Source organism: Sciurus vulgaris (genome assembly GCF_902686455.1).
Source record: "Sciurus vulgaris genome assembly, chromosome: 5".
NCBI classification, from domain to species: Eukaryota; Metazoa; Chordata; class Mammalia; order Rodentia; family Sciuridae; genus Sciurus; species Sciurus vulgaris.
In genome coordinates, this window is record NC_136465.1 from 181,097,016 (window position 1) to 181,218,911 (window position 121,896).

At 58.8% G+C, this 121,896-nt stretch overlaps 8 protein-coding genes and 1 long non-coding RNA gene across 28 annotated transcripts in view; 2 read left to right on the forward strand and 7 right to left on the reverse strand.

Annotated features, from left to right (window-relative positions):
• PANX2 (pannexin 2) overlaps positions 1–2,086 on the forward strand; it is a 24,513-nt gene extending 22,427 nt beyond the window's left edge. For all 3 annotated transcript variants that reach the window (XM_079142664.1, XM_079142666.1, XM_079142665.1), the window contains 4 exons: positions 1–115; positions 326–498; positions 578–689; positions 834–2,086. The exon at positions 1–115 is cut by the window's left edge and continues 25 nt beyond it. In XM_079142664.1, the coding sequence (XP_078998790.1) occupies positions 1–115; positions 326–498; positions 578–689; positions 834–1,011 (578 nt within the window). In that variant the 3' untranslated portion in view covers positions 1,012–2,086. The remainder of the gene's footprint in view (positions 116–325; positions 499–577; positions 690–833) is intronic.
• Positions 2,087–6,470: 4,384 nt separating this feature from the next.
• Positions 6,471–18,734, forward strand: SELENOO (selenoprotein O). The gene is made up of 9 exons (XM_079142661.1): positions 6,471–7,061; positions 10,156–10,359; positions 11,890–12,076; positions 13,698–13,828; positions 14,287–14,567; positions 17,295–17,445; positions 17,929–18,114; positions 18,223–18,379; positions 18,453–18,734. Exons 1-9 carry the CDS (start codon positions 6,508–6,510, stop codon positions 18,597–18,599), a joined length of 1,998 nt encoding a protein of 665 aa, XP_078998787.1. The 5' UTR covers positions 6,471–6,507; the 3' UTR covers positions 18,600–18,734.
• Positions 18,735–18,818: 84 nt separating this feature from the next.
• Positions 18,819–35,895, reverse strand: TUBGCP6 (tubulin gamma complex component 6). Its single transcript, XM_079142621.1, is given in 26 exon segments — positions 18,819–19,044; positions 19,128–19,327; positions 19,398–19,611; positions 19,682–19,814; positions 19,893–20,087; positions 20,336–20,477; positions 20,556–20,724; positions 20,810–21,037; positions 21,040–21,115; positions 21,117–21,172; positions 21,337–22,354; positions 22,442–22,513; positions 22,830–22,968; positions 24,057–24,172; positions 24,282–24,370; positions 24,454–24,535; positions 25,359–25,508; positions 25,911–26,050; positions 26,150–26,241; positions 26,442–26,551; positions 26,658–26,736; positions 27,644–27,765; positions 28,842–29,015; positions 30,806–31,016; positions 33,571–33,734; positions 34,945–35,895. Coding segments are annotated over 26 exon segments (5,001 nt in total). The 5' UTR covers positions 35,683–35,895; the 3' UTR covers positions 18,819–18,952.
• Positions 35,896–35,918: 23 nt separating this feature from the next.
• On the reverse strand, positions 35,919–42,897 carry HDAC10 (histone deacetylase 10). Of its 13 annotated transcripts, none has more exons than XM_079142635.1 (19): positions 41,128–41,464; positions 40,923–41,057; positions 40,635–40,731; positions 40,370–40,467; positions 40,186–40,290; positions 39,982–40,050; positions 39,585–39,711; positions 39,340–39,495; positions 39,076–39,135; positions 38,909–38,998; positions 38,663–38,769; positions 38,527–38,594; positions 38,202–38,454; positions 38,018–38,102; positions 37,413–37,504; positions 37,221–37,277; positions 36,852–36,930; positions 36,503–36,685; positions 35,919–36,415 (listed from the first exon to the last, which is right to left on the reverse strand). In XM_079142635.1, exons 1-19 carry the CDS (start codon positions 41,184–41,186, stop codon positions 36,209–36,211), a joined length of 2,127 nt encoding a protein of 708 aa, XP_078998761.1. In that variant the 5' UTR covers positions 41,187–41,464; the 3' UTR covers positions 35,919–36,208. The 13 variants fall into 13 exon arrangements, 10 of the variants coding, with proteins under 10 accessions (XP_078998761.1, XP_078998766.1, XP_078998767.1 ...); XM_079142639.1 differs by having other exon boundaries at positions 35,922–36,415; positions 39,340–39,405; positions 41,128–41,459; XM_079142640.1 differs by lacking the exon at positions 39,585–39,711 and having other exon boundaries at positions 35,920–36,415; positions 39,340–39,514; positions 41,128–41,460.
• A 179-nt stretch (positions 42,898–43,076) lies between these two features.
• Positions 43,077–51,205, reverse strand: MAPK12 (mitogen-activated protein kinase 12). 3 transcript variants are annotated; one of them, XM_079142677.1, is made up of 12 exons: positions 50,981–51,205; positions 50,770–50,899; positions 48,375–48,433; positions 46,763–46,874; positions 46,625–46,654; positions 46,250–46,297; positions 45,780–45,894; positions 45,484–45,555; positions 45,301–45,380; positions 45,151–45,229; positions 44,899–45,072; positions 43,077–43,706 (listed from the first exon to the last, which is right to left on the reverse strand). In XM_079142677.1, exons 1-12 carry the CDS (start codon positions 51,103–51,105, stop codon positions 43,627–43,629), a joined length of 1,104 nt encoding a protein of 367 aa, XP_078998803.1. In that variant the 5' UTR covers positions 51,106–51,205; the 3' UTR covers positions 43,077–43,626. The 3 variants fall into 3 exon arrangements, with proteins under 3 accessions (XP_078998803.1, XP_078998802.1, XP_078998804.1); XM_079142676.1 differs by having other exon boundaries at positions 46,250–46,330; XM_079142678.1 differs by lacking the exon at positions 46,250–46,297.
• Positions 51,206–53,134: 1,929 nt separating this feature from the next.
• MAPK11 (mitogen-activated protein kinase 11) lies at positions 53,135–61,445 on the reverse strand. The gene is given in 18 exon segments (XM_079142686.1): positions 53,135–54,437; positions 54,743–54,916; positions 55,003–55,081; positions 55,458–55,504; positions 55,507–55,536; positions 55,809–55,880; positions 56,209–56,323; positions 56,396–56,412; positions 56,415–56,442; positions 56,514–56,546; positions 56,656–56,709; positions 56,711–56,748; positions 56,751–56,767; positions 56,859–56,897; positions 56,899–56,915; positions 57,105–57,215; positions 57,217–57,235; positions 61,260–61,445. Coding segments are annotated over 18 exon segments (1,086 nt in total). The 5' UTR covers positions 61,376–61,445; the 3' UTR covers positions 53,135–54,357.
• Positions 61,446–65,597: 4,152 nt separating this feature from the next.
• On the reverse strand, positions 65,598–93,657 carry PLXNB2 (plexin B2). Its single transcript, XM_079142684.1, is given in 53 exon segments — positions 65,598–66,360; positions 66,362–66,433; positions 66,522–66,596; positions 66,958–66,973; positions 66,975–67,054; positions 67,157–67,213; positions 68,791–68,938; positions 69,009–69,321; positions 69,324–69,603; positions 69,606–69,623; positions 69,705–69,805; positions 69,928–69,949; positions 69,952–69,965; positions 69,968–69,995; positions 69,997–70,055; positions 70,058–70,085; positions 70,613–70,728; positions 70,731–70,757; positions 70,860–70,904; positions 70,907–70,914; positions 71,213–71,259; positions 71,262–71,302; positions 71,305–71,349; positions 71,352–71,388; positions 71,390–71,395; positions 71,481–71,537; positions 71,539–71,654; positions 71,657–71,710; positions 71,799–71,899; positions 71,991–72,130; positions 72,241–72,417; positions 72,515–72,742; positions 72,850–72,926; positions 72,929–72,978; positions 73,362–73,381; positions 73,383–73,527; positions 73,691–73,833; positions 74,018–74,126; positions 74,262–74,410; positions 74,498–74,658; positions 74,732–74,813; positions 75,127–75,219; positions 75,691–75,792; positions 75,872–75,980; positions 76,057–76,171; positions 76,911–77,064; positions 77,273–77,399; positions 77,520–77,620; positions 78,162–78,290; positions 78,371–78,553; positions 78,814–79,899; positions 82,491–82,541; positions 93,535–93,657. Coding segments are annotated over 53 exon segments (5,850 nt in total). The 5' UTR covers positions 93,610–93,657; the 3' UTR covers positions 65,598–66,327.
• A 3,333-nt stretch (positions 93,658–96,990) lies between these two features.
• On the reverse strand, positions 96,991–108,462 carry DENND6B (DENN domain containing 6B). Of its 3 annotated transcripts, none has more exons than XM_079142668.1 (20): positions 108,217–108,462; positions 102,637–102,675; positions 102,519–102,561; positions 101,893–102,005; positions 101,308–101,388; positions 100,688–100,793; positions 100,488–100,567; positions 100,347–100,409; positions 100,057–100,112; positions 99,320–99,442; positions 99,146–99,241; positions 98,953–99,047; positions 98,753–98,818; positions 98,431–98,495; positions 98,240–98,329; positions 98,115–98,168; positions 97,676–97,785; positions 97,488–97,577; positions 97,326–97,400; positions 96,991–97,248 (listed from the first exon to the last, which is right to left on the reverse strand). In XM_079142668.1, the coding sequence occupies exons 1-19, from the start codon at positions 108,391–108,393 to the stop codon at positions 97,343–97,345; spliced, it is 1,605 nt and encodes a 534-aa protein (XP_078998794.1). In that variant the 5' UTR covers positions 108,394–108,462; the 3' UTR covers positions 96,991–97,248; positions 97,326–97,342. The 3 variants fall into 3 exon arrangements, with proteins under 3 accessions (XP_078998794.1, XP_078998793.1, XP_078998795.1); XM_079142667.1 differs by having other exon boundaries at positions 97,488–97,590; positions 108,217–108,461; XM_079142669.1 differs by lacking the exon at positions 108,217–108,462 and adding an exon at positions 102,895–103,588 and having other exon boundaries at positions 97,488–97,590.
• A 272-nt stretch (positions 108,463–108,734) lies between these two features.
• LOC306660977 lies at positions 108,735–111,230 on the reverse strand. 2 transcript variants are annotated; one of them, XR_013763806.1, is made up of 4 exons: positions 110,909–111,230; positions 109,536–109,642; positions 109,080–109,166; positions 108,735–108,866 (listed from the first exon to the last, which is right to left on the reverse strand). It is a non-coding gene; the product is annotated as an uncharacterized lncRNA (long non-coding RNA). The 2 variants fall into 2 exon arrangements; XR_013763805.1 differs by lacking the exon at positions 109,536–109,642.
• Between the last annotated feature and the right edge of the window lie 10,666 nt (positions 111,231–121,896).

Genomic DNA, 121,896 nt, shown 5'->3' on the forward strand with positions numbered 1-121,896 from the left:
TCCACCTGGGTGACCGGCCCATCCCAGTCACCTTCAAGAGGGCCATCGCTGCACTCTCCTTCTGGCAGAAAGTCAAGCTGGCCTGGGGCCTGTGCTTCCTATCAGACCCAATCAGGTAGGGCAGCCCACCTGGCCCCCATGCATGTGCCCAGCAGCTGCCCCGTGGCCTCTTCCAGCTGAGCCGCCTCCCACACCACCACCACCCGCCGCCCTCCTCCCACCATAAACCCCAAATAAAGGGTGCGGTGGTCCCTGCCCTGGGTCAGCAGCACCAGCCCCCGCTGGCCCATCTCTGCGGGGCTGGCAGCATGCCCTCTGCCCCCAGCAAGGACGATGTGGAGCGCTGCAAGCAGAAGGACCTGCTGGAGCAGATGATGGCCGAGATGATCGGGGAGTTCCCTGACCTGCACCGCACCATCGTCGCGGAGCGCGACGTCTACCTGACCCACGCGCTGCGGCAGGCCGCCCGGCGCTTCGAGCTGCCACGCGCCTCTGAAGGTGGCGGGAGGGCAGGGCGGGGGCTCCCCGGGACACCGTGTTCCGCACCGCCGCTGCTGACCTCCGCCCTCCCCCACAGCTGAGCCTAGGAAATGCGTCCCCTCTGTGGTGGTGGGCGTTGTGGGCATGGGCCACGTGCCGGGCATCGAGAAGAACTGGAGCACCGAACTCAACATCCAGGAGATCATGACGTGAGTGCCCGGGCCCCGCCCCTCTAGCCCCCAGCGGAGGCCGGACCCTGGGTCCGCCAATGCGCAGTGGTGCCCACACGTGGGGCTGGGGCTGGGGGGCGTGTGCCCCAGCCTGGCCCAGCCCTCCCTCCCTCCCTCCCCCAGCGTCCCCCCGCCGTCCATCTCAGGCAGAGTGTCCCGGCTGGCCTTGAAGGCCGCCTTCTTCGGCCTGCTGGGCTACGGCCTTTACTGGATGGGCCGCCGCACCGTGAGCCTGGTCCTGTCGCTGCCCGCTACGCAGTACTGCCTCCAGAGGGCGTCGGAGGCCCGGCCAAGCCAGTAGGAGGGCACACAGAGGGAGCCACCGCGCTGCGGCCAGGGGCTCCCGAGGAGCCGGCACCACCTGGGAATCTTCTCGGGTGCAGGTGCATTAAAGCCACCCCCCATGGGGGTCCAGGCCAAGCCTCGCTGCCCTCCCCAGCCCCAACCCACCAAATAAAAGATGATTGAATTGTCTGAGCTCGGGCCTCCCAACAGCCCCCTCCGCACTGCAGGGCCTGGCCACGGCTTCAGCACTGAGGCCAGCTCCGAGGGCGGGGAGAGGAGGGGCGGGCGCACGCCAGCCGTCCCGCCCGGGCTGGGCCTGGTGAGCTGCTGACCACCTACCTCACTGTGCCTTGCGCTCCGGCTAGCGGGAGCGTCTGGTCCCAAGTGCGTCTCGCGGTATGTTTAGGGCCGGCCAGTTTGGCGACAACCGCAGGCCCCACACAGCTCTTTACTGGCATCTCTGTGGGAGCTTTGCTGACCTGGATGTGCCCACAGCACCCCTGGCTGCATCTCTGCCTACAGAGATTCTGTGTTTGGGCTTTTTTAAATGTCTAAGAATTTTCTACTCAGGAAATTTTAACTTCCAAGAAAAAAACAAACTGGAGTAAATGTCAGGAAGTACAAGCCTTAAATCCAGTTGTGACAAAGAGGAAGTCTTTCTTTGTGTCTCTGTTCTGAGTGGGCATGTGTACATGGGGTCAGCTGAGGCGCCTGACCAGTCCTCCAGGGGCTGTACCAGCAGGCTTGCACAGGCCTCAGGGCTGAGCCTGCTGTCCTGGCCCACTCTCCTTGTGGCCAGGAGGAGCTTGAACCTGTTGTCTGTGCGTCCAGTGGGGGTACCAAGGCCACCTTGACCCTTTGTGACAGCAAGTGTCCTGGCGAGCCACCTTTAAGCCTGTGCCATGCAGTGCTCCTGGTCAGCTGTGGCCAGCATCTGTATGACCAGAGTCACTTTTAACTGTCCTGTGTTGACTGTCAGTCCGAATCAGATGAAACCACCCATGCTGAGCTGGACAGGGTCTAGCTGTGTCCTTCCTGTCTCATTTGTGGATTTGTTCCCTTAGAAACTGAAATAAATTCTAATTTTGGAAGCTCCTGCTTTGTGAAGTGTGTGGAAGTGGGACTCAGGTGATGCAAGGGAGGTCCTGGCCTCCCTGTGCCCACCCCCTGGAGCTGCAGGATGCTGAGGGCACTGCCTGGGGCCTAGGGAATGTGCCACCCACCTTAACAAAGAGACTTAGTGTAGGCCCTGCCCAGGGAGGTGGACTGGGCCCCAGCCAAGAGAACCTGAGGCCACACCTGAGGGGGAGGAGGCAGGGCCAGCCCTGTGGTCTAAACAAAAGACCCAGTGGGGACCAATAGCCTGGACCTACTCAAAAAGAGACCCACAGTGAATTGGTGGGTGCAGAGGGCTTGACTGGTGGGTACTGGGTAGGCTTTTCCCTGATCCCTGGGAAGCCTAACTGAATGCCCTGTGCTGGGTCTTGCTGTCCTCTCTGGCCTTTGTCAGTTCCATGGTACCAGCAGGTGGGCCTCACTAGTCTGGAGGTGGGCTGGGGGCTTCAGGGCTGCCAAGCCTGTGCCTGACAGACGAGGTCTTCTCTCCACGGGCCCAGGTGGTGGTGCTGAAACCCCAAGGTCTGGCTGGGTCTGGCCTGTGTGCACCTACCCAGCCCAGGCAGCCTCTGACCCAACACCCACACTCAGGGCCTAGCAAGACTTCTTCCTGCCTCCAGGACCTGCCTGGCTCCTGCCCAGGAATGCTGGGGGCAGGTCAGGACATCTGTACAACAGACTGCTTGAGGCTCATGCAGGAGGGTCTGGTGTGCCAAGGTACCCCCAGACCACTGCCAGGCCAGGACAAGGCAGACCCCCACGGGCAGTAGGGCTCATGTTGGATGTCAGAGACAGGTGTCAATGCACGTTGAGGACTTCAGGACTAAAACCCTAGCCAGCTGCTGCAGATCAAAGAGGCAGCTGTGGCCTCCAATGGGAAAAGTAGCTGCCTGGCTGCGGGGACAGGGTAAAGACACTGCTGCTGGGCCAGCTCAGCCCATCCTTCTGGGAGAAGCTTCTCTCTGATCTGGTTGGATGACCCTAAGGCCTGCCGTGGCAGGTACACCATGTGCGCCTTCCAGGTGAGCAGCCATCCACATGCTGCACTACAGCCTGGGGTGGGAACCTGCCAGGTACTTCGAGCCTAAGCCTCTCAATAGTGAGATGCTAATGCAGGTGGATGGGAAGGGGCAGGGAAGGTGAGTTCTGCCTTGCCACCTCCCCTGAAGGCGCAGGTATTCACCCGGAGAGGCTGGGCAGAATCACAGGCCTACTCTTAAGGGTGTGAACAACTCCATCTTGGCCTCTTGAGTCCTGGGCAGTAGAGACTTCGGTACAACCTCAGAGCACAGTGAATATGCTGGGTAGCAGCTGGGCCTTGGCATACTGTAGATCTTCGCCCTTTGGAAGTTCAGATTTCTATTACAACATGTGTTTATGCTACATTAATAAACAGAAAACAATGGAGTATGTGTTTTTCAAATGAACACCTGTAAATCCTAGCAACTTAGGCCGAGGCAGAATTGCAAGTTCCAGGCCAGCATCAACAACTTTGTGAGACCCCATCTCAAAATACAAAATAAAAAGGGCTGGGGATGCGCTCAGTGATGAACTACCCTGGGTTTCATCTCCAGTACCTAAATAAATAAATACTTAGGGGAACGTGGCTGTCAGAGAGGGGCAGGCTGCATGGGTCCTCCAAGCTCCCGCCTACCCTGCCCCATGTCCCTGCCAGGTTTCCCGCCACATGCATGAGGGTGGTGTCTAGACTGGGATGAAGCATCGAGACTGGGGCAGGAAGAGGTGCCTGGACCCCGAGAGGCCCTGGCAGGAGTACAAACAGGGCTTCAGAGACCTGGAGGGTAGGAGGATTGTGCTGGTCACAGGCAAGAGCCGGGGCCTTGTCTTAGGCACTGCAAGTTGGATCCAAGGCAGGGCAGGGATGGGAGGGGAAGGGTGGAGTGGGCCCTCTAGATTAGGTCAAGCAGAAACAGGGACATGTGGTTGGGAGCTGCTAACCTGAACCTGGGTGCCCGCTCCTTCAGACCATCACTGGCTTGGGCTGAAGCATGTCTCAGTCCTGACCTCCAGCTGGGTCTGCAGTCCAAGTTGGCTGTGGGCCTGTAGGACATGGACAGCCTTATACCTGGGCTCAGCCCACTATGACAGCTTCCATGCTGGCAAGGAGGACCAGCTCTCCAGGTTAACCTTGGCCAGTACTCAGGGAACATGGTGAGTACCTAGGACAGCTGGGACTCTCCAGGCCACCTCCTCTGTTCCCAGGGAACTCTTCTGTTTTGCTGAGAAGCTCATACAGGCGGGAGTGAGAGTTCTGGTCCCCAGCCCAGAGGCCCCAGCTTTCCCAGTACCTCTGCCCTGCCTCCACTCTGGGAAGGGCCATTCCTCCCTGAGGACTGGCACTGGGGGTCTCATATAGTGAGGCAGCCCTGGGCATCTTGGGTCTGGGAGCCATGGGGACACAGGGAGAGGGGCTGCTGAGCCCACTGCCCACACCATTCAGAGGATGTGGTTCCAGGGCTCAGGCCAGACTGACAGCCAGGAAGGCAGCACTTTCAGGATACCAGATCCATACCATGATGGCTGCCCACTCTGCCAGGATAAAACTGACAACTTTGCCAGCTGCAGCCAAGATCAGCCAGGCAGAGTCTGCTGGTAAAGCAAAGGAGGTCAGGCAGGCCTCAACAGGCCATGGCCAGGGCCTACCCAGGCTGCCTCCAGCCTGTGATGGACAGTGGGCAGTGATGGAGTGGGTCCTGCACACTCACACAGTTCTGTCTGTGAGGTCTCGGAGCCACACTGGGCCTGGGAAGGTGGAGCATTAAGTTCCAGCCCCTCTCTGCCTTGTCTTCTGCGCTGGCATGGTGGGAGGGGTGGCCAGCTTCTACCCTGCCCAGCCCTTTGGACCCTGCACTGCCTGCAGGCACTCAGGAGGGCTTCTTGAAGAAGGCCATGCCATTCAATGGTGTGGCCAGAGGCAAAGCCACCAAGGCTGGGAGGGCCACTGCTCTTCTGTGCTGACTTGTTGGAACCCTTAGCACCTACAAGTTGTCCCCTCAGGCCAGTAGGTCACACTGCCTAATATTCATGGACCCTCAGTAGTCCAGTCCCACCAGTGTGAATCAGACAGGGAGTCAGACTGGGGCTTGAGCAGGATGGTTCAGGAGTGTCCAGGGCCTGGGAAAAGGGAGGGGTGACATCAAGCTATGGCCCTGTCTCCTAGGGAAGTGATGAAGAAGGACACTGGAAACAGGGCAGTGGCCCCACTGGCAGGCCTGGTGGGAAGATCCCAGATAGGAACCCCCAGGGTCCTCAAAGGGCAAGGCTACTGTCCAGCACTGGAGAGGACTCCCATTCAGCACAAAGCACCTGCTTTGTCCCCTCATCCACATCACGCTACACCCCATGAAGAAGGTAGCAGTGTAACCGTGGTTGCGCAACCCCCCAGGAACAAGCTGGGGTCACGTGGGGTCACAGAAGCCCATGCTGTGGCCCCAAGAGAAGCTCCAGTTCCTGAGGTATAGAATGGGGTGGGGGACAGAACTGGAACCAAGAGTGGCTGAAGCCAGGAGGGAGCAGGTACCTTGTCCAGCGTCCCTGAGCCCAGGTCGGGTAGATTAGAAAGAGGGGCACCACAAGCGGGCCTGAACCTCCTGTCACCCTGTAGCACCTACCCAAACTCCTCGCCTGGGCAGCTGTGACCTGCAGAGTGAGTGGCGGTTTCTCTGGGGCCCCCATCACCAGGATGCCTACCCTCCCAGACTGCAAGCGACCGGGACACAGGAGAGCGGGAGAGAAGGTGAGGCGAGGTGCCGGTGAGGGAGCACTGCGGGAAGGGCCCGGCGCACGGTATGCGAACCAGGCTCCCAGCGGGCCCTGCACCAGCAAGGCCTCTGGCCCCCGCCTCTGACCACGCTCTGCTTTGGCCTCGCTCTCGCTGGCCCAGAATTGTTCCTGTTTGCAGTTAGAGGTGGCCGGCTCCCACCTGGGTCCCAAGGACACTGCCAGGTGTGGCCTCAATGTCCAGCCATTCCTGCCGCTGGGGCCCTGAAAACCGGTCTCTGTCCCTTCCCGCTGGCGCCAAGTGAGCCCCGCAGCCGGCGTGAGCCCGGGGCTGACCTTGGCTTCGCCCCGACTTGGGACGCCCCTGTGGTCCTAGGGACGTCACTCAGCATGTCATCCACTTGGAGCAGTCTGGTCTGTCTTGTGTCACCCGGTCGCAACTTCTAGGACCTACTGGTCGGGTTGTCAGCGCAACCAGCACGCAGCCCCCGCACGCTCGGGTCCACGGCGCCTTGCAGCCCGGGTGGAGAAGAGACGGACGAGCCAGCCAATCGGCGCCAAGCGGACACGGCCCCAGCGAATGGGCGTCGTGCGGAGAAGGGCTTCCGGCCGGGGCAGCGGGACTTCCGGGGGGCGGTGCGGCGCGGCGCGACGGATGGCCTCGCTCCGTTCAGCGCGTCGAGCCTCGCTCGCGGTCGCCCGCGCCCGGCCGCTGCCGCTGGGCCGCCCGTCGCCCGCTCCCTGCTCTGCCTGGGCCGCCGCCATGGAGCCCGCGCCGCGCTGGCTGGCGGGGCTGCGCTTCGACAACCGTGCTCTGCGCGCGCTGCCGGTGGAGACGCCGCCGCCGGGCCCCGAGGGCGCGCCGTCCGCGCCGCGGCAGGTGCCCGGGGCCTGCTTCAGCCGCGCGCGTCCCGCCCCGCTGCAGCAGCCGCGCGTCGTGGCGCTGTCGGGGCCGGCGCTGGCGCTGCTGGGGCTGGGCGCCGCCGCGCTCGAGGCCGAGGCCGAGGCCGAGGCCGCGCTCTTCTTCAGCGGCAACGCGCTGCTGCCGGGCGCCGAGCCGGCCGCGCACTGCTACTGCGGGCACCAGTTCGGCCAGTTCGCGGGGCAGCTGGGCGACGGCGCCGCCATGTACCTGGGCGAGGTGTGCACAGCGGCGGGCGAGCGCTGGGAGCTGCAGCTCAAGGGCGCCGGCCCCACGCCCTTCTCCAGGTGCGCTGGGGCTCGGGGAGGCGGGTGACCCGGGGCCGCGCCCGCGCCCTCCAGCAGGGGCAGGCGGGGCGCCCAGTAGCGCTTCCTCCCGGTTGGTGCCGGCCTTGATCCTGGCAGAGCGTGACCTGGCGAAGCGGGCGGGCACGAAGCCGCCCCGGGAAGTGCCCTGTGGCCCGCAAGAGGACAGGAAGCCCTGCCTGGGCTCCCGCCGAGTGGCGACCCGGGAGGGCGGTGGGGATCCCACTGCCTCTTCTGTCCGGTGGAGCATCTCTCCGTTAAGAGCACAGCACCGCCGGCCATCCACGCTGTCCTCATGACATGCAAAGGACTTTGCAGTTAGTTCCACGAATTACTCTCATGACGCCCATATTCACTGGGGCTCCCCAGGCCAGTTCTCCTAGGTGGGGTAATGGACTGACCTCCAGACACCCTTCCTCCAAATGCCACCTGGGCAGTGCCCCTCCCCGAAACAGCTCAGCCTGTGTTCCTTCACAGAAGCCTGGGTGACCCACCCTGCCCTCTGGGGGACAGAAGCTCTTCGGACCCACCTTCCCTTCGTGCATTTTCCAGGTCACCCCCGGTGGGGCACAGGTGTTCCAAAGCCAACCTGGGTGCAGAACCCGGAAAGTCAGCCCCAGAGAAACTTGTACCACGGCAGGCCTGCCTCCTGGACACCGAAGCACCTCAGTCTGCGGTGCTGCTTTTCATTGCTGTTCTTTTTTTTTTTTTTTTTTTTTTTGTACTACTATTTTATTTAGAGACAGGGTTTCACTGAGTTGCTGAGGCTGGCTTTGAACTTGCAATCCTCCTGCCTCAGCCTCCCCAGCTGGTTCCCAGGATTACAGATGTGCACCACCACACCAGGCTGCAGTTCACATACTTGCCCATACTGCGCTTGTTCAGTGACTTAAAAATAGACAACCTGCATTTTATGGTCAAATATTCTAAATCTGAGGCTTTCATCCCTTTTCTCTCCATCCACTGACATGCCCACCATCTCCCTGGTCAGATCCTCAGAATGACTGGTTCTTCTTCATCTCCCAGTCTCCAGACCTTTCAGCTCTGTCTCAGTACATTTACTGAGCTGTGCAAGGTCCCCACCACCTGCCCCCAGCAACCTGTTTATAGGCACCTGCCTGGATGGTGTTCAGAGACCTCTTTTTGTGAGGTCTGAACACCTTATAGTTGATGTTTCCATCCTAATGATGATTTATCTTTACCAGTTGTAAAGACCAGCTTGTGAAATAAATTAATTTGCTATTGGAAGATGCTTTTTTTTTTTTTTTTTTTCTTTTTTTGCTCTGCTGGGGATGAAATGGCCCTCCTCCCCCAGCCTTAGAAAATACTTTTTATGTTTAAAGACTTAGGGGTTTTGTTCAGTGTTTCAAGACCTGAGGTATTGTAGAATACTGTGGCCAAGTTGCCCAGGCTGGCCCCAGATTTGCCATTGTCCTGCCTCAGCCTCCTGAGTAGCTGGGATTATAGGCGTGCACTACCACACCTGGCTAGAATATTTTCCTTTAAGAGGAAAGGGGTCTTGGACCCTTGCTCAGGCCCAGCCTCCTCTCATGTAAGTGGCCTCAACAGTTCTAGATGAGGCTGAAGCCCAAGGTGGTTGTGAGCCTCCAGGTGTGGTTTGGAGGGGCAGGTAGCTGGTTCTTACCCCTGCCTGCTGTGGCTATTGGGGTTCCAGGACAGGCCTCTCGACTGGCTCAGCAAGGTCCACACCTGGGCCTCAGTCCCAAAGCAAAGCAGTGTTCCTTATTGCCCAGGCACGGTTCTTAAAGCAAAAACCAGAGCCACAGTATGAATTCCAACGTAAGTCCCATGGCAGTCCAAGCCACATTGCTGGTTTTCAGGATGGTTTTATCAGATCCCAGGTTGGCTGGACTGTGCTGGCTTCTGTGAAACCTTGGGGACTCTTGCTCGGCTGAGGAGCCATTCCCAAAGCTAGGAGGGGTGGGGTGCCGTGGAAGACACGGGGCCTGGTACAGTTCTCAGCGTCTAGGAGGTGGCAAGCAAGGGGCAGGAGGGACTGAAACCACCTGAGGCGGACACTGTCAGCCCTTAGCCTGGGTCACTGCCTGGCCCTGCTAGATCTGGAGTGAGCCCTACTGTGACTCACAGGTGAGGGTGGGCAGGTCCAGGTTTGCCCAGCACCTTAAGGCCATTGGCTCAGAGAACCAGTCAGTCTAGGGCTGAGCCCAGCATCCAGACTCGTGCCTGGGGGCAGTGGTCCACCCTGTGGTGCCCTTTCCCCCAGTGTCCAGCTGAGGTGGAAGCTGTGCTCCTCGCCTTCCCTTGTGGGCTTGCCCTTTGACACCTGCCTTCCGCTGTGTTCCAGCCGCCACCACTGCAGCCCTCACCCGGGCATACTGTGGGTCCCTTTGGGTTCTGGGCAGGGCACTTGAGGTCAGCATGACCAGGATGTGGCCCGTCCAGGCAGCATGTGCTTTGCTGCCACTGGCTTCTTTCTGTGTGCTCTGCTTTTGAAAGAGTGACAGGCTCAGTGCAAAAGCCCAAGCCACACAAGCCCAACCAGAACAGGCAGTGCTGCTGCTTCAGCCGGTTCTCTGGGGCTGGGCGTCTGGTGGGCAGCACCTCCCTGGGCCTGTCACCCAGAAGCAGGTGTGGCCGCCCTGTGTGCACATGTGTTCTTCTGCTGCCCACTGTGTGCTCAGGGCCTGGCCTCCCTGCCGGTGGTGCTGGGGGCCGAGCTGTTGGTGCGCCCGTCTCTGGGCAGTGCACCTGGCCCTGATGAGCAGGAGCCTCCACTGACCTCGTGGCTGGTTCAGGTTTTCCCGTACTGCAGTGAGTGCTGATGTGTGTCTGCGTCACAGTGAGCGTTGCCGTGGGTGGATCGGTACACTTCTGAGTGAAGCCTGTAGGCTTGAGGGTGTGCGTGGGGCTGGCGGGTCCTCTGTCCTCTCCTGGGCTTGGGTGTACGGCTCCCACACCGGGCACCCGGGGCGGACTCTGTTTACAGTGCTGTCAGAGCTTCACAAGAACCGATGGGCTCAAAGGGTTGTTCGGCTGCCTCTTTCCTCAAGTGGACACCTGCCTGACGGGCATGGGCCTCTGTGTTTGATTTCAGACAGGCCGACGGCCGCAAGGTCCTGCGGTCAAGCATCCGGGAGTTCCTCTGCAGCGAGGCCATGTTCCATCTGGGGGTCCCCACCACACGGGCTGGGGCCTGTGTCACCTCTGAGTCCACGGTGGTGCGTGACGTGTTCTATGATGGTAATCCAAAACACGAAAAGTGCACGGTTGTGTTGCGTGTAGCTCCCTCCTTCATCAGGTAATGCCGGGTCCTTCTGGCCTGTCTACACACCTGCTTCTAGAGTCAGATTGTGCTTGTGCAGCTGGAAGGCCAAGCAGGACAAAGGAGCCCCTCAGCCCAGCCTTGAGCGGGTGCTTCATGCTGTAGGAGGGACTCAGTGCAGGAGGCTGGTTGTCCCATTCTGGTGGACAGTGGGGCTGGCTGGGCAGGGTGACCCCTGCAGGACCCTGCCTGGGAGGAGGAGCTGCCCAAACAGCAGGTTCCTAGGAGTTTCAGACAAAAAACTACCTAAAATTGACCAAGGAGATGGTCTCAGTGTCATAAAGAAACAGGCTGCTGAGAGCGGGTGTGTTGTAGTCCTTGTGGTCATCCCTAACTGTCCAGATGCAGTTCAGCTGCCCAGTGACTGGAGTCCTTTCTGATGCTTTCCTACCTCAGGCCACCCATTCCTCAATAAGCCACCGCACCCATGTGCTCACTGCTATCAGACGCTCCCAGGGGACAGCCGGGGACAATATGTAAACATCTAGGTTTATTGAAAACAGTAAGGAAGTAGAGTTCACTACAGTCTCTCAAGTTCCAATCCAACTCTGGAGGGGTTTTTGTTTATTTCTTTGTTTTTTGGTACTGGGGATTGATTGAGCCCATGGGCACTTAACCGCTGAGCGACGTCCCTGTTTATATTTTAGAGACAGGGTCTCACTGAGTTGCTTAGGGCCTCGCTAAGTTGCTGAGGCTGGCTTTGAGCTTGCAGTCCTCCTGCCGCAGCCTCCCAGGCCGCTGGGATCACAGGCTGTGCCACTGCGCCCAGCTAGTTTCCCCATGTTGATAAAGCTCCCTTCTGACGGTGAGAAACCTCATTATCCTTAACGTATTTAATTAGAAGGTAAGTTCCTCCGTGTCACCAAGCTTGTCTTTGCTGTCACCTTGCTGCCTGACTTCCAGTATTACAGAGCTGATCCCTGAACCAAGAGCCAGGGTGACCTTGTCCCTGACGGCCACCAGCTGCTCATGCCTGAGACAGACTGTGAGGGTCTCTGGCCTTTTCTGCCCAGGGGGGAATAGGAGGAACCAGGGCCCAGGTCTGCCTCATGGTGGCTCTGTTGACACTTGCTGGAAGCCGTCCTGTGTCTCTTGCAATAGCCACGTCCTCACAGCCTCTGCCAGAAACAGCCTCAGTTATGGCAACCAAAACTGCCTCCCGACTCGCCTGCTGCAGCTCCTGCTGAGAGCCGCTCTGACCTGGAACTGAGCTGCCCCTGCCCCTCCCTGCCAGGATGTTGGGGGTGGGCAGAGACCCTCCTGAGTCGGGGCGAGGCAGGAAACAGTGGCCATTTCTGGGCCGTAGGCCTGCATGGGCCCCAGGCGGCCGGAACGGGGGCTCTCTGCTTGGAGGTGGGCAGATCTCCAGAGCTGGTGGCCTGCTGCCTGGCCAGGTGCTTTCTTTCCCTCTGGCCACAGGTCTAGGGGCCTCCGCTGCTTCCTTTTTCTTCTTCTCACAAGGTGCTAGGGTCTCTGCCTTGTCAAACACCTGGGTCTCCCCTTCAGGTTTGGATCCTTTGAGATTTTTAAGCCCACTGATGAGCACACGGGGCGTGCCGGTCCCAGTGTGGGGCGAAATGACATCAGAGTCCAGATGCTCGACTACGTGATCGGCTCTTTCTACCCTGAAATCCAGGCTGCCCACGCCCATGACAGTGACCACGTGCCGAGGAACGCCGCCTTCTTCCGGGAGGTAGGTGGAGGCCACGCACAGGGCCTCCCGTCAGGAACCTAGGACCCGTTTCAGTCAGACTTCTTGCAGCTGTGACCAGAGACCTGACGAGAACAATCTTAGAGGAGGAAAAGTTTACTTGGGGCTCAAGTTTCAGAGGTCCCGGTCCACAGACAGCTGGCTTATTCCTCAGGCCCGAGGTGAGGAAGAACATCATGGCGGAGGAAGCAGAGAGAGCTCTGCTCACAAGGGACAAAACATAAACCCCAAAGGCACCCTCCAGTGACCCCTCCTCCAGCCACTCCCCACCTCTCCAGTCACCACCCAGTTAGTCCCTGTCGGGTCAACGCACTGTCGGGTCAGGGCTCTCGTGACCCAGTCGTCTCACTTGAGTGACCATCGTCTCACCGAGCCTTGGAGGACACCTCACACCCAAACTGTGCCGGCCCCGCCTGCTGCTGAGCACCATTGTTCCAGCCGTGGGCAGAGCTCGTCCCCAGTGCCGTCACCTGCGGACTTGTGGCTTGGCGGCTGGCAAGCACACCAGTCAGGCTCTGAGCACGGCGGGGCCGGGGGCACCTGCGGGAGCCAGCGGTGCCCTGGCCTGGGGAGAGCCCCGTAAGGGGCAGCTGGCTGGGGTGCTGGATGCCGCCTCCTTGGGTTGGCACCACTGGGGGAGCAGCCAAGCTGGGGAGATTTGGGGGAGACTCAAACTGCCCAAGCTGGGGTCCAGGCCCCTGCTCCTACCACAGATAGCACACTCATCTACTCCATCGGGAATTACAGGACATTGCAAGTGGGCCACACCTGCAGCCTGTGGGCAGAGTTGAAAGAGGAAGCTCCAGGCCAGGTGGGGGTGCCGGGACGGTGGTGCACATGCCACCAGGGCACGGCTGCAGCCCAGACCCCTCTGCCCAGTGGATTGGGCTGGAGCACCATGGGTTAATAGCGGTACTAAGCAGTTGTCTGTGGGCCTGTTGTGCAACAGGCCACTCCTCTGACCAGCTCAACCACATGGTACAGATGTGGGTGGGTGGTCTGGTCACTTGCTCCACCCCTCTGAGCCTTGGTCTGCCATTGAAGCTGTAAGGGCAGCGCTGCTCAATTCTCAGGAGTATGTGTGTGCATTTGTCCCGTGTGAAGCAAGACGTGCAGGATCCTGCTTGGCAAGGGGTGTGGTAGCAGGGAGGGCCCTTGGGTGCAGCCCTGCAGTCCACAGCTCCTCTCCAGGCAGCACTAGAGCGGGGGCTGGGTGAGTGGCAGGGTTGGCAGGCACGCCCCATCTTGTGGCACCCAGTGTGGAGGGACAGCAGCTTGCGGGGCACTGCAGTGTGGACCCAGGCACACGATGCCAGGCTTCATGGTCCTTCCTGGTGCCCATGGGGCCTTTATGATGGGCCCAAGTCTGGGTTGCCTGACTTTTCTTGTTTGGTTAAAAGCCAAAATGGTGGGTGTGTAAGAGAAAGGTAGAGTCAGTGGCAGCCAGGGCCACACACCAGCTCACCCAGAGGCCGAGCGCTGCGGGGACCGGAAGGGCACTGGGCAGAAACTCAGATCTCACTGGAGAGCAAGGATCACTCACACGGTGCTGGCTGTGTGGGGCAGGCCCAGGAAGGGGCTGCCAGCATCTGCCCTTCCCCAGGTGACACGACGCACAGCCCGGATGGTGGCCGAGTGGCAGTGCGTTGGCTTCTGCCATGGTGTGCTCAACACCGACAACATGAGCATCCTGGGGCTTACCATTGACTATGGGCCCTTCGGCTTCCTGGACAGGTGAGTGGCCCCTTGGACTGCAGATGGTGGGCCCCAGGCAGCCTGCTGCCCGCATCGGAGCTAAACCTTGAGGCACAGACCCCAGCCACGATCACTGGGGCGAGGGGAGGGGAGGGGACACCTGACCCGGGGCGGTGGACTGCTTGCACAAGTCTTTCTTTGGTGTTTAATTCTCAGCTACACCTGACTGGCCATTCCTGGAAGCAGAAATCTCCTGGAGGGTCTTGAGCAAAAGCAGCATGAGCTCCCTAGCATTTTAGAAAGGTTCCTTGTGCTGTGGGGTTGGGAGCAGGTGGTGGGCAGGAAGTAAGGGTCTTCTGGTCCCTGGCAGGCTGAGGAGCCCGGCTTCAAGAGTCAGGGCCACTCCAGGGATAGGGCAGAACAGGAGAGCAGTGGCCACATGGGACCCGCCCTCTGGGTGTGTCCTTCACAGCCCCGCAGCCTCACCTGTGTGGCAGGTACGACCCTGACCACGTGTGCAACGCTTCAGACCACGCCGGGCGCTACGCCTACAGCAAGCAGCCCGAGGTGTGCAAGTGGAACCTGCAGAAGCTGGCCGAGGCACTGGAGCCCGAGCTGCCCCAGGCGCTGGGCAAGGCCATCCTGGAGGAGGAGTTCGACTCCGAGTTCCAAAGGCACTACCTGCAGAAGATGCGCAGGAAGCTGGGCCTCGTGAGTGTGGCACAGGAGGAGGATGGTGCACTGGTGGCCAGGCTCCTGGAGACCATGCGCCAGACTGGTGAGCGGCACTCACTGCAGCCAGCCCACAGCATTACGGTGGGCAGAGTGCAATTTGCCCTTTTCCCCCTTTTTTGGTGGGGGGCAGGTCCTGGGGACTGAACTCAGGGGTACTCCATCACTGAGCCACCTCCCCAGCCCTATCTTGTATTCTATTTAGAGACAGGGTCTCACTGAGTTGCTTAGCACCTTGCTTTTGCTGACGCTGGCTTTGAACTTGAGATCCTCCTGCCTCAGCCTCTTGAGCTGCTGGGCTTGCAGGTGTGCACCCCAGGCCTGGCCTTCTTTACCATTCCTGGAGGTGCACAGCATGGCTCTGAGCACGCCTGCGTGTCCTGCGGCCATCACCACCATCCTGAACCCAGATTTGGCCTCCCTGGAACTCCAACCCCTAGCTCCCTCCCAGCCCGGGCACCCACCATTGTGCTTTCCAAGTGTGACCGTTGTCCAGATCTTACACCTTTTGAGGCCCTACACAGGGTGACGCTGCAGGCGAGGTCACCTCCACTTCTGACTCATGTGCACAGTGCTGCTATGTAGGTGCGGGTGCAGGTCCCAGTCTGGGTCCCTGCTTCCCCTCTTGCAGGTGGTCAGCAGGGTTGCCAGACCATGTCCAGTGCACCACTGCTTCTGGCACAACGTTGAACAGCAGTGGCTAACGTGGGCGCGGGACCCTGGCTCTGGCCTGGGGGCACCCTTCCTTCTCATCACGGGACCCGCTGGGGGCTTTTTTGCATGCAGCTCTTGCCAGTCAGGTTTTCTGTTCCTGATTCGCCCTTCTCGCCGTGAGAAGCTACAGGACTTGTGGGGTGCTTTCTCCTGCACCCGTCAAGGGCGACCCTGAGGTCACGCCCCCCTCAGATTCCCTGGTATTGGGGGTGAAGCCTGATTGGCCGTGAGGAAGAGTGAACTGGTGTGCTGGTCTTCTGTCGAGGACGTCTGCCCTGCATTCCTGAGGGTGGCTGGCCTGTAGTTGTCTTGCAGTGCCTGGCGTGGACATCCAGGCAGAGCTGGCCTCTGAGCTAGAGCCTTGCTTACTGTCCCCTTTTTTCCTTTTTTCCCAGAGAAGTTTGGGAGGTGTTGTGGTTCGGTCTTTTTGGTTTGATTTGGGTTTTTTGTTCTTTGGCACTGGGCATTGAACCCAGTGGTGTGCGATCACTGAGCTCTGTTCCTGGCCCTTTCCCCCTTGAGACAAGGTCCTGCAAAGCTGGCCTTAAACTTGCGAGCAGCTGGGGTCACAGGCGTGGCCACTGTGCCTGGCAGGACTGCCTCTCGGGAAATTCTGCCTCTCCTCCTGCAGGCCCCATTCTGCGCTGGGCACTGCACACGTGGGGTCAGCGGTGTCCTCCACCAGGTCCTCCTCACGCTCCCACTCCCAACCTGGGCCCGTTTTTGTCTGGCTAAGTTTGATTTTGTTGATCTTTTACAAGAACCAGCTCCTACTTCCCTCTGATCCTTGTAACCAGATTTCGTTCTCTTCTGCTAACGTTGGTCTTATTTTGCTCTTTTTTGGTTTTGTTTTGCTTTTAGTAGAGTGACTTTAGGTTTTTTTTAAATGAACACATTTACGACTGTTTATTTCCCTCTGAGCACAGCTCTTGCTGCATGTTGTTTTATCTTCAAGTATTTCATAATTTTGCTTGTGATTTCTTTTTTGACCCACTGGTTGTGAAGAGTATGGTATTTAAGCTGAATGTGGTGGTGCACACCTGTAATCTCGGCCTGGGAGGCTGAGATAGAAAGATGGCAAGTTTAAGGTCAGCCTGGGACCTTAGCAAGACCATCTCAGAATTAGACATAATCTTAGAGACTCCTGGATGTGGCTCAGTGGTAGAGCACCCCTGGGTTCAATCCCTGGTACCACCAAAAATAATCCCCACTGTTAAGTGAAACGAACAGCACGCAGAGCCGTGGGGCGATCTCTGGCTTCGTTCCACCGTGGCCTCGGTGACGCCCTTGCAGAAGTCCCTGGAGTGCACCTGCTCTTGCCGAGTAGAGCTGCCTGGTCTAGCTGGCATGTGCTGGCCTGGCCCGCCGGGATGCTGCGCCCATCACCGAGTGCTGCAGCATTAGAGACACCGACGCCTGTCCTGTTACAGAGCCATTGTTCCTCCTCCGGTCCGTTAGCTGTCTGCTTTGTAGTTTGTACGTCTGCCTGATGTGGTGGCTGTTCTTGTCTCTGGTCTGCTTCATCTGACATCCAAGCAGGCTCAGCTCTGGGCTATGTTTGCATGGAAGTCTCTTCACTTTCCATCTGAGTCTAAAGCCAGCCCCTGAGACAGCCTGTGGTCACCCGCTCGGTCTGTCCTGCCAGCCCCCCTTGGTGGTGGAGGCGATCCAGGGGGAGGCAGTCGGGCTGTCGGCTGCTCTCTGCATGTCTTGCATCTCTCCACTTGTGCTTGTGCCCCACCACTTGCTGTTCTGGCCCACTTCTTGTTTCCTTATTTCTTCGCTGTTTTCTTAGGGAATGCCATGGTCCTTCTGCCCAGGCGTTGGCAAGCAAGGCTGAGGGCGGCAGTGGCTCCCGTGACAGGCGGGCTGGCCATGAAGGCCAGGTGCCAGCTTTAGGCCCCGCTACCAGTTCTGTGAGCAACCTAGAGTCAGCAGATGGGTGGCAGCTGAAGGGTCAGGAGTCAGGGCCCAGCAGGCACTGGAGAAAGGACACAGGTTGGTATGGGGGAGCATGAGCTGGCATCTGCCCGCCTCCACCTGAGCGGCCCACATGCAGGTGCCGACTTCACGAACACCTTCTCCTTGCTGAGCTCCTTCCCGCTCGAGCCACAGTCACCAGGCCTGGCAGAGTTCCTGACCTCTCTGACCTCGCAGTGTGCCTCCCTGGAGGAGCTGCGGCTCGCCTTCCGGCCCCAGATGGATCCCCGGTAGGTACTCAGGCCTTGCTGCCATGGGGTTTGCTCTCAAAAGGGGAGGAACACCCAGAACAAGGATCTGGGGACCCGGGGTCCGGGGGCTGCAACCATCCTACTCCTGGGAACAGGGGCAACCTGGGCCTGTTGGTCAGAGAGCACAGGGAGCCTGACGTGGGCACCCAGGACGGCTCTGGCTTACCTGGCCAGAGCCCATGGCACTCAGTCCCAGGCAGATGGTGCCTCCTGCCACCTCCCAACAGGATGAGCATGCTGCGTGCAGAGTGCTGCCCAAACTCAGGATGAGACCCGGGCAGTGCTGACCATGGCTTTTGAGTAAGAACCACAGGCTGGTCACACAGAAACGCCTTTACTGATTAGCCAGGAGGACACACGTTGTTAGGAGGTGGGCCGAGGCCTCCAGCAGCGACTGCAGCGGTGCCCATGCAGGGCAGAGCGTGGTGCCCTGGCTGGCAGGCTCACGCTGCCTCCCTACAGGCAGCTCTCCATGATGCTCATGCTGGCGCAGTCCAACCCCCAGCTCTTCGCGCTCATCGGCACCCAGGCAAGCCTCGCGAGGGAGCTGGACCGTGTGGAGCAGCAGTCGCAGCTGGAGCAGCTGAGCCCCGAGGAGCTGCAGAGCAGGAACAGGGGCTGCTGGGCTGACTGGCTGCAGGAGTACCGGTGAGCCCCGTGTGCCACAGCCACCGCCTCAGGTGGCTACAGGTGACCCTGCATGAGGGCCTGTGGCTGCTGCTGCTGCTGATAAGAGCAACCGGGCTGTGATTCCAGAGTCCGGCTGGAAAAGGACATGGCGGGGGCTGGTGACAGGGCTGCCTGGCAGGCAGAGCGAGTGCGTGTGATGCAGGCCAACAACCCCAAGTACGTCCTGAGGAACTACATCGCCCAGAGTGCCATTGAGGCTGCTGAGAACGGGGACTTCTCAGAGGCAAGCTTGCTCCATCCCCGCCATCCCTGGGAGGCTGGGCTGGCCAGCATCCCTTACCCAGCTCTCCCTCCAGGTGCGGCGGGTGCTGAAGCTGCTGGAGTCTCCTTTCCACGGTGATGGGGAGGCGGCTGGGGGCCCCGAGGCTGCGGGGGCCGCCCGCGGATGGCACTCCTACAGCAGCAAGCCCCCACTCTGGGCAGCAGAGCTGTGTGTGACATGATCCTCGTAGAGGCCTCGGCACCTCCCGAGGCTCCCAGAGCTGCTGGGCTGCCGAGACGTGCCAGGCTGCCCTGAGCGTCTCTCCATGAAGGCAGAGCCCTCCAGTCAGACCCTGACCTGTCTCTGTCAGAGGCCAGCTCAGTAGCACCACCCCAGCCCAGTTCTCAGCACGTGGGGACAAGGGCTCCACCTCTTGGTTGCAGGGGATGCAGAGGGGGGCCAGGCCTTGGTGGCAGTGGCAGTCCCCCCTGTCCACCTTACTCTCCAGGGGAACTAAATAAAGAACAGCTTCCTTAGGCCAATGGTGGCTCTGCCCTCCTTCCTTGACCCCAGTCCCTGCCCAGGAGAGGGACCTCAGGTGTCCTGGTAGTAATTGTTGAAGTTGATGCGCAGCAGGAAGTCCTCCAGGTGGGGCTGATAGCCGCGGTTCACCAGCTTGGTCACCACTGTGGAGGCAGCAGGCTGTTCAGGCTTCTGCCCTGCCCAGGGCCTGGCTGCCCCCACCCTGCCTGGCTAGGGGAGGGCTCACCTTTGAAGAGGAAGTGAGAGTAGTACTTGAAGGTATTGTAGGACTGCTGCATGAGAGCAAAGTTGGGGTGCTCGGCCCCCCGGGGGCCACTGGCTGGGCCCCAGGCCTGGGAGATGAGCTGGCTGCGGAACTTGAGCACCAGGCTGAAGATGCTGTGGATGATGTTCATGACGGGCGCCGCCTTCTCTGTGAGCAGGCCCCTAGGGGAGGGCAGAGCTGCTAGTGGGCTGCTGGCCCCACAGTGGCCCACCGAGGTGCCCTGGGCCTCACCTGAAGACAGCCTTGTGCAGGTACTCTGCATGGACGCGCTGGATCTCCTCAAGGTCGCCCACTGTAGCCAGCCGGGCCCTGAACTCACACCAGCTGACATGCAGGATCTGGTTGGCAATGTAGCCCTGGGTGACCTTCACGAAGTGCTGCATCTCGTGCTTGAACAGCTGCAGCTGGCGGAACTGCACCGAGCCAGCCGTGTGGCTTACCAGGGCTGCAGAGGACAGAGGGTGAGCACAGTCTGGAGCCCCATGCCGGGGTAGGCGGCTGCAGACAGCCCTCACCTGTGCGCTTGAGGTGGAAACAGACGTCCTTGAGTGTCCACATCATGAGCTTCAGCTGCAGCAGGAAGGAGAAGATGCCGCTGTACTTGCTCAGGCAGCTTTCGGTGATGACGATGTTGAGGGGCCAGTCGACCTGCTGGGAAAGCCCTGCTCAGTGGCTGACCTATGGGACAGGGCTCCCTGTGACACCCGCCCGTGGTGCACTGCTGACCTTGTACCTGAGCTCCAAGCAGCTCAGCACATCCGGGGCATTGGGAGCAAACACCTCAGGCAGGTACTTCAGGGCAAAGGAGAGGTTGGTGGCATGGGGCGTGTCCCCGTGGAGGCTGTACTGCAGGGCCTTGCTCAGGATGCAGTTGAGGACCAGTGGGTTGAGCAGCTCCCCAGGTGTCTGCCCAGCCCCAAGCTGAGGTGGGAAAGGGACAAGTCCCCAAGAGTGCCAGATAGGAGCTGGGCTGCTCAGGAGGGGCTGCAGGGCCTGCCTGATCCCCAGTGCCCCAGGCTGTGCCATGCAGCCAGGCAACCCAGCTGTCAGGGGCAGTGTTGTTTGAATGGCCAGCCAGGGTGGGTGCTAGGCCAGCACCAACCTCCCTCCACTGTGGGGCTCCCCCGTGGCACAACTCCCCCCAACTCCACCTCCACATCCAGGGTCACCTTCTCAAAGAGCAGGTCACTCAGGGACTGGGCAAACTCCCCATCCTCCATCAGCAGGAAGTGCCGGAGGGCCTCAAAGTGTGCCTCCAGGTGCAGCTCGGCGAAGAAGTAGTCCACGGCAGCTTTGTTCACCAGGGAGACACTGGGGAGCGGGCGGAGTCAGAGTGGGAGGCAGGCTGGGCAGGGGTGGGCGCACGGGTCTGTGCAGCCGGGCACTCACTGGGCAGCCAGCGGGGCGGTCAGGGAGCGCTGCATGAGCACGGGCAATGTCAGCAGCTCGCTGAGCTGCACTGCAGTCTCATCCACAGCCGACTGCACCCGGGGATCCACCGGGAAGGCAAAGGCCCGGGGAAGCACGTGGTGCACCAGGTGGGCAGCAGGGGGCTCTGCTGCGGGAACAAGACAGGGGTCACCACAGCGTGCAGGGGCACTGACCCAGGCTCCTGCCTTGCCGCCGTGGGGCCAGAGACTCACACATGGACTCGTAGCAGTCGGGGTAGGGCTCCAGGCAGTACATCCTGGCCAGGCCTGCCACGTAGGCCTGCTCCCTGCTCCGGCGCTGTGCCTCCTCCTCAGCCGCCGCCTCCCTAGAGCCTGGGGTGCTTGGGGCAGCTGTGCCTTCCTGAGAAGCCAAACTCAAAGGGCTGTCACCCCACCCAGCACACTGCCCCCCAGGCCCCGTTCGCTTGTGCTGGAGGAGGAAAAGGGCTTGTAGGCCGGGGCGTGCCACGCATGCAGCCACGCTCCCTGTGTGCTCCCCTCCCCGGGCTGCGTCCACCCTGACCTGAGAGTCTGGAGGCCAGCTTGGAGAGAGGTCCTCATCGTCACCACTCTTCCCTGGTGGACAAAACGGGCGGAAGGGAACATCAGGACCAAGCACCTGCTGAGGGAGTCCCTGCATCCTGGTTAACAGCCCAGGCACCCTGAGGGGGGCTTCACACACCCCACCCTCCCAGGTTTGTGGGCCCCACGGCCCCCACCCTAACCACCCACTGCTCCACTCTGACCTGGCTCCCTGGAGACACTGTCTCCCAAAGTGCTGGACACAGGAGAGGGCAAGGTCTGCAGGCTGCCCACACTGGGAGAGCAGATGGAAGGCCCTGTGTCTGCAGGTAGCTGTGGCCCACATTCCAAGGCAGGGTCCTGCACTTCCAGGCTGGCGCCCGACTGGGACACATGGCCAGGGCAGCTCTGGTGGGGCCTGGGCAGGCTGGGCTCAGTCTCTGACAAGAGCGCGTCCAGCATCACGGGTGACTGGGAGGTGTGCCCGTGGGTGTTCCACCGTGGCCGGGAGGGAGCCACGTCTGCCACGTTCTCCCCGACCCTGATGCTGGCGTCTGACACGTGCCCGTGGGTGTTCCACCGTGGCCGGGAGGGAGCCACGTCTGCCACGTTCTCCCCGACCCTGATGCTGGCATCTGACACGTGCCCAAGGAGCTGCCCTGTGGGCTGGCTGCTTCCCTCATCAGGAGTGACAGGCCTGAGTTGGGGAGGCAAAGCCACCTGTGTGTCGGGGCCATGAGCAGCGAGCTTCACTTGGGTGCCCCGCCATGGCGGTTGCTCCTCATGGCCCGAGCTGTCCTTGGCAGCCTGGAGGGGCCCTGATGGAGGCGAGGGGCTTGCAGCCGGCCTCAGGGTGGTGCTGAAGTCGTACGCCTGCACCTGGGCAGGTTGCGTGCCAGCTGCCACGTGGACCTCCCCAGGGGCAGTGGGGGGCAGGTCTGAGCTGATGGTCCGCAGCGCCTCCTCCAGGAGAAGGGCCCTGCTGGTCTGCACGGGCTGCTCAGCCCTGGGACCTGTGGGCAGGAAGTCTGTGATGCTGAGGCCAGCGGAGAATGGCTCAGCCCCCTCCGCCAGCCTGGTCCCCGAGTCACCCGATCCCACCGCTGGAGACTCGACGGCCTGCAGTGTAGGCACACACGGCCTGCCTGGGCCATCCCAGGCAGCCAAGCGCAGCTCTGGGGGTCCTGAATCACAGGTGCGACCTCTGTCTGGGTACGTGGGGCCCGGAGATGTGACCTGCAACAGTGCATGGACCCAGCCTGGTCTCGTGGTCCTCCCGCCATCTAACGTGACCCACGGTCAGTGCTCCCACTGGGCCCTCACCTGGGAGCAGGCACTCGAGTCACGCAGCAGCTCCTGGGGCTGGCAAGCCTCAGCCATGTTTTTCAGCATCTCCTGAAATTCAAGCCAGCGGGACAGAGGCAGCAGTCTGTGCAGTTACCAGTCGAGTTGGTGCCCAGCCCAGCACAGCCTCCACGGGGCATCCCTTACCCACCCCACGGAAGCCACAGTCCCTCTGCCCACACACACTGGAGATGGCACTTGTGCTGGATTCAGCAGGGGCCTGGTCACCTGCACCTGTGCAACGCCCTGGCACCCAGGGACAGCACACGTCTGCGGCAGCCTGAGGAGCGGTGCAGCCATGCCACTCCAGGAGCTCAGACACGTGTGGCACCCAGCAAAGAGCTGTCACCCAACGTCACTGCAATACCTGGACACGCTTTTGATCTTCCAGGAAAAAACGAAGCCGTGCGCTTTCCAGTCGGTGCCTCTGGATTCTCCACAGCGCCCTCTGCTCCCGACGAGCTGCCTCTGCAGACAACTTGCTGTAGTGGTCGACCAGTGCCTGCCTGGAGCCATGTGCAGAGAGCATGGCCACCACAGTCACTACCCTGCCCGTGAGCATGACCCAGACAGGCAGGAATGTCCCCGTGGCCATGTTCCCCAGGACCCTGCCCTATGTCTTCCCCAAAGAACCTGTGGGGCTCACTGAGGAGGCCAGTCTGGCAAGGGGCCCTAGCTGGCAGCCAGCCAGCCAGGGATGAGCAAACACCTTTAAACAAACTCCAGGAGACCCTCATGGCCCGATGCAAGGGGCTGAGCAGGGAGCCGAGGCCCAGCCTGAGGGGAAGTGCAGCCACTTAGCTGCACTAAGCACTTTCCTCTGCAATTTCAAACCCCACAGCACTGAAGACGGACACAGAGTAAACCCAACACAAACCCAGTGACTGAGCCTCCCAAAGCAGGCAGCTGGACCCAAACCTGGACTGGCCAGGGAAGGGGCCTCTACCTGGTATCCCGTGTAGGTAAACAGAATGATACCCACATGGAGATCCACCAAGCACACACCTATCGCACATGAGGCACACCCTCACCTGCTCTGTGACAGCATCAAAAGTGGGCACAGCACGTGTCCTGTGACACCGCAGGGAAGTGGCCACCCCCTAGACAAGGCTTCCCCTGGAAGACAGCTCCCAGCTTAAGGGACAGACTAACACACCTGGAGAAGACAGACTCTCAGGAGCTACACCCATGGCCTGCTCTCTGCTGGCCCAGTAACAGGTCTGAAATAAACAGGAGCTATTTAAAATCAAGACAGGCTCGGGTGCCACTCAGCGGTAAGGCACTTGCTGAGCATGTGAGGCCCTGGGTTCGTTCCCAGAACCATGGGGAAAAAATTAAAAGGTAAAAGTAAATAATCTTAAGGTAAACAAATAAACACAGAGCCTAGACACCAAGCACAGCATGCAGGCCTTGCTGGGCCTGGTCCATGCCGACCAGCACAGGCACTCTGGGTGGCCGAGGGCGCCCCAGCGCTGGGACAGGGTGTGGCTCGGCGTGCTCGCCTTTCCCCCTTGTTGCGGGCCTGTGCTCCTGCAGAGTGAATGACTCCACTGACAGCAAGCAGCTCTGGGCCTGGTGCCCACAGCTGCCCCACCTGGCCTTCCTCTCCAGCTCTTCCTCCAGGGCCGTCAGTCGCTTCTCCCGGTCCCGGACTTCACGGGCATAGCTGAAGTCATCTGCCAGGTCCTCCTGCCGGGCCGCCAGGCGTCGCTACCCACAAAGAGCACTGTTTGCTAAAGGGGACTGAGGAGCCAGGACCCAGAGGAGGGCCAGGCCCACCCGCCTTCTGGCCCAGGACCTGCAGGCTGGGCCCACCCACCTCCTGGTCCTTCACAAACTGCTCCTTTAGACGCTGAAACTGCTCTCGCTTCCGGGCGTCCAAGGCCATCTGCTCCGACATCTGCCGGTCTGCGTTGGAAGGCAAGAGGCGGTCATGACGAGCCTGGACAGGGCCCTGGCCTACGGAAAGGAGGCGCTGGAGCCACACTTACCACTCAGCTCACTGAGGACCCTGGACGCTGCTTCCCGGGCATGGACGATTAGTTCTTGTTTTGCGATTTCCATACGTAATTCCTGGAACAGACAATAAACAAAGTGCCTTCATTTCTGGTGCCTTACCTGGGATGGCCTGGGAAAGGGCTGGCCACTGGAAGCACCCTGCTCTGACTGTTGTCAACAGCCCCACTGCACCTGCACAGATCTGGGGTCAGCAGGCACGATACTCCACCCAAGGCCGTGAGAAGGCTCCCAGCCAGGCCAAGAATCTCTGGTTTAGGACAATGACAAGGTATTCTGGGTTTCTGAGTGAGCTGAAACTCAGACACCTGGGGCCAACACCCAGGCTGTATGCCCCCTCAGAGGGGACCAAGGGGCTCAGAGGGGCTTCCCTGCTCAGCCTCCTGCACCGTCCCTGCCTGGGTCTCCCTGCTGCCTACCAGCTCCCTGCTCCAGGTCAGGAGGGTTTCTGGGAAACGGCACTGACCGCCATCAGCCCCTCCCAGGGCACACTGGGAACAGGGCCCTGCCAGACACACCAGTCCCCTAAGCTTGAGGGGCTGCAGATGCATCCAAGTGCAGACACATTCCCTGCTGCCTAGGGCTCACCCAGAACATCTATCCATAGCTGCAAGGCCCCCAGGAAGCCCCAGTGGTACTACCCACGTCAGCAGTGCCTGGCAGAGCCTGGGCTACCCAGACCCAGGGAAAGAGAGGTAGGACACCTGCCCTGGGCACCTGACTCCAGGACACGTGTCCCCCCCTTTCCCTGGATACCCAGTCAGACACCACCAGGAGAGAGGACACCAGAAGGGGGCTGCCCATTGTGCATGTCCTGCACCTGGTCCCATCAGCCACCCTGGACAAGGGGCAAAGAAAGCCTAAGGCCCACGTGAAGCACCTTCTCCTCCTTGCTGATGGAGCTGTGGCGGGCAACTCTCTCCATCCGCCCAACGTAGACAGCACAGTCCTTCTCAATCTCCTTCAACTCCTCCAGGGAGAAAATCACCGAGATGCGAGGAACAGGGACATCAGACCAACAGAGGTAGTGCTGCCAGAGGAAGGGCTGCGGTGAGCACTGCCCAGGTGGGGCAGGAGCACCAGAACCCAGCTCTGCTTCTGGGTTTCCAGTGATGCACGTGGATGGCCAAATGCTCTGGTCTCAGAAGCAGTTCACTCCTGCGTCGAGAGGCGGCAGCAGCACTGACGGCAACCAAGGGCCACTTCCCACAGATGTGAGGATACAGCTCTCAGTCCCTCTGCATGGGGACTGTCCAGAGGAGCCACATGCAGGGTCAAGCCTGCCCTGCAGCAGAAGTGACAGCAGACTCCCACAGATGCCCCCCACGGGAGCTGAGAACCTGACATCTGCCCCAGTGTGGAGAGATGTCACTGGACACGACATCCCTGGACAGACCTGGATCCCACAGCCTCTTCCTCCCAACCCACTCACCCGGGGACAGCAGAGTTTTAGCAGGTTGATGGTCTTCCCACAGACGTACACGTCATGGGCAATGTGCTTCAAGAACACAGGGACGCAGTCCTCCACTTCTTTGGAGATGAGCACATAGCCGTGAGTCCAGTAAAATTTGTCTAAATGTGGGACAGAATGCAGAGTGGCCTACCATCAGTGCTGGCCCTGTCCCAGGCCCACAGGTGTGGAGGCCAGCCCAGCAACCTATGGCTACCTACCTCTGAAGCCGAGGTACTCGTGGTTCACCTGGATCATGAACTCCCCACACACGTCTCTGAAGACCCCACTGTACACCCAGTCATGAATGAACCTGCCATGGTCATTGGGGAGCCAGGGGTGAGCACGGTAGAGCAGGGGGTGGGCATGGGGTGAGTATTCCCCCCCAGTACATCCACCACCTGAGTCCACTCACCATCCTGCCCCACGTGTGGCCAACACCAACCTGACTGGAGCACAGCCATGCCCCACCTGCCCAGAAGCCCAGGCCCTCCTCCTACACAGGTCACCCACCGTGTATAGGGCTCGCAGCTGGTCTTCAGCAGGGACAGCAGCACAGGGTAGTGCTCGTTGCTGCAGTTGTCCAGAGCTTCCTGATAGAGGTAGGACAGCAGCTTCACCCCCTGCACGTGAGGAGAGGCAGGCTCAGCAGCAGCACCAGGAGCCACTCGCCAGCCCCCACCCCCGGAGCCCACCAGGCCACCACACTCAGCAAGGATGCAAACTCACGGTGGGGAACACAGCCCTGGGCTCTCCTCCGCTGGACCCCGGGAGCACAGTGCCGACACCACAGAGCTCAGCCAGGTACCTAGACCCAGAGGCTGATCAGACCAGGTGACAGTCTCAGGGTCCCCAAGGTGAGTACCAGATCAGGTGATGGGGGCTTGGGTCCCCAAGGAAGTACCAGACCAGGTGAGCAATACTCCTGTCCCTCTCACACTCCCCTAAATGACTGGCCCGCCCAGGCTCTAAAAACCACTGACCCTGACAACCTATATCTAAGCTTCCTGACAGACCCGCACAGGGCCCTGTGCCTGTGTGCCACTGACACCCACGCCTGGCATGCAGCCACCTCCTCACTCTATCCTAAGTCCACGATTCCCTCACCACACACTTGTGGCTGCCAAGATCTCCTCCTGCCTTCTCCCCGCCTGGCCCAGGTCATCACCCACTAGGGCCCAGATGACTGCCCATGCCCCACAGGCCAGGCCCTTCGCCCGTTCCACCCCTCCACTGTCTCCCCTCACTCCCCTCACATGTGACAGCCCCTCCAGAAGCCAGCCTCCACCCCCCAAACCGCCCTGCATGTCAGCACAGTCTCCAGCCTCAGGTCCCGGGGCCGCCATGCCCACTGCTTGTCACTGCCTGGAATGTGTCCTTCTCCGTGCAGCCTCTGTCCCTCTTCTTGGGACTGCACTAGCCATAGACACCTGCCTGGCTTTTTACTAACAGAATTGTCAGTCCCAGAGGTCATGTCCATGGCCCCCTGTGTACCATTTAGGTGGGAAACCCCAGACCCAGGCAGGGCCTAGTATGGTGGGTGGACAGCAGACACACCACATGGTACCTAGAACCCAGTGACACCTACCACCAGCGGGCAAGGGACACAGTTACCTCCTGAGACTGCTCTTCTGGGCCTTGCTGCACAGCTACCTCTTCCCCCACAGCAAGCCCTATGCCACTACCCAAATTCCCAGCCATGTGCAGAGCCTCACCTGAGCTGCCGGCCCAGCTTCTTGAATAGAAAGCCAATGGTGAGGAGGCTGAGGGTGGGTGGAGTGGCGAGGACACAGGCCCGGTAGTACTGCAGGTACCGCCTCAAGCCGCTGGTGAAGGCCTGCAGGGGAGGCTGGGAGGAGGGCCTGCACGCAGACTGGGCCACCACCTGGCTTGGAGAGCACACGGCTCTCCTCCAGGCCCCAGCCCTGTGTCCATCTTCCAGGCAGTGCCATCTGTGAGCTAACCCCAGCTAAAAGTAGGGATAATGCACAGGAAGACCACCCACCACATGCCTGCCCTCAGCCAGGCACTAGAGCAGTGTGGCCTTGAGTCACCCAAGACAGGACAACCTAGACCCACACCCTGAGAGCCGCCGTCTTGTCCATGCATGCCAGATGATCAGGAGCCATAGCATCTCCCAGCTCCCCTCCTGCCCCTCGGAGGCCTGGGCTCTGATCCATACCCCATACCCTGCGGCCCCTCAGGCCCCACACTCACTAGCCTTCTGCCTGGAATGCTCCCCCGTGCAGCCCCTGTGCAGGGCCTCCCAGCCTCAAGTCTGAAAGCTGACCTCAGTGTGCCACCTGTCCCTTGTCAGAGTCAGAGCTTGAAGGGCCACATGGCCGAGGCCAGGCCCTGCCCTACCCTCCCTGATGCCTGCCCCTCATTTTTCCTAGTGCCCAGCTCTTGTGTGCCCCTGTCCTCAGCAGCTCAGACCACACCTGTGGTCCTGTGAGATTCTACCAGTACATGGGCTAGAAGCAGGTCCTTCAGCAAAACAGCAATTCCCAGAGGCAGACTTGGCTCAGGACCCAAGCACCTCAAATGTCAACTTCTCAAAACAGGAGCTGCGTCTGCTGGTGCCGTACAATGAGGAACAGGTGATTCATGCCTCACTTACTTGCTGCTGGTGTTCCCCTGAGGCCCCAAAATATTGGCAACATTTACCCTCCTCTAGCCCTTGGCCCAAACTCATCTGCCCCAGGGTTCCAGTGGAAGAATGGATGGATGAGTGACACCTCACCCACAGTCACCCACTCCTGGGAAAGTTTGGACTCAGTGATCCTGGAGTAGGAACTGAGATTCTCTCTTTCAGAATGCAGCTTGAGGCATGCCTGGCATGCATGAGGCCATGGGTTCTATCTCCAACATGAACACAAGACCCAGAGCACAGTGGTTCTCCTCAAGCTATACCTGAAACACAAGGCCTCTGCTGCAGGAGGAGCCCAGCACGGGCTGCAGGGAGAAGTGGCTCAGGCGTGTGTAGCAGGTCCCATACTCGGCCACCTCCGACAGGATGCTACTGATGCTCTCAGGAGAAGCCCCTGACACATGGACACCCCGCTCCACCACGAAGGCCTGAGAGAGCTATAGGATGAGAGGTGGAGTCAAAGCCAGGCATCCAGATCCCCAGTGTGGGCACCCAGGCACAGGACCCCAGAGCCCCCCGGACCAACACACACAAGCAGGAAGTTCCAAAAGTGAAAGGCAAATGGCCCAAACACACCCACTCCTGTGTATTTATTACACACCAGAACAGCATATAGTCCTTCACTGACCACATTTAAAAATACATGTCCAACTGTGGAAAAGGGCACAGAAAAGCAACACCTCCACACGATACCAGAAGTGCACACAGCCACGCACAGCTGTCTGGGAGGCCAAGACAGGAAGATCTCTCATTTATTATGTCTAGGCTGGCCTGGGCAACCTAGTGAGACCCCATCTCTACAGACCCAGCTCTGATACTTCAGCTCCTGGGATCAGTGCAAAGAAAGTAGTGAGATGTGTCACAGCACTTTCCTACAGTGCAAGAGCTGCAGACACCTGTGGTGAGCACAGGTCAGGCCAGCAGCCACGCTGTACACAATGTTCTAGAGAACAGGTAAACCTAGAGCCAGCAGGACCACAGAGGTAACAAAGATGGAAGCAGAGATAAAACAGAACAGTAACAGAGAATCAACTAAACTAAAAGCTGGTTCTTTGAAAAGATCAACACGCTGATGAATCTTCACCTAGAATGAGGGAAGAAAAAAGGTGTTTTGGGGGAAACTGGGTGTGGTGGCCACACCTGTAATCCCAGAAACTTGGGAGGCTGAAACAGGAGGAGCCTAAGTTCAAGGCCAGCCTCAGCAACTTAACAAGCCCTTGTCTCAAAATAAAAATTAAGAAAAAAATAAAAAATAAAAAAAGGACTAAGAATGTAACTCAGTGGTAAAGTATCCCTTGGTTCAACCCGGTATAAAAGAAAACGACAGCCTGGGCAACTTAGCAAGACCCTGTCTCAGAAATGACAAAGGGCTGGGCATGCAGGTCAGTGGAAGAACCTTGCCTGGTGTGTGTGAGGCACTGGATTCGATTCTCAACCCCATGTGAATAAATAAGTAAATAAAATAAAGGTCCATTGACAACTAAAAACAATTTTAAAAATAAATAAATAAATTAAGTAAAACAAAGTTAACTGCTTGTAGATGACATATTATTATGTACAGAAACCTCAAGAATCCACAAAAACAACCAAGGAAATAAAAACTTATAGACTGCAAACTATAAAACATTACTAAAACAAATTAAAGGCCTAAATGGAAAGATATTCCAGGTGTGGCAGAAAGAGAAAAACCTATCCAAAAATGCACACCCAATCTTAAGGAACCCCAAGAAGCCAAAACGGTCTTGAAAAATAACAAACTGGGAGGCTGAGGATGCAGCTCCATGGCAGAGCACTTGCGAGGTCCTGTGTTCCATCCCCGAACCACACACACAAAAAGCACATTTCCCCAGTTCAAACTTGCTGCCAAAGCTGCAGTCCTTCACACAGTGGGTATGGTGTTGAGGACGGGCGTGCAGACCAACGGACAGAACACGAAGTTCGGAACAATGCTCGCACCAATGGAGTTCAGAAAGGCAACCGACGTCCAAGAAGGGTGCCAAGAGCATTCAATAGGGATGAGACAGGCTTTTTGACAGGAAGCTGCTGGACAACTAGACAGCCAAGGCAAAGAATGAAGCTGAGCGGTCAAGCAGGGAGTGGAAACAAGGAAGCACTTCATTTGGCTGACAGCCACCAAGCTGACCTTCCCTGTTACCACTGCACTGGCCTCCCCCCACCGATGAAGGGCCCCAAGGGTGCTGGCCCACAACTGCCAGGGCCTGCTCACCTGGCAGAGGGAGAACGTGGCAGACACCACCCCAAGCAGGACGTTCAGCGAGTCCTTCACCAGCTCGTGCTCCTTCACCAGCATGGGCCTCGGAGCCTGCAGGAGGCCCCCACTGAGTGCCTGCAGCTCACCTTGGCGGAGCCTGCAGAACCTGTCAAAGGCGTCCCTTCCTGCCTCGGTAAGGTAGGGCTCCTCTCTGTGGCCAGGGGGGCTGCAAGGGAGACAGAGGATGGTGAACAGAGGGGCAGCAGGCACCTTAGTGCCCTCCCACCCAGGAGCAGGTACAAAGAGGACAGCATGACCAACAACTACCCACCTGCCCTCAGTGCCGGCTACAATCGACTCCATCAGCACATGCCCTGAGCTCCAGGGAGTGTCTCCCCAGCCCAGCCCTGGGACAACAGCCAGAGCCACCCAAGAACACCTGTGGTCCTCAGATGGCAACTTACCACAGTGGGCTCTGTGCTGGGGCTTGAACCCAGGGCCCTCTACCACTGGGCCACACCCCCCAGTCCTTTCTGTTTTTCATTTTGAGACAGGCTCTCACTAAATTGCTGAGGCTGACCTCAAATTTGTGATCCTGCCTCAGCCCAGCTCTCGCTGGGATCACAGGCATGTGTGGCTGAGCCTGGCTCTAGTGGTTGTAAGGCAAGGGCAGAGTGTGGTCCTGGGTGCTGGTGGAAAAGATGCTCCCTCTGCCTGGGCAGCAGCTCCTTCCACCACCTGCTCTGAGCTCACAACAGGAATTTAAAACCAAATAAGAGGGGCTGGAGATGTCACTTAGTAGTAAAGCACTTGCAGAGCTTTACGCCAGCATCATGAAAAAATAAACAAATAAGCCCAAACAAAAAGATTTGCCAAACTTGAATCACAGCCTGACTCAAGGTCCCAACAGAAGCCATAACAGTGGCTGAACCCTGGGATGACAATAGTGCTTTCACCTCCCTAGGGTCCCTGCAGAAGCCATCCAGGCTACGCCAGCACACTGTATTGGTGTACTTCCAGCAGCGAACGTGAACGAGTCTGTGCTGCCTCAGCACTCCTGGGTGCAAGCTGGACGACCTCACACCAGAAGCAGGCAGCCCCCCACAGCCTCCAGTTCTGCCCCCCTTCCAGCTCTTCTGCGGCCCACCCAGATCTCTGCCTCACACAGGTGTCCCTGGTGACCACCTCCCCGTGGGACAGCTAGATATGGCCTGCTTGGGCCACCCTGCTGACCCTCACACCTGGAAAGACCGTGCAGACCTGCTGCAGTGACCACCGCTCACCTCATGTGACTTCCTGGAACTCTGTGCTTGATCTGGATGCCCCGTTTAAAACTGCCTGTGGGAAATCTGTTTGGATAACACGCTGGCCCCAATAAAGGCACGGGCCTACGCCCCCACCAGGTCCTGGACCTCCATGCATGGCCTCCAGGTAGGCTGTGCACCCAGGGGCCTGTGTGTGATGAAAGCTGTTTCCTCTCAAGTCTCCTAAGCACTGAGGGGGCCTCTCCCATCCTAAGATCCTACAATAAACACCTCAGAAATTGGGGTGGTGCTGTGTGTCTTCATCCTAGCTACTTGGGAGGTTGAGCGGGGAGAATCACAGGAGCCCAAGAGTTCGTACCAGCCAGGATATTACAGCAAACCCTGTTTTAAACTCTATCACCAACAAAAAAACACCCCAGGAACATTAGTTCTCCTTGCTGGAAATACCACCAGGGTGCTTCTCAGCACTAGAGCTGAGGAACACAGGTAGGACCAAGAGCATCCAGAACAGGATGACACACTTAGCAGAAGCGATCATGCCTCCTAAACAGCAACCAGGAAGACTACCAAAATGCCAGCACTCACAGAAGGCAGTAACCCCAGAACCGACTTTAAACAGGCCAGGGCTGTCAGAGAGCAGGACCATTAGACTTGCTTTGCACATGAAGGAGACAGAACTAGAGAGAAAAGATGGACAGTGCCAACACCACTGTGCTGGGAGGCAAGGAGGAGTGCAACAGGAAGGGTGACCACCTCAGGAAAGTCCTCCCTCCCAGGCACGGCCTGGACACGCAGGCACTGGGTGACCGCCCCCGTGACATCCCTCTCCAGGGGAGCCTGCGGGCCCAGATTCCGCACCAGACAGTGCATGGCTCCTTCAGCTCTTCCACCCAGCACTCCCCACACTGGTCTCCCAGGCTCACCCGCAGACAGGGTGAGCAGAGGAATCTACCACCACGCATTCGGGGAAAACACATCCTCCACGTCATCCAGTGTTGTCACACGGTACCAGCAGGACCCTCGAGAGGTCCTCACTTCAGAGGCTCTGGGCCCCAAGAAGCCCAGGGAACGAGTGACTGCTCTGCCCAAGGAACAAGCTGCCAGCGCCTGTCAGAACATCCAGCAGCAGAGAGTGCCCCTCCCGAGGCTTCCACACGTGGACAAGTGCCTTGTCGGCACCCTCTGCCCAGGGAGCATCTCCTCCCAGCATTGACCACACAGCTGCCAGCTGGCCTCAGACACCTGACCAGCAGCCCTGGTGGTAACGAGGTACTGACTATCTGACCGGAAAGTGTGGTCTGCAAGGTCACTGGCATAGTGGGCACCTTTCCCTCTGCACCTCTCTCACCTCACAGGACTCAGACAACACGTACGTTAGCACGACAGAAACTTCCAGCTTCCTAATCCCTAATCTGGGGTCACTGAGTAAGCAATGACCACAGCACACCCCCTGAGGCCAATCTGATGTGGGGTGCAGTGGGTCATGCATTTAAAGACAAAGAAAGCCTCACTCACCATCCAACTTGCTCCCAGCACCTCCGCTTGCTGGCCTCATAGGTGAGTGCAGCTTCCCACAGGTCCACATCTGGGGTCATGCTCGGTTCAGACTGAGAATCAGGAGTCAAATTGGATGCTGACTGGAATCCTTCATCTTCCCACTGATCCACACTTTGAGGGACCTGGAGACCACAGGAAAATGTCAACCATCGCCTAACCCTTTGTGTCTGCATCTCCAAGTATGACAGAATCCCAGGAACTTTACCTACATCTATTTACTCCCTAAAAAGACTAACCTTGCAAAAGATTTTTTGTATTTTTATTTAGCATATTTGTATTACACAACCCCACCAACAACAAACCACTTAAAGAATTAAACAAAATAATAATCCATTAAAGCTACCAATATTGCTGGGCACAGTGGAGCATGCCTGTAATCCCAGTGGTTTGGGAAACTGAGGCAGGAGGATCATAAATTTAAAGCCAGCCTCAAGCAATTTAGCAACGCCCTCAGCTATTTAGTGAGACTTTCTCAAAAAAAAAAAAAAAAACATGCTGGGGATGTAGCTCAATGGTTAAGTGCCCCTGGGTTCAATCCTTAATACCAAAAAAAGTTAAAAGCTACCAATTTCCATTTTCACACAGCATATAGTCTCAATATAACTTTCTGCCCTGGAGATTCCATTTTGGAAAAACCAGCAAAGAAAATCACAGTAGACAAAGTTACATACACCAAGTGTTTGCTATAGCATTATTTGTTTGGCAATAACCTAAACAATGTGTGTTAAGAGATGACTGAAGAGTTAACAGTGTGTCCTTAATAAAATGCAAAAGAAAAATCACAATTTACTCAGTAACTGTGAAAAAAGCCCCCATATTATAACACAGTAAGTATACTAAATAGCATGGATATAATGAACAAGTATCTTTGCCACATATAGCTGAGTACTTAAAATATGTGTGCAACTGAACAAAATTCTCTTACTTCATTTTGATTAATTTGAATTTAAATGGTAGCTCTCAAGGGCAGAAGAAACAACAACATATCCTGTTAGGTAAGGGAACAGAACGTTGCCCAGGAGGGTGAGCAGCAGCAAGCCCCTCTCCAGCAGTCCTGCCTCATGACAGTTCAGCCACCCCATAACCTAGACTTGAGCTATTCCACCTTCACCACTTTTTTTCTTTTTTGGTACAGGGGATTGAACCCGAGGGCACGTCACCACTGAGCCACATCCCCAACCTTTTTTATTTTTTTATTTTGAGACAGGGTCTGGCTAAATTGCTGAGACTGGTCCCCAACTTGCGATCCTCCTGCCTCAGCCTCCCCAGCTGCAGGTGGCAACCAGCACAAAGACATTTTCCTCGTAGAAGTTGAGAGAAAACAAACACTACCTTAATGGCTAGTCCAGAGAGGTCTGCACTATCTGGAACAGGGGGCAGGTCTAGTCGGACATCCATGTCATAAGTGCGGCTGTGCACAAGGGCACCGAAGAGCGAGACCCGGGTATCTCTCTCAAACCTGTCACCACAAGGGTCACCGAATAAGAGACCTACGGTGGGCAGGCCAGTGCCTGGAGCAGCCTCCATCACTTGCAGTGTTTCCTGGATCATGCTGTGACAGGAACACTCCTCGCTGGAGATCAGAGACTGGACGTCCATCTCAAACACACTCAGGTCATAGCAATCATAGCCGCTGTACGGGACGTTTCTGCCGGCATGCTTGTTGTTAAAGAAGTAGTCCCGTTTCCTCCGCAGTATTCGAGGCGGGCCACTCCCTGCCAGCTGCACCAAGAGGTCCAACACAGACCCCACCTCCACGAGTGGACAGCAAGGGGCTGCCTCCAGCTCCTCCACCAGCTCCTCCAATCGGTCCGCCTCGGGGCCCAGGCCGCCCACTCTCAAGTCGAAGGACAACATGAGGACCTTGTTTCTCACGGGGAGCTTCGAGAGGTCGGGCTGCAGCTGGTGAGTCTCCTCTTGAAAGAGGTGCGTGAACAGAGCGTTGTAGGCTACTCTCTTAAGGGTCTGCTTCGCCCTCCTCCGGTTCACGCTGCGCTGGCCCGGGCGAGCCGGGGCAGCTGGCAGGAGGGCCTCGCACAGGTCATCGAACAGCTGGGTGATGCTGGCCATGTCCGCCCCGCCCAGCTCCGGCCCAGCGAAGGGAAACGTCGCCACCCGCACACGTTCACCCCGCGTTCTGCACGGGGCGGCCGGGGGCGGCCTGCTCACCGCAGCCCTGGGCGAGCGCGCCCTGCCCTCCCGGCCGGCGGCCGCCGGTCCTAACCCCCGACCCGCAGCCGAGGCCACGCGGGCGCGCACGCGCTCCCGGGAGCCCGCGCGGCGCTGCCCCGCAGCGCCTCGTCTCGCCTCCCGCTCGCGCTCCCGCCGTGCGGCGTCACCGCCACGCGCCGGCCGAGCGCGCGACCGGGCGCGCCGGCACTGCGTCACGGCGTCCAGTAGGCCCCGCCCCGAGCGGCCCGCGCACTTCCGGCCAGTGGCCCGGATCCCGCGGGTGGGTTCCACAAAGGAGCTGAGCCGAACTTCCTTTAACCGTTTACTAACAAGAGTGAGGGCGCGGCGGGGCCGCGGTCGCACGGAGGCCTCAGGCCGGCGTGCGCGGGGACCGCCCAGCCACGGCCTCCGGGGCCGGCGCGCGTCAGCTCTGCGCAGCCGGTTCAGAGCCACCGCTGCCGAGGGCTTCACCGGCCACCTGCAGCATCTTCCACTGGGGCTCCAGCTGCGCTCTCAGATACAGCAGGGCCTGGATATCCTCTGGAGAGGCCATCAGGAAAGGGCCCAGGTTGGGAGGTGCCTCTCCATGCAGCACGCGGGCCAGGGTCCTTGCAAGCTGGGGTGTGGATTCCTGGACCCGGGCCAGATAGAGGGGCTGTGAGCCACCGGTTTCTCTCCATCCACCTTCTGCCACAGCGTTTCCACCAACTCCGCTTACCTCCCCAATGAGGGCCAGGACCCGGCCCCCCGATGGCCCACGAAGCACTGCAGCCAGGAGAGCAGCATGGGGGTTCTGCAGGCCATGGGCAGGCCCCAATGCCACCAACACCAAGTCAGGCTGAAAGCCATAGGCCAAGGGCAGCACCAGACCCAAGATGCAGCTCAGGAACCCTCCAGTCGTCTGTGGGGACAATAGCAGAACCCCAACCACCAATCTAGGGACCAATCCTGTTGGCTTCTGCCACCCCACCTCACAAACTCAAGAGTCTGGAGCCAGGAAGGGCCAGGAGCCTGTTTGCTCTCCTGACTGCTGGTGAGCACCTGCCCACCACCACAGAACCACTCACCCTTGGCAATGGCATGGAGATGTGGAACATGGATGAGGCAGCCACCTCCTTGCCCCTTATGTTCAGCCACAGAATTCTCCTTCCAGGGAGAGAGCACCATGGACATGTGCACATATGTATAAGACCCTGCTCACCTCCTAGGCCCAGAGAAAGGCAACTCTGGGAAGGGTGGAGCAGGGGTGCTGTAACTACCAACTCTCCTAGCCTAGCATTGCCCCACCGGCTCCCTTTCCAAACTTTAGCTGTGGAAGGCCCCATTCTATACTACATGGTACCCGTTCCACCAGTCACCCCCTGGGGGCCTAGTTGCACGCCTGCCACTTGACCATCCATGTGTACAACTGGAGACATGTGCCATCTGCATCATACCCATCATCAGCAAGGTCTGGGGGCTGATTCAGCTGTCCCAGGGCAACACAGAACAATCTGAGGAAGAGTCCAGCAAGCACATGCTGTACCTATTGCCCAGTCCACTCCCAGAGCCCTCCCCAAATGGCCATGGAGCAGGCAGTACTCATGGCCCCTGCCCTTGGGGTGTCAGCACAACCAAATGAGGCTCACCTCTGGGCTCTATGGCACAGGCCTCGCCGAACTGCCACATCCAAGGTGGCCTCTACGGCAGGGGCCAGGGTGGCTATAATGCCACTGCTCACCTGTGGGAAGAATAAATAGACAAATAGACAACAGTGCAGCCCCAGCCAATTCCCAAACCAGGTCCCTGCCTACATGACTCATCAACCCTCCCTCAGATCAAATCTGCCCATTTCCATAAAGTGCTTGAAACCACTTTCAAGCCTTGCAGTTGCAATGCCTATACTTTTAGATACTTGAGAAACTGAGGCAGGAGGATCAGCACAAGTTCAACTTTAGTGTGGACAACTTAGCAAAATCCTGTCTCAAAAATAAAAAGGGCAGAGGTGTAGCTCAGTGGTCCAGAGCTTGCCTACCATGTATAAGGCCCTGGGTTCAATTCCAAGCACAAAAAAAAAAAAAAAGAAAAAATCATCTACTTCCTCTCTCTGCCAAAGAATATTTCCCCATTCCTGGGCTATTCTGATAACAATCCTCCCTGCAAAGGATGATGTGTCCACACTGCCTCCTCTAGACAAGCCACACCTCAGACCCTACCCCCAGATCCAGGTACCCCAGCTTCTCAGCAACCCTACCTGCCCATCCAGGATCCCATCTAGAAGGTACAGGAGCTTTCCAAGTGCATCAAGGGCCTCATCTTGAGCCAAGGACTTGTGTGGTCTGTGATAGGCCAGAGGGACACACGGACAACAAGTGACAGTACATCAGTCATATGCACATGCATGGCCACAGCCCCCTCCCTGGTCCCATCCTGCACACCTGGCCCAGGCTTCTGTCTCCTCCCTTGGTGCTGAACCCTCCTGACAGAGCTCATCAGGGGGCAGGGGCAGGGCAGTATCTGGTGCAGTCAAGGCAACAGCCGTGCGGACATGGGGCATGGGGCAGAGATTCTGGCGGTCCAGGAAAGAGCTCAGTGTAGTTGCTGCTGCCTCACACGTGGGACCTCCAGGCAGCAGGACTACAGGTTTCCCCTCTAGGGAGTTGGTGCTGGGACTCAGCACACTGGCCACATCTAGAAGAGGTTCAGAGTCATGGCCACTGCACAGGAGTGTGAGGTGAACCCACCAGCCCAGGCCACACTGACCTTGCTGTTGGAGGCTCATCCAGTAGGGGGCCTGGGCCATCCGGACACTGTGGATGGACTCCAGAGCACTGCGGGGAGAAGCAGAGCCATGGGCCTGGCTCACACCTAGCCTCTCCCACCCTCCAGCCCATCATACCTCTGACATGGCACCATGGGCCCAGACAGCGGGGGTACAGGGTCACCCAGCAGTGCCTGTACCATCATGCACACTGACTGTGCCAGGGACTCCAGGTGGTAGCCACCCTGGGAGGGTGGAGACAGGATGGGAGAAGGGTGTCACTGGGATGGGTAGGTGTCTCAGACAGGATGCCCCACCAGACTGTGTCTTGACCTGGCTCCCCTACTCCTGGGTATTAGGCACCCTCCCAGCTGCCCCAGTTACCTCCAGCACAGCACAAACCCGGCCATTGGCCAGCACTTGCAGCAGCCGGGTGAGATGGGCAAAGCACTCTGGTGTGGCCTGCATCTGCCCCTGGAACCAGAGCCACGTGTGATGGGGGCCTGGGTCCAGGATCCCAGAGGCCCTCCCCAGCCAGATCAGGCCCTCACCTCAGGGTCCCCAATGGCTGAGTCAAATCCTGCTGAGATCAGTACCAGCTCAGGGTCAAACTGCAGGCAGAGTCAGGCGAGGAGAAGCAAGAAAGAGGCTGGAGCCTGGGTGAGTCCCCATGGGCTGCCTCCTCAGAGACCCTCCCTATCCACCAGGGATCTGCTCATAGGCAAGAGAAGTGCTTTACAACCCTCTTCCTCCATGGTGGAACTATAAGCAGGCATGGGGTCACCTGCCCTAGAGAGCACCCACCAAACAGTCACCTCGAAGGCCAGCGGGAGCAACGTGTGCAGGAAGGCAGCCAGGTAGTCCGCATTTCCCATCCCAACCTGCCTCGTGCAGGGAAGGGGTGTCAGTGGGCCAGTACTACCAGTGGGGACTTCAGGGTGCCACCCCTGGGATCCCAGGCTGTAGAGAGACTGGCAGGATGGCCCAGAGCTGTGGGGCAGGGGAAAGTACAGACTGGGGAGGTGGGCTGGAAGCAAGTTCCGGAGTCAAGGGTGGGTACCTGGTTCCAGGGCAGGTTGACAGTGAAGCCTCGCCCCGGCCCCTGCCCTACTGCATCCACGTTGGACTCTCGCAGAAAGGGCCAGAAGCGCCCGTGCTCATGGCGGTGCCAGGAAAAGTAGAGGACACTGCAGACAGTGGGCAGGGCCAGAGGTCAGGGCCCTCGGCAGCTCCACAGCTTCTCAAAGAACAGACCGCTGCACATGTGGCCAAGTTTCCCCCTGCCTTGGATTTTCCCAAGTCAGCCTGTACACTCCCCCAAAAGTGGGGTCACAGGACTCAGGGGGTAGCTCAGCTGTAGAGTGCTACCATGTGCAAGGTCCTGGGTTCCATCCCCAGTATTTTGAAAAAAATATGTGGGTCTGTAGAAAAGTGCTATGTCCCCACCTACAGCTTACCTGGGGTCATCTTCAAAGATATACTGAATGCCCTGGCCATGGTGAACATCCCAGTCAACAATGAGGATCCTGGGTTCAGACAACGCTGGGGTCACTGCAGGGCAGGGCCTCTCACCTCCAGGCCAGCAGCCCAGCCAGGGACGGAAAGGGAAGGGGTAGGGACTTTCTGCCACCTGCTCCACCCCTATGCAGCCTGGCACACACCTGTGCAGCCCATGTTTCCGCTTGGCATGTTCCGCTGCTATTGCCACATTGTTGAACACACAAAACCCATTGGCAGCTGCCCTCTGGCTGTGGTGTCCAGGAGGCCTGGAGGGTGAGAGTGGGGTCATTCTGTCCTCTCATGGAGCCAACCAAAGGGGACAGCAGGTGAGGGGGCAGCTCTCACCTCACTAAGGCCAGCCCATTGTGTGCGGCTCCAGTCAGCACAGCGTCCACCAGCTGCAGTGCGGCCCCAACAGCCAGCCGGGCACAGTGAAAGGTACTCTGTGGGGGCAGGGATACAGATCAGCCCTTGCCTGCACAGAGCATGCTGCTGGCAGAATGGGTCAGTAAGCCCAGGGTGCCGGCAGTGAGCAGAACAAGGGATTTTTGGCAGGTTGGCAGTCATGGCCCACACAGGCTGTGGATGTGGGTCTAGGTGGGGGACGCACCGGGTGGAAGTAGATGGCATCGTACTGTCCAGACAGTACCTGGAGCTCCTCCTTGCTCAGGGCCTGGGTTCTCTGCACCAGGGCCACATACTCCAGGCTGCAGATGGCCAGTCAGGGAGGCAGTCACTACAAGGGGTGGGGGCTGGAGGGGGTGCCCTCCCAACACTCCCTCAAGCCTTTGAGCAGCATCTCCGCCAGATGGCAAAGCTGAGGCACGTGGTGAAAAGGCTCGCTTTGGGCAGCCCTGAGGGTTGGGGCAAGCCCAGCTCCCTAGGTGGGCTCTCTGACCTGTGCACTAGTCCCAGCTCCTCCTCCGAGGCCTCGCGGGCTACCAAGCGCAGGCACCTCTGCTCCAGGCCGCACTGCCGAAGGCGGTCCAGGGCTGCCGCTAAGCGCTCCGGACACTCGATCTGGCACTCCGGGCTGGAGCACACTGGGAGCTCAGTGTCCAGGGTCCCCTCCCCGCCCCCCACCTCAGCCACGTCACACTTACTCGTCCCAGAGTAGCCGGGTGGCCATCATATCCTCGTGGTACACGAGTGCGGTCCCCATGGCTAGACCGTGGTCACTTCGGACCACTCTGGCGTGGCACGCCCTCCGCTGGCTGGGGACCGCCCTGTCGGTCCCCAACTTGCAGACCGGGAACAGCCCAAAGGCCCACCCGCCCGGGACCAAGTTCGGCGGCGGGCACCGAATCTGAGCCAGGCAGGCACCGGGAGCCCAGGCAGCGAGGCCGGGTCGGCAGCGTGACCCGGGGCCCGACTTCCGGCTTGCGAGCCGCGGGCCCGCCCCCGCGAGCCCCGCCCCGAGGCGAGGACCGGGACGGGGCGGGCTAGACGTCTCGGCCCCGCCCCGTGGCTCCCGCGCCAGCTCTCGGGCTCCGCTCTGGCGCCACCTCCTCCGACTGCCCTGGAACCTGCGGAGGGTCCCCGCCCCCGAAGCCCTTCTGGAGATGGGAGGGGTGTAGGGTGAAAGGAGAGAGAACAGGCGTCTCCAGACCCTCCCGTGGACTGTCACTGAAGTCCCTCCCATCTGTCCCAAATGTCCCGGAACCCTCCCTGAGCGCGCAGGACACAGGGTCAGACGTTTCAGTGGCCCACCGCGTCCAGTGTCCAGTGCGGCTCCCAGCGCCCGGCCAGGGGTCAGGGAAGAGACGGTGTGGCCAAGGGTCCACAGGCTCAAAGGCCGCACGCAGGAGAGCCCGCCGGGCAGCAGGGGCTTCGGGGGCCGCGCTAGGGCAGTGGTCAGGTTGCGAGTCAGCCAGTCCTGGGCTGCATCCACGCGCAGCGCCACTACTAGCTGCAAGAAGGAACTGTCAGAATCTGACCTAGGCTCCAGGAAGACCACCAGCGGACAGTAGGAGGGTCTGGGCTGAAGCGGAGACATTACCGGGCAGTGTCACGTCAGGCAGGGCAGGAGGCTAGAAGCTGGGAAGCGGGACGGACAGCCCACTCGGCGAGGAAGGGAGGAGCCGCGGGCGCAGCCCCAGAGCTGCTGAAACTCAATCACGTGCCAAATTGGGGAAACCTGAGGAAGGGGTCTTGGGGTGGCTTGAGGTGGGCAGTGACAGAGCCACCCTGCCAGAACTCATCCAGGCCCCGGTCCACCTAGCTGCCACCTCCAGCCTCCCACAGGACCAGTGCCACAGCCAGGGGTGTGCACCAGCTGTCTACCTTGGGTCATGTGAAACGTGGGGACAGATGCCTCCTGCGAGTCTCCACACTGCAATTGCCAAGTCTGGCCCAGGTTTGCACCAAAGGCATGAGAAGGCCCCAGCACAGAGCAGGCAGGCAGCCATGGTGGCCACTTATCTGACCATATCTGCCAGTCAACTGTGCACCTGTCAACCTGAACTCCCAGCAGCAGGCCAGGGACACCTGAGCCCTGGATGGCCCGCCCTCCACACACACACACAGGTTTGGGTACATCTACAGGAGGGAAGGTGCAGAGACTAAGGGCCATCAGAAGCCGAAGTATATTGATATTGAGGCCTGTCCCAGGAGACCAGGAATGGCCCACAGGGGGTAGCCTGTGCTTGCTTATGGATGCCCCCAGGGCATGGCCAAGGGAGGAGCAAGAGCTTGTCAAAGGAAACAGGCCACCTCAGAGATCAGAGGTACCTCAACTGGCATGGCATCTCCTTCCTCCCCAGGAGGGTGAAGGTGATTTAGCCCTGTCTGAGGCCCTGGCGAGTCCTAATACCCCTCCCATCCTGCTCCTGGGTCAGCCCCACCCCCAAACGACTCAGACTTTAAGCCTGAATTAGAGAAAGGTCACCCCACAAGAATGGAGGCCTAGGAAGTAGACACCAGCTTTGTAACTTGGCAGGGAGGCAAGGTGCTTGGATCCCCCACAGGCTTGGAAGGGCCACCTTTCTGTACATAGGACAGGCATTCAGAGGTCTGAGGAGGGGCTCTGGCATCAGACCACACAGCCAGAGTGGAAGGTCTAAAAAAGGGTTTATTTCCTTCCAGCCAGCATGGCACACCAAATGGCTGATTTACACTCTAGGTTGGGTTTGCAGGAGAATCCATGATGACCACTCCCAGGAGAGATGATGTCCCTGAGTCAATGTCCACTGCCCTCCCTCTCCTTTTCTTGAGAGCTGACCGTGGCACAGTTCAGAGCAGGCAGGGCTCAGAGGCCAGCATTTGACCCTAAGCCACAAACGGCTCTGAGCTTTTTGCTGCACCCTGTTGGAAGGGACCAATGCCCCGCCAGGTGTCCAAGGCCAGCAGGATAGGTAGGGGTCCTGTGCAGAAAGCTGAGATGCTCAAGGTCAGCTGGGAGCACCTAAGAGCATGGGAACAGGCTTGGGGAAGGAAGGAGTCCACTCATGGAGGGGTCTACTCAGCCTCTCCAAGCAGCTGCCCTAGGAGGCAAGCCCCAAGCACGGCCACAGTGACAATCAGGATCCCTCCCAGGGGAGGGAGCTAAGCCATGAAGATCCCAGCCAGAGTTCTTAGGGTGTCCCTGTGCCTCCCAGAGGTCTTCACAGGGCCGTCTCCTTGGGAACCCTGGCCCCTGGCTGCCTGGGAGGCTTGAAGCTGAGAACTTCTTTATAAGTGACACCTGCAGAGAGACAAGAAACAGAGGGACAGGCAGACTTTTGTTCACCTGAGGGCAGAAGCCAGCACCACATGGGGCTTTCTTCTTATCCTAACTGGGCCAGTCCCCCTCCAGAGAGTTTGCATGAAAACTGCTAAAAAGCCAATTTTCCCAGGGAAACAGGAGGTGATGGGGGTTCATGTTCCTTTCTAGGGGCTGGGTCATGGGTCCCTCTTGGCCTACTGTAAAAGCAAAAGCTCCTAGCCACAGCGTGTGGGCGGAAACCACAGAGAGGATCCTATGGCCTATGGTTTTCATGTTATCTTGCTTGGCACCAGAAATGTTTCATGAGCACATGAGAGCAGAAGGGCGGCGCTCCTGCTGGAGGCAGAGGACCACTGCATCCCTGAGGACCACTGGAGAACCCCAGCCTGTCCAGCCCCTCCACCCCAGGCTGCAGGACCAAAGCCCCAGGCCTGAGACAGACAGGATGAAGCTTGGCACTAGCGGCACACCCTGGTGCTGACATCAGACATCTCTGTCCCCCAGGCTGTATCTGCAGAACAGCCTTCCAGGGGGAGGCAGGGGACTGGGGAGGCTTCCCTGAGCTCAGCCTGAGGTCAACCCTCAAAGATGAAGGGAGAGCTGAAGCTGCTGAGCACAGCCATGGGGAGATCTGAACTCCACTGTGGCTACAGGGCGTCAGGGAAGGGTCTGGTCTGGGGGCTGTATGAGGGTTGACTTTCCCTATAAGCAGGACATGAAAAGTGTCCAGGTGGAAGGGATCCTGAAACAAGGCAAGAAGAGGCAAGAACACATTCAAGAGGTGTGAGAGAGGCTGGGGACAAGCAGGTGGATATGGAGGGGCTCCAGTGTGGCTGGATCTCTGGCCTAGACATTGGGGAGGCTGGGCCAGCAGGCTTGGGTGCTGGGAGAGACCAGTGGGCACTGCTGACCTGAGCTCAGACCTGCTCTGCACAGCTCCTGGGATACATCCTGTGACAACCTTTGTGTGGAGCCCCTACCAGGGACACTCTTCCCCATCACCTTCCGCTCTAGCCAGAGGTCACGTTGGCCAAGTTCTACAGCCCCACGCGGCCCTCCAACCTCCTGAGCTCCTCCTCAACTGACCTGCCACTCAGGAACATGGGGTTACTGGCACAGGGCACACAGGGTCCCGACACAAGTCCCAACACAGGGCGGGGGGCCCACTCACGCTTCCACTCATCCAGGGTGCGGTCCACATCATCGAAGGAATCGTCATACTTCTGGGCCTTGGGCTCATCCTCTGTGTCATGCAAGGATTCAAAGTATGGGTGGGCCAGTGCCTCAGCTGCCGTCACCCGCTGCTCTGCATCCAGCACCAGCATCTTCTCCAGAAGGTTCACAGCTGGGGGGACATGGCATCAGGCCAGCCAGGGTTGCTTCATGCCCCAGCACCTGGGAACTCCACCCCACTCAGACCTACCCAGAGGGCTTGCGTGGGTCAGGAAAGAGGCAAAATCCTTCTTCTCCAGTTCAGGGAGACCCTTCATGTAGTTCTTAGCCTATATGGAAAGAAAGGTGAGGGGCCAGCTCCCAGGCCCTGGTCCAGCTGGCCTGCCCACTTCCCACTGACCTCAGCACTCTGCAGCTTCTGCACAAACTCAGCAGGAGGTGTCCCCGTCACCTTCATGATCTCCTTCAGCTGGTCCAGGTCTGCATGGAGGTCAGGAGCACAGCGCAGGCCAAAGGGCCCCATACTACCATCCACCTCCCCAAGCCCAGGCAGCAGCCCCACGATGCCCACCAGGAAGGATACGGTCATTGCCCTTGAACAGTATCTTCCCTGTGATCATCTCCGCCATGATGCAGCCCACCGACCAGATGTCCACTGAGACAGAAGCTCCATCAGTGCCCCAAGGGCAGGGGGATGTGCGGACACACCAGGGGTTTGGGGAGGTGGGACACAGGGGAAGGAGGGGAGAACACAGGCACGGAACGGGGAGGGCATGCGCACTTGGGCCACTCAGGTTCACGCGGCCATGGGCTCCCCATAAAGAACCAGGGAGGAGGTGGATGCAGCATGGGGTCTTCCGTCTCTGGGGGGCCTCTCACCTGTCTGTGTGTAGTGCATCCAATTCAAGATGACCTCAGGTGCCCGGTACCACCGGGTCACCACATATCCGGTCATCTCGCTGTCCGCCTGCCTGGCCAGGCCAAAATCCAGGATCTGAAAAGAACTGGAGTGGGGCTGGGGGACCCTGAGAAGTGAACAGACCGCTGCTCCCGGAGATCCTAGGAAGAAGGGCTGGAAGCCTCTGACCTGGGCTCTGCCTCTCGCCTTGGACCCCAGGGTTCCTCCCTGTGCCTAATGCCCCCAGCCCAGCTTGGGAGCCGGTGTCACCCTGCCTGCCTTGGGGGGCTCTCACAGCCCTAAGTCAGCATGAAACATGCTCCAGGCCCACCCCGCAAGTGCCTACTCGGGCCCACCCACTCTTTGGCCCCTGCTTGGGCCTGAGGGCATGTAGGTGGCTGGACAGATGGAGAAGGAACCCTGTACCCTCCATGTACCCTGCCCAGCAAACCTTCAGTTCACAGTCCTCGTTCACAGCCAGGTTGCCAGGCTTCAGGTCCTGGGCAGAGAAAAGGTGGCCACTGTGTCCTGCCTGCCAGAGCATGGTGCAAGCCTGGAGCAAGCCAGGGGCCTGGGCAGCACCTCAGCTGGGACCAGCAGGCCAGGCCTGGACCCTGCCCTGGAAGCCTTCAAGGAAGGGTAGAGGGACTGGGCCCCAGGGCAGACCTCTGACGGGCTGTGCCTAAGGCATTGTGTGCACCCCCACATCAGGTCACACTGCACCCACCTTACAGGCAAGAATGGAGGCTGGGACTGAACCCCTCTTGTGCTGCCCACACAACCAGGGAGGGGCAAATAGTGGCCTCCCTCCCCCACCAGGACTCACCCTGTGGATGATGCCAGCAGCATGGATGTACTGTGAGAAAGACGGGGATCAGCTCGCAGGCCCCTGGGCCACAAAGCCCTAACCACTCACCCAGGCAGCCACTCCCACCTCCCTGCAGCCACTCCCTGCAGGCCTCACCCGCAGCCCCTTCAGCATCTGATACACCAGGAACTGGACTCGGTCCTCACTCAGTGTCTCATGCTTCATGAGCTTGCCCAGGTCAGTGCCCATGAACGGCATCACCAGATAGCTGCAGAAGCGGGGCCCCAGTGCCGTCAGTAGGGCAGGGCCAGCCTCGGCATCTGGGCTAACCCCCTGGGCCCAGGCTCCGACCCTAGAAGACCCTGACTCAGCAGGTCTTCCTCAAGTGTTACCCTGCAGCACCCAGTCCTGCCCAGTCTCAGGGTCCTGTTGTCCTGCCCAGTCCAGTTGATGCCCCTGCCATGCCAGACCCCACCCATCATTGCTCAGTGACCCCCACTGGTCACTAAGGAATGGCCTCACCTTCTCCAGCACATTCCCCTCCTCCCTCTCGCCTCCCCTGCCTGGAATGTCAGGTGCTCCTTGGGGTTTTTGGTTTTCTTGTTTTTTTGTGGTGCCAGGGATTAAACCCATGGCTTCACCCTTGCTAGGCAAGGGTTCTGCCGCTGAGCAGAAGTTCTGCTTTTTTTGTTTGTTCATTTGTTTGTTTGGTACCAGGGACTGAACACAGGGGCACTTAACCACTGAGCTACGTCCCCAGCCCATTTTATTTTTTGAGACAGGGACTCACTAAGTTGCTTAGGGAATCTTGCTAAGTTGTTGAGGCTGGCTTTGAACTTGTGATCCTCCTGCTTCAGCCTCCTGAGTTGCTGAGATTACATGCCACCATGCCTGGCTGTTTTGTTTTTTGAGACAGGGTCTTGCTGTGATGCCAAGGTTGGCCTTGAACTTGTGATCCTCCTGCCTTGGCCTCTCAATAAGCTGAGGTCACAGGCACATACCACCGCGCCCAGCTGTGTCAGGGCTTTGGACTTCAACCGAAGAGTGCCGCATGCCAAGCAAGGGCTGGGGCTGCACCTTGAAGGCCACGAGACATGAAGTTTCACAGGCAGGGAGGGGCGGGAGCCTGGGGCAGAGGTGGGGACCATAGACACCTGGGCCAGAGGGATGAGCGGGCAGGTGAGAAAAGGTGATATTAGCACCTTCCAGAGAACACTGGGCCAGGGTGGGCCTTGACCTCTGACGCTCAGGCAACAAGTAGCCTGCTGCCCTCTCCAGCTCTTCCTAGGCCTACTGTGGCCTCTGCCAACAGCAATGTGAGTCTGGGTTGGCCAGCTGCAGGGCAAGATCAGCAGGGCAGAGACAGGGTGGGTCCTTTTGCCACCTCTGCACCATCTGCCAACAAAGGCCCGCAGTTCTGGTTTCGAGGCACACACCAGGTGCCAGAGTCTGGAGCACAGAACCTGCCTGTTCAAACACTGGGTCCAGGGTTCACACCTCCAACACTGAGGGCCCAGGTGCCAGGCTGGAGGGAAGAAGCAGCCCCAGCTCTGCCCAGGCACGCTAGTGTCTATGGGTCTCAGGAATCCATGAAGGGGTGGGGTAGCCTGTGATGTGAGCAGGGGATGGGCTATGAGCCCCTGGACACTCATCATGCTACTGGGAGAAGGACCCCAAGACATGATCCCAGAACATGAAGCCAGCACCCAGGGGTCACCTGTGCCCCCCCCCCCCCCCCGACCCTTGGCCAGCCCAGTCCAGTACTCACAAGTCTGTGAAGTCATCCAGGGTCTCATCAGGAGTGAACACATCCAGCAGCCCGATCACCTGCAGGGCAGAGGCCAGGCGGGGTCAAGGACATGTAGAGGATGCAGGGGCTCAGGACACACCCCAGGTAGCCCCGCACTCAGGCAGGAAGCCCCCTGCAGCTGTCCTTGTCTCCTTGCACTGTGCACTGGCAGTGTGGCCAAGCCCTGGTACACTTGCCCACAGACACAGGCTATTTTTGGACAGTGACAGCCGGGATTCTCTGGGAGAGGCAGCCCTGAGTCTGGCCTACGTCCTAGGGCTGTAGCTTCTTGACCCTCCCTCCCCTGTTCCTCTCCCCAGCCAAGCAGACCCGGGACCAGGGTGGGGACAGCCCCCTGGGAAGAGCCAGCATCTGGAAGATCCTTCCTCGGTTCATGCCTCTGCTAGTGAGGACAGCTGCCCACCTGACCCCCACAGAGACCTAGTTGAAGGAAATGGACAGCAGGTGGGCAATGTGACAATGTCAGCTCTAGCATCTGGGTGACAGGGTCTTCGGGGCCCAGGAAGTCCTCCTGGAGGAGGACTGCATATATCAGTAGCCTGAGGGGCAAGTGGCTGGGCCAGCAGAGGCCAGGCACATCATGGCCAAGGCAGGAGGGAGAACACCTCTAGGATTTGAGGAACACAGAGGGAGGCCAGCTGACTGAGGCCCAGGCCAGGGGAAAGGAGAGGAGAGGCCAGAGGGAGCCCAGCACACCAGGACCTCGCACACCAGAGGAAGGGCTGACTTTGATCTGAAGAGCCATGTTAGAAGGGTTGAAACCCAGGTACAACACTGAACATGAGCTGATTGCAGTGTAGGAACAGAGTGAAGTACAGAAACAGTGGACCTAAGATGGAGGGGCAGTTGGGTGACCACTGCAGCCAAAGTCGGAGCTGTGGGTGGGAACATGCATGGGGAAGCCAAGGACCAGGGTGCAGAAGATATGACCTGAAAACTGGGGGGCAGGAGCACCCGGAAAGCTCTAAAAAGAGATGGACCAGGAACAGTGTCCATCTGATGTGGACTGTGGTCCAGAGCAGGGGGCAAGGGTGAGAGAAGGCCTGAAGTGGCCAGGGGGAAACAGGGGACAGTACTAGGGCCTGTGGCAAACACTGTCCCCGCTGAGTGGAGCACCCAGCCTCTCTGAGCCTGTTTCCTTATGGGAAGGTGATCACAATAGGTTGAACCTCCCAGATTGTGTTCAGGACTTTCTGGATGCAGCAACGCCCAGCTGTGGAGCACTACAGAGTGACACCAGCACAGACTGGGTCAGAGGCAGGAGGTGACTGAGGAGGAGATCAACAGCCCTTGGCTAAACAAGAACCATGGACAGGCAGGTGGGTGTGGGTGTGGGAAGCTGGATGAAACCAAGGATGGAGGTGGCAGAATTCATGGGACACGGCTGAGGTGACTGGGAGGTGGAAGGGCCAGGGCAGGGATCATGTCCACAAGTGGACTGTACACCGAAAGGAAGCCAGCCAAGCCCAGAGCTGGAGAGAACACAGGGAGCCAGAGAAAATAACCCACCAGAGGGGTTAAGTGGCATTGGCCAGGAATCAAGGGGTCAGTTTGCTGGTGGACACAGGGACCTCATGTTCCCAGGGGGCTGGTGGTGCTGATGACCCAGGAGGGGGCAGAACATCTGTCAGGAGCCAGGGTGTGGGTGTCCAGACTGGGGTGGAAGAGACAGAACTCACAGGCTATACTCACATCCCTGTATCAAGAAAGAACAATGACCACATGAGAGGCCCAGGGGCAGCCATGTGTGGTGTCCCAGGGCAGGACTGGAAGTAAGATGCCTTTCTCCAGTGGGGACCCGAATTCCCCATAAACCCATAATGGGCTCCAACGCAGAGACCCCAGGGCTTGGAGGCGGCAGCCACAGAGCCTGACCTCAGCACTCTGCCCTGCCCTGCATTCCCACCCCACCCCGCGCCCCGCACCCCGCACCTGGACTGGAGGACTCGGAAGGTGGACAGAGAAAGGGGAAGAGCTCGAAGGGCTGGAGAAGAGAGCTGGTGCCGCCTCACGGAAAACCCTCCTCCCACCACCTGGGCTGGAGGTAGGGTTTGGGGTGAAACCCGGAGGACCCCTCAGGCTTGTGCAAGTCACCCTCCCTGGCCAGGGCCTGGGCCGAGGAGCCAGATGCTGCCGGAGACCAAGTTGAGGAGCTGAGAAGGAGGGGCTGGGCTTGGGGCAAGTAGTAACCGCCCAGAAAGTGGCCGGACTCTGTCCCCGCTGAGGCTCCGGCGCCTGCCTGGGTAGGGGGTCTGGTCTTCCCTGAGTAGTGGGCCGGGCAGGGCTTGCGGGGGCGTGGGGGTGGGCGGCGACCCCCGCGCGGAGCCGCAGTCGAGGCTGGCACGCGACTCACGTTCTCGTGGTGCATGTGCTTAAGGAGGCGCAGCTCTCGGTAGGCGCGCTTGGCGAAGAGCTCTGACTGGAAGGGCCGGTACAGCTTCTTGATGGCCACCTTGGTGCCGGTGCGGCTGTCCACGGCCGAGCTGCGGGGCGGATGGCTTAGCGGGCGGGCCGGGCCAGCCAGACGCCGCGCCCCGCCGCCGCCCCGCCCGGCGCGCGCTCACCACACGGCGCCGTAGGCCCCCGAGCCCACGGGCTGCAGGTCCTGGTACACGGCGCGCACCTCCCAGGCCGTCTTGGTCACCTCCTGGCGGTAAAAGCCCCTGCGGGCGGGCGGCGGCGAACTCATCGCGGGCCGGGCGCCGCCCTGCCGCAGCCCCGCGGGCCCCGGGCCCTGCGGACGCCCCCGCGTACGTCCCGGGCCACCGCGCGGCCCGGCCGGCTCCGCGCTGCGCGCCGCTGGGGCTGCCCCGCGCGCGCCCTTCTCTTGGGGTCGTCGCCCTGGGCTCTTCCCAGCCGCCGGCCCTGGCCCGAACCCACGCCCGGACCCCAGCCCCGCCGGCAGCGCGCAGCCCCTCCCCCGCCGCGGACCAACCGGCCCCGGGGCCCCCGCGCACAGTGTACGCCCCCGTCCCGCCCCTCCGGCCCCTCCGGAAACCCGCGCGGCCGCCGGGGGAGTGGCCGGAGGCCTGGGGGAAGGTGGAGGAGAGGGCCGCCCCATAGCTCGGCGGACCTGACACCCTGGCTGGCCTCCGCCCCCCGCTGGACTTCCCAGCTCTGGAGTCTTAGCAGGGGCCTCTCTGGGCTCCAGTCCTTATTGCCCTCTTCCCAGGGCACAAGGCCCATCCTAAGCAGCCGGAGCCCACCTGGGTCCTAACCCCAACCCCACATCACTGTTCACCTGTCCTTACTCCACTCCACCCCACCCCTACGCAGTCCCCCAACCGAGGCCCTTGGACCCTGAAGCCCCAGTGTCTGCTCCCCACTCTGCCCCCAAGGATGCCCCAGCCTGAAGAATCCACCCATCCCCACTCTAGTCCTGCCGTCTTCCCTCCACATGGAGAAGGCTTGGTCCTGTCTACAGCACTTCTCAGGTTGCATCAACTGCATCTCTAGCCGCCCACCCCCAGCTTCCCAAGGCAGAAGCCAGAAGGGCTGGTCCTATAGGTCCCCATTGGGTCCTTTTGCACCCCCAGCTTCTCCTCTCCCACCACCTGCCGTGTCGGTTGCCTACTCCGGGCATTTTCTGGGTCTATGCCCTGTCTGGCCCACCCCTGCCTAGCTTGTCTACAAAGGCAGGCTGAGCCTCACTTCACTCATAAAGGTGTGCCTGCATCCAGGGTGAAGGGACCTGCTTGGGCCTTCTGCCCCACCCCTCCTTGTAGGCATCCTTCCTGGGGTCTGGCCCAGTCCTGGACCAACTGCTCCTGGAGGACAAAGCCCCTCCCCCTCCCACAGCTCAGCGACCCAGGTCTGAGGAGGGAATGTGGGGTCCACTCCAGGAGCCCATTGGACTGGTGGGTAACAGGATCCCAGGGCCCCCTCCCTGCCCTCTGTGCCCCGCCTGCCTGCCATGAATCAGCAGCTCAGCAGCTCGGCCAGGCCAGAGCAGCTTTACACCTGGGCTGTGGCCGGCCGGTGATCTGGCACATTGTGGCTGGTGACAGAGCGAGCAGGGGCAGCTTGGACCCACTCAGACCACAGCTGCCTATATCCTGTGCCCTCCCCGCCTGCGGCTGCCTCAGAAGAAATACCCACCCACTCCAGGCAGCCCGAGTGGCCTTCCTTACCCTGGGGGGACCCTAGGGTCCAGGGGCAGAACAGGCTGTGGAGCTGGGGCCCCATAGCCAGTTCTGCTCCCATCCTCCAGCCCCAAGCACCGTATTTGGCACAGCTTGGCCTCTGAGGTTCTCTCCAGGACAGCCTCCACACTCACCAGGCCTCCAAGACTTAGAATGCCCACACTTGTGAGCTGCAGTAATGAGAGCTATGGTGTGAGTCCCTGGGTTAGAGTGGCTTTTTGTCCTAACCAGGAAGGAAAAGAAAGCCATTTCCTCTACCCTATTCAGCACCTGGGGAAGGGCAGGTCTTTGTTCCCAGAGACATCCAAATGACCTGACCACTGAGGGAGAGTCTGAGTCTGAGCCAGGAGCACAAACCTGCCTAAGGGATTCCCCCACAGAACCATGGGGCAGCGTATACATGCCATCACTTCCTGTTCCCCTTGGAGTTCCCTGGCCTCATCTTCCCCTGGCCTCCTGGGTCTCAAACCCTCCAGGAAGCAGCGAGGGTGCCAGATGTCTGAGCATGAAGATCTAGGTACCCCCTCCAGGCAAAGGGATAGTGGGGAACACAAAGGCTGGGACCTGGACACAAACTGAGCAAGAGAGAACCCCTTTATTGTGCACCTCTGGTGCAGGCACTTAACATCCGGAACTTCCTGGGTCCCTGGAAGCAAGAGGTCACTGCCTCTCCAGGGAGAAGCCATACCCCCAGCAAGTCTCCAAGCAGGATCCTGTCCCAGAGGTTACTTGGTCAGCTCCTTTCTGGGAGAAGGGAAGATGAGGACTGACCCACAGACCTGAGCACCCTGATCTCCTGCTGTAGGGCCACAACAGTGGGCAGAGGTAGAAGCAGGCAAAGGCTTGTTAGCTTTGGGCCAGGGTCCAGGGACAGAAGTGTCCAAGTCAGCATCTATGTACTGTCTGCCTTAGCATTCTCAAGGCTAGACCCCCTTCCTCCATCAGCCTTCCAGTTGGCACTGTACCTGCATGACTCTGGAGCCTGCTGAAGCCTCCTTGCCCAGGAGAAAGCCCCAGCTTTTGCGCACAAGGATGCCCCTGGGCCCCCAGAGTCCCCAATCTGGTGCATAGTAAGGTCTTGGCACCCCATGGGGGAATCTGGAACTGGGGCAGGACAGCAAGCCTCGTGACCATCCCAACTCAGACCTCCTGCCAGACGTGGCTGCTGGGCCTTGGGCACCCACAGATACACACACAAGCACACACTCACACATGCCTGGACATGTGAACACAAGAGTGCATACTCCTGCACACATGCCACAGGCAAACACAGGGCTGTGAGCAGCTGCTGACTGGATATCTGGTGGTGGTCTCCACCCTGCCATCCCTAAGGGAGACCCTGCCTAACCTGGTGGGGCACTGGCCCCGTCTCAGCTCACAGACCTGTGGGTGTCAGCAATTCCTAGGATAGTCTCCCACTTACAGGCTGGGCAGCTAACCCCTGAGACCCTCCCTTTGACTTTTGGGGACCCTGGCCCATTCGCCCTCACCAGCCCCAGTCCGTCCTCTGGGGCTGATCTGGAGAAACATACGCTTGTCAAGGGGATCCCCAGTGGCACCCAGACCCCACAGAGTGAGGTCCTGAGGGGGAGCCTGACGGCTGGTAGAGGATGGGAGGACTAAGGTGGTCTGAGGGACTCTTCTGCCCAGACTGACACATGACAGACACTCGTGCCCATGCTCCTGCATTCACGTATGTGCAGACTCCCCTTAAGGCAAAGGGTCCCAGGGGCAGCTCAGGGCTGAGGAGAGGGCCAGGCTCAGGGCTACCGGCTGGAGTGTGACTGCTGGGCAGCACCTCACTGCTCAATCTCTAGGCTGCCAGCCGGCTGCGGTGGGTCTGCGGGCTTGAAGCTGAGGACTTCCTGGTAAGTGAGCTCTAGGGGAGGTGAAGAAAAGGGTGCGCTTGTACGGCCCCCAGCCCTGCTTGCCAGCACCCACTGCCTGGTCTTTGCATGCCACCCTCTGAAGGCAGCTCCACTCAGGTGGAGAACCAGAACCTGCCCTATGCCGCCCCCCACCTCTGCTGGACACACTCGTCTCCACCTGCCCCACTCTGGAGTGGAGGACAGACCACTCGGGAGGAACTGGAGAGTTTCCTGCAGGAAACAGGCAAAACCCTGCTCTGGGGAGCACAGCCCTCAGGCCCCTGAGCCCCACTACCCCTCCGGTGCCCCTGCCCACCCTTCCACTCCTCCACCGTGCGCTCCTTGGCCTCCACGCTTTCATCATAGGGCTCAGCCTCTGGCTCATCATCTGGGTCGTGATACTGGCTGAAGTATGCATGGGCCAGTGCCTCAGCTGCACTGACCCTCTGGTCACTGTCCAGCACCAGCATCCTTCCAAGAAGGTCTACAGCTGCAGAAGGGGCAGTGGGGATTGGGGTGAGCTCCACGTCCAGGGTCAGGTGTGGAGCCCAGCCTAGCCCCAGGGCCAGTCCTCACCCAGGGGGTTGGCTCCATGGAAAATGCTGCTGAGGTCCTTCTGGGGCATGGGGGGCAAAGACTGGATGTATGTCCGGGCCTGGGGGCACATGAGAAGATCCTGGAGGCTGTTCATCCCCAGTTTCTATGACCGGGAGACCACAGGCTTCTTCCCCATGGAATCCGATGGCTCCAGCACCTCACTGTTTCTGACACCTGCAGAAGCTAGGTCCCAAGAGCTCCTGCACCCCATCCCCTCCACTGCCCATGGCAGAACAGTTCATTGTGTGCTGTCATTTGTCCTCACTGAGCCTTCTGCCAGGAAATCCTCCCCATTCACCTGCTGCCCCTGAAGGGGGCTGGGTGCCTAACCTGGGCACTATCCACCCTGCCCATACTCTCCACACCACCCCTTCCCAGAGTGACTGAGTCTTGGTCAGCGGAGGGAGCTGGTGGCTGAGTGGGTGCTGACTTACATGCTCCGAGGATATCTTTGCCAGAACCTCAGGGCTGGGTGTGCCACCACCTCCATGATGCGCTTCAGCTGGTCAATGTCTACCTGGCTCAGGAAGCACTGGTCAACTGGCTATGGACCTTTACCAGCCCCTGCCCCCTGAGTTTGGATCCCTGCCTGGAGCCTGTTCTGCAGCTGAGGGCAACGGCCCAAGTTGGCACAGAGCAGAGAAAAGTGGGACTGCCAAAAGGGCCGAAGCCGCCCCACCCTGCTCCCCAGGCCCAAGTTTGCATGGCACAGAGCAGAGAAAGTGAGACTGCCAGAAGGAGCCGAAGCCACCCCACCCTGCTCCCCAGCCTGGGGCTAAGGATACAGTCATTTCCTGGGAAGAGGGCCTTTCCCTGGAGCAACTCAGCCATGATGCAACCCACAGACCAGATGTCCACTGTTGGGGAAGAAGAAGAGCCTGTCAGCATGCCTTACCCAAAGTCCCCCCCTCTGGAGGTGGGAGGAGTCAGCCCAGTGATCCTCAGTCACACTTAGGCCCAAAGACTAGCAGAGTCCTTCCTCCTCTATATCCTGCCCTGAGAAGGGGGAGAGGTTGGCCCCAACCCACCACCCACCATGGTCCAGGCTCCTCTGAAAGCTGGCCCCAGACCCTGTCTGTCCCTCTTTGGCCCCATTTCCACCACTTTGCCACCCTGCCCAGCTTTGGTGTGAGCTCTGCCAGCCCTCTCTGGTCAGATGCTGTCATGGGTAAGGGTGGAGAGCACCTGTCTGGTTGTAATGCATCCAGTTGAGCATGATCTCGGGGCACGGGTACCAGCGTGTGGCCACGTATCCTGTCATCTCCTCATCCGCCTGGCGTGCCAGCCCAAAGTCCAGAATCTGGAGCGACCACAGACATTCTCGAGGCCCCTCCAAGTGACCCCCACTGCCCACCCACCCATGGCCCCTCACCCTGAGCTCGCAGTCTCATTCACCGCCACGTTGCTGGGCTTCAGGTCCTGCGGGGTGGGCGGGGCGCAGCGGAGGCAGGAGCCGAGCGGAACTATACCCACAACCACACCGCACCTACCCGGTGGATGATCCCGGCCGAGGAGTGTATGTACTGGCAGGAGAGGAAAGGCCGTGGTGAGCCCGGGCTCCCTCCCTGTCTCGCACCTGGACCACGGTCGGTGGGTGGGTCCGGTCGGGGTAAGAAGAGCCCAGAGCCCCACCTTTAGCCCACGCAGCAGCTGGTAAACCAGGAACTGGACGTGCTCGTCGCTCAGCTGCCTGGCACTTAACGATATTGTTCAGGTCGGCGCCATTAGGGTGGTCACCAAGTACCTGCAGTGAGGTCAGGGGTCAGGACAGCGCCCACCCGCCCACTCCTGGATGCTCTCCCTGAGCCACCACCGCACCAGTTCCAGCCACTCACACTTCGCTGAAGTCCTCGATGGATGTGGCGGGGTGAAGACGTCAGAAGCCCGATGACCTAGGCGGGGAGCGGAGGCAGGCCCACGGTTCAGAGGTTGGGCCGCGCCCCGCTGGTAAAGACTCGCAGGGCCTCCCAAGGGTTCCGCACTGCTGTCCCCCGGCCCGGCCCTTGCGGACCCCCAGGGATACTGCCCATGGCCCGTCCGGGCGCGCCCTCCCACCAACTGCTCCTGGACAGCCGGCTCACGTTCTCGTGCTTCAGGTGTTTGAGCAGCCGCAGCTCGCGGTATGTCCTCCGTGCGTGGATCAAAGACTGGAAGGGGCGCGACAGCTTCTTCACCGCCACCTTCTGGCGTATGCCGTGTGTCGTAGGCGGAACTGCAAGGCGGGCACGTGAGGGGCTGAGACCCCCTGGCTTTCTGCGCTGGGCAGCGGTACTCCGCGTGTCGGTCCCAGTCTTGGAGGCACGTTCCCGCGCCTGCTCCCCGGCTCACCCTCGGTTCTCACCCACGCCCCATCGCGCATGCGCCAGGAAGGAGGCTTCAGGTCACTGCCAAGCAGCGTTCTCCGGCGGGCCCTGTTTTCTCTTGTCCTGCGACTCTCGCCCCCAACCCGGGCCCCACTCACAGCCAGGCCTGGGCATGGAAAATCCGCGAGGAAAGCAGCCACTCGTGCTCCCGCCCCTCCATGGCCCCTCACCCCGTGAAACCGGGAGGTTCACTAAGGAATTTACAGCCAACAACAAAGACCCTGGAATCCCCATGCCTTCGCTTATTCCAGTGCAAAGGGAAGTGACCACAGGTCTTTATGGCATCCTGATTTGTAAATGAGAAACTGGACTGTAGGAAATGTCCAGCTGAGGGGGCCTAGGGGCCCAAAGAAACGTTCCCTTGTTCAGCCCCTCCCCAGAGGTCTGACTGTCCACCTCCGCCCCAGCCGCTCAGTCACTACCCCAGAGGTCTGACCGTCCACCTCCGCCCCCGCCGCTCAGTCACTACCCCAGAGGTCTGACCGGCCACCTCCGCCCCAGCCGCTCAGTCACTACCCCAGAGGTCTGACTCTGCACCTCCGCCCCAGCCGCTCAGTCACTACCCCAGAGGTCTGACTCTGCACCTCCGCCCCAGCCGCTCAGTCACTACCCCAGAGGTCTGACTCTGCACCTCCACCCCAGCCCGCTCAGTCACTACCCCAGAGGTCTGACCGTCCACCTCCGCCCCAGCCGCTTCAGTCACTACCCCCAGAGGTCTGACCGTCCACCTCCGCCCCAGCCGCTCAGTCACTACCCCAGAGGTCTGACCGTCCACCTCCGCCCCAGCCGCTCAGTCACTACCCCAGAGGTCTGACCGTCCACCTCCGCCCCAGCCGCTCAGTCACTACCCCAGAGGTCTGACCGGCCACCTCCGCCCCAGCCGCTCAGTCACTACCCCAGAGGTCTGACTCTCCACCTCCCCCCAGCCCGCTCAGTCACTACCCCAGAGGTGCTGACTCTCCACCTCCACCCCAGCCCCCCGCTCAGTCACTACCCAGAGGTTCTGACTCTCCACCTCCACCCCAGCCCGCTCAGTCACTACCCCAGAGGTCTGACTCTCCACCTCCACCCCAGCCCCCCGCTCAGTCACTACCCCAGAGGTCTGACTCTCCACCTCCACCCCAGCCCCCCGCTCAGTCACTACCCCAGAGGTCTGACTCTCCACCTCCCCCCCAGCCGCTCAGTCACTACCCCAGAGGTCTGACTCTCCACCTCCCCCCCAGCCGCTCAGTCACTACCCCAGAGGTCTGACTCTCCACCTCCGCCCCAGCCGCTCAGTCACTACCCCAGAGGTCTGACTCTCCACCTCCCCCCCCAGCCGCTCAGTCACCTACCCCAGAGGTCTGACTCTGCCACCTCCGCCCCAGCCTCTCAGTCACTACCCCAGAGGTCTGACTCTCCACCTCTGCCCCAGCCGCTCAGTCACTACCCCAGAGGTCTGACTCTCCACCTCCGCCCCAGCCCCCCCGGTCAGTCACTACCCCAGAGGTCTGACTCTCCACCCTCCGCCCCAGCCCCCGCTCAGTCCACTCCCCAGAGGTCTGACTCTCCACCTGCACCCCAGCACCCCGCTCAGTCACTACCCCAGAGGTCTGACTCTCCACCTCCACCCACAGCCCCCCCGCTCGTCACTACCCCAGAGGTCTGACTTCCCACTCCCACCCCAGCCCCCCCGCTCAGTCACTACCCCAGAGGTCTGACTCTCCACCTGCACCCCCAGCCCACCCCGCTCCAGTCACTACCCCAGAGGTCTGACTCTCCACCCTCACCCCAGCCGCTCAGTTCACTACCCCAGAGGTCGACTGTCCACCTCCACCCCAGCCCGCTCAGCTCACTACCCCAGAGGTCTGACTCTCCACCTCCACCCCAGCCCGCTCAGTCACTACCCCAGAGGTCTGACTCTCCACCTCCGCCCCAGCCCCCCCGCTCAGTCACTACCCCGAGGTCTGACTCTCCACCTCCACCCCAGCCGCTCAGTCACTACCCCAGAGGTCTAATTCTCCACCTCCGCCCCAGCCGCTCAGTCACTACCCCAGAGGTCTGACTCTCCACCTCCACCCGCTCAGTCACTACCCCAGAGGTCTGACTGTCCACCTCCGCCCCAGCCGCTCAGTCACTACCCCAGAGGTCTGACTCTCCACCTCCGCCCCAGCCGCTCAGTCACTACCCCAGAGGTCTGACTGTCCACCTCCGCCCCAGCCGCTCAGTCACTACCCCAGAGGTCTGACTCTCCACCTCCGCCCCAGCCGCTCAGTCACTACCCCAGCCCCTCAGTCACCTACCCTCTGCTGGAGAGGCAGCAGCGGCGGCGTCACTTCCCGATCACAAATGGACAGGGTCCCCCACCCTCTGCTGGCCCCTTATGGTAAGGGTTCAGCTATGAACAAGCTGCAGGAGCCCTGCCCTCAGCAATGCCTTTGCATAGCCTGTCCCCCTGGCTGATGCTTGATCCTTCTTTTCCTGCCTCTATTCCTCTCAGGACTGCCCCCCATCCCCACACTGCGGGTAGGGCATGCTGGGGTCTGGGATGCTCATGGGCTTGCAGGGCGGTGGAAGGAAAGCCAGCCAGGCCCCTATCAGGGGCCAGGTCCAAGTCACTCCTGGAATCCGGGTAAGGGCAGTGGCCTCATGTGGGGCCTCAGATCCTTTTCTCTGATGGCATCTGTACAATCAAGTGGCAGGGAATTGGTACCTGGTCCTCAGCCTCAGCAGTGGAACACAGGGCCAGGGGAGGCTGCCTGGCTTGGAAAGTCTGACATCTCCCAGGGGCTCCAAGATGTTGAATCCTAAGGTGAGTCCAGGGAAGCTGAGCCTCCTAGAACTACTCTCAACATCATCCCCTACTCTCTTTCTGTCCCTTAGGTCTTAGAGACAAAGATAGCACCCTGCCCTGGGATGGACATGACCTACAGGAGGCTTCTGATGGCAGGCAAGCAATAGCAGAAGATGTGAGCCTGCCTCAGGGCCACCTGAGCCTGCTGCAAGCTCCTGAGAACTGGCCAGGAGGGGATGTGAGACAATCCCACTTTCTACCCCGCAAGAGCCTGACAGCCCCTGCTTTCCTGCCCCCAACGTGATCTGCAGTGGACAGCAGCTACCTGACACTGGTCTCACAATGACCCAGGAGCACCTCTCGACTCCATTTCCTTGAATCAGCCTCCTTGGTTCAACCTTGCAGCAGCAACTAGGGACTCTGTAAGCACCTTCAGCAGGTGCCTAGGGTTACCAGACTACTGCACCCATCAAGACTATCCTCTGGACCTCAGATAGCTGCCGGGGCTGTAGTCTGAGTTTCCTTGGTGGGGTCAAGATTGGGAGGGGTGTAGACACCCCCTGAGGATTGCAAGAGGAATGGTAGGCGCTCTGTTCAGGCCTAAGCCGGGTAAGAAGCTGAGACACCCACAACAGTGGGGGAGGGGCAGGACACGCATGGAGCCTGAAGCCATCCTAAGGGAGAGGTCTTGACCTCCCCGATTGGCCTCATCCCATTTTCAAATAATAGCGCCTATCCAGGGCGCGGGAAATCTGCTAGACTCCTGGGGGCTGCCTGGCCTTTGCCCAAGAGAACCGGATGGCTGCTTGGACATTTAGGGCCACGAAAGACCCGCCCTCCCGTCAGCTGTGACGCCCCAGGATTCCGCCCCAACGGGGGACACTGGAGATCGGCGAGGCCGGAGCGCGACCCCCGCCCTTCCGAGAGCGGCGTCTGGTGGAAAGTTTCTCCGCGCCCCTCCCCCCATTCATTCCTCCCCGGCGCGCGGGCCGGGGGCGAGGCAGGGCGAGGCCCCTCCCCAGGCCGGGAACGCGCGCCGCGCGGGGAGGGGGCGCGCACTGGGTCCCGCCCCGGCCCCACCTGCCGTGCCCCGCCCCTACCAGACGGAGCCGTAGGCGCCGGAGCCCACCGGGCGCAGACCCTGCAGCCGCTGCGGCACCTCCCACACGGTCTTGTTCAGCTCCTGCCGGTAGAAACCGGCGCGCGGGCCCGACATGTCCCGGAGCGGAGGCCGGCGCGGTGCGCAACCCAGCGCCAGCCCCGCGCCCAGCCCGCGCCCAGCCCGCGCAGCGGCCGAGCCGAGCCCAGCCCGCGCCCAGCCCGCGCCCAGCCCCGCGCCCAGCCCGCGCCCAGCCCGCGCAGCGCCGAGCCGAGCCCAGCCGAGCGGGGGGCGGCGGCGGGGCGGGGCCACGGGCGGGGCGGAGCCCGGGCGGATTTCCCGGGCCGGGCTGCCGGGCCGGGGGTTCCCGGAGACCCCCGCGCGCTTCCTGCCCCACCGGGACAGCCGCGGAGCGGAAACCTGCCCTCTCCAGAGCCGCCTGTCCCCCCGCGTCCACCTCCCAGGCCACGTACTTCCCACGTTCGCACCGCAGCCTGGCTGCCGCCCCTCCCGCAGCCCGCGCAACCGCCAGCCCGGCCTCTTCCTCAGAAACGAGGGGAGCGGTCACAGGCGAGGCCGGGGCGAGTCGTGGGGGAACATTTTCACTAAGAAGAAAACAGCGGCCGGTAAAACAAACAAGAAACGTGCGTCAAAAATAAGCCGCACCAGCCCTTGGCCAGGGCCCCTCTGCGGGGCGCGGCGACGCCCTGGGTCCTGGGGCAGGTGGAGCACGCCGGGGCCTTAGCGGTTGTGGGACTCCTGCCTTGGTCTGACCTGGGTCTCCTCGGGCAGCCTCCTCGTCGGCTCGCTTCTAACCCTGACCGACCGCCTCCTAGAAGAGGTGAGTCCCAGGGCCAGGCCAGTCAGGACCAGGACAGCGGCGGGCACCAGGGGTCCTCTGGGGTGTTGTGCCCACAAGGAGCGGTCCGCAAGTGGGTCCTCTTTGGTGCCCTGTACCTTGCCCCCTGCTGAAAGGGCCCCCTAACTGTCAGCTCTCCCGCGAAGCCGGCACAGACCCTCCCGGGCCCTGAGAGACCCGCCCTAGGGCAGAGTGGCCAAGCCTGCGCACCGTGGAGGGCTGCTTTTAGTGACCAGGGCTGTTGCTCCCGCGTTCGGGCAAGGCCTTGTGCGAGTGTGTGGCTCAGGGCTGCTTTTATTACGACTTGAAAGTGTCCGGGGATGGGAGGAGCGTTGCCCCTTAGAGAAGGGTCTCGACCCTGCGCGGGGGAGCCGCGGGCGGTCAGCGGGAGGAGGGGAGCTGTGTGGCTGGGCCGCCCCTCGCCAGAAAGCGGGAAATCATACTCCGAGTTGCCCGAACGTATTTTTTGAAAACAAATTTTAATAAAAATTAAAGTATGAGTTTTAATGTGAAGTCTGATTTTTAAATAAAAATTAGGACTGGGGTGTAGCTCAGTCGTAGAGCATTTGCCCAGCACGCGAGAGGCGCAGGATTCGATCCCCATCACCGCAAAAAATAAAATAAAAATAATTTTACCAAATAGATAATTGGCGCCGGTCGTGGTGGCTCACGCCTGTAATCCAGCGGTTTGAGAGGCTGAAGCAGGAGGATCGCAAATTCAGTGCCAGCCTCAGCAGTTTGGTGAGGCCCTATACAACTTGAAACCCTGTCTCAAATTTTTTTAAAAAAGGGGTTGGGGACGTAGCTCAATGGGTAAGCGCCTCTGGGTTCAATAGCCGGTACCAAACAAAGGAACAAACGAACGAACAAACAAGCAAGCAAATAGCAACCATAGAAAAAACAACGCAGCTCCCGAGCCAACAAGTACATCTGCCTCAAATCCTGACTGCGGGGCGCGCGCACAAGCGGAAGGTAGCGGGTCTGAGCCTCCGCCCCGCTGGTGTGACCTTGGCTAACCCCCCAGTCGACTCGGGCCTCCGTTTCCCGTTCAAGAGCCGGTGTCAGTTCTGGAGCCGCGCGGGAGAGCCTGAGGGTGGACCTGAGGACCTCCGCCTGGCCTCCGTGGGGCTCTCGGAGCGCCTCTGCCTGAGGGCCGATGGAAGTTTTGTGTGCGAAGTAATGGAGCTTCGGCTGCAGACAGAGGAGGCGGAGCCAAGCCGGGGCAGTGGGGACCGCGGCCGCGGGGGAAGGGAGCCGCCTTTGTCTGAGCCTTGGCGGGGAGGGTGAGATGCATTCCCAGGACTTCGCAGGTTTGGCTCTCCGCCGGGCGGGGGCGCTGCACACCAAGGAAGCCCCCACCATCCTCCCTGACCCCTCCCCAAGTCCTGTAGGTCGGAACTGAACATAGACCTCCCCGCAGGCCAGGTGCCCCCGACCTCGCTCCGCGGTCTGCAGTGGGGACTTCATCCCTTGGCAAACCTGCGCTGGCATCCCCACTGTGCCTTGCCCGCTTCTGGGGCTGGCGTGAGCTCTACTACTACAGGGGAAATGACCCCTGGCGTTTCAGGTGGTGGTGTTGGAGGCCCCCTTAAGGAGAGGAAACCCTCAGAGCCTGGCAGGGGTCAGGGAGGCCCCTGGAGGGTGTGACACCAGCAGGGCTTCTAAGCAGCCCTGAGGTGGGAACAGGGCAGAGGTGACACTTGGTGCATTCCAGCAAAGAAGCACTAAGTCCAGAAGGTGGGGTCCCAAGCCAGGGGAGCAGCGCTGCAAGGGCAAAGGGCAGGTATGTGGACCTCGTCTGACTCAAATGTCACCCCCAAACATCAACCCCCTCCTTTCTCTCCATGCCCACTTCCCCTGCTGGTCCGGATCCCCTTCTCTGACAGCTGTGACAGCTTGATGGTCAGCTTGCCCCTCAGCGCCCATCTGCCTGTGGTCAGAATGAACTTTCTAAAGGCATGAGATTTAAGGGACAACTTAGGAAAAAGTCATTAAGGCTACCCATGGTCCCCTCCCCATACCCACCGCTCCCTCTTCCCACTACATTGGGAGGGAAAATGGGAAAGGGACACGAGGGAGGACAGGTTACCCCTGGGTCTGTTGGCATTCTGAACACTCAAGTCTGGCCCACCCACCCCCACAAGCCCCCAAACCAAGGCCCAATTCCTCCTCCTCTCTAGCCTCACATAAGGACCAGGACTTGAGGTCTCTTCTGTCCTCTAAATGGAGAGGACGAGGGTGGAAACACCACCTGGGACCTGCAGGACTCCTGGAGTCTCTACCATTGAGCAGCAAGGAGCAAGGTAGCCCGCAGGGTCTAGTTTGGAGGCCAGGTCACCAGGTTTTCTGGCCCCCTCCCACGGGATCCCCAGCTCAGCACTTCCCAGACCACACCTCCTTCACCCATTCTTAGCAGCCTCTTGTTCAGCTTCCCTCGCTGGCCAGGTCTCTGGGAAGCAGGAGCCCTGTGTTGGCCATAGAAGTGTCACTCAGGGGGCCCAGTGGTTGGGATGTTTAGTTCTTGGCCTTATACCCTTCCTTGGGGTTTGACAGCTGCCTGTGCTCCATGTAGCTTGAGTCACCCAGATGCAGAGGAACTTATGCTCAGTAGTGGCTCTCCATCAAGACTGCCCAGCCATGAGGATGTGCTCCAGTCAGGGGACATGGCCAGGGCTGCTTGAGACCAACCAGCCCATGCTGAGGAGGCAACTCAGATAGACGGAATCCAAAGGTCCAGCCAGAGGAAGCAGGACCATTCCACTCCCTGCTCATGGTTGTCCTGGGAGCAGGGAGGAGGCTCCCCAAGGACAGACCTATCCTATTTGCTGCTGGGTCCAGCACCCGGGACTGTGCCAGGCACAGAGTGGACCTCAGTGGAGAACATGTGAAGGAACAAGACTAGGCCTGACAGTTCTGCGTGCCACATGACTCAACCAGCCTGCGTTACACCTGTGCTTGGGCATTCCATGGCCTCTGCATTGTGCCTGGGGGTCAGCAGCAGCCACCCTCCCCAAAGCAAGATGCCACCCATCCTCAGGTTGTGGACCTAGTTCTTCTGCGTCCTGGTCATCCTGAAGCAGCTCCTGGGACCGAGAGGAGAAGCTGGTCTCGGCAGGACTGCAACGCTGTAGGGGCCTACTAAACATGTATGTTCGAGGTCTTGCCTCTTCCCCACCTTAGAACAGGTCCCAAGAGCACAGGTCAGACAAGCTCACGTCCCACTGGCCTGTCCGTGCAGTTCCTTGCAGCCCAGTCCAAGAGGAAGAGAGGCAGAGGCAGGCAGCAAGGGACCAGACAGCGCTGGAGTCTGCTCCAATCCCTATGTCTCAGCAGGGCAGCCCTTGGATCCCAACTGGCCCATACAGGGCCCCACTGTAGGGCCAGGGGTACAAGGAGGAGTTGTGGGCAGTGCACGCACAGGGATGGGGGCAGTGAGGAAAGGACAGATAGGCAGTTCCCAGGAGGAACCCAGCCAACCAGCAGAGTGAAAAAGACAATTGTATGGATTTACAATAACAAGATTTACAAAAGGGTGGGTGGTCCTGGTGGAGCTGTTCCCTGACTCCCAGATGTGGGTGGACCTGCAGGGAGCCTGTCTGACAGGCCAAGACCAGGACCCCCAGTCTGATGGGTCCCCTCTGGCCACCCGGGCCCTGACGTCTGACGTCCAGCTTGACCTTTGAGGTGGGGGTCCCGGGGCCCTCGAGTCCATCTGGAGTACCTGCACCCCATGGGAAGTCAGTTGAGGCGTCAGGGGAGGCATCGTACCCCGCTTTTCTCCTTCCAATCCGGCTGACAGATACACAGTCCAAGAACTTGCCCTGGGGCTGCAGGCACTCAGATCCCACCAGAGGCCAAACCCAGGGTATCTGAGAAGGCTGCTGGTGCACCGGGAGGCTGAGGCCCAATGCCCCAGCGGCCCGGGGGGCTTGGTAAGGCACGTTTGCGAATCGCTCAGCGGGAGAGCACCCAGTGCTGGTGCATGGGAGGAGCTGGTGCTGGCCAGAGCGCCGGGCAGTATTGCTCAGGAGGTCGATACAGTACAGCAGGGGAGACCCGCCGCCACACCCCTCAGGTGCCGGGGGCACACCCCCTGCTGGGGAAAGAGAAGGTCGGCCACTGCCAACAGGGGCCTCGTGCCAAGGGGCCCGCCCAGCACCTGGCATGGGCACCTCACACCTGTGCCCCAGGTAGCACTGATGGTCTGAGGTCAGAGGTCGGTGACTTTGTTCTCGAGAGCAGCCCGCGATTTGCTGCAGGCGGAAGGCCAACCTGCATTTTCTGAGCGGCAGGGTCCTCTCCAAGGCATTGATGATCTGGGCAGGTGGAGTGACAGGTGCTGGTGTGAAGACCAGACCTGGGGAGGACGTCCCCTGAGCCCTACCCCGGGGACCAGACCCCTACCTCATCATAGTACTTCTGCGTGTACTGGTAGAGCTGGTGCAGTGCCACAAGGGTGTTCAGGGAGTCTGTGTGTGCCTGGGGTGACAGTGCTACCCAGTGAGCCCCAGGGCAGGCACAGACAGTGTGGCGCCCAGGGGGAGACGGGAGGCCAGCCTGTGGAACATCAGGCCTGCGACGTGGGGCCTGTGTGGAGTGTCTGTACTCCGGCGAGGAGCTCAGCCCATCAGTGGAGTTAGCTCACTCCCATAGACCAGCAGCAGCACACAGGCACAGCCACACGGGGTGCGGCCTGCCCGACGCACTCATGCCCCTCCCAGCCCCACCCCGCTCTCCTCATCCCACGACCTCGCTCCGTCTTGCCGCCCCTGCCTGGCCCCACCGTGGGGCAGCAGGGAGGATGGGGGCTTCAACTCTGCCAGGCCCATGACCCCCTTACCCGGGAATCTCTGCCAGGTTGTGTTCATGTCTTGATCGCTGACCTGCACCATCTGCCGAATCCCCTTGTAGTAACTGCAGGGATGGGTGGTGTGAACCTGAGGGTGGGCCTCGGGGTCTCCCAGGGACCCACAGCAGGCCCCAGGCCCCTCCTCCCAACCACAGGGATGCAGGGCAAGGCAGCAACTCACTCCTCCCACCATCTTCTTGTAGGTGGAGATCTCCTTGGCATACAGAAGCTTGTTGCTGGGAGAATCCTGTGGGGATGAAGCCCAGTCACATCAGCTCAGGACCCCCACCCAAGAGGAGTAGTGTGAGCCCTCCCCAGACACGCAAAGTTCTCATCAAAAAAAAAAAAAAGCATTTTTGTGGCATGCACCTGCATCCCAAGCTATACTTGGGAGGCTGAAGCAGGAGAATTGCAAGTTCAAAGCCATCCAGGGCAACTTAGTGACACCCTGTCTTAAAATAAAATCGTAAGTGTTGGGGATATAGCTCAGTGGTAGAGTGCTTGCCTAGCCTGCACAAGGCCCTGGGTTTCTAATCCCCAGCACCACACACACACACACACACTCACACACACCACACACAATAAAATAAAATATAAAAAAGGGGCCAGGTGTGGTGGTATACATCTGTAATCCCAGCAACATGGAGGCTGAGGGAGGAGGATCACAATTTCAAAGCCAGCCTCAGCAACTCAGCAAGACCCTGTCTCAAAATAAAAAAGAGCTGGGTTGTGGCTCAGGGGTTAAGTGCCCTTGGTTCAGTACCCAGCACCTCCCCACAAAAAAAGTCATAGAGGGGTGGGATGGTAGATTGCTTGCCTAGCAGGCAGAGATCTCATCCCACTGCCACAGAAAAGGGGGGAGAATAAGTAAATAAAGCAGTTTTTTTTGTCTTTTGTACTTTATAGCAAAACTCTTTATTTCTCTCTGTGCAAGGAGGGGAGGTCCCAGGAAGAAAATGGGGAGGCCCCTAGGGAGAGGAGGGGAGGTCCCAAGGGAGAAGAGTTCTGAGTCCTGTTGGTGGATGAAGCCAAGTCACACCAGGCCAGGCTCAGCATGCTCCAGGTCCCCACCAAGAGGAGCAGTATGGTTCCTCCCCAAAGTTTCATTAAAAAAAAAAAAAAAAAAAATTGAGGCAACTGCCTGTTATCCCAGCGACTCGGGACGCTGAGGCAGGAGGATCGCAAGTTTGAGGCAGCCTCAGCAACTTAGTGAGACCCTGTCTCAAAATAAAAAAAAGAGCTGGGGATGTGGCTCAGAAGTTAAGTGCTCCTGAGAAAAAAATCAAAGAGGGCTGGGGCAGTAGTGATTGTTTAACACTGTAGGAAGGGATGGAACCCCAGCACCACCAAACAAAGAAAGAACTAAAATAAAACAAACTTTGTTTGTCTTTTGGACTTTGTAGCAAAACTATTGCTGCCTGTGCAAGGAGAGGGCGGTCCCTGGGAGAAAATGGTGGGGGCTAGAAAGAGGAGACCCTTAGGGAGAGGAGGGGCAGTCCCAAAGGCGAGGAGTGGGCACCCCCAGGGGAAGGAGAGGCGGTCCCAGGGATGAGGGGCAGCCCCAGGGAGAGGCGGGTGGGGGTCCTAGGGTTCTTTTCAGAGGCTGCCCTGTGGTTCTGGCCACTTCTCACCTGCCTTTGTCCTAAGCTTTGACCTCCAAATGTGCAAATCCACACCGGACTGCTTTTGGCACCTCCCAAACTCCCCCATTGCAGCCACTGGACCATGGCTCCCCCTGGCTACAGTGCATGGACCCTGTCCAAGCAGGCCCTCCTGGGGAGCCAAACCAGCTCCTCCCCAACGCGGACCCACTGCCGCACTCACTCGGCTCAGCTTGTGCTCCGTGCGTGTGCAGGCGTCCATGAAGGTCTGCGCGATGACTGACAGCGAGGCGTCCACCACCTCATGGACGTGCACATCAAAGATGAAATGCGGGTTCTTAAGGATGTTCCCCCAGAATCGGAGCGGTAAACTGCAGCAGGAGACCGGAGTGAGAGGCTGTGGAGGCCCGGCCGGGCCTGGGGCCGCCTGTGGGGCTTCACCTGTTGGTCTTCCAGATGTGGATGGTGTCCTCGTCCTTGATGTCATGCTTCTCTGCCTGCTCGTCCAGGAAGTCGAAGAAGTACTTGACGGCCGGCGGCACTGCGTGCCCAGGCGCCAGCACGCTCTGGAAGAAGTTGTCCACGAACTGCTGCAGTGTTCCCTGTGGGGAGGGGCTCTGCGTGACCCTCGAGTTGCGGGCCGGTGCGTGTGCGCATGTGCAACCGGGCCGGGGCATGTGCGCAATGTGGGACCTGCCCACTGCACACCTTGCCGAGAGCAGCCGCGTCAGGTAAATCTCGGTGATGGCCTTGTTCGCTCTTTCTCCTTCATGCTGCCTCGCTTGGACTTGCCCTCGTCCACCTCGTCTGCTGGCCGCACCAGGTGCCATACCCGGTTCTCCTCCTCCAGGAGGCATGGCCTGTAGGGAGAGTGGAGCTGAGGACAAGCCAGTCCTCTGTGGATCCAGCAGCTCCCCCAGGCGGCCACGCAGGGAGGACATTGGACAAAGCAGGATGGTACCGACTCACGTTCCCCCGGCAGGTCTTGCTGGCTGTCCTCCGGCTGCTGGGAGACCCCCACCTTAGGACAGGATGAGGGGTGGCTCCATCCCGGACCTGAGGACAGAGTCCGGAGGGTGGACCAGGTCCTCACCCCCTGCGCTGGGGATCCCAGCCCACCTGGCTGCCCGGACTCACATTGTAGTGCATCAGGGTATTTATGCGCTTCCATCGGCCTTCCCGCTGGGAGGTCAGGTCCAGGTCAGACAGGATCTGGGCTGTGGACCCAGGGCGCCACTCTGGGGGGGACACAGCCCAGCTCATCATCCATCCCCAACTGGGTTGCAGAAGCCCCAAAAGGATTTCTCCCCAGGGCATAGAGCAAGCGCAGGGCTGTGTGCCGGGTCCCGGCAGAACTCACCCAGGACCACGCTGTCCGGCTTGGTGGCCAGCAGGAAAGGGCTGTGTACGGTACACCTGGTCAATGATCTATCTCCTTGACCTGAGAGATGGTGTCGCAGTTGAGGACCTTGACTGGCACAGCGTCGACCCTTCGTCCTGCACAATCACGCTCACTGTCTGCAGAGGATGCGGGATCAAGGGAGGTAGGGGTGAGACACTTTGCCACCCTCTGTCTGGGGCACCCAGGAGAACCTAGCTTGCCCTTCCCTGGTCAGCAGGCAGGGTGGGGTCAGCTCAGGGGCAGCGCACTACCCCTTGCCACTCGGCCTCACATGAGTACCTGCACACACATGCACACACACACACCCTGGGGCCCATCCCGGGCTCACGCCTCTCACATGCACACGTTCACCCCCCTCCATGCTGTTGTGGGCTGGGGTGCTGAAGCACCTCGCCTGGGGTCAGGACACACAGCACGCCACCAGCGGCGGCCCTCCTGAGCATGACATGCCTCGGCCACTGGCACATGCCCAGCACAGAGGATGCAGACCAAGGGAAGGCTCTGGTCTTGGTGCTGGCCTGGGAACTACCCCGGCCCCTGGGTTGGCTGCCCTCCCTCAGGCTCCGGGTGTGCAGCAGGGTGGAGTCCACACTCCCTTGCCCAGCCTCTCGAGCCTGCTGCCTGCTGGCCCTGGGCAGCTCACCAGGGGCGCGTACTCCACGTCATCCCCCAGCAGCCCCTTGTCGTTGAGGGTGTACTTGGCCTTCTTCTGCACGGCATCCACAGGCCCCTTCTCCACCTGATGTTTGATGGCCTTAAGAGCTTGTATAGGGGCTCACCGCACTGTCCTGGAGCAAGACAGGTGGCTGTGAGCAGGAGGGCCCGGGCGCCCTAGCAGGGTTGGCACCACTTCACTCGACCTCCATTCCTGGGGACCCACCTTGGAGTACGGTACAGGCAGATGGACATCCAGTTGGACAGCATCCTCTCTACACGGTCTCAGACCTGGGGGTGCAGAGTGCTTGTACCCCTAAAGCCCAGCTGGCTCTTCCAAGCACCTGCCAACCCTTACACCAGCCTGGCCTCCCATCCAGGCCTGGGTCCCCGATAGGACAGACATGTGGGCACGCAGGCGCCCAGCCATCATCCTCACCGCCCCGGCTGAGGCTGAGGGGAGGAGCAGCTGTGTGAACAGAGTCCACAGGCCAGCAAGGGGCAGAGCCTGGCTTTGGGTCCGCCACTTGGCCACTGTTCCAGTCCTGGGCTGTCCTCCTGTGGTCAGCCTCTCCCCCTGCCCACGCACCTGCGCAGCATCAGCTTGGGGTTCTTGGCCACCACGTACTGTCTCCATGAGCCTCCAGGAAGAGTGTGCGCTGATGTCCAGTGTAGTACCGAGCTTCCCGTGCAGCGCCCCCGTCAGCAGCGAGGCGAAGTAGACCTAGCGCGGGCGGAGAACTCCCGCTGGCTCTCCAGGGTGTGGGATGAACTGTGGGCAGGTTCAGAGCCCACTGGGCATCGGCGCCTTGCGCCCGGTCCCGCCCGGCCCTCCCCCACCCGCCCGTCCTGCTCACATTGATGAGGAAGGACTTGCTGTTGAGCAGGTTGGAGAACTGGTAGAGAGCCTGCTCCCACGACAGGCCGCCGCGACTCGGGGATGTCCAGCTTGCCAGTGATCATGACGTCCTTGTCGCCGTCCTTGGAGGGCAGGAAGAAGACGCGGTCAGTGTAGGTCTTGTAGTCCAGCGTGGGATGCCCGCCTCGTGCACGTCGTTCGTCTGGTCCTCCATTTCGATCATCAGGTCTAGGGGACGGAGGCCGGGGTGGGCACACCTGCCCCGCCCCACCCCTGCTCCCAGGCTGCGTGCACCCATCCGCCCCAGGCGCCGCACCTGTGAACTCCTTCTTGCAGCGGTCTCGCACACTCTCCTCCAGGCCTTCCAGCTGGGACTTGATCTTCTCGTACTCGCGCTCCGCCTGCTGGCTCTTCCTCCTGGGGGCACAGAGGCTCCTGGGTCCTGTGGCCGCAACACCCTGCGGGAGGCTGTATATAGGGGCAGGGTGCTAGGCTTCCCGGGGCTCACCAGTAGCAGTAGACGGACACGGCAATGACAACCACCATTGGCACGATGACCAGCGGCAGGATGAGGCTGAGCGGCACGTCACTCACCCGCGTGTCGTACTCCACGCGGCCCAGCACCCACTCGCGGGAGCCAAACTTCACCTGTGTGGAGGGAGGGCTCAGAGGCGGGCAGGCGCGGCTCTGCCAGCGCCCCCCCCCAGCACCGGGGCCGGCCCAGGAAGGCACCCCTCAGCATCCCTGGCCTCACGCACAATGAACTCAGGCAGGTTGTGTGTGGTGTCCCGCTTCTGCCGCCGCTTGGGTGGGGGCTGCACCTCAGGGGGCTCGCAGTACAGGTCAGTCTCAGTGAGCGTCTTCATGATGCAGCGCTCAGCGCCCACAAAGGCCTCAGCCTCCTGCAGCGTCATCGCCTTGTTCAGGTTGGTGCCCTGAAGGGGCAGCAGAGGGTCAGTGTGGCCAGGAGACGGTGCTCAGCCCAGACCACACCCCAGGCCCCACTCTGCCCCAGAGCTGTGCTGTCCTCACCCGGGCGTGGATGAGCTTGTTGACCTGCTTCTTGACGCCACCTGTGAAGTTCTCAAAGGTGGGGTCTGCCACATACTCGAAGGCACCGGCCTCTGTCCTGAGCAGGGCACGGTGCCCATCCATCTGTATCAGTGCCGTGAGGTTGTAGGCTTCAGGCTCCTCGGGGACAGCGGGGGACAAGAAGACGACTCTGGTGTCATTGTAGAAGACATACTTGGTGCCCGTGACCTGTAGAACAGGGCCAGGCCATCAGGCTACTGGATGCAGGCCTGCCTCCCAGGCATGTCCCCATCAGTCAGCACTGGCAGTGAGCCCCAGACCACACCAGGACTGACCATCGTGGGCCGCAGGGGTCCAGCCTCCCGCCGACGCCGCCAGGGCTGGAGAGGCTCGGCGATGACCACCATGGCAACTTCTGGATGAGGCTGAAGCCCTGCCCAGTGACGTTGATGCTGCGGCCACCACTGGGGGAGGGAGTGGAGCTTAAGCAGGGGCGCCCAGCAGCTTGGCGGATGCCCTGCAGGATACCCACCACCTCCGGGTGTCCCTACCGCGGGCTAGTGTGAGCGTGCACAGGGAGGAAGAATGCCGCCGTGTCACAGCAGGGCAGGGACACTCGGGGCCTGGAGAGCACCCTGCCCGAGCCTACACATCTGGGCTCCTGGGAGGAAGCCCATCCCAGTGCAGTGGGGTTTTCCAGAGGCCTCCTGCTGCCCAGCCCTGCCCCACCCTGCCCCACCCCACCACATTCCTTTGAGCTAGGTCAGCAGAGGGCACCAGGGAGGTGGCTGGACACTACGGGGTGGGGGAAAAGGAGGGGCACTGGCCAGTGAGGGGAGGGCTGTACCTGACAAAGCTTCGAAGTGGCCTCAAAGGCCCGCAGCACTGGATTCTCGCGGAAGGTGAAGGAGACGCCAGGGCTGGGCACAAGGGAGCCCCCATAGGAGATCTCCAGGGCCACCTCTCCCAAAGTGGACTGGGGTCCTGTGATGCACTGCAGCTGTACCCCCAAACTTGGTCCTGGGGGTGGGAGGTGCCAGTCAGCATCAACCAGCCCTGGGTCAGCACACTGGGCTGGTTTCACTGCCCACTCCAGGGCAGACACAGGGTCCTGGTGGGAAAACCCCTATCCTGTCCCCAGGGCCAGGGCCAACCAGACTGGGCAGCTGTTGCGACACCCACACTTCACAAGGGACGTCACTGAGGGTCACCCGCACGTCTTCCTTAGAGCCTGTGTCCAGATGGGTGCCATTGATGGTCAGCGTGGTCCCGCCTGCTTGTGGCCCCTGCCTTGGTTCCACACTGAGAGGCTGGGGCTGCTGCAAGTGACAGGTGTGTCAGGTTAGGGCAGGGGCTTGGGGGACACAGCGCCCTGTCTTGGACCTCTAGCACAGTAACTGTTGCTAGAAGGTCGCAGGACAGAGTAGGTCTCCATGGGTTCAGGAGGCCCCAACCTTCCCAGTCAGTAAGTCCAGCCCAGGACTCAGAGGCCCAGATGCTTACTTGGTAGGTAAATTGGACACTGGGTGGTGAGTGGCCAAGCTTCCCATTGACATCCACCTCGACACCCCCAGTGGAGGGCATCTCTGCGGCCTCCGTCACACACACGATCCTGGCAGGACAGAACCCACTGACTCCTGCACATCTGTGAGTGTGCTCCACCTGCACCAAGTCCCTCACTGCCCTCAACTCCTCCCCTTGCCCAGCCATGGATCCTGGGACCCCAGGCTGAGGGCAGTCCGCTTACCGGGTAGATACAGAGTACCGTTCAGGCTCAAAGGCACAGTTCTTTCCAGCCACAGTGATCCTCTTGACATCATCTGCTTTGATGCCCAAATTGGACCCAAGGATGGTGACACGGATTCCCCCACCCAGGGGACCGGTCTCAGGCTGGATCTGAAATTGGCAGAGCCAGTGACCTGGTGGCTCAGGCAGGCTGGCAATGTGCAGACAGGGCCCAGGCCAGGCCGGATCAGAACTCACCCTGGTGATGACCGGTGGTGGGCACTCAGACGTGGCGTTGCTGCAGAGAGCCCCATACACACACCGGCTCTGCTCACGGCACCACACGCACCTGTAGGCAGGGTCAGCAGCCAGGCACAGGCTACAGTCACTGCGGCCAAAGGAGCAGTTGTAGAGGGTCACTGTGGAGAAGAGTGCAGAGGTCAGTTGGGCCACCTGGCTGCCGCAGCCCTACCCTTGCCTGACCCCACTCACCTTGGAGTTTGCTGTCAATGTTCTTGCCATAGGACTTGACGTACAGGTGTACAGGCAGAGTCTCGTTGGCATCGTGGGACAGCTGGGGGGATACATGGGAACACACTCTACTTCCTGGCCCCACAGGTCATCAGGGTGACCATACAATAGCCACATGGTCCCCTCACTTCTGATGCCAGGAGTGGGAGAATATCAGACACAACATACACAGAGCCAGGTTTGCCTGGGAAGTGAAAAGGACGTATCCCCTGGTGACAGGGTGATGGAAAGGTGCTACAGGGTGGGGGTGGCAAGCCCCTGGCCAGGCCGAGGCCCTTCCCCTCGCCATCCTGGAAGCAGTGCCCCCCGAGACCCCTCAGCTCTGGGAGCCTGGCTTACTTGTCCTGGAACCGTACCTTTGGGGTCCGAAAGAAGAAGGTCCCTGGCTCCTGCATGGTCACTGGCTCCTCAAACTTGAGCAGGTCGCTGCCCACGTGCAGGGAGGACCCCTACAGACAGTCTAGTCAGGATGTTCTGGACGCCAGCCCACCTGCCCTGGCCCTCCTCCTGGGAACCCCAGGACTCAGTGCTCCTGGGGTTGGTGCCCAGTCCTCTCCAACATGACCTACCGGGCCCCTGGAACGACTCGAGTCCTACCTGTATGGGCAGAGGCCTCTTAACATCCTTGCGTGGTGTCCTTGGGTCAGCCCCGCCTCCTGGTCCACTCCTGAGCCCACTGTTCAGCTCATCTGTCTACCCTGCCCCCCAACAGCCTAAACTTGCTCGTCCTCTCCTGTTTCTGCACTCAGTCTCCTCCAAAGGCCCCGTGTCCTTCCAACAGCTTCTGGCCTCCCTCCCTCTGCCCCCCATATATCCTGACTGCTCTCCCCATGAGCTGGCCAGGAACTCTAATTCCAGGGTGGATGCCCACCCTGCTGACCCTCCACCACCCACCTGCCCCGGCCCCAGGCCCTCCCCACCTTCACTGTGTCCAGGTTCTTGCCCTGGAAGATCACATCTGTCTCATGGTTCATGGGGATGACCAGAGGGCTGGGGTTCAGGAACTGGGGGCAGTTGTCCTCCTGGGAGAGAGTATTGCTGGTCAGAGGCTGCCCCGACACAGCCAAGCAGCCAGGCCCCTCACAGCCCTAGGGCCCTCACCATGTGGGCACGGATGATGCCATCCTCGGGATTGGGCGAGGCCTCCCGACACTCATGGTACCGCAGGTCCCACTGGCAGGTCCAGCGATTGCTGGCACAGGAAATGCACCTGGGGAGAGGGGCAGGAATGCCGTGAGAGGTGTCCAGGCCAGGGGGAGGCGCTCTAGAGGCAGCAGGAGACTCACGGCAGGTTCTCCACCAGGCTCATGGCCTCTCGGCAATCATAGAAGGGGTACTGGTGGGAGGTGAGGAAGACATCATCCCGTCTGAAGAGGAGTTGGATGCTCACAGCCACGTGGTCTGCAGATGGCAGGGTAGACCAGGTCAGGTGGAGGCCCCAGAGTGGAGGGGTCAGAGGCAGAAGATGGGAAGGGCCTGAGTTGGGCCCCCCGATCAGAGCAAAGAGCACAGGGTACAGCTGGGCCTGCCACCCGCCTTCAGACCTTAGCTCAGGTGTCAGCTCCCAGCCAGAGCTCGCATTTCTCCCCAGGGACCTGGCTGCTTTCGCACCCTCTCTCTGTTCCTGCGGGTGCGGAGGGCAGTGGCTCCTTGGAGTCTGGGTGGGAGGGTCTGCCAGGTCCCTGCCCACGTCACTGTATGGCCTCACTGCCCCCAAAACCCAAAGCAGGGGCATAGTGCCTGCCCTGGCCCATAGTCAGGTACCCCTGCCTCTGGGGACAACATAGCCTGTCTCAGGCTGCACAGAGCAGGGAGGGGACGGGGCATCTGCACAGACCTTGGTGCCTGGAACATGGCCCAGATACTACTGATGTGGGGAGCCTTCCTCCTCCTCCTGCTGTAGGGGGGCACTGGGTGCTCAGAGCTACCTGCTCAGGAGCTGTCCTGCCACCTCCCCCAGGCAGGGCCGTCTGCATCCCACCTCCCAGCACCATCCTACCCCAGGCTCTGAATGTGCCCCAGAGAGGCCTGCACCTAGCGCTGGCTCACATGAGCTCGACATGCTGATGCACGTCAGAGGATCAGTGCACGGCATGTGCAGGGCAGGTCTCCTCTCCAGAGGTGGTGGGCAGGGCCTCACCTTGACCCGGTGGGGTACTGGGGATGCTGCTTGGGGAGTTGCAGACAACGGCATCTCCCTCCACTCGGGCAGGGTGTGGTGGCGATTCACCAAAGAGACACAGCAACTCGTCCTGCTCGGTCAGGGCTGGGAGAGGGCTGACAGTCAGCTGCACCTGAAAAGGAGAGCAGCTCACACCGGGACTCCCCACCCCAGCACTGTTCTCAAGAAGCCCCTGGGGTGGAGTCTGGGGATGCCCAGGGTGCACAGGAGCTCAACTTGCCCAGACAGGCCCCAGAGGATCCCCTGCCTGTCCAACAGCTCTTGGCCCTGCCTCTGCCCTGCACCCCACCACTAATGGCGGCCCACCCTCTGCCACAAACCTCCCCCTGAGCCCGACGGCTCATGTTCTGAGGCTGGGCATCAATGATGGTTACACAGGACTTGTCCCGGCTCCACAGCCAGTGGCCAGTCTCCTTGGCCCGCGGGCATTCAGCCCTCCTGGTGCATCTGTGAGGACAAAGGGTGGCCTCAGCCCTGATACCCTTGTGCTCCCATGTGGGTCTCGTTCTTCCCAGGACAGGGCTGTCCCCAGCTCACAGCCCTCTAGGACAAGGATAAGGTGCTCACCGCCCCTCGACGACACACCAGCCGCAGTAGGGGTCCTGGGAGTCGCGGCACTGTGCGCAGGTCAGGTAGCTCAGGCACTCCTGCACTGGGAGCCGGAACACCTAGGGGTGGCAGGGCCACAAGGGGACACTGCTGCAGACACAGGGCTTCCCTCAGGTCCTGGTCTCCTGGGACTACTGGCTTGCCCCCACTTTCAGCTCTGGGCCTTGAGAACCCAGCTCCCACTCAGGCTGTGGGCTACAGACGAGGCTCTAGATGACCCTGGTTTTGTGGTCCTGTGGTCCAGGATCCAGATGGGACAAGGACCTCCCTGGGGGTCCTGCTGTCGTGCTTCCCCAGGTTCAGGCCTTTGCGGGGCACCTGAGCATCCCGGAGGCTCCTCGGGCTGGCTGAAGGGGTTCCTTAGACTTCCTGCCTACCCTCAGACACTGACCCAGGTCCCTTTGGTCAGCACAGGGTGGGGCAGGACCGAGAGGAGCTGAAGTTGAGGCACAGGACAGACCTGGCTGCAGTGACGGGATGGAACTAACAGGGCCCTGCGCTAAAGCACTGGCGGCCCTGTGTCCAAGAACCCAAGCAGAGGCCCCGGCCTGTCACGATGGCCCAGGTCGCCCGGCCTCCTGGGGCTGCCCGCAGGCTGACCTTGTCCTGGGTCATAGCATACAGACTGGACAGATCTCCAGACAGCACCAGGTCCCGCTTGATTCTCTTGTTGATCTCCACAAGGATGGAGCTGTACTCCTCTGAGGTGCGGTCAGGGGCCAGGTATACCTGGGCACGAGGGCAGGTGTGAAGTTAGGCCCTCACCCACAGCAGCCCCCCAGAACCTTCCTTGCTGGCCCAAGCCTCACCTTGAGGATCCGGCCGTCAGAGGTGCCTAGGAAAGCAACAGTGTGGCCGTTCTCGGCGGTCACCGTCACAGCTGTCAGGTTCAGGCCTCCACGCTGCAGCACGGCCATGGCTGTGAGCCCATCGCGGCTGCCCAGAGGGTAGGGCAGGTGCTCTGAACCACACGGGAAGTTCTCACTGGCCCCCTGAGGATAGAGAGTCATCAGCGGGCGCCAGCCTCCCTGCTCCTAAGGACCCTCCCCACTGGGGATCCAAGCTGGGGGAAGGCCCATCCCTCCACCTGGGTCCCCATGCTCACTGTGTGGCCCTGGGTGCAGAATGACACACCAAGAAGCGGCACCCACACGCCAGCCTCATGCTGACCCAAACCTCAGCTCTGACCCACTCACACCCCTCCTGAGGAGGAGGGGACGTGGAAATCCCTGTGGACACCCAAGGAGCGCACCAGCACGTGGCCCCCACACTGGATCTCGCCGTGGAAGGGCTTATAGAAGGTGTCCCGGCTGGCCTCCCGGGAGCCCGTGTAGCAGGCATTGCGGTTGGCCTCCATCTTGGCATGGACTTCCTCCAGCGGGAACAGGCAGAGGCCTGCCCCTGGCCCCCCACTGCTCCGGCCATCCCTGCTGAAGACAGCATAGAGCACCCTGCTGGCACCCGGTGTAGCCACAGAGGCTGCCAGGCAGGCGCCGAAGGCAGGGCCCTGGGGGTCGCTGGGTTCCCTGCACTGCAGGTCCATCTCCACGTAGGAGTAGTAGGAGGAGTCCTCCTTGCACATGCGTGCCAGGAGCGTGCGGTTCCGGGCCGGGTGCTTGTCCTGCTGGTTGAAGACGAAGAAGACGTATGGGCCATCCTCAAAGGCCGCCACGAACTGCTGTGTGTTGGTGGACAGGTAGCCAGCCTTGAAGGTGGTGTGGTCTGAGTAGGCCTCAAAGGCCTCCCTGCCCTCTGTCCGGTCCAGCAGGCGGGTGCTCACGATGATGCCGTTGTCGTAAGGCCCGTTGCCTTTGCCCACGAACAGCACACGCTCCCCACCAGGGCCTGTGGAGCTGACCAGCCCCACAGTGGCCACGCTCTCATCATTGCTGGCCACAAAAGACTTCTCGCCGCTGCCGTCCTCATAGAAGAGGCGCACGGAGATGTTGCTCAGGGCGCGCAGGGCACAGATGCCCTTGAAGAGGCTGCCGCACTCCACCAGGCGCTTTCCAGGCAGGTCGAGCAGCAGCAGCTGGTTGGTGTTGTCGGTGGGCACAGCCTCATGGCACTGGCTGGCTTCAATGGGTGGTGTGCACTTCTTGTTGTCCAGGGCAGGGCCTGTGACCGCCTGCTGCTGGAGACGCAGGTCGTCACTCAGCTGGAAGAGCATGTTCACCGCCCCCACGTACACCACACCTGAGGACCCGTCCACAACCAGGTGGTTCAGCTCCATCTCACTGCAGAAGACGTTTAGCTTTCGGGGCCGCAGGCCCACACCCAGGCCCACCAGCCCCAGGAGGGTCAGGGCCCACAGTGGCAGTGCCATCGCCCAGGCACCCTGTCGGGAGAGAGAAGGGTCAGGGGAGCCTTGGGTTCTTCCCCATCCATCCTGCCCCAAATGACCAGAACAGAGGACAGAGGGGTTGGGGGTCCCAATTAGTAGGGGAGCAGCTCCCAGACCCTTTTGCGCCTTCACACCCACACATCCCCCACTGCAGAGCCAAAGGAAACATTTCCCAGTCTTCTCAGGAAACGCATGCCACAGTCTAACCTATGACTGGGGCTGAGGCCTTGCCACTGCACATAGGAGCTGGGTCCTGGCCTCCACCTTCCAGTACCCAGAGCATCTGCAGGACAGTCCCCAAGGCAATGGCAATGCTTCTGAGGTCCCCCAAGACATTAACATGTATGCCTGTGACCCCAAGAAGCTACAGATAGTCACAGGACATCAGCCCCAGTGCACAGGCCTGGACTGACTGGCAGATGCTGACCTGTGAGCAGGTGGACCACATCCATGTCCACCAGTCTCCATGGTGCAGCCTGAAATCAAGCCCCACGCCCTAGGCTGTTTATATCCACCCACCAGAGATCTGACCCAGCCTGGCCCACTTCCCCAGCTGCCTCCAGAGCTCTCCCCAGCAGCCTGCCTTCCTGGAGTTGCCTAGGAAGGTTACCGGTCTGCCTCCAACCACTGCACCCCCCTTTTGTCACCCTAGCTGATGTCCATCTCCTCCAGGAGGGCAGGAAGGTGCCTGCTCTGTGCATGGTCAACGAAGACCTTTTGGGCGCATGGGCCTTGAGTGCAGCTGAGCTGACCAGAATGGGTGGCTTTTTCTCATGCAGCCTCATCTCTTCCATCAAGCCCTTGCTCAGATCTCCAGGAGGACCCCTAACCAAGCAGACACCGTTCTCTATTTCCGTTCTGCATCCCTCTGTTCCAATTGGCCATAAGCTTTCTCAAACCTCCTGAGAAATGTAACTCCCCACCCCAGGATAATGGGGGTGGTGGGGGAGAGAGCTGACCTTGGCCAGCCTCCCTGCTCCCAGAAGATGTCTCCTGGCCAGGCAACTCCTGTCTCTGCACAGAACTCTGACCCTGCACCTGGGGTCCCCAAACTTCCATATAAGCCCAGAGGCCTGCAGCGGGGTGCGGGGGGAGGTGGGGGGATCACCAGCAGGTCACTTAAGAGTCCCTGGAGGGCATCTAAGTGGTGGGTGTCCCAGGCCACTTGGAGGTGGTAGGGAAGCTGACCGTGCCAGGGGACAGGTGAAGGTGGTCCACAGCAGCTGTGGAAGGAGCAGAAGGACTGGGGCCTCACCAAGACAGGAGTGGTCAGGGGTGAGAAATCTATGGGCCTCTCTGGCCTGGCTGCCTGTCCAGGGAGAGGAGGGAAAAGCAGGAGTGGGGACTTTCACAACTCCAGGCCTCTGCGGGCAGCCAGTACCTCCCTGTGTCAGGAAAGGCCTAGGGAACTTCGGGCAGTACTCCTCAACCCCAAAGGCTGCACACTCCAGTGCTGTCTGCCCCTGCTCCCTGGCTGGGCCAGGCCACAGCCAGCCTGGAATGAATGGAATGTTCCCAGCCAGGATGGGGTGTGGGGCAGGGCCGGGGCACAGCCAGCCACCCCGCAGGGATCTAGTGTGGACCCTGCCAGCACAAAGTGAGGGCCTCAACCTGGAGCTGACCAAGTGGGGGCCCAGAAGGGTCAGAAGAGCTCCTGCCCTGGCCCCGCTTGCCAGCATTTGTGCCCTGGTGGAGGAGTCCCTCCCTGACCTGCTGACGCACTTGGGGAAGTCTGGCCCACGAGGGCCCAGGGCAGGAGAGGTGGCTGTTGCCTTCTGGTTAACACCAACCTGGGCTGGCACAGCCCAAGGAAGCTCACTAGGTCCTGACACAGCAGCCCTGGCCCAGATACCCTGTGGCAGCCTGTCCTACTGTCTGGAGGCCAGGTGCCCCAGCACCCTTAGGCAGTGGGAGGAGCACAGCTCCTACCTCAGGCCTTCTAGGGCAGTAGGAGGGACCAAGAGCACACACCACAGCTCCCTCTCCTTCCTGGACAAACAAGGCCTCGGGTGACCTGCCTGGCAGGCCCAAGAGCAAAGGGCGCCCACCTGACCACTGTAGAGCTCTGGGTCCACAGGCGGCGCCAGGCACAGCGGCTGCGCTTCCTGCTGCTGGTTCCTGGAATGAGTGGCCAGCAGCAGGCGCTTCCTGTTTTGAACTCAGTCTGGGACCCCCATTTATGGGGCTAGTGGGAATTTCCCTAGGGGCACCAGCCTTCCCGGATTAAGTTCAGAGGTGCATTTCCAAGAAACCACTTAAATTCCAGGCTGCTGCAGGCTGGGAAAGCTCTGGATGGGTACTCCTCACCCCCAAGCCCAAGCATCTAGCCCCAAGCTCCTAGAACCCAGTGCCCAGTCCCCCTGAGCAAAACATGAGCAAGACCTGGGGACCTCAAGGGACTCACTCCCTCCTAGGGTCACCATGAGCCTGCACCCCTGCCCTCTGAGCTCCTGTCTCTCAGTCTGGCCATCTGTCCGTCCAGGCCAGGCTGTGGGACGGGCTAGAGGGATGGGCATGGACACGACCTGCAGACAGCACCAGGACACCAGAAGAGCTGGCTTCCGGCTCTCCAGCCACCCACTCACCGAGGCTCCAGCGGTCCAGATCAGTCTCCACTCCAGGCAGGCATGGAGACCCTCGAGGGGGCAAAGGAGAAACAAGTCACACTCTGGAGGCTAGCTGGCCCCCACCCATCTTCTCTGCTCCACATTGCGGGAGAGGAAGAAACAGGACCTCTTCCTGGCACCACCCCACCCTCAGACACCTCCCAGCTCTAGCCCAGCCCTGGGGCAAGCATATTCATTTGGTCTTTCCAGAACATGGGTTGGCATGTGCACTCTGCTCTGCTCACGGGCAGGGGCACTGTATCTTCACTGTAAGCCTGTTGGTACTATCTGCCCTTTTTTGTGTGTGTGGTGCTGGGGATTGAACCCAAGGCCTTGTGCCTGCAAGGCATGCACTGTACTAACTGAGCTGTATCTCCAACCCGATAATTTTTTTTGGTACCAGGGATTGAACCCAGGGGCACTTAACCATTGATCCACATCCCTAGTCCGTTTTTTGTATTTTATTTAGAGACAGGGGTCTCACTAAGCTGCTGAGGCTGGCTTTGAACTTGCAATCCTCCTGCCTCGGCCTCCAGAGTCCCTGGGATTACAGGTGTGCACCACTGCGCCCAGGTCAACTATCTGCCTTTTTAAACTATGTATGTGTTATTAATTCGATTACAACATCCACTTTCTGAAAAACATGCATATCCATGAACCCACAATTCTACTTACTAGCTGTGTGATCTTGGGCAAGTTACTTAACTTCTCTGTGCCTCATTTCCCCATCTGTGAAATGGAGAAGTAACAGTGAGCTACCCCCAAGAGTTTGTAAGGGCTAAATGAATTCATTCATGAAAAGTCCCTGAGACTATTGAACTGTAGCTCTCAGCAATACCAGCTATTGTTTCCTCTCAGTCTGGATATATGTCCACTACCATCCACGGGGAGGCACAGCACACTGATACCTCTCAGTATGGCTTCTGTAGAGAAAAACCGTAACCACGGTGTCCCACCAGAAGACCAGTGACACCCTGGAAAACAGCATGTGCTGACCCAGCAAAGCCCAGAACTGTCTGGGAAGACAGTGGTACAGAGTTCCACCCACCTGTCTCTACCAGTGTTAATTGCTGGAAAGATCTAGAAGCCCTTATTCAATTTGAAAACATTAGTAAACCTTAGAGTCAGGGAGGAGGGGGCTAGGACAGCAAGTAACTTTGTTATGTTTTCAAAAAAATGTAAGACCATATTTGAATACTACTTGTCTAAATAAAAAGAGGTGTAGGGCTGGGTTGTGGCTCAATGGTAGAGCTCTTGCCTGGCATGTGTGAGGCACTGGGTTCGATTCTCAGCACCATATATAAATAAGCAAAATAAAGGTCCACTGACAACTTAAAAAAAAAAAAAAGCGGTGTACCTAATAATCACTCAGGGTTGATCCCCGGGCCTCCCCAGCCCCCCAAGCTTCTCCTCACGGCAAACCTCCAGTTCTCTACGGGGGAGGATAAGGTCAAGGGAGGCTGGCCTCTCCTAAGGGAATACCCTTACACCTTTTTCTTTTTTTTAAGTATTTTTTAGATGTTGAAGAACCTTTATTTTATTCATTTATTTATATGCAGTGTTGAGAATCGAACTCAGTGCCTCACACCTGCCAGGCAAGCACTCTACCACTGAGCCACAGCCACAGCTTGGGAATACCCTCATCTTGAGCCTACACCCCAGAAGGGTCTGACCCAAGTAACACAGGACCAGGCAGGGCCCACCTCACCGACCCCTGAAGCAGGCGTGGCTCCTCCCCACAGTGCCTTTCCAGGACCTCAAGGAGGCTGGCATGGATTTCTCTTCCCAAAATCAGGCCCCTCCCAACCATCCTCCCTAGGCAATGAGACCAGGATCCCTTTGGCCCTCTAGGTCACTAAGCCCCCTGGGGCCCCAGACAGCCACTCAGGCTTGAGGCTCCCACTTCCCTAGATGCTCCCAGATGACCACTGGGAAGATGACCACTTCCCTAGATGCTCCCAGGCCAGGCCAGTTCAGACACCCAGCTCAAGTTCCTCTCCATGGAGGCGCGGCCCCACCTCAGTGCTGCTGCATGCAGGGACCTACCTCAAGGCTCAACTCTGCAGCCAAAACACTGGGTTCCAACCCCAGCCCTGCCACTTTCTAGCCGAACTGTGTGGACTCACAAAGCTGCTCTGTGCTTCAGTTTCCCCTCAGGTTTCCGGGGACAACAGCGGCTCCCACCTCAGAGGGTTGCAAAACTCCTACCCATCCTTCAGAACCCCGAGATGCTCTCCCAGATGGGCCCTGCAGGACTGTCGCTCATCCTCTAGGGTCTTCGCTGAGGGCCCTATGTGGGTGTACAGCAGAGGGGACAGCCTCGGACTCCTACTCCAGCTCCCACAGTGCCACGGCCTCTCTGCAGCCCCTGGCCGTGTGGGGCTAGCAAGAACCTCTTACCCCCTGGGTGCCTCCTGGTTCCTCTTTGTCCCCCAGGTCCCTCGCACAGGCTAGCTCTGCCCACCCCTAACCCCAGGGAAAGGAGAGCAAGAGGGACCTGAGGAAGGGCAGTCTGCTCCAGACAGGCCCCAGGGCTGAGGTGATCTGTCCTCCTCCCCACTTCTGCTGGGCAGTGCTGGCTCAGGTAGCTCAGGTCCCAGCGCCACCCACAGGGCTACAGAGAAGGCTAGAGTGGGGTCTTTCCAAGTCACCGTCTTTGTAGATGGCACAATACCTTTGTTTATTTATTTTTATGTGGTGCTGAGGATTGAGTCCAGTGCCTCACGGGTGCTAGGCAAGAGTTGCACCACTGAGCTAGCTAACCCCAGCCTGTGTCAGCATCCTCAAACAAACTCAGATTGAGAGATCCCGCCCCTGCCCATGGTACTGGGGACTGGACCCAGGGGTGCTGGACCCCTGAGCTGCACCCCCAACACCTTATTTTTTATTGAGACACGGTCTTGCAGAGTTGCCCAGGCTGTTCTGGAATTGTGATTCTTCTGTCTCTGCCTCCCCATTAATTAGGATTACAGACACACTACAGTACCCCTGTCAGATTGAGCAATTTCTTAACACTAAAATAAAATCAGTGCAAAGTTGTCAGGCACAGAGGGAGGAAGGCCCCCCTCCTGGCCAAACCAGCAAGCTTTGGGTTCAAGAAGGGAAGCCAGGCAGGGACAGAGACCAACACGGAGGCCCAGGCCCAGGCCGAAGGGAGATTCCTCCCGCGGCTCAGGCCCAGGACATGGTAGAGACAGGTACAGCTCTCCAACTCTGCGTCAATGCCAGGAAGGGCCCTAGCCCTGTGGTCGTCTAGGGGTCGATGGAGCCGGGAACAGGGCGGTGCGCTGGGGGACCCTGGCGGGGGCTCTAACAAGCAGGGCAGGGGCCCGCCACCCTCCCTCCCGTCCCCGCCAGCAGCTGGCGGCCAGGAGGCGTGCCTCCGCTTCCGAGAGGAATATGCAAATCTGCAATTAGCCGGGAGCGCTAAACAAACCAGAAGGAACAAAACAGGCCGCGGTGCCGGCAGATCCGAGCCTCCGCTGTTTTCAAAACAAGTCCGAGGGAGGGGCCGGCGGCGGGGATCAGCGAGGAGCCCGGCAGCCCCTCGGAGGACAAGCCCGGACGCAGCGCCGCGGCCCTGGGACCGGCTCAGGGAGCGCACAGACGACCCCGGAGGACGCGGCCTGTGCCCGCGCGCCCGGCCACATCTGCCTGGCGACCGGGTCAGAGTGCAGCCCAGGAGGCGGGGACAGCACCTGAAGCCTGCTGCCCGGCTAACACCGCGACGGGCACCCAGCCCGGGCGCCGGCCCGTCCTCGTTCTTTCCAGACAGCCCCAGGTGGCCCGCTCCCCCGGCGCCGCCGGCGCCGCCAGACTCCCCAAGGAACGCAGCCCGGTTACCTGGGAACCACACTGGGGGCGAAGATGCGCGGCGGCGGCTCCACCGGGCGCCCCTTGGCGCCGCCCGCCGAATCCCGTGCGCCAGAGCCGGGTGATCTCCCGCCCGCGCCCTCCGGTGACGCCCAACGCCCCACACCTGGGAACACACGTGGACGCCTGTTCTCGGCGCGAGCTTCCCCAGGCCCGGGGACCCCACCGAGCAACAGATAGGACAGCGATGGAGATGGGAAGTGGGCACTGGTAAACGTCCCCTCGGGGCGCTTACCTGGTGTCAGGCACCGCGCAGCGCGGAACCGACCAGTACCTACCCAAGTCCGCCCGGGCAGGGAAGGGGTCGAAGTGGGCGGCTCCGCCCCCACTGCTGGTGGCTCCGCCCCTGCCCGGGCCGATCCCAGGACTCGCTCCCCAACTCGGCGGTCGGCAACCGAGCACACCACCACCCCCAGAAGCTCCTGCAGGACTCGGAACCGGGGGTCGGGGCTGCGAGACCAGCCTCCCCAGGCGAAGACCAAGCGCTTCCAGGCAACCTGACCTAGAAGCAGGGGTGGGGCTCTAGGGGCAGACTGACGTCCTAGACTGAGTCTTGCGTCAGCGTCAGCGAACAGAGCCTCCCGCAGGACTGAGGGCAATGTCCCCTCCCAGGTAGTGTGTGCCTACCTTTCCCATCAGACTAGGCTCCTAGTTCCTGCTTCAGCCTTTGGGTTCACCTACCTCCACCAGTCTGGGCTGCATGTCCAGAGTGAAAAGTCACCCCTGGCTCCTGCAAAGGCTTTCCTTCAGAGTGGGTCAACCAGACTTCCAGCTTGTTCACTTTCCAGGCTCCCTGCTTCCCCGAGATGCAGCCAGGCCACCTCAGTCCCTGTCTGAGGCCTAAGGTCACCTAGTGCTTAGGTCTCTGAGCAAGCTTCTGGTCCTTGGTGCCCACAGTTCACCTGGCAAAGCCCAAGGATGCCTGCCCCAGTTCCTCCTTCCCTCCTTCCGTGCCAAACTGCAGCCTCTGTACACTGTGGGTGGCCTTAGATGTGGTCGTCAAGCTGCCAGCCATGATGCTGCCCTCCATCACCACTGCCTGAAACAACTGTGTGGCCCTCCTCAGCCTCCCTGCCCCAAAGCCAGGCCACAGCCCACCTGGTACAACTGCAGTGCCAGGTCTTCCCAGGCTCTAGGAGCAAAAGGTGGCCCTTGCCCACACACACCGGGCCTGCAGAACCACTTCCCTCCCACCAACTGCCCTTTGTGTGGGCCAGCTACCACACCTTCCACTCTCAGTCCTACTGGGACACTGCTGGCCCCTTGCCTCCCCTTTCTGTCCCTACCACACTGCAGACCCTCACACTTCGCTCCCCACGGCATATCACTCTTCATCAACTTGTCATGCTTTTAGAGGACTCCAAACTCAGCCAGTTGAGAGAACACAGTGGGCCCTGTCACTCAGGCCAGAGGAAAGCCGGCTCAGCAGGACAGGAGTTTAGATAGCAGTCTGGCCACAGAAAGGCTCCTCTGGGACCCAGAGAACCCTGAGCTGGCTGTTTGCCTTCCTGCCCTTCCTGCGTGCCCCCACCTCATCTCCCTTATCCCAGGCTCACCCCCCAACAGTGGGTGGTCAGAGACTAGGTCCTGGCTGGATAAGCTCATGGAGGCTGCAGCTGGCCCAGAACCAGCTCTGCCCAGAGCCCCCTTCCAGGGACATGGGTGAGGGTGAGCAGGGGGCGGGGAAAGTATGGGGGCGGATGGATGAGGGCCCCAGTGAGGGAGGAAACACAAGGCCTGTAATCTCCCTGTCAGCCTGTCTGTGCAGCGCCTGGCGGTCACCCCAGCCCCGCCTCCCCCATCACAGCAAAACCCTACAATTAACTTGGGGCACCTCGCCAAGCCTGGGTGCCAGCCACCACTCACATGTGGCCACACATGTGCAGGCACATGTCTGTGACTCTGATGGACCCTACCAACAGAGGTCTTGCCCCAGTACCTAGATTTGTCCCCAGTACAAGAAGCTGGAGGGACACCCACACCCGGTACTTGGGCTCTCCCCAGGTCCCAGCAGTCAGCCCGGGGCTGTGAGACTCCCAGAAGTGGGCAGGTGGAAATTGGCATCCAGGGAGGGGCTGTGTGGCAAAGGTGGGCAGGTCATGTAGGCCCAGGGAACCGGCTGCCTGGTGAGTCTCCTGTCCTGACTGGGCCAGGGACTGGTAAGGCACACAGTGCTACTAGGAGTACTGGGCAGGAGCTGGAGTCCAGCCTGGAGGTGAAGCAGTGAGAACAGGACTGGGATTTCCCAGGGGAGAAATGCCCAGCATAGAGTGGGAGCTGTGGTTCTGGGAGAGTGAGTGCCTGGCCTCCCTGCAATGTGCCCGGGAAGGAGCCCCTTGCTCAGTTCAGTGAGGGGCTTGGACACACAAGGGTCTGGCTAGGGGCCACCGGGCCTCAGGTCTAGATGCTAAACCCAGGGGAGGCAAGGAGTGGTGCTCTGGGGGACACTGCTGGACAAGGGGCCACCTGGGTCTGCCTCCCATCCAGACATCCTCTTCTGGGTCCTGAGGTTATTTGGGGTCATCCTCCAAATCAGGCCTATTGCCAAAGTGGAGGTAGGGACGCCGATCTGAAGGAGTATTTTTGAGGCTACAGGGAGGGGTGGGTCATGCTGGAGCCCCTCATACCCCTAGCCCTTTACCTGTCAACTTGCCCAGATCAATTTAAAATAGCTTCTCCCACTTGCTTGACCGAAGAGATGGCCCCAGTGTCAAGTGGGTGAGGTCATGGGGCAGGAGTGGGCCCAGGCAGGGTTCCTCTTCTGACCTTGCCCCAGATAGTTGCTATCTTCCAGGCAGAGAGCACACAGTTGGCCTGTCCTGGACCCTCACTCTCCTCCACAGCAGGCCCCAGCTCTGAAAACACTCAGGTGGGGAGCTAGGATGACAGATCCCCCACCTCCTATTGGTTCTTGAACCTCCTTCCAGGGCTAGGCCTGGCCATCAAGCTGTATCCTCTGAAACACAATGCAAGCTCCCTGTTCCTCCAAGACAGCTTCACGCTGGTGTGCTGGCACTGTCCTCAGATTGGCAACTGGCTTAGGTCCCAGGCAGGGTCCAGCAGTGTGTGCAGAACAGCACACCCCTTACCTGCTGCTTTAGCCTCAGCACCCAGTTTGGGGCTGAGAAGCCTTTGCAATCACCTGTCCCAGAGATATATCCCCACAACTGGCATGGACTCAGTCACCAATGAGACAGACAGGCTGATGCAGCCCCACACAGGTGGCATGCTGGCTCGGGGGCCAGAGGCAGAGCAGAAGGCCACCTGGGAAGAGAGACCCTACCCTGCACAGGGACAGCAGGCTGGATTGATTCCAGCCAGGGAGCAGATGCCCCTGAAAGGCAGACCAGGCTTTTCCCTCCTTCTTCTTCTTTCTGAGGAGGATGCCCAGCTGGGGCAGCCTCAGTCACAGAGATCCGAGCTGGTCCCACATGGGAACTGCTGGCCAGCTGTACCAGAGGGGCCAGGCACTTGGGGCCCAGATGCAATGGAAGAGCTTGGGTTACACCTAAGGCTACACCACAGAGCCTCCCTTCCTCTCCTCAAGGCCCCAAGCCAGGACTCAGCTGGCACTAGAATGGGGAACTGCCAGGGTTTCAGAACCCCCGGGACCTCAGAGGCCAAGGAGGAGAGGATGTGGGCACTAAGCCCAGTCCTGCCCCCCAGGAGCCCTGATCTCAAACCAGGGTGAGCCCCTCATGGGTCTAGCCCATGGGAGCCCCCAGGGAGGCTGCCAGTCACAGGAGGGTCTGGGTGTGTGTGTGCGGAGGGGGCTGGGCAAGAGAGGCAGGAGCAGAGAGTGAAAAGGGACAGGAGACAGATCCCCCAGCTCCAGGTCTGGAGCAGGCTGGGTCCTCCTCAGTCACATCTTCACTGGGTACAGCAGATCTGTAGGTATCCATGAGCAGCCTGCTATCCCATTCCTGGCCACTCAGACTCCACCTTGGACCTGAATCCTGTCATGGAACAAAGTCAAAGAACTCCCATAGTGGGTGGGCAGTGTTGGGGGTAGGGCAGCAGGGCCTAGGCCAGCCCTCCAAACGTTGTCACCCAGAGAAGCCCAAGGGCCAGGCAGGCTTCTGAGCTGGGGACTGGCCTGGGGCCCCAACTGTCAATGGGGGAACCCAGGCCAGTGTAGTGTTGTTTGGGGGCAGGGGCAGAGAGGTTGTGGGCCCCATCCCACCCCAGGGCACAGGAAGTAGGAGCCTGTGTCACAGGATGTAAAATCCCAAAGGGGAAGAAGGCAGAGAAACTACATGTGACCTGGAAAGATGAAGAAAGCTAGGGGCCACTGCTCCCATGCTCCCCAGCCACCTGTGCCCCCCGCCACTCAATTACAGGCACTGCTCTGCCCTTCCCAGCCTATAATTAGTCAGAGGCCCAGCCCTATCCAACTGGCAGCCCCACCCCTAACATAAACAGCTATTACCCTCTGAGAACCTCCACCCCATCCAAGCACCCACTCCAAGACCCTGCATCTACTTCAAAGAAGGGAGGTCGAGGTCAGAGGGGAGGGGCACCCGGGCCCCTTCACAGGTTGACCAGAGCCCTCACTGACCAGGCCTGGTTTTGAGTTCTGATCAGCTCACTCATCCAGGCAGACTCTGGGCACAGGAGACCTTCAGCAGGGAAGAATACTCCCCACACCTGCGGTGGCAAGGCAGGAGGCAGGCTGCAGCAGGAGGGACTGAGGAGTGGCATAAGTAAGCACTTACTTACTTAGGAAGACAGCCCTCCAGGCCAAGGGCCTAGCATCCTGTGTGGTCCTGCCTATGGTAGAGGAGGGATGATGGCAAGGGAGGGTGCTGGAAGCGCTTTCCTCCTGTGTCAGGATACTTGTCCATGTCCAGTATCCTGAGAGCCATCGGCACTAGCCCCCAATATGTGGTACCAGGCAGAGGACAAGACATGGTAATGTTCCCAGAATGGCTGAAGTCCTGGTAGCCATGGGGTGTGTGCCATATGGACCCCTCCCCAGGATGCCAGCCCACCCAGTGCCTTCCATTCAGTCTGTTCTGCTTCACTTGCCTGGGCCAAGGCCAAGCCTTTGGGCTTCCTGCCTTGGGCCTCGGCTGCCCGCCGTCTCCCCAGTGTAGCTGCTGGGCACATGGCCTCCTAGGGAGCCTGTCAGCCTCCTGCCCCAGCAGCATCCCAGATGGCTCCTCACAGGGACCCACCTCTGGCTTCAGTCTCCCACCTGTGAGGTGACCTGAGGAGCACACATTCTCACGGGTAAGGGCTGGACTGCCCCTCAGGAAAGTGAGAGGATGTGAGGTTCAGCTGGAGGGAGCCCTCAGGGATGTGCCTTCCAGCCTGACCCCAGCCCTGCTGGGGATGTGTGACCTGCCCCAGGTGCATGCCTGAGCCTGGATCTGCAGGGTGCTCTCAGAGGCCCTGGTGTGTGGGTTATGGGGTGAGGGAGGTGCCCCTGGATGTGTCCAGGGCACCTCCTGCCCCATGGACTCCCTCAGAGAGGCCTAAGCCCACGCAAGGCTCAGCAGAGCTGGCTAGGGCCGACTGTGGGGCCTTCTCCAGCGACTGTGGGGCCTTCTCCAGCGCAAAGGTGACACATTCCCTCCCTCCCCACCCTGACCGGTCTGAGCAGCCTCCTCAGCAGGTGGTGGGGCTGCCCAGACTTGCCAGTCCCTCCCTCTTGAGGCTCTCAACCCACGGCCCGGAAGTGGATCCCTCTCCCACGGGTAGCTGTAGCCTCCCCCTTGAGTGGCTGGACACGGCTGGATAATCCAAAATAATTCCTTCTTGGCAGGCGGCCGGCGGGGGAGGGGGGACACACATTCCAAACCCTTGTTTTTCTCAGTAACTTCCCTCTGCTCTTGGGGCTAGGAGCCCCTAGCCAGACATCAGGCCTCTCTGACCTCGTAGTGGGAGTTTGAGAGGTGGGGGTGGCTCAGAACTGCCAAGCCCACCTGCTTGTTCCTCAGTCTTCTCTAGTAATTTCTCTGCAACTCACTAGAGCTGGCATACCACAAAAAACAGCCAGCATGCTGACCTCTACCTTCCTGGGAGTCTTCCCCTCGGAACCGGGGAAGGAAGGCTCCTCCCACCACACTCCCTGGGTGCCAGGGTGGGGTCAGCAGAGAGCCCCCTGTAGGTGTAGGTTGTTCCTGAAGAGGCTCAGCTTTAAAGCCCACAGCACACCGGCTTAAGTTGGAAATTAAAAGGGACCTCTCCAGGACAAGTTGAGGGCCCAGAGAATACTCCTGGCCCTGTAAGTTCCACCAGCTTTGGGGCCTAGCCTCATTCCCAGCCCTACTCCTGTCACTGCCATGGTGGCCACAGACAGAAACCTTGCTTCCTTCTCTCAGGAGCTGGGAAGAGGAGCCCAGTGACGTGGCAGGAAGCTCCAGGGCTCTTGAGCTCAGAGACCCCAGAGAAGGGAGACAGGACCCCCCCAAATCTTCTGAGCAGCCTGACCACGGGGGAGGGAGGGAAGGAGGGCCCATCCACAAGGGTTTCCTGCAGGAGAAGGGCCAACGGTGGGGCAAGGCCTAAGAGCCGAGCACCCTCCCCAAGTTCTAAGACTTCCTGGGTCCCAGGTGTCCACCCCAACACCACACCAGGAGCTGCGGAGGAGACCCTTCTGGGAGGCATAGGGCCTCACCGAGGGCTGAGTGTTGGTTCCTCCGTCCCGGGTCCCCTCCACCCTGGACCCTGCCCCAGGGGCGTTGGGGGCTTGCAGAGGCCTCACCGTGGGTCCAGCCCCTGAGGAAAGCCCGGCAGAGCCAGGTGTCTGCGCAGGTTTAACTGGGGGCTGGGGCCGCGGAGATTTCGCACAAGAGGCAAGGTCTGCCCGCCCCTGGTGCACGGATCTCGGCGACTGAGTACGGGCATGGGCGGAGAGGGGGTCGGAAACTGGACCCGGTCCGACACGGTTCGAGATGGCTGGGCTCCCGCCCGGCGGGGCCAGCCTCCGACGCCGGTCGCCGCAGGCCTCGCCGCCACCGGAGGCGCGTGGGGCGGGGCGGCTGCCCGGCCGGACCGGCCGCGGCGCAGGCCCGCGGCGCCTCGGCTGAGCGGTACTGCCCGGGATCCCCGAACTCGGGCGCGGCAGGCCACAGCAGGGCGGCGCTGACGCGAAGCCCCGGGCCCAGCGCCACTCCCACGCAGGCCCTGTCCCCCAGCGCGGTACCTGCACGTCCGCCGGCGAGGCTCGATGGCGCCCGGGCCGCGCTCTGCGCTGCGCTTCGGACCGCGCGGCTGCCATGGAGACGGGCCTTTGTGTGGCCGAGGAGGGGCCGGAGCGCGCGGGAGCCGCGGGCCCCGCCCCCGCCGGGGAGAAGCGAGGGAGGACCGGGAGAGGGGGAGGGGGCGGGGGGAGGGACGGGGGCGGCGGGGAGGGGGGAGGAGGGAGGAGGGAGGGCGGGGCGGGGCGGGGCGGGCCGGTTCCCCTGCGCACCCCCGGCGCGCCCCCTGCCTCCGCGCCGGGCGGCTACTTTCGCAGGCCGAGTCAGCGCAGGGTTCGCGCCTGCAGCACCGGGCCTGCCCTGCCGCTGTCCTGGGACAACTGGCGCCCGTACAGTCTCCTGGGCCTGGGCACCTTCCCGGGAGCGCCTGGGTCCACCGGAGGTGAGCCTCTGGCTTAGCACTAAAGAGTCACTCCGCCGGGCCAAAAGGTCCCCAAGCATTCTGAGATGAGCGGGCAGCAGCAGCCCCACCCCCAGAAGGGAACAGGCCTGTCCCATCCTACCATTTTGGGTCGGGGCTGCTGGACCTTGGCCCTCTACCAGGACCCACAGCCGCCCAGCCTCCTAGGGAAAGAGGGCATCTGGAAATGTCGCACAACTCACCCAGAGACCTTCATCTGTCTCCTTTCCGGGACCCTAAGAGGGACAGAAACTCTCCCTGGGGGTCCCATTTTGGGGGTTGACCCCCCCCCCATGCCCTAGTCCTGATGCTCCTGGGATTCCCTAGATTTAGAAGGTGGAGATCTGATTCCCTCCGCACGGATGCTCCACTAGCAGATAGGGTTTGGGGCTCAAACCTAGCTTCCTCCACACTGTGACATCCCCTCTCTGGGGACTTGCCTCTCCTGGCAGATGATGTACTTCCTCTTCTCCCTTCCTCAGGCATCTCTTCCTCCTCTGGTCCCCCACCCTGGGGACCTGCCCCAATACTCATCCTCCCCCAGCTAGATAAAGCCATTACAGATCTGATTGGGAACCTGTCAATCATTAGTTCTTTCAGCATGTCTATCTTCCCTCAATCTCAAGCAGCCAGGCCCTGTCCAGCACACTCCTTCTCTCCTTGGGCCCTAAGACAACAGCCAACAAGACAGCCAACCATCCCCCACCAGAGTACCCCAAAATTATCAGGGCCTAATAGGGATTAAAATCTTTTATTTAAAATTAAAAAAAAAAAAAAAAAACTGTCACAAAAAGGTCATTTTAATACAGAAGATGTGGAAAGGCCACTATCCCACACTGAGGGCATCTTGAAATAGAATACAGGAAGCTGGAGGGTAAAGAGCCATCCTTCCTGTCTGTCCCTGGAGCAGCCCTGCAGCATGACTTCCCCAATCCCTCCCCACAGGCCTACACAGAGCCCTCTCCAACTTTTTGGACTGGAGCTCCTACCCCTCCAGAGACCTTCCTCCACCTCCAGGGTATGCCTTTGGCCTGGTATGGAGGCAGGGCAGGTCCAGGACACTGCCTGGGACAAAGGCTGAGCCATTCAGACAGCTAAGCCATCCTGGGAGAGGAGGCAGCAAAACAGTATGGAGCTGGCAGGACCCAGCTGCTCAGACCCAGCATTGGGCCATCTTGAACTGGGCACACTGAAGCCAGGTTTTTCATTTGTGTGCATGTGTGTGAGATACAGGGGATGATGCCAGGGTATCACGCATGCTAGGAACACACTCCAGCACCGAGTTACATTCTGAGTTCTTTAAAAAAAAAAAAGTTTGAGACAGGGTCTAAGTTGCTAGGGTTGGCCTCCAACTTGTGATCCTCCTGAGCAGCTGGGATGAAAGGCATGTGCCACTGCACCTGGCTTTGAAGCAGGCCCTGATAGCAAAACCTCTACTGTCTGCTCAGTCCTATCTTATGGAGGCCAGCATTGCAGCTGGTCGCACAGGAAGGCAGCAGCATCTCTGAAAACCCCTTAGAGGCTGGCATCCCCATGCCACATAGCTAGGGGTATACTGCCTGGAACTGCACTAGGGGCTGGTGTCACTCTGGGGTCTCCACTTCTGCCCACCTACATTCATATCCTCTGACCCTACCCTGGAGTGACCTAGCTCACTTACCCACCATCATCGATCATCGTCCCTCCTGTGCCTCAGTTTTCTTATCTATAAAATGGCCACAGTGGCTATGGTCAGGGGTGGATGTTAATGCAAACACTGCTGGCACTCATGAAAACTGGACCAACACCCTGTCATGTGGGGACTGAGCTAAGCCCAGCAGGGAAGGTCAGGTGGTGCTCAATCTACCCTGGCCTCAAAGGAGGACCTGATCCAGAAGGTACCAAAGAACCCAGGATTCATTACAGTTGAGCTGCCTGGGGCTTCAGAAGAGAAGCAAAATCCCTTCCCCCAGTCCTACACCTGCTTATTCTACCAGTGTTCCTTTGGGGCCTCACAGGGCAGGGCCTGTGGACAGGGCCTCCCAGCAGCTGCCCTGTGAGGCATCTACATAATCTAGTTTCTCTGATGAGGACACTGAAGTTCTGAGTGGTCAGGAGACCCACCCACAGGCTCCTAGTAAGTGATGCCCAACTGAGACTTGGCTGAAGCTCCGGGTTCACACCTCAGTGCATTTCCTCCCCGGGTCCCTGATGGTGCTGCCACCCTGTGCTGGGCGGTGAGACACTGCTCCTCACCTGACCAGGTCTGGCGGTGGTGCATGAAGGGAGTGCCAAGATGCAGGGGTGGGACCTCAGAAAGGCACCTTGGAGGCAACCTCACCTCTGCCAAGGAGGTCAGCTGTACCCCCGGCAAGGTCAGGCTGGAGCCCAAAGCCCCTCAGACTCTGTGGCAGGGGTGGACACAAGGGGCAGCTGGGCACACTGCTGTTAGGTGCCTGGGTGGAAAGCACGGAGTCGGACTCCCAGAGAGTTCTGTTCCTTGTCTTTGAGGTTGGCATGGACCCCAGGCCTCGTGTGTGCTAGGCAGCTGGTCCATTACTTAGCTGCGATCCAGCCCCCAGTGGGGTGCTTTAGAGAGGAAGTCGGAGCTGTGCTGGGGTCCCGTGAGCCGGGCCCTCATTTCCCTTGATTCCCCCACCCCAATAAACCACAGCCCCAGGCAGGCAGGGGACAGGTCCTCAAATGACAAAACCACCTCTGCCCTCAAGTGGCTGACTGTGGGCAAGGTGCCCTTCTTGTCCCCAGGCAGGGCAGGGGTGGACAGGTGGTGAGGGGAGAGGCCCACCGCCGTCCTAGGCACGGCAGCCTGCTGAGGTTAAAGGGCACCTCGAACATGGGGTATGGGCAGATGGGCACCAGGAGGGGTGGGCAGTGGGTGCGCCCACATCTCAATCCCCCTCCCCCTTCCCTCTGGCCATGGCCCGTGGAGGGCAGGTGGGGCCCAGGAGGGGGCAAGCCTTTGCCAGCACACAATCCCCCAAGTCAGGGACCAGGCTGTGGCTCCAAATGTCGCATTTACTGCCGGGAAAAAGGTGGTGTGAGTAGGGGCCGCAGCCTGGGAGGGGGCCAAGCTGGGAGCTCAGGCTTGGCTGAGGGCCACTCCAGGGTGGAGGGGCCTTGGCAGCCAGGTCCTGTCCTAGGGAGGGCACAGGACAGCCTGCAGGTCGTTGGGCAGGGAGCCGATGACCGTCTCAATGTAGAGCTGGGCCCGCTGCAATGTCACCTCCTTCACAGGCAGCTGGTGGCTCTGTGCCCGCACCTGCAGGGCAGCGGTGTCAGGGGCAGGTGCACCCTCCTGGTGGAGAGGTGGCGGCTGGGCAGGACAGGGTGTCTCACCAGCTTCTCCCGAAGTTTCAGGACCAGGTCCACCACTTCCACCTCCGACTTGTCCTGCATCCAGGTCTCGATGTTCTGATGGGCATTTCAGGTTCTCCGTTACTGAGGTCCCCTCCCTGCCCTGGATGTGGGCCCATCCTCCCACCCCTGGGCCTCCCTCACCGCCTCACAAATCGCCTCCAGGTGCAGCGCTTCCAATCTCTGGGCCATCTCTTTGTGCCGCTGCCGGTACCAGCCGTCAAAATGGGGTGACTTGAAAAACCGCCTGAGGGTGGTGAGCGGCAGCAGCTGTGGGCTGATCCAGTGTGCCAAGCATGGCCACAGGCAGCCCATGTCCACCATCTACCCACCTGTAGAGGCCCAGCCAGTCACCCTTGAGGATGCAGGTGAGCTGGGGTCCTGCATGCTCCAGGCTGCGCAGGAAGTCCTCCTGACGGAAGGGGCGGATCTGGGGAGGGGTCTGAAACAGGGGCCAGGTGAGCTGGGTGCTTGGGGAGCACAGCCCTGCAGGGCCTGCATGGTGGGGGATGGGAGCCTCCTCACAGGACATGTCAGATCCCTGACAGCCCTTCCTAGGCAGAAGCCCCTCCAGGGGTGGTCAGACCCCCTCCTGTGGTCTCCCTATTTCTCCACCCTGCAAGGGACACCTGACAGACACAGGGAGACCTTGATCTTGACTTCTGTACCAGTTCCCACCCCACCTCTGCTCCATGTGGACACCTACTCCAACCTTCCCTCCTCTGGGAAGGGGACAAAATCTACCATCCCCAGACCCCCCTGGACTCCCACCTTCCAGGGTGTAATGCTCTTCTGCAGTGGCATGAGGCTGGCCATGTAGTGTTCCTGGGGGTGGGAGGGGAGTGAGCCTGGGGGCACGGTGCCCCCATGGCCATCCCCTCCTGCCCCAGCCTCACCAGGGGGATGATGAAGCTCTGTGTGAGCTCCAGGAGGTGCCGCCTCAGCAGGGCGCTCTGCACGTCCCATGACCGCTTCTTCTGCACACCCTGCAGGAAGGAGGCGGGGGCTGAGCCCTGAGGCAGCTGAAGCCCATGGGGCCTCCACAGCACAACAGTCCCCTGCGTCCAGCGCCTCCTAGCACCCGCACCTTGAGCAGCCGTTTGAGCAGTGACTTGTCCCGGTGCAGGTGGGCTGTGTACGAGGTGTAGAGGCCTGGTGGGAAGACAGAGCTGCAGCTGTCCTTCCGCCCTTCAGGGACATCCCCCAATTCTCCTGCAACCCCTGCACACCCGACCCCACCCCACCCCAGCCTCTATGAGGTCACAGAGGAGAGTATTCTCCCACCTCACCCCTGTGAAGCCTCTGAGTGGAAGGAGAGGAGGGGTCGGGAGGCCTGGCTGTCCCACCACGGGACCGCCAGTGTGAAACTGGACCCCACACAGCAGAGGGACTCCAGCCAGGGCACAGACCTGGCTTGGTGTCGAGAGTCTTCAGTCTTGAGGGCTTTTTCAGCTTGACCTGCTTAGGAAGGTCCCCTGCGAGACATGTGCGGTGGCCAGGCCTCAGTGCCCAGAGCTCTGGCCAGAGATCTTAGGGTTCAGACCTCTGCAAGTCCCAACCTGGGTGAGGCTTCCGAGTTCCCTACCTGGACCTCCCCAGGACCCCTCACCTGACATCTTGGGCTCCCCGATTCGGAGAACATGGGGCCAGTGCTGGAGTGTTTTGATAAAGAAAGGGTTTGTGACTCCCAGGACCACGTTTGGTCTAGAGAGAGAGAGAGAGAGAGAGAGAGAGAGGAGAGAGAAGAGGCAGAGAAAGTTCCAGGGGAGGCAGCTGGACCAGTTGGGAGGATGTGCACTTACGGGGCTTGGGTGCGAGTGGTGAGCTCCTTGAATTCGCTATCGTGGATGGTGAAGTAGGGGCGGAAGTCGCAGCAGAACTTGAGGGGCTGCAGGCAGCTACAGGAGAGGGACAGCAGGAAACAAGTGAGGGGCAGCCTGGCCCGGCCAGAATGGTCCAGGGCGTGAGGCACATACCTGGTCAGGGCCAGTACCATCTCTGAGGACACATCAGGTGAAGGTGCCAGGACCACCAAGGGCTCCCCAAGGAGCATGAGCTCCCACAGCGTCTGCACGTGGGTCAGCACGGGCTGGAAGCACCTGGGGCCAAGCAGTGACAGTTGGAGAGGTCGGGGGGGCTGAGGCTCCCTGACCCCTGCTCCCCCTATTTCCTCCAGGAGGCTGGGGAGCTCTCTTTTGCAAAGGGTGGGCTAAGCTCGGGCACTACCCCAGTGGCCAGATGGTGGTGGGGACGTGAAGATGTAAGAGTGTGCTCTGACTGACCAAGCGAGGTCTGGCCCTGGGAATGGGGAACTCAACCGAGACTGACTCCGTCTGAGGGCTGGCAATTCTGTAGCAGCCCTGAAACCCAGCAGGGGCCTCCCTGCTAGACTCCCACTGTCTCACAATGGGTACTCCTCACACACCAAACCTGCAGCTCTGATTCCTGCTGGGTCAACCAGGGGCCAGGATGGTCTCAAAGCCCAGGTCTAGACTTGCTGAGAGAAGCAGAGAGGGGCACCCTCAGGCAGCAAATGTCTCCCAACAGTCTCTCTGGGCTTCTGCCTTCTGGAACCTTCCTGTCTACTGTGCCCATTTTCTGTGGGCACAGGTTTCCTCTTTTGCACAAGTCTCCCTTGCAGAACTGTCCAAAGGATCACTCGAGATGAGTAGCCCCCGCCAGGCAGCAGTGTGCAGCACCCCACAGGGCTCACCTGAACAGGTCTAACTCATGGACACTGGAAAGGACCACTGGGGCTGGCAGCAGATTCTGAGAAGTAGAAGGAGGGTGGGTAAGGGCTGAGGTGGAACCCTGCACTGGAGGAGAGGCCACAGCCGCTGCCCTGTGGCCATGGCCTCTCCTAGTATAAGGAGCAGGAGAAGCTTCCAGCTCTACCCTTTGCCTGGGGTTGGCCACCCCCAGGGTGGGCTGGGGGATGGCAATACCACTCTGGCCTGGGAGCAGGGTTCAACAAAGCCCAGGTCCCCTGGCCCCAGCCCTCACCTCTTGGTCACACGGCTTTGGAGGCTTGGATTCCAGTTTGTCCACCCGGGAGGGGATGCGCACCTGGGAAGGAAGGAGAGGTTGCCAGAGGGAGCAGGTGTCTCCATGCACTTGTGCGCTCACTCTTCAACAGGTCCTCACCTGGATGACGACGCCCATGACAGGTAGGTTCAGGGTCTGCCCAGGCATGGGGGCTGGCCATTGGTCAATCTCATTACAAACTGTGGACACAGGGAGCCAATGTCAGGAGGTCTCCCCAAGCAGAATCTGTGTGCTAAGGCCCACCAGGGGCTGCAGCTGAGACAAGGAGACTGTGCTGTCCATGCCTGATAGTCACTCACCTGCTTCCAGGCAGGGAGCCAGTTTGTCAAAGTACTCAGGGGCAATCAGGCTCAGCAGCGACTGGAACAGCCGGACAAAAGGCAGGCGGGACACCAGTACCAAAGACTGTAGTGACACGAGGATCAGAGGACACCCAGCTACTCAGGGCCTGTGGGACCCTGGAGCCAGGGCTACACAGAGTTCGCACAGGGTAGCACATCCCAATTCATAGGACAGCTGCCCTGAACCAGCCAGATTCAGATTCCAGGGTTATTAGGGGAAAACTCAGTGCCTCCCAAATGGGGTGGATAAACCCCCAGATGACAGCTGGGTGGGGTGGGAGTCCAGCCCTTCAAAAGGGAAATGAGAGGTGAGCAAGATTCAGGAATGATCTCCCCAAGGGGCCAAGCAGCTTTTGCCTCAGTGCCTGAATTCAGAAGTGAAGCTGTCTTAGCCCTGAGAGTGTGATGGGGCCAGAGCAAGGAGGACCCGGGAGGTCCTGAGCCTGGAGACAGGACAAGGAGAGGCTGCAGAAGGGTGAGCCCTTCCGGGGGACTGGGACTCCTACCCCATGCCACAGCCTTCTTGCTGCCTGCCAGTCCCCCTTCTCCATGGCCCCCCAGAGTGACCCGCAGCTCACCTTCTGGAAGTAGCCCCTCCTCACAGAGCTGTCCTTCACCTGCCTGAAGTACACATAGCCAAGGTAGTGTGCTGGCTCTCTCTGGAAGGAGCATGGTGTGAGTCAGGCCCCACCCAGGCCAGCTGGCTAGGCCAGGGCCAGGGATGGCCAGAAATAGGGCAGGGAGGAAGGAGCTGGAGGATGCAGGGGCTCCCAGAGGGGCTGTCCCTGCACTCTGGGGCCAGTCCCCTAGTTACCAAAGTGGAGGCCTACCAGAGCCAGGGCTGGGGTTCCTTGGCTCCGAAGTAGGCAACACCACTCCAGGGAACACATCAGCTGACCTAGGCTCAGGGACCTGCACCCCTCTGCCCAGGGTCATGCCCTGTCCAACCACGTGGAGGTCCAGTCCCCCAGGCAGGATGCAAGGAGGTGCTCCAGGGACCCAGGTGAGTGCCCAGAAGAGCTGGGCCCACCCCCAGTGGAGGCTGGGACCTGAGTGGGCAGGATGAGCAGTAGTTGGTGACCCCACAGATGAGCCTGCTTTGGTCAGCCAGGACCTTCTCGGGGAAAGAGGGAGGAGCAGGCCAGAGGCAGCCCCCTGCTTACCTGCAGTGCCACGGGGGCCCCTCCATTGTAGGGCCTGTCATCTGCATGCCAGGGGCTCCTCTGCCCTCCACACTGGCGCATCCGGAAGCTGAACTGAGTGTCCCCAAGGCAGCCTGCAAAGGGGCAGTCCCGCCCATGCAGGTCAGGGTGGGGCTTCTCCTGCTCCCACAGGAGAGGGGGCCAGGGACCAGAACCCTGCAGGGCTGGTCTCTGCTGGCATAAATGCCCTGGAGGGGAAGCCCAGTTTGAGGGATCTGTTTCCCAGTGGACCCCCGTCCTGATACTGCACGACCCTCACCTAAGTGTCCTGCACTGAACATAGTACCTCTGTAACCTTCAGTTTCCCTGGGAGGCCAGTTCAGCCTGCCTGCGACATACCAGGCACCTGACGAGGACCTCAGGTGGCGATCAGTCTGCTGGTGCCTCTGCCCAGACTCATCTTTCTATGTGAGTCTGGGGAAGCTGGCTGCCTGGCTACAGCATGGGCTCTGGTCCATCACTGCAGTGCCCTACGTTCTATTGGCAGCCTTGATCTCTCTGGCCTGGTCCCCATCTGCACCCTTCTTTGCCCATCTCCTCCCCTTTCCAGAGCCAGGGTCCAGTCCAGGAAGGGTGGGGCCACCTACCTGAGTGGGAGTCAGGAAATGACAGGTAGCAGATGCTGCTTTTCTGAAACACAGAGCCTGGTGGTGAGAGCCAGCTCATTCCTGGGGGATGTCCACTCCCAAGAGGGTCAGGACCTACCTCCTTGTCTGTGAGCTGGAAGCCGCTGGGGTATACCAGCTGCAGGGGAAGACAGAGCACTGTGTGGCACCACTGGCATCAGCTGAGGTGACCTGTCCAGCTACTGTGGCCATCTCTCCGTCTGGACCTCTTCTGCCTTCCAGCGTCCCTCTGGCTCCCCATGCACTGTCTTCTGATTGGACCTCCCAGCTCCTTGCTGATCCTCATCCTCCCTCACCTCCAGCTCCACCCACTCCCCTTCCAGTTCAGGCTTCTCACCGTCTACTTCCTGGGTCCCTCAGCATGAGGCCAGCACAACTGGATCAGTTCATTCCTCCTGCTCAGACCGTGGTGGGGCCTCCCTGCATCTCCCAGCTCTGAGCTGGTTTTCCACAGCACCAGGAGGGCAGTTTTGGAGCTCACTTGTCTGGAGCTGACATGCAAGTCTTCTACCTCCCTCAACACTGCCCCAGGCCTCAGGCCCTGCCACCTCTTCTTGGGTTTGCTCAGAAGTCATCTGACCCAGCAGCAACCCACCCCATGACGGCAGTTTCCTGCTAGGCCCTCTCTACCTACCCAACCAATCACCTTCACCTGCTCTCCCCAACCTGGGCCTGTGCCCCACCTCTGAATGATGAGCTGGACAAGTTCTATGCCCCAAAGAATGGATGGACTAAATAAGCTTTGAATGTTCTAGACACAGGGTGTGCTCTGGAGGCAGCAGGCTGTGCAGGTATAGTCAGGAGCCAGGTCCAGCAGCTCAGGCACTGGCAAGATCAGAGTAAGTTTCCCTGTAGGATGCTCAAAAGGCAGGGGCCCTGACTGGGTGCAGTGGTACATTCCTGTAATCCCAGCTCCTCAGGAGGCTGAGACAGGAGGATCAGAGGCCAGGCTGGGAAACTTAGCGAGACTTTGTCTTAAAAAAATAAAAAGGAAGGCTGGGGATATAGTTCAGTTCATAAAGTGCTTGCCTGTCAAGCACAAGGCCCTGGGTTCAATCCCTAGCACCCTCTGCAAAAAAAAAAAAAAAAAAGAATATGTATTCTTTGAATCTGGGGATATAGCTCCATCGGTAGAGTGCTTCTTTTCATGCACAAAGCCCTGGGTTCAATTCCTGGCACCACCAAAAATAAAAATAAAAAGGGGGTCTGGGGTTGCCTAGTGTGTGTGAGGCACTAAGTTTAATTCTCAGCACCCATATAAATAAATAAAAAGAAGTCCATTGACAGCTAAAATATATGTGTGTGTGTGTGTGTGTGTGTGTGTGTGTGTGTGTGTATTTAAAAAAAAAAGAAAGCAGAGGTGTGGCTCCGGGGTAGTGGCCCTGGGTTTCATCCTTAGTACCAAGGGGGATAAAAATAAGGCAGGAGCTCTTGTGGTCTCCTGGGCTGGCTCTCCTAGGAAGCAGCTGTGCCTAGAGCCTGGGGTCTTTGTCCATGGTTCCCTTCTCACTGATGGCCCCATGTCTGTCTGCGTGAGGAGTTGTTTAGGCTGACCAAGGTCGCTCTACGCCGGGGTGTGCTGAACCCTGAGACCGGTGAGTTGCTGTGCCCGCACAGCCTGCTCCGTTGAGCAGTGTCGCTTTCTGAGGGTTTGGTCTGGGCTTGGGGCCACATGCATTTTGTGTCTTCAGTTGTGTGCTAAGTCTCTTACAGGCAGAGACTTCAGTATGAAAACATATTGGTGAAGCCAAGATAGGTAGGTGTGATGGTTAATGTCAACTGCCAATTAGACTGCATCAAGGAAAACACAGAAAGGTGGTAAAGCATACTTTTGTGTGTGTCTGCAAAGATGTCTCCAGAGGAGACAGTGTGAGTCTGTGGACTAACTGGGGAAGGTCTGCCCTCAGTGTAGGCAAGCACATCAGTCAGGTGGGGGCTCAGACTGAGAAAGCAGAGGAAAGGCAATTTCCTGACTCTCCTGGAGCTGGATACTCTTTTTCTCCTGGCTTGGGACCAGAACTTCAAGTTCTCCAGCCTCTGGACTCCAGGACTTACAGCAGAGTCAGCCCCGCTCTAGCCTTTGGCCTGGGGCTAAGAGATACACCACCAGCTTCCCTGGTTCTAAGGCCTTCAGACTTGTACTGAGCCATGCTACCAGTTTCCCAGTTACCAGTCTCCAGATTACACACAGCCTCCTTTGGGACTTCTTGGCCTCCATAATCCCAGAAGCCAATTCCTCGAAAAAAATCCCCTTCATCCATGCACCTACCACACTGGTTCTGTCTCTCCGAAGCACCCTAATACTTCGAGATCGTGACCTTGGAGGGCAGTGTGGTCAAGGAGGTGTTAGCCAGGCTTGCTCCAAGGATGGTCATGGAAAGGCAGTGGGTGAGAAGGCAAGGGGGCTGGGCCTACAGCGTGCCTCCAGGCCCTTCCACGAGCGGCAGGACCCACAGGACTACACAGGCTGAACTTGAACCTGCTCCGAGAAGGGCCAAGGACAGCCCCCAAAGGGCCTATTTTTTTTCCCCCCAAGGTCTGGGTCTATACCTAGTTTGATAGTCGTAGGAGTCGTGCAGAATCTGAAGAGGCCACCTTGCCTCTGAGCTCTGTGTCCATGTCCAGGAGCCCTTCTAGAACAACTGACCAGGAAATTCATGTTCATGGGTTTACATGATCCAGGTAAGCCTTGAGCTAAGTGCTCGAGGTAAGTTGAGTCATATCAAACCAAACCAGGGACAAATGGAACAAGCCCTCAGAGAAAGGAATATCCCCAGGTCAAGATTTGCTCTGCCCAGGGATTCCTTCAGCATTTTGTCCTTTTAGACTGCACAGGCCACTGCTCCTGGTCACTTAGAACTTTGCTTGGAGAAGGTAACTCCAGGCAGTGGTTCTCAAAGTATGATATGCAACGCTAGGAGTCCACACTCTCATCTTCTGTTTCCAGAGGCTATGAAGTGCGTCTCCTGGGAAACTCACTGCAGGAGTGATATGAGAATCTAGCAGTCCTCTATTCAGCCAGACACCAAAAAAATTTGTGAAAACTTCAAATGAAGCTGGGCATGGCTTGTGAGACTGAGGCAGGAGGACCTCAAGTTCAAGTCCAGGCACAGCAACTTAGTGAGACACTGTTTTAAAATACAAATGAGCTGGGGATGTGGCCCAGTGGTTAAGGTCCCCTGTGTTCAATCCCTGGTACCAAAAAAAAAAAAAAAATGATACCTCTCTTTGCATTCGATTGTTTAGGAAAACATGGTCATTGTCATAAATAACATATTACATCAATACATAAGATGTTTTGGGTTGGGTTGGTTTTTGTTTTGTCTTCTTTTGTTTTTTAATTAGGGGCTGAACTCAGGGCCTTGCACTACTTTATACCCACTTCCTTTTATTTTGAGAAAGTCTTTCTAAATTGCCCAGGCTGGCCTCAAAACTTGTAATCCTCCTGTCTCAGCCTCCAGAATAGCTGAGATTACAGTCATGTGAGATTACACTACTGTGCCTGGTAGTGTGTTTTTTCCTAAGTTAATCACTTAAAAAATTTTTTGTGGCTGGGGAGATAGCTCAGTTGGTAGAGTGCTTGTCTTGCAAGCACAAGGCCCTGGGTTCGATCCCCAACACCGCAAAAAAAAAAAAAAAAAAAATTTTTGTTTAATTTCTAGTGTAATAAGCATTGATAGATATGATCCATACCAACAAAAGACTCTCTGGTGTCCTCAATAATTTTTAAGACTGTAAAGGGATCCTAAGACTATGCAATAGGGACTCCTGCCCCAAAAGGTATGGCCAACACAGTGGAAGGGCTCCTTGGGCACTCTGGTCACAAGGCACCCCAGAAGCCTCTCCTGTGAGCTGGGAGACTGAGGTGAGTTTTCAGGGGCTGTGGTGGCAGTGCCAGGACCTTTCTTCATCTCACCTGCACTTCATAGTCACCCCCATGACTCTGTTCACTCTTCCCTCAAGCTAACCCCAACCCTTGCACACAGGCTCCAGCATGCCCTTCCGCATGGGACTCCCATCTAGAGGTGCTGAGCTGGGTCCTGTAAGCACTACAGGTCCAGAACCCCTTGTTCTCTGCCTCTAGCAGAGGGTGAACTCCTATAGGGCAAGAGCCTGTCTTCTTGTTTATTTACATGTCCCCCATGTAAATAAACAAGGACCCCCCTCAGCACCTGTAGGTGGGAGTCCCACTGCAAGGCCTGGTCAATGGCTGAGTCAGGGGTCTGCACCAGGTCTGATGGTCATAGGATCTTGCTGCACCTGAGGAGACCACCTCATGCAGCTGTTCAGTACTGGATTACTGAATGACTGAATCAGTGGATAGCACGTGCTTTCGAGGATCAAGTTAGCTTTCTGAGGGCAGGGTTACCTGGAACAGTTCCCCTCCTCCACCTGGCTGCCTCTGTCTGATCCTCCAAGACTAAGCTGAGCTCCTTCAGTATCCCTGCACCAAGCATGGTCCTGGACTTCACAATACTCAGTCAGGCTGAGTTGGGAGTACAAGACATGTGCTCCCTGGAAGTCAGAAGGATTCATTCTTCCCAATTTCCAGGGGAGGAATAACAGACAAGAGGCAAAACTCGTCAAGGAGTCACGTGGCCCAGTCGCCCCCATGGACTGACTGCCAGGGTTCTGCAGGTTCAGCTAACCCCAGGGTCCAGGTGGACTGCTGCAGAGCATTTCAGAGGTGGGCTTAGGTCTCGAACACCCACCCCTCAGCTGTGCAGCAGAAAATGCTTTACCAATACTTGCTCAGAATTAGCTTTCATAGTGGCTACATCTTAGAAAAGTAAATGTGAGAATGCTTTTAAAAAAGTCCTCACTTGGGGGGCTGGGGAGATATCTCCGTCAGTAGAGTGCCTGCCTTGCAAGCACAAGGCCCTGGGTTCGATCCCCATCACCCCCCCAAAAAAAAAAAAAAAAAAAAAGTCCTCACTTGGGAAACAATTTGGGCAACAGTAGGCGGTCTCTGCAGTTCAGGGCAAATCACCTCATCTCTCTGTACCCTGGTTCTTTCCTCAAGGGGTGCCCTTAGGGAAAGGAGGGAGGGGAGATGTGAGGGTGTACCACTGTGGGTTTGCAAAGTCAAGTTCTACCTCCCACTTGCCTTCCTGTTCCTGGGGAGCCCTCCTGGAGCCCTGAGGAAGGGACTCCCTTTCAGGAGCAGGTTAACAGGCTGAAAGGAGAAAGGAGTTAGGAGAGGGAGGAGGATGCTATATTCTTTGGAGGGAGTAGAAGTCAGCCTAAGGGTAAAATGTGAGCAAAGGGGATCCTAAGAGAGCACTGGGCCAAGCAGGAGGGCCAAACAGGAGGGCCAAGCAGTGAGACCTGCCTGCAGAGGGCGGGGAACGGGGGAGTAAGGGCGAGGACCTACAGGACGGAGGGGCGTGGCGTGGGCCTGAGGGGCGTGGCCTGAGGGGTTCGGAGGAGGGGAGGGAGCGAGGGAGGGGGCGGAGCGGAATAGAGAGAGGCGCGGGGGAGGGATGGGAGAGGGCAGGGAGGAAGGGGCGAAGGGGCGGAGCCGGAGGGAGGCTGGCGGGATGGGGGAGGGGAAGGGCCGCCGGAGCGGGGACTCGGAGCGGGGACTCGGGGCGGGGACTCGGGGCGGGGCGGGGGACCAGAGGGCGGAGGAGGAGGGGCGCCGCCCGCGTCCGCTCACCTCCAGCGCCTGGCCCAGCTCCAGATCGAAGGTGACCACGCACACGCACTCCAGCCAGGCGGAGAAGCGCGCCCAGGGCGCCGCTGGGGTCCTCGTCGCGCGGCTCCCGGACGTGGGCCCGGCCGCACCGAGCCCGCCGCCAGCCCGCCGAGGCCCTGCGCCCGCCCGCGCCTCCATGGTGGCGGATCTCTCGGCCGCGCGTTGCGGGGGAACGCGGGCGCTCGCCCGGCCCGCCTCGGAGCAGTCGAGCGGCCTCCGCGGGCCAGAGCGGCCTGTCGCGGCCGTGCGCGCCCCCTGGCGCGGGAGGAGCGCCCCAGCGAGACCGGCGGCGGCCGCCCGCAGGCCGACTCGGGCACGCAGGCCTGGCCGCAGTAGCAGCCCCACGTCTGCAGAGGCTTCTTCACGCAGCGGGCACCGTGGGAACGTCAGTGGCGTTCGGCCTCCGGCCATGCCCGAAGCACTCGGCACTGGAAAAGAAATCCATGGCCTATTCTTTTTTTTTTTTTTTTTTTTTACAGGACACGTTTTGATTCATTGTACACAAATGGAGTACAACTTTTCTTTTCTATGGTTGTACTCAGTGTAGACGCACACCAGGCCCATTCTTCTCTTTTTTTTTTCTCGGTCCTCTGGCTTTTACTTGCTTTGACCTACAAGTGATGCACGTACAGTTAGTTCATCAGGCAAAATTAGCCACATGAACCCAACCAGGGAAATGTGGGCATATGACCATTAAGTGAGTCGCAAAATTGACCCTTATTACCATAGTTCATAGAACTCAGGATGCCATTATTCTATGAATAACTAAGAAAACTGCCAGCAACTGCATAGCCATTGTTACTGAACCACACCCATTTGCCCACCTGAAGTATGCCAATCGCTGAAAGGGCAGGTTTAAGATTTTATTAAGGAGGTCGCCAAGTGTGTAGATGGGGGAGCAAGCCTCATACCTCTCTTGCACAGAAAAGAGTGGGGGTTTCAGGGGTTGAGATGGTAGGGAAAAGAGATTGGAGATTAGGACATATTCAATAATTTGTGTGTATATGATCAAACTTCGTCAATTATTACCATCGACCCACGCCAGAGGTGTTACTAGTACCTCCAAAGATGGTGATGTTTCCTTCTTTGGCAGTATTGGAGGTTAGACCCAGGGCCTTGCACATGCTAGGCAGGCGCTGAACCACTAAGGGGCATCCTCAGCCATTCCATTTATTTTGAGACATGGTCTCACCAAGGTCTCACCTAGGCTGGTCTGCAATTTGGGATGAACCTGCCTCAATCTTCTGAATAGCTGGGATTACAGACATGAGCAACCATACCTTAAAACTGGTGATTTTTGTAGTATCCTAAAAGCAAGTAACTCAGAAGGTAAAGGAACCAAGAAGATGAAGGGGCTGAGAGTGTAGCTCTGTGGAAGATGGCTCGCCTAGCATTAGTTCAAAGGAAAAGAAAAAATAAAAGCAAATGAAGTGGGTTAAGTCTAGAAAGTTATTCAGGTTTTCCCTTGGCATCATAATGAGCTAATCAAATGTTTAGGAAATATTCTATTAGAAAATGTTCTAACATACAGAAAAGATGACTATGGCCATCCATTACTGCATAAAATCTACATCTATAGTTACTACATTGTTATTTCCTTTTTATTCCGTGTGTTAATCCATCAGTCTGTCTTGTTTTCAGATGAGTTTCAAGAGAGTTTGCAGACATTTGTATGTGTGCCCTTAAGTGCTTCAGTGTGTGTGTTTATTATTAACTAGTATTTGTTTTCAGTTATTTTCTTCTAGGTAAAATGCATGATTTTGTCGGGGGGGGGGTACTGGGGATTGAATCAAGGGTACTTCACCACTGAGCTTCATATCTAGCTCCTTTTGTTTAAGACAAGTTCTGACTAAGTTGCCCAACCTGCCTCAGCCTCCGGAGTCACTGGAATTATATACATGGGCCACCATACCAACAGAATGCATGAATCTTAAATGGACCATTCATTGCATTTTGACAAATGAACATGTGTAACCTGAAGCTCTAGCAAGATACAAAACACTATGCTGGGCATGGTGGCACATGGCTGTAATCCCAGTGACTAGGGAGGCGGAAGCAGGAAGATCACAAGTTCAAGGCCAACTTCAGCAATTTAGCAAGGTCCTGAGCAAGTTAGTGAGACACTGTCTCAGAATAAAAACAAAAGATACAGAGCATTACCATCACTCTGGAAAGGTCCCTGGCGCCTCTTTCCAGTCTCTATACCCAGTACCCCACCATTCTGATTTTTTGCACTATAGATTATTTTACCATCTACTAGGACTTAGAAGATGAAGTCCTTTTCCCTTCTCAACTACTCCGGGAGCAGTGGCTTATGGTGCAGATGTGGTTAATCCAAGATCACACCACACCAACCAATCCTGAAAATGGCACAGAAATGGCATCAAGAAACCCCAATCACAAAAGACATGAATCTCTTAATGGGGTAGACTCCAAGTTCCTGAGAAATATGCATTTTGCAAGAAGCACAACAAGAAGGGTCTGAAAAGATGCAGGTAAACAACACCAAGGCCATGAGTGCGCATGCCGAGGCTATCAAGGCCCTGGTAAAGCCTGAGGAGGTTAAGCCCAAGATGCCAAAGGGTGCCAGCCACAAGCTCGATCCCCTTGCCTTGCTTGCCTGCCCTACCATGGGAAGCATGCTAATGCCTACATGGTCAGGGAGTGAAGGCTCTGTTGGCCAAAGGCCCAAGCCCAAGCCCAAGCCAAGACCCAGGCTGCAACTCCAGCTCCATTATCGGCTCGGGCTCCTATTCCCACTCCAAAGGGTGCTCACGTCCCTGCAGAGGCTCCACAGTGGCTGGGCTGGGGCTCAGTGGGAGCTTGCCTAGCACGTGTGAGGCACTGGGTTCGATTCTCAGCACCACGTAAGATAAACAAAGGTGCATCAACATCTAAAAAAATATTTTTAAAAGGCTCCATAGTAAAACCTCTGTGAATAAATAAATCCAGAGGCAGGGAGAAAAAATGGAACTATACAACTAAATCAAATTCCATGCTGCACATATGAGTTTGTCAGGATGACCCAACTACTATGTATAACTATAAAGCTTTAATTTTTTTTTTTTTTTTTTTTTGGGTGCTGGGGATTGAACCCAGGGTCCTGTGCTTGCAAGGCAAGCACTTTACCAACTGAGCTATCTCCCCAGCCCAAGCTCTAATTAAAAAAAAAAAAAAAAAGGAGCCATATAGCAGGTAATCTTTGGTGTGTGACTTTTATTCACCATGTTTTCAGATTCATCCATTTTGTGGTGCATTTCATTAGCTCATTTCTGTGTACTGCTCTGTAACCTTCCACTTTGTGAATGTTCCACAGATTGTTCATTCTTCTGTTGATGGACATCTGAACCCTTTCAGTTTGGGGTGATGATAAATAAAATTGCTGTGAACTCCTGTACAAGTGTTTGTGGAGTACATCTTCATTTCTCCTGAGAAACCTGGGAATCAAATTGCTGAGGCATAGCCCAAAACAGTCATACATTTTTTATCCTTTTCAACCAACAATATGTAAATTTTGTTTGCTATACGTTCTTGCCAACATTTGGCATTGTCTAGCTTCTTAATTGTAGCCAGTCTATTGGTGGGTAGTGGTATCTTGTGTTTTTATTTGAATTTCCCTGATAACAACAAATGGTGTTAGGCATTTTGTGTGTGTGCTTATTGCATGCAGTTGAAAGAATATCCTTATTTCAGAGTTAAACCTGTGAATTAATGATATCTTAAAGTCAATGAAATATACATACCCACCCCCAGTTCCATTGTATCTTTTTTTCAGTCAGTCCCTGCCACACATCCAGCCCAGGCATCTATTTTTTAATTACTTAATTCAATTTATTTATGTATATTTTTTAGTTGTAGATGGACACCATACATTTATTTTACTTATTTATTTTTATGCAGTGCTGAGGATTGCATAAAAATGCCTACAGTTGCCAGGCAAGTGCTCTGCCACTGAGTCACAACCCCAGCCTGCCCTCCCAGGCATCTGTTGATCTGCACTGGCTCTATAGTTTTGCCTTTTCTCTAAAATGTCACATAAATGACATAAATGGAATGTCCAGTGTGGCAGACCACGTGATAACCTCCAAAGATGTTTGGAGGTTTGTCTTCCCATCACTGAGTTCTGAGAGTTTTTAAAAATATATATTTTGGCCTGTAGTCCCAGCTACTTGGGAGGGTAAGGCAGAAGGACATTTGAGCTCATAAGTTCAAGACCTGCTAAATGATGTAGCAAGACCACATCTCAAAAATAACAACAGAATAATTTTGGTGAAGCCTAATTGATCAACTTCTTTTCTTCATAAATTATGCTTTTGGGGCTGAGATTGTAGCTCAGTGGTAGAGTGCTTGCCTAGCATGTGTGAGGCACTGGGGTCAATTCTTAGCACCACATATAAATAATAAAATAAAGGTTCATCAACAACTAAAATATTAAAAATAAATAAAAAATAAATTATGTTTTGGTGTTATAGCTAAGTACGCCTGTAACCTAAGGTCCCTAATAATTTTGTGGTACTGGAGCTGGAACACAAGGCCTTGTGCATGCTAGGCAAGCAGTGTACCATTGAGCTATATCCCTATCCCTTTTAAAAAGTTTAAATTTTTTTTTGAGAAAAGTTCTTCCTAAACTGCCCAGTCTGACCCTTGAATTTGTGATCCTCTAACCTCAGCCAGGAAGGAGAGAGAGAGAGAGAGAGAAAGGGAAAAGGGGGGTAGATGTGAGAGCACTTTGAGACACGGTTTCCACTAAGTTGCTAAGGTTGGCCTTGAACTTGGAATCCTCTTGCCTCAGCCTCCTGAGTTTTGTGGGATTACAGGTGTGTGTCACTGTGCCTAGCTATCAAATGTCTCTTGTGCAGCTATTGTTCTTGACACTCCTGGTTTATGCATGTGCATTTGGTACTGGGGAGTGGATCCAGGGATGTTTAACCACTGAGCCACATCCTCGGTCCTTTTTTTTTTATTTTTTTATTTTATATATTTATTTTTTCACATAAGGGAGTTTATTAAGCAAACAGAGTGTCTCCTTGCAGGGTAACTGAGAAAATGAGAGGAAAAGAAAGAGAATGAGAAAGGGCGCACACTGGAGAGAGTGTGAAAGCCAGGAGGCTAGAGAAAGTGAGGAAGAGAGAAAGATGAGGAAAGATGGCCGGGTAGCTACAGTAAAGCAATTGAATTTTTATTTTTTACTTTGACACAGGGCCTGGAAGAGTTGCTGAGACAGGCCTTGAATTGTGATCCTCCTACCTCAGCCTTCCAGTTGCTGGGATCACAGGCATGCACCACTATGCTGGGCTCTGCTCTGATCTTTTTTGTTCTCTATTCTATTAATTTATTATACAACATTAACTGAGTTTCGAGTGAAAAACCTTTTCTATTTATTTATTTATTTTTGGTGCTGGGGATTGAACCTAGGGACCCTTAACTACTGAGTCACATCCCCAGCCCTTTTTTTATATTTTATTTAGAGACAGGGTCTCTCTAAGTTGCTTTAGGGCCTCACTAAGTTGCTGAGGCTAGCTTTGAACTCATGATCTTCCTGCCTCAGCCTCTGGAGACATTGGGATTAAAGGCGTGTGCTACTGTGCCTAGCGCTAAACCAATTTTGAATTCCTGAAATAAACTCCATTTGTCTTGGTGGATAATCCTTATTATATGTTGCTGAATTTTGTTCTGGAGATCTTTGTTCATTCCTGTAGAATTGAGTGAATTCTGGTGTCATTTCCTTTTAGCTTGAAGAACTTTCTTCAGAATTTCTACTGGGGTGGCTTTGCGTATTTGTTGTATCTGGGAATGTCTTTATCTTACCTTCATTTTTTTCATCTTCAATCTTTTATATTTTCTGAGTATAGAATTTGTTCATTTCCATGGCTATTTATTTATGTATTTATTGGTACTGGGGATCTAATCCAGGGGCACTTTACCATTGGGCTACATCCACATTCCTTTTTTTATACTTTATTTTGAGACAGGGTCTCACTAAGTTGCTGAGGCTGGCCTATACTTGTTATCGTCCTGTGTCTGTATGCCAAGTTGCTGGGATTATAATAAGTACGTGCCACCATGCCCAGCTTGCTAGGGCTTTCAAATCATTTATTTATTTATGTATTTATTTTTAAAAATATTTCTTAGTTGTCAATGGATGTTTATTTTATTTATTTAAACGTGGTGCTGAGAATTGAACCCAGTGCCTCACACATGCCAGGCAAGCACTCTACTACTGAGCCACAACCCCAATCCTATTTATTTATTTTGGGTGCTGGGGATTGAACCCAGGGCTTTGTGCTTGCAAGGCAAGCGCTCTACCAACTGAGCTATATCCCCAGCCCCCCTATTTATTTTTAATGTAGGACACTGGGACAAAAAACCACCAGCTGCCCAAAATTATTTAAAAAAAAAGAAAGAAAAGAAAGAAAGAAAACAGGACTAGTCCTGTTCTGATGGTGCTCCAGAGGCAGCATGGATTTTACATCGCAGCTTTGCTTTTTCCATTTATTGGTAAATAATTTGATATTTGACATCCTTAGTGATAGAGTTCATTTTCTTTGATCCTTCGGTGTCTGAAATATCTGGCTTTGTTCTAGCCATTCTCTGTATGCTGTAAGGTGGTTCAAGAACTATACTACCAACTATCTTGTGACCAATTATAGAAACAAATAATGTATCAGTTTTGCACATGTTCCCATTCCTTGTTATATTATGTATCTACACATACTAATCACTTTTTCTCCTTTTCATTTAAAAAAGTACGTATTAACCTAACTTCACTGTTTAAGTGTTAACATAAGAGACTTTTCAGTGGGATAGCAACAGTGCTTTAGGAATGATCAGAATAGCCAGTGTTAGATATGATGCCTGTTGTGAGTATGCGCTCCCCATATCAGGGAAAGAATGAAGGTTTTCTGCCCTTGCAATAAAGACAAGCACTGTCGATGAAGATGCAGAGTTGCTTTGTTGCATGGAAGTACAAATCGTATGAAAATTATTTGGGGTCATCCTCCAAATCAGGCCTATTGCCAAAGTGGAGGTAGGGACGCCGATCTGAAGGAGTATTTTTGAGGCTACAGGGAGGGGTGGGTCATGCTGGAGCCCCTCATACCCCTAGCCCTTTACCTGTCAACTTGCCCAGATCAATTTAAAATAGCTTCTCCCACTTGCTTGACCGAAGAGATGGCCCCAGTGTCAAGTGGGTGAGGTCATGGGGCAGGAGTGGGCCCAGGCAGGGTTCCTCTTCTGACCTTGCCCCAGATAGTTGCTATCTTCCAGGCAGAGAGCACACAGTTGGCCTGTCCTGGACCCTCACTCTCCTCCACAGCAGGCCCCAGCTCTGAAAACACTCAGGTGGGGAGCTAGGATGACAGATCCCCCACCTCCTATTGGTTCTTGAACCTCCTTCCAGGGCTAGGCCTGGCCATCAAGCTGTATCCTCTGAAACACAATGCAAGCTCCCTGTTCCTCCAAGACAGCTTCACGCTGGTGTGCTGGCACTGTCCTCAGATTGGCAACTGGCTTAGGTCCCAGGCAGGGTCCAGCAGTGTGTGCAGAACAGCACACCCCTTACCTGCTGCTTTAGCCTCAGCACCCAGTTTGGGGCTGAGAAGCCTTTGCAATCACCTGTCCCAGAGATATATCCCCACAACTGGCATGGACTCAGTCACCAATGAGACAGACAGGCTGATGCAGCCCCACACAGGTGGCATGCTGGCTCGGGGGCCAGAGGCAGAGCAGAAGGCCACCTGGGAAGAGAGACCCTACCCTGCACAGGGACAGCAGGCTGGATTGATTCCAGCCAGGGAGCAGATGCCCCTGAAAGGCAGACCAGGCTTTTCCCTCCTTCTTCTTCTTTCTGAGGAGGATGCCCAGCTGGGGCAGCCTCAGTCACAGAGATCCGAGCTGGTCCCACATGGGAACTGCTGGCCAGCTGTACCAGAGGGGCCAGGCACTTGGGGCCCAGATGCAATGGAAGAGCTTGGGTTACACCTAAGGCTACACCACAGAGCCTCCCTTCCTCTCCTCAAGGCCCCAAGCCAGGACTCAGCTGGCACTAGAATGGGGAACTGCCAGGGTTTCAGAACCCCCGGGACCTCAGAGGCCAAGGAGGAGAGGATGTGGGCACTAAGCCCAGTCCTGCCCCCCAGGAGCCCTGATCTCAAACCAGGGTGAGCCCCTCATGGGTCTAGCCCATGGGAGCCCCCAGGGAGGCTGCCAGTCACAGGAGGGTCTGGGTGTGTGTGTGCGGAGGGGGCTGGGCAAGAGAGGCAGGAGCAGAGAGTGAAAAGGGACAGGAGACAGATCCCCCAGCTCCAGGTCTGGAGCAGGCTGGGTCCTCCTCAGTCACATCTTCACTGGGTACAGCAGATCTGTAGGTATCCATGAGCAGCCTGCTATCCCATTCCTGGCCACTCAGACTCCACCTTGGACCTGAATCCTGTCATGGAACAAAGTCAAAGAACTCCCATAGTGGGTGGGCAGTGTTGGGGGTAGGGCAGCAGGGCCTAGGCCAGCCCTCCAAACGTTGTCACCCAGAGAAGCCCAAGGGCCAGGCAGGCTTCTGAGCTGGGGACTGGCCTGGGGCCCCAACTGTCAATGGGGGAACCCAGGCCAGTGTAGTGTTGTTTGGGGGCAGGGGCAGAGAGGTTGTGGGCCCCATCCCACCCCAGGGCACAGGAAGTAGGAGCCTGTGTCACAGGATGTAAAATCCCAAAGGGGAAGAAGGCAGAGAAACTACATGTGACCTGGAAAGATGAAGAAAGCTAGGGGCCACTGCTCCCATGCTCCCCAGCCACCTGTGCCCCCCGCCACTCAATTACAGGCACTGCTCTGCCCTTCCCAGCCTATAATTAGTCAGAGGCCCAGCCCTATCCAACTGGCAGCCCCACCCCTAACATAAACAGCTATTACCCTCTGAGAACCTCCACCCCATCCAAGCACCCACTCCAAGACCCTGCATCTACTTCAAAGAAGGGAGGTCGAGGTCAGAGGGGAGGGGCACCCGGGCCCCTTCACAGGTTGACCAGAGCCCTCACTGACCAGGCCTGGTTTTGAGTTCTGATCAGCTCACTCATCCAGGCAGACTCTGGGCACAGGAGACCTTCAGCAGGGAAGAATACTCCCCACACCTGCGGTGGCAAGGCAGGAGGCAGGCTGCAGCAGGAGGGACTGAGGAGTGGCATAAGTAAGCACTTACTTACTTAGGAAGACAGCCCTCCAGGCCAAGGGCCTAGCATCCTGTGTGGTCCTGCCTATGGTAGAGGAGGGATGATGGCAAGGGAGGGTGCTGGAAGCGCTTTCCTCCTGTGTCAGGATACTTGTCCATGTCCAGTATCCTGAGAGCCATCGGCACTAGCCCCCAATATGTGGTACCAGGCAGAGGACAAGACATGGTAATGTTCCCAGAATGGCTGAAGTCCTGGTAGCCATGGGGTGTGTGCCATATGGACCCCTCCCCAGGATGCCAGCCCACCCAGTGCCTTCCATTCAGTCTGTTCTGCTTCACTTGCCTGGGCCAAGGCCAAGCCTTTGGGCTTCCTGCCTTGGGCCTCGGCTGCCCGCCGTCTCCCCAGTGTAGCTGCTGGGCACATGGCCTCCTAGGGAGCCTGTCAGCCTCCTGCCCCAGCAGCATCCCAGATGGCTCCTCACAGGGACCCACCTCTGGCTTCAGTCTCCCACCTGTGAGGTGACCTGAGGAGCACACATTCTCACGGGTAAGGGCTGGACTGCCCCTCAGGAAAGTGAGAGGATGTGAGGTTCAGCTGGAGGGAGCCCTCAGGGATGTGCCTTCCAGCCTGACCCCAGCCCTGCTGGGGATGTGTGACCTGCCCCAGGTGCATGCCTGAGCCTGGATCTGCAGGGTGCTCTCAGAGGCCCTGGTGTGTGGGTTATGGGGTGAGGGAGGTGCCCCTGGATGTGTCCAGGGCACCTCCTGCCCCATGGACTCCCTCAGAGAGGCCTAAGCCCACGCAAGGCTCAGCAGAGCTGGCTAGGGCCGACTGTGGGGCCTTCTCCAGCGACTGTGGGGCCTTCTCCAGCGCAAAGGTGACACATTCCCTCCCTCCCCACCCTGACCGGTCTGAGCAGCCTCCTCAGCAGGTGGTGGGGCTGCCCAGACTTGCCAGTCCCTCCCTCTTGAGGCTCTCAACCCACGGCCCGGAAGTGGATCCCTCTCCCACGGGTAGCTGTAGCCTCCCCCTTGAGTGGCTGGACACGGCTGGATAATCCAAAATAATTCCTTCTTGGCAGGCGGCCGGCGGGGGAGGGGGGACACACATTCCAAACCCTTGTTTTTCTCAGTAACTTCCCTCTGCTCTTGGGGCTAGGAGCCCCTAGCCAGACATCAGGCCTCTCTGACCTCGTAGGGGAGTTTGAGAGGTGGGGGTGGCTCAGAACTGCCAAGCCCACCTGCTTGTTCCTCAGTCTTCTCTAGTAATTTCTCTGCAACTCACTAGAGCTGGCATACCAAAAAACAGCCAGCATGCTGACCTCTACCTTCCTGGGAGTCTTCCCCTCGGAACCGGGGAAGGAAGGCTCCTCCCACCACACTCCCTGGGTGCCAGGGTGGGGTCAGCAGAGAGCCCCCTGTAGGTGTAGGTTGTTCCTGAAGAGGCTCAGCTTTAAAGCCCACAGCACACCGGCTTAAGTTGGAAATTAAAAGGGACCTCTCCAGGACAAGTTGAGGGCCCAGAGAATACTCCTGGCCCTGTAAGTTCCACCAGCTTTGGGGCCTAGCCTCATTCCCAGCCCTACTCCTGTCACTGCCATGGTGGCCACAGACAGAAACCTTGCTTCCTTCTCTCAGGAGCTGGGAAGAGGAGCCCAGTGACGTGGCAGGAAGCTCCAGGGCTCTTGAGCTCAGAGACCCCAGAGAAGGGAGACAGGACCCCCCCAAATCTTCTGAGCAGCCTGACCACGGGGGAGGGAGGGAAGGAGGGCCCATCCACAAGGGTTTCCTGCAGGAGAAGGGCCAACGGTGGGGCAAGGCCTAAGAGCCGAGCACCCTCCCCAAGTTCTAAGACTTCCTGGGTCCCAGGTGTCCACCCCAACACCACACCAGGAGCTGCGGAGGAGACCCTTCTGGGAGGCATAGGGCCTCACCGAGGGCTGAGTGTTGGTTCCTCCGTCCCGGGTCCCCTCCACCCTGGACCCTGCCCCAGGGGCGTTGGGGGCTTGCAGAGGCCTCACCGTGGGTCCAGCCCCTGAGGAAAGCCCGGCAGAGCCAGGTGTCTGCGCAGGTTTAACTGGGGGCTGGGGCCGCGGAGATTTCGCACAAGAGGCAAGGTCTGCCCGCCCCTGGTGCACGGATCTCGGCGACTGAGTACGGGCATGGGCGGAGAGGGGGTCGGAAACTGGACCCGGTCCGACACGGTTCGAGATGGCTGGGCTCCCGCCCGGCGGGGCCAGCCTCCGACGCCGGTCGCCGCAGGCCTCGCCGCCACCGGAGGCGCGTGGGGCGGGGCGGCTGCCCGGCCGGACCGGCCGCGGCGCAGGCCCGCGGCGCCTCGGCTGAGGGTACTGCCCGGGATCCCCGAACTCGGGCGCGGCAGGCCACAGCAGGGCGGCGCTGACGCGAAGCCCCGGGCCCAGCGCCACTCCCACGCAGGCCCTGTCCCCCAGCGCGGTACCTGCACGTCCGCCGGCGAGGCTCGATGGCGCCCGGGCCGCGCTCTGCGCTGCGCTTCGGACCGCGCTGCCATGGAGACGGGCCTTTGTGTGGCCGAGGAGGGGCCGGAGCGCGCGGGAGCCGCGGGCCCCGCCCCCGCCGGGGAGAAGCGAGGGAGGACCGGGAGAGGGGGCGGGGGCGGGGGGAGGGACGGGGGCGGCGGGGAGGGGGGAGGAGGGAGGAGGGAGGGCGGGGCGGGGCGGGGCGGGCCCGGTTCCCCTGCGCACCCCCGGCGCGCCCCCTGCCTCCGCGCCGGGCGGCTACTTTCGCAGGCCGAGTCAAGCGCAGGGTTCGCGCCTGCAGCACCGGGCCTGCCCTGCCGCTGTCCTGGGACAACTGGCGCCCGTACAGTCTCCTGGGCCTGGGCACCTTCCCGGGAGCGCCTGGGTCCACCGGAGGTGAGCCTCTGGCTTAGCACTAAAGAGTCACTCCGCCGGGCCAAAAGGTCCCAAGCATTCTGAGTGAGCGGGCAGCAGCAGCCCCCCCCCAGAAGGGAACAGGCCTGTCCCCATCCTACCATTTTGGGTCGGGGCTGCTGGACCTTGGCCCTCTACCAGGACCCACAGCCGCCCAGCCTCCTAGGGAAAGAGGGCATCTGGAAATGTCGCACAACTCACCCAGAGACCTTCATCTGTCTCCTTTCCGGGACCCTAAGAGGGACAGAAACTCTCCCTGGGGGTCCCATTTTGGGGGTTGACCCCCCCCCCCATGCCCTAGTCCTGATGCTCCTGGGATTCCCTAGATTTAGAAGGTGGAGATCTGATTCCCTCCGCACGGATGCTCCACTAGCAGATAGGGTTTGGGGCTCAAACCTAGCTTCCTCCACACTGTGACATCCCCTCTCTGGGGACTTGCCTCTCCTGGCAGATGATGTACTTCCTCTTCTCCCTTCCTCAGGCATCTCTTCCTCCTCTGGTCCCCCACCCTGGGGACCTGCCCCAATACTCATCCTCCCCCAGCTAGATAAAGCCATTACAGATCTGATTGGGAACCTGTCAATCATTAGTTCTTTCAGCATGTCTATCTTCCCTCAATCTCAAGCAGCCAGGCCCTGTCCAGCACACTCCTTCTCTCCTTGGGCCCTAAGACAACAGCCAACAAGACAGCCAACCATCCCCCACCAGAGTACCCCAAATATCAGGGCCTAATAGGGATTAAAATCTTTTATTTAAAATTAAAAAAAAAAAAAAAAACTGTCACAAAAAGGTCATTTTAATACAGAAGATGTGGAAAGGCCACTATCCCACACTGAGGGCATCTTGAAATAGAATACAGGAAGCTGGAGGGTAAAGAGCCATCCTTCCTGTCTGTCCCTGGAGCAGCCCTGCAGCATGACTTCCCCAATCCCTCCCCACAGGCCTACACAGAGCCCTCTCCAACTTTTTGGACTGGAGCTCCTACCCCTCCAGAGACCTTCCTCCACCTCCAGGGTATGCCTTTGGCCTGGTATGGAGGCAGGGCAGGTCCAGGACACTGCCTGGGACAAAGGCTGAGCCATTCAGACAGCTAAGCCATCCTGGGAGAGGAGGCAGCAAAACAGTATGGAGCTGGCAGGACCCAGCTGCTCAGACCCGCATTGGGCCATCTTGAACTGGGCACACTGAAGCCAGGTTTTTCATTTGTGTGCATGTGTGTGAGATACAGGGGATGATGCCAGGGTATCACGCATGCTAGGAACACACTCCAGCACCGAGTTACATTCTGAGTTCTTTAAAAAAAAAAAGTTTGAGACAGGGTCTAAGTTGCTAGGGTTGGCCTCCAACTTGTGATCCTCCTGAGCAGCTGGGATGAAAGGCATGTGCCACTGCACCTGGCTTTGAAGCAGGCCCTGATAGCAAAACCTCTACTGTCTGCTCAGTCCTATCTTATGGAGGCCAGCATTGCAGCTGGTCGCACAGGAAGGCAGCAGCATCTCTGAAAACCCCTTAGAGGCTGGCATCCCCATGCCACATAGCTAGGGGTATACTGCCTGGAACTGCACTAGG

Bases quoted from the DNA above. Each gene is read 5' to 3' on its own strand.
- SELENOO (XM_079142661.1), top strand. From the start codon at position 6,508: ATGGCCTCGCTCCGTTCAGCGCGTCGAGCCTCGCTCGCGGTCGCCCGC. The intron at 10,360-11,889 runs GTAATGCCGGGT...TCTCCCCTTCAG, and splicing joins GTAGCTCCCTCCTTCATCAG to GTTTGGATCCTTTGAGATTT. The intron at 18,115-18,222 runs GTGAGCCCCGTG...CTGTGATTCCAG, and splicing joins GACTGGCTGCAGGAGTACCG to AGTCCGGCTGGAAAAGGACA.
- DENND6B (XM_079142667.1), bottom strand. From the start codon at position 108,393: ATGGAGGCGCGGGCGGGCGCAGGGCCTCGGCGGGCTGGCGGCGGGCTC. The intron at 102,562-102,636 runs GTAGGTCCTGAC...TCTGTGTTTCAG, and splicing joins TCCAGCTCACAGACAAGGAG to AAAAGCAGCATCTGCTACCT. The intron at 97,249-97,325 runs GTGAGACACCCT...GCTGCCCTGCAG, and splicing joins TGAAACTTCGGGAGAAGCTG to GTGCGGGCACAGAGCCACCA.
- HDAC10 (XM_079142635.1), bottom strand. From the start codon at position 41,186: ATGGGGACCGCACTCGTGTACCACGAGGATATGATGGCCACCCGGCTA. The intron at 38,770-38,908 runs GTAACTGGGGCA...CCACCCTCCCAG, and splicing joins GGGTTTGTGCTGTGCTGGAG to GGTGGCTACCACCTGGAGTC. The intron at 37,278-37,412 runs GTGAGCCTCATT...ACTCTTCCTCAG, and splicing joins CTGTGCCATAGAGCCCAGAG to ATTGTTCTGTGTTGCCCTGG.
- MAPK12 (XM_079142676.1), bottom strand. From the start codon at position 51,105: ATGAGTTCGCCGCCGCCCGCCCGCAGGGGCTTTTACCGCCAGGAGGTG. The intron at 45,895-46,249 runs GTTTGCTGGGCA...AGTTCTTTTCAG, and splicing joins ACGAGGACTGTGAACTGAAG to ATCCTGGATTTTGGCCTGGC. The intron at 43,707-44,898 runs GTGAGTGGGCCC...GTCTCTCTGCAG, and splicing joins CACCCTGGATGAGTGGAAGC to GTGTCACTTATAAAGAAGTT.